The following is a 144179-nucleotide window of genomic DNA, read 5'->3' on the forward strand; positions in this document are numbered from 1 at the left end:
CATTTTAGAGCTGTTGACACAAGTGGCTCTTTAATGCCTGGTGGTATGTTCGCATTTCTAAAGTGCTGCACTGCTGCCACTCATTTCCTGTACAACACGAGCCACACACCAGGCTGCCTTGAGCTCGCAGATCATTCTGCTAAGCTTAAGGAGAGATAATAGCTGCTACACATTCAAGCCTAAACAAATCAAGTTAAGAGATTTGTTTCCTTGGTAAAGAAGGTGATTTTAAATCAAACTTTTACAGGGAGCAACCTTATGTTCAAACCTAACATCTATGCATCAGAGAACATCACCTCATGACACTATTGGCCTCTAAAGAGCTTTTCTGTAATTTCCAGTGAGCTTTAATAATTTCATGGTGAATAAATCTCAGCCAGTGATACATACTTAACTTTTCTGCTACTGACCCCATGAGAAAATGCAACAGAACATCTGAAAGAGTTCAGAACTGCACATGGAAAACTCATTTCTTTCCCCATTTCCACCTGTCTGCATTGTGCAGTGTCTTCTGACTGCACTTGATACAAGGCATTGCACATCCTGGCCAGATTCTCACCTTGGGAACAGCAACATGAACCTGAACTATTATATCAATGAAGCTGGCTTACTTTGAGAAGCAGCTCCACTTTTAGCCCTCCAAAGAATTACCAAAGTATGGAGGTATTTTCAATTTCTAGCAGTTTACTTAGATTAATGTGCTCAAGATCCTCCTCTATTCCTTTCTTTCAGTAATTACTGGTCACCCTGGAAGAAAGATTTTTGAGGGTCAGTAATTCCAACCAGGTTAATTAATTTGTGTCTGCTCTTTGCCAAGAAGTAGCAATAAAGTCTCTGGATTTACACTACTGAAATTTTACTCATTATATCTTTTCAGTTTTAGGTGAATACAAGGTGTTAAATTTTAGTGGTTAGAGCTTTTGCACTGAACATGCCTCATCCATCCAAACAGGATGGTTACAGCCAAAGGGGTGGTCTGGCTGCTGAAATGTGCCTCTTGCTGCCTAAATATTCACCCTGTTTCCCATTGAATGGATTGAACAGTCAGGTGGCTGCAGTGCAAACCTTTGATCCAGCCAGAAAAATAACACCTCCCTAAACTGCCCATTATTAGACTGAAGTGAGCTCAGCTGTCAGTTTTCTGACAGGCAGACAGGATCAATGTTGGATTTGACACCCAGTGCAAGAAAGGAGATGGGAGGTGATTGGTACAGCCTCTTTCAAATATCAGTCACTACACAGTTGAGTTTAAACTGTTTCATGTTGTGGCAAGGCACAATATGGAGAGGCAGGAAGGAGCAGGCAAAGAGGGAGCATGAACAGATCTTGGTGAGCTGCTTAGTACAGGGAGAGACGAACCTGCTTGGTAAAAAGGTGTCTCAGAGGTTGGTCTTTGCTGTAGGTGAAGCAAGGCAAGTAAGCTGAGTAACCAGAAAGCTCCGTGGGCAAAGTTCTTGTTCAGCAACATTTACTCCACAGTTCCTTTGGCCTAAGCAATTTAAATGAAAGAAAAACCCTGGAGAATACACCTACATCTTGAGTATTGCCATGGAGTAGATCACAATGGCACTTTTATGTGTTAGAAATTCTAAATTAGAAGAAACTTCAGCGTTTTTAAAATGAAAAAAACCCAACTTCTGTATCACACAATCAAGTGAAATGGGGTATCTTCTCATAAATGTGCAGAATTTTGAAAGAGGACAGATGTTCTCATAGGTGAACATCAGAACTGAAAAGTCATCACCTGATCATGAAGACAAATAGCCCAGTGCTTCAGATTCAAGCTTATTCACACTCCACCTAACTTCATCTTCTCCATCAAAAATCTTTTTTTTGCTTTTCATGAAAAGGGGTGAGGAGAGGTTGATTATTAGTGAATTAAAGATCATACTTGACAATGAAAATTAAATCAAGAACCAAAAGAAATCACCTGTTAACAGGGAAAAGAAACACTATTACATCTGTACCTTAACATCTTAATGATCACACCTGTTCCTCTAAAGAATTTATTTTTGCTAATACAAAGTAGCCCAGGACTCTCTCCAGCTTGCCTTGCCTGCTGGTACAAATGTACTCTGTGCAGAGAACAGTCTTTGGAAAACATATATGATGGAAAGGGATATCTAAACATTCCGGAGGACTTCCAGTTCCTGAAGAAGGTTTTTATGAGCCTGCTTGCTGCTTGGACTGCTTTGAGGCGTGGTGTGATAGAGGATGGGTCTTCAGGAGATCACTCTGGTGTGCAGCAAGACAGTGATGGACTCGTTTTAGCCTCTGGAGCTCAGTGTGATGCAAACCCCTCAGTCTAATCAGGCAAGATGACTGCAGTGACTGTTACCTGCCTTTATTACTGTTCTATCATGTGGCACTGTATGACTTTTGAATCCAGCATTTCTATCGCTGTTCTCTATAAGCAGCTCCTCTAGGGCATCTAATTTCCAGCTTTGAATCCAACAGAGATGTTCTGGCAGCACAAAGGCTGTATTAGCCTCTAGGTAAGTGCTTTCCAACATGACTCTGGTTGGAACTCCTATTTATTTATTTATTTCACAGTCAGTAGAAATATTCTATCCTACCAATTCACTTTAGTACAGGTGCAGCTTTAGTTTCCTCATTCCTCTAATCTATGCATATCCATTTCTATGCTAATTTGACTTTTCACTGTTCCTTAACCACAAGCAGCAGCCTCTCATAAATTTCTTGTTCTGTTGTTTACTCACCTGCATTCAAATGTTGTCTTGTGACCAGAATACCCTCAAAGTGTTTCAATGACTACGAGTTTTTCCATTCGCTTACAAGCACTACCCTTCTCTGAGTTATTCCAGGAAGGGATACATTAATGTATGAGCTCATTGCTACAGAGGATAAAGAAGAGGAATCCTGTGCAAATGCACTTCCATTCAGCACTACTGCAATAACTGGGCAAAATGAGCAGACAACTATGAGAAAGGCATCTACTGGGGTTTTGTTTATTTGTTTGTTTGTTTTTTATTTTCTGTAATGTAAAACCACTTTTTTAGAAGTACTATGATCTCCAAGTAGGGAGGTCTACTGCAAATGCCTGCTCTCTTAGCCTTCCTTTACTACAAATGGACTAGTTTTCCAAACTCTGGTATGACAGTTGGTCCTGAGAAAGAACTGTTTACCTCAGCAGTTCAAACCATTGGTTAATCCAGCCCAGAAGCTTCACTGCAACAGCAGCCAGCTCCTCCTGCTGCAGACACATGCAGAACAGAGCAGGTTTGCCACCTGATGTCAGCCAGTCCTCATGCATTCCCTCCAGGGCTCACAGCTGCAGCATCACAGTGTCCACACAGCAGCCCTGCCCTGCCTGCTGAACGTATTCCCCCAAAATCAATAGTGTAAGCAAGGCACAGAGGTGTTAGTGAGGAGGACACCCTCCTCCCTGTGCTCCAAGGTCACCCTTCTCCATGTGCCTTTAGCCAACACCAACCCACAGCACCCAGCTCCCCTCCTTGCCCGGCCAGGCAGCCCCTAATTGCAGAAGGGGGGCAGGAAACACAGCCAAGCCCCCTCATTAGTGTACTGCTTTCCTACGTAGAGGCACCAGAGAACTGGGGCAGGCCAGCACTGTTTGCAATGTCACACGCAGCTGGAGCTCAGACAGACCTCATTAGGCAGTGACAGATCCGCCTTTAGAGCCGAAAGTGAAGCTCAAACACTAAAGCAGCTGCAGAAAAGCATCTTCAGACTCTCTGGGCAAATTCTCCACCTACCTAACATTTAAAGAGCCTTACAAGCATCATATTCAACATGCTGTGCCACTGTGAAGGATTCCTTGTGGACCTTTTGATTAGTTGAAACTTATTTTATTATTTAGTAAAAGGTCCCAATGCTGGTTTTCCAGACTTGCCACTGTAATTACAGATTGACTTTGCTTACTGAGGTGCAGAAGGAGACGTGCAAGGGGTATAACCACACCATGACAAAGGTGACACATGCCACTTCAGATTTATATCCAGAAAGAATGCATCTTTTCTCTAGAAGAAAAGCAGGGGCTTTCTTCTAAAAAAGCCTCAGTCTTCACTTCAGAGGCATTTCTGAACATTAGGTAAAGAAATGCTCTCTGCCCTTTTCTGCAGTGACTGAGGAGCCTGCACGTTCTGAGCTGCAGAGCACACTGAAAGGGCATCCCAGCTCCCATCTGACACACCAGCCCATATGGTGTTTGTGGCATCTTTCATTTTCCTCTTCCTGTAGCCATTTCAAAGGCAGGTTCCCTCCCACGCTTAACCTGCTTTCTGTAGCAACTAAAAATTCCTTTTCTAATTGCAAGCAACTTGATATTTTACCTCTTTCTCCAGTTGTTCAAGATTCTTAGTGTGCCTTTGATATGGAACTGATCAATGTCTTCATGCTAGCAAGACTTAAAATAGCACTTCTATTTAAACATGTTACATTCTTCTCCTTAGTAATGCTCTTCAGCGAGCAGATTAGGACAGCAGAGACAAGGCTAAGGACTTTCCTAGACAAAAACCAAATGGGTAAGCAAGAAGAAAAGAGAGGGAGAACAGTTATGTGGAAATCCCACAGCAATCAGAAAGTTCCTTGCATTAGAGTATCATGTTTTTACCAATAATCAAATGCCAAAGAAAAGAAAAAAAAAATTATGTATCTTCAGTGTGTGATCCAAATGTTCGTAAGAGAACCTTTTCTTCATTTTCCTATATCCACATCTGTAGAAATGAACGCATAAATCAGAGGTATCTATTCACTCACAACTAGCTGAGCATCCACATTCTTGGTTGCACAGCCATCAGTGCCTATATTTTCGTATCATAGTTGATTACCCAGCACTACATTATGTTGAAGGAAGTGCTGCTTCCCTGAAAATGGCTATTTGAATTTAATGGTAACTGTTTTATATCCCAGGGGTATTATCACTATTGCAGTCAGATTGCTGCAATTAGTTCGTTCATCGTCTACCCTTGATGATGAGGAGGCGTTTCTCCATGGCAACATCGATTTGTGAAGTTTAGTTTCAGAAAGAGAAGAAACCCACAAACCCTCAGATTTCATCCACACCAGCAGCGAGAGCACTCAGGCTGCAAATCCTACGAGACAGGCGCTGCTTCTCCAGCTTGTGCTGTGCTTCAGTGCTTGGCAGCCTGAGCACTGCCCAGTGACTTGCTGGCCCTTTGCTCAGGGCTTGCAGCTCATTAGTGTTCACTCATTATTTCAGACACGTAAAAAAGCCAGCCAACAGCAAGGAACAGAACATAACAGGTTCCATCCTCATCTAAGCAGATGGGCTACTGGGAAAAGGCCATTTATTTCTTGCCCCTTTACAGGAGGACTTGCTTTAAAACGTTCCCATTGTTTGTCTTGACCATGCCCCTGACATTTAATACTTTACAGTAATAATAAGAAATAGTACCCAGGCTTTAGACTGTTTTCTATCTTGGAAGATCCCAAGACAATCTGTACATTTGGTGGAACACACTCAAGACATCTTATAACTTTTACAGCACTGAATTCCTCTGAGTTGCATAACAGTAGAGGCGTAGCAGACATCAAAAGCTGCCACAAAGCATTAAACTCATAGCAAAATCAGAATTACCATGACTCTATCTGGGTTATAAAGAGTTATTGATTTTGAAAAAGCCAAAAGTTGCAAATACTTCCTCATTGCTTCAATAAATTGGGGACCTACTGCTATTTTGTAAGAAGACACAAAACCTCAAGAGAATTAATAAGTGATATGAGAATACGTACTATGGAGTCAAAAAAGCCAATCCCAAGTTTTTATTTTTCATACAACTCCATTGTTTGTGATTGCTAAACTTCAGGATTAATAATGGCTACTCTGTTCTAGTCTGGCTCTGAACATCCCCTACTGAAGATTTTCTGTTTTGAAAATTAACTGGAGCAGGGACAAAAGCTTTGCTTTCTGCCCACCAAGTAGCCTAATGGAGGTGGTTAAATTCTCTTGCCTGTATAGTAAACACGCTGTTATTTGCACAAAATCACAGATCCCCACCAGAAGAAACCTTCCCCTTTCAAGAGTGCTCCTTGAGGCTTTTCTCCTGCCCCTGCCAAGGGGAGCCACAGGAGCCTCACAGTGCCTAGAAGCACTGCCTAACCCCTGGATCTTCACTGGGTGTACCTCAGCTGTGAAAAATGCTGGGGGTGGGAGGGTTATTTAGACCCGCTGTGCGCTGTTAACAGCAGAGCCTTCTAAGTCAGTTAAACAACACTGTTTCAGATCCTGCTCCATGCTCTTGGAGTCTCCTCTGAAGACACCACTGCTGTTAGAACCACCAGCTTCCCATTCCCATTGTTGGTGAACAAAGTATCTATGTAGAACTATGATCTATTCCAAATACAAAACCATCCAGGCTTTAAAAGCAGCACAAATCACTGAGTAAAGCCCTAGCAGCAGGTGTCCTGCAAGCCACAGAAGAATGTTGGGTAGGGGCAAACAGGCAATTACAGTTCCAGCTATACCTGATTTAAGGTGCTCTACTGAAGCAGCAGATTACCAGGCAGTGACACGAGCAAGGCCCAGAGAGCTCAGGGCACTAATTGGTAGGATTTCAAGTGCACTACAACTCTGCTCTGCAGGACTTCCTGGCCACTCTTATGGAATTAATTTCATCCTAATGCCTCATTGTTCATATTATGTATCCTCCTCCTCCAACTATAGCATTTAAAATAATTAAAGGCAGGTTAATTACTCTGTCACCACTGGGAACACTTACAATGCCACCATATGTGGCAAAGGAACCCCATGCAGCTAAAGAGCCTCAAACTGTTTCCCATGTATCTGGATGGGGAAAAAACCTCCCACCCTCTTCTGCATTTTAATAAATAACACTAACTAAAGCGTGGATGCTATGCGTGAGATTTGATGTGGTATCTGGTATGAGATTTAAAAACCAAAGTTACAAGTGCTCACAACAAAGTAGGGCCAGCCAAAGGCTCAGGAACTATTTGTCTTTTAGGGGGTTACATGCAGTAGTCTGGCATTGCCAACAGAGAGATGAACTTCCTTAACCCAGCCCCGTGATGGGCAAGGGTGCTGCTGGCTACAGAAGCCATAATACCAGAAAGGAAGAATTCAAACTGAAGACAGTAAATTGTGAGAGGAAATAGTAAGGATTTACCAAATACACCTGTAAGCTGGAAATCAGGATGTCCCAGCCAGCAGAGCCATCACATGTTTAAACAGCCTTCCACAAAACAACAGATTTACACATGAAGCAATACCAGTCATTGAAAGTGAATGTACAAGCAACTAGAAGTGACAGTAGGGAAGCTTACTTTCACAGCCTGAGATATCCCCCTAGTCTTAAAGTTCTTAAGTACTCCATATGTCCCAGCAGATTTACTGGGACATTTCTCACACACCCCCCTGAGACACCAACATCTCAGAGCTCAAGCATTCAACAACAGGGCAGCAGTTCACTCTCTGGGCTTTTGATGTACCCACCATCTAAACCAGAGAGATGAAAGCATTTTGCTCACTGGGAAGCACAACTACTACTTACTTAGAATTTCTACAGATAAAATACCTGGAACTACACAAAAAATTTCAAAGTCATAGTAAGCACTTTGTTAGGCTGGATAGGTACATAATGCAACATCTGTTACACTCAAAGCAGCAAGTAGCCCACGTTCTCTCTGATTTCTTTTATAGCTTGAGCAATTCAGCAGCCATGCTTTCATTTGCTGGTGTGAGTTCAGACAGCTTTTTCCCCCAGATTCATAAATGTTACCTAAGTGAGTTTCCAACATAAGTCTGCTTGGATGTTTAACTAGCAATTTAAAACTAATCCTTGTCCCTCTTTCCCTGTTCATCACATCATTCAGAAGCTTGTTTGCACTGTCACTTTCAGGCAGTCTTAGTAAAGTCTGGGAACAGCCGTCTTCCACATCTAGCATTACAATTGGGATGAAAACATCTCCTTAGACTGAGCCACTCACCCAAAGTAGCAAACTGTACCTTTAACTCTTTCCTTGCTGGTCAAAACTCGTGTTTTCAGAAACTGCAGAATGGATCAACAGTTAAGAATATAAAGCATAGTTTAAAATTCTACACTTTTGCGGTGGACCTTCCCCATGACATAATTATTTATGAAGCCAAATAATATACAGTTTGCTTCCCAAATCCATCATGCTGCTTTCAGGGGTTGTTTCCTGGGACTTGGGGTGTGTATATACCACATTGCTATTTGTTGTTTTTTTTTTTTAAACAGACTTTCCAAGAGGTACATCAGTCTTTATTCTTAGAAATAGTGACCCATGTCCTTTTCCACTCATAACCCTTGGGCTTCCTTTTCCATAAACCCTGAATCTGGGTGTTGCAGTGACTCTGAGAGCAAAATCCACCGGTGACTTAACCTAAACCAGATAATATCCAAGTTCTGTCAGTAGGGAAGGAAACACACAGGATAGCAGAATTCACTGGATCAGGTTGCTTTGCCTTTCAGGTACCTTCACCTCCTAGATCTGATCACAATAATCAGGCAGATTCAGGGATAGTACTGTGAAAGGTGATTTTATTGTACAAGGAGTTTAATAAGCCTGCAAATTAGAGACAGCTTCCTGAACACTGGGAAAAGTTGGGTGCAATGTCTAAGTTACAAATTAATTACCCAAGATGTGTAGAAAGGTAAAAGACCAGTTACACTCTTCAATACATATATTTACTAGAAGCTATCCTGGTTATGAAGCTGCATGTTGCAATAAGCCAAGCTACGTGATCATTTGCTAAAGTGATTCTGTCCCTAAAACAGAATTATGAAGAAATAGGGGCAATAAATGACACCACCACTCCTTTTTCTATCTACAAATGATTTATTTTTATTGTTTTGAAATACAATATTTTTATTGTATTGAAATACAATCTCCAGAGCAGGTCTCTGGAGATATTTAAGTGATATTATATATCACTTAAATATACAAGACCAAGCTTGTAGTGCATCTACACCTACCACAACTGCTGCATTGCTGATAACTTTGATTCATTACCATGGCAGCAAAGAATGAACCATTCCCCCCTGCAGTGTGATAAGTAAACCACAAACCCACGGTGTGACCAAACACATAAGAAAATTCTTTCTTTTTAAGAGAGTGAACATTTTTATCAATGTTTAAGTTCAGTGACCACTACCCATCAAAACTATTATGCACAGCGCACGTGTATCAAACCAGGTGTATGGCAGGATTCAGTTCCTCAGTTACAGAAGCTCAGATTGATCCATACAATAATAAATACAGGAATTGGGAAAGCACAGAGCAAGTGCTGGCCACTCCAGGAAGACATCTGGGTGCACTGCTGAACTCCACCTTGCAGCAGTGTGCCCTGGTCAGCAGGCCAAGGGAAAAGGCCAGTTCCACTCTCTGTGAAGCCCCTCATGGAGCACTCTATCTCGGCCCTTCCAATACAGAGGACAGAAATTGGCAAGTCTCTTGTAGTGACTATGGATGACAAAAAAACCCCAGACTTCTAAAATGAAGCAAGTGTGTAGTTGAAGCTAAAGTAGGACACTTTCTTTTCAGAAAACCTTCTCCTCATTTGTAAATTCACACCATCAGTTCAGTATCAGGAGGCTATTCTGGCATCATACATGATTCTATCTCAGAAAAGCATCCCACCAGTTTCTCCTGTGTTCACTAAGGTGAGCATCATTATATTTTAAGCAATTCCTTAGGTACTCAGGGTATCTTTAGGAATCTGGAATGGCAAGCAACTGCAAAAGCCGTAGTGCCTTAATTGCACTCACACTCCATATGGTTTTGCTTCAAAGGCTCAGGAACAGCCTGCCAGGGCTGACAGCTCATCCTGGCATTCAGCAGGGATGTGTGGGGTGCACAGGGCACATTCAATGTGGCTCACACTGGTGACACACTAACTGAAATCACCTTCTAAGCCATCAGCTTCACACAGAGCCACTGTGCTGTCTCACAGCTTCTATCTGTTGTCTCACTCTCTTCTACCTGTGACAGACCACACCAAGGAGCACATTTCTAGGCAGAGAGAGTCTCTTGCAGTACCTTTTACAGCTGCTGAAGGTGTCTCACTCAGATGGAACAGGATTTTCTTTCCTCAGTTTACTCTTGCATCCCAAGGTGCATTCATGCAAATGGGGAGAAGTGGCATTATCAACAAATCTATTTTCTGGCTAGACTGTAACTTTCATTTACCAGGAAAAAAAAAAAAGGAAAATTTCAGAAAAAACCTCAATTATTAGGAAGTATTATAGCTGAATACATTTCTGAGAGACAGCTATTAAAGGCAAAGGCATGAATGATAGATACTGATGAAGAACGCACACTTGATACAGCACAGAAATTAACCTAAAACATACTTGTGTTGCAGGACATTTTTTCCCTTGTAATCTGATTCACAGAATTTGCAGAAGACTGCAGAATGCAAGTAGGCTTCACTTCACAATAAAACCATATCTTCAGATTTCACACAGGCTGAATGGAAGTGTAGGTTCTCTTGAAAAAAATCAGTATCAGCTCAAATTAGAACTTCATGTATGTTTTTTCCAAGGTTTGCAATTTGGGAAACAAAGAACTGTTTCAGTTTTGACTAAGCAATGTCACTGTACATACAGTGCTCTCTCAAATAGGAAAAAAAAATTATGTTTCAAAAGAGAAAATTCGCTTGAAGGGGCACAGCAGCATTGTATCATGAGGGTCACATAATTTTATATTCCTCTATATCTTCCAGCTGATTGCACAAATGTTAAGCTGCAGAATAATTACTCTAGGCAATCACAGACCCAATAAGGGCAGCAGCACTGACCACCTACCTCGCAGAAACCACCAGCTTTCTTTTGTAACCAACTGTATGGGCCTAAAGGGGAAGCACAATCACTTTGTCCTGACATTTATTGTTTTAACTGAAGATACATAAAACCTATTACAGGCAGCCCCATGTGTTCAATGAACATATTTTTTGAACAAGAAGCATTTCAATAACAGCAGAGTAATTCATAGAGGGAAACATACAAAACGGTACCTTTGATACTTTCTATCTAAGAAAAGATTTCAGTTTGGGCACTCACCCAAGCCAGGGGAGATCCAAACAGCAGGACAAGCAGTTTACCTTTATCAATGTACCAATGGCTCAGAGTTAAATACATTTTACACCCAGGCTGAACTCCATCTTTATCCCTTCACCAGCTGACTTGAAATGACAACTTTCTGGAATTTCAGCTTTATGGAAGAGCTGTCCCTGCTAGTCTGAGTCTATGTAAATATCCAAAATGCTTTATTATTCTGCATTTACAAAACCAGTGTATGCTGATCCTGGTATTAGAACCAAACATGCATTAAAAAAAAAATCGAAGACACAACATTATTCTTTTACTTTATTTATAGGAACATTCAGTTTTGAATTTTACAAAACCAGTGTATGCTTATCCTGGTATTAGAACCAAACATGCATGAAAAAAAAAAATCAAAGACACAACATTATTCTTTTACTTTATTTATAGGAACATTCAGTTTTGAAGATAGTTATGTGACCATTTTCAAAGTATTCAAGAACATTTCTAATGAAGAGAGCCTGATTATATTTTAATTATTTCCTGTTACTAATCAGGATGAGATACAAGCTCTTAATATGGAAGCTATCTTGAGATAGGGTGAGTGCTATCCAGATGCACAGTAGTCCTCAACAATCACTATTCCCTTCAGCCTTATTTGTTTAGTGCTCCAGTAAACAAGTGGGACTTCAGTGGTAGCCCTTAAAATGGTCTTAAGGCACTTGGGTGGTGCATATACCAGCATCCAGTTTGGTAATTTTTTTTTTTTTGATGTGGGTTTTTTCCCCCCCTTTATTTCAGTTTTATCTTCAAAGATGTCAGGTATGTATGTCTAAATTAACTATAATTCAAAACAAACACATGTGCTAAATGCACTGACTTACAGAAAATACAAAGCTCAGTACAAAGATTCCAGATTTCAAGTCACAAAGGGAAGGGGACAGGTTAATCAAAAGCCCCAAATAGAGGGGTCTCGTTTAGAACGTAGTTATGTCTGTCAAGCATGGGCAACAGTGACCTTATATTTTAAAATTAAATTTCCATCTCCAAGTAAATAAAGCAATGCTTAGTAAAATGCAGAGGAGCAGCAAACCTATCTTTGTAAGAGGAAGTAGTAAATAGGCTTCAGAAGAAATATGAAAAATACTTAGATTTCCTAGAGAATTCCAAAATTCCAGTTATAAAAGCCAGAAAACATTTGCTGTTGCAGTGTACTATTATTGATGCAATTAAACTTGTAAGAAATGCCCATATGGAGTTTGTGACAGGGAACAGACAGTTTCCTGAACTGCATCAATCAACACGCATCTCATCATATACATATTGTGTGTAGGGACTTTACAATAATTTTCTTCTGCTTATTTCCCTGAATCTTTAAAGAAAAAAAAAGTATTACTGTGTGACATCAATGAATTATTTTTATTTACAGAAGCAGCAACTTGGCCAGCTGGAGTTCGGGGAAGTTCAGTGTAATTTAAAAAACTTTCTCCCCAGTTTTTTGCACGGTTTGGCATCTCTGTAGCTCACCACATAATGGTAGCTTGTCTGACTTGTTTCTAAACTCAGTGAGCTCCCATAGAAAATGCTTAAGCATAGCCCTTAATGTGCTTATTTCAGATTAAAGTTTACTTGCATATCACCACAGTGGGTTTTTTCCCCCTCTTTACCAAATGTCTACTCAGGAACTGGAAGACATGAATTGTAGTCAAAAGTGATCAAATTAAATGCCAACTGCCTATGAACATTATTCTGTGAGCTGTAATCAAACATTAATAGCAAAAAAAAAAAAAAAAGAACTACCACTTCTATGATTCCATGGGATTTCCTAAGGAAGCTCTTCCTTTTAACTCTTCCTTTTAAAGCATGTCAGAACTGTTTCACAGTCCTTGTCAAATGGTGCTGGAATAGGTAAAAAGCAGCTCCAAGTATCTCAGGGCATCCTTTAGGCTGCTACTGCATAATCATACCATGGTCTGCCATAGTTTGTCTAAGTCACCATCTCAGAAGCTCACCAACATCAGCTCCTTTAATGCTAAAACATTAGAAATGAAAAAAAAAATCCCAAAATATTGCTAAAAGTGTCAGCAGAGGGGACAGGGCAAGGGGAGGCAGAAAGCAGTCCAGAGTTAAATCCAGTTGCTGATGTCAAGAGAAGCTGAATTGCAGCAGAAGCCCTTCTGCCAAGATTCTCAGGCAGCCTCAGACAGGGCAAGTGGGAGGGAAAGTCAAAGGTGCAGTGAGCACGTGCAGCATTCAGGTATCTCCATCGTGCATCCCCAGCTTTGTCTTTAGACACCAAAGGCTGATGGCTTTTCCAAGCAAAGGCTTGCAAAGCTCTGATTCATCTTCTGTCTTCCAGTATTCTTTCAAGAGGAAGACTTAACTGAAAGATGAAACTTCCATTACAAGAGAAGCCAAGGCCACTACTTGCTGTGGCTATTCAGTTGTAGATGAAGCTTTCACTGACTTTCAGCTGAGACTTTGTATTCTGGGGGGTTGATAGCAGCTTTTTCCACCTATGTCCCTCAGCATTCTTTAAAAGAATATATTTTCTTAGTTAATTAGATTTTCTTCAGTTAAAAACACTGAATTATTTCCCAATACAGTAACTCAAACTACTTACTGTATGATCAATGCTTTTAGATACAAGTATCCACTGGGCATTTTATTTCACATAGATACACATGGGGTCAATTACACTTGCTGTGCAAATCACGCACTTGAGTGTGATCAGTTACGCTAGAAATCCAATTATCTTTGGTTTTCTAGATGAATCTTTGGACAGACTAGGGCATAGCTATGTGGCTAATTAATCTGTATACAGATCCCACGTTAAGCAGATGGTGAAACTTGGATGTGATTTCATAGTAACACATTTAAAAGTTACAATTCTAAATTTCTCACTTTGTCTCCAAACTGGCTTTGGGATAACCTACTGTATAACCTGCAACAATCAGCTGAGTAGTATCAACATCCAGATTAACCAGATTCTTCGTGCTATTAGGACACATCTGAAACTGAGGAGCTTTGTAGACAGTGGTTACCTTTGGTACATTTAAAGTTGTTTCAGAAAGCAGAGAGTCACTGCTTTGATAGAGAACATTTTTGTGTTTGCTGATTCCTAGCCCTACTATGCTTTATTATCACCAGTATTCTGTCTCAAGAAGGTGATAGTCAAGTACTCTAAATGTCATCTTACTGTATAAGCAGAAATTGTTTCCTCCAAACTCCATTTCATGTTTGCCATTTTTCTTGCTTACTCTACATCATGTATCACCTGACTTTCAGGTGATTCAACCATCTGCAATGTCACATCATCCTAATTTGTCCAAGCTGTAACGAGAATACCTGATGTTAACAAGTTACCCATTTTCCACTTTGAAAATTTCTTGTAGATAAACACAGACACACCACATAACTCAAGCTGTTACACAGAACATGAAAAAGGAGAAAAAGAATTTTTCTCAGCAACACCGAATCTCAACCATTTCCATATAGAGTTGAAAATTAAATAACAGTGTCACAATACGCCAGAGCAGAAAGGTAAGAGACAAATATGGAATAAAATAGAACTTACTCTCCATCCTAAAGCTGCATTAGGTTTTTTTTTTTCTTCTTCCTGTTAATAAAGCCCTAACTAGGTGTATTGGGGAGAAATAATTTAGCTAATAATATAAAAATAATGGAAGAGGCTGAGGAAGAGACCACTAACTCTCTCAGCTGGAAAAAAGAGAGATACGAAGTGACTGAACAGAGAAAAACTGTAAGGACACAGAAGGAGCAAAGGTAGAGGGAAGGGATAGGAGGCAGACAACCTGCCAAATTAACAGAAACAAGCAGCCACTTTGAAGATGCCTGACAACTTTTTAATGTGAAACACTTTCTTTACTAATCCTCAATAGAACTGAATGAAACACACCATGAAAGAACAGAGGCAAGAAGGAGAACTTGCAAGTTCTGATTTATACCAGTGAGTGTACAAAGCCAGAGGACACCAGGGGCTTTGCTGGCTGATCAAGTAACAGTCCCACAGTGAGAAATTCTGGAAAACCATATTTATGTCCACACAAACCTTGGTAATGGCCACACCAATCCTAGAAAATTAGAAACCAGTTGATTTTGTTACATGCAGTAGGTACATCTGTGCCACATGACATAAGGTGTGAAGTCCACCCAGGAAGAATTCAGGGTAGGGGGAAGTGTAAAGCAGATGGCTTGACTTTATTGTTAAAGCTAGTGGGATTTTTAAGAATCAATCTTCTAATGGTCAGATTTAAAACTTCTTTAAAACACATGCAAACAGGTGAGACATTTTGCCTTGCCCAATATTTGGGTCTTTTGCCACTAATGCAGGGTCATTAGCAGTATTTATGGGCACAAGAAATTGATCCAGATGAACGTAAGCAACACACTGAGATGTCACAAGCATTACTAAAACACTGCACTCAATATGTGTTCCTTCTTCTGGCCACCCCTTAAGCCTTTTGTCCATTTGCTTAGCCTAGCTGGATAAACCAATCTACATCTGATGCTACCCATCAATCTGAATTTTAAAGCTAATACAAAGACATTTTATTTGCACACAGGCATTTCTCTCTTACCTCTCAATTCATGTCAAAGAAGCAAAGAACTTTGCTAATTGTGGGATTAAAGTCAGGCTCCTTCAGTTTTTCTGCCTAATAAGAGCAATCATATCAGTAGCTGAAGTCTGGTCCTCAAAGAGCCAGGTTAGTCAAACATAAGACAGAAATCCAAGTGCTCTACTTGACAATGAATTAAGCTTTTGCCACAAATAGTACCTGAAATCAATTATTCCCAAATTATGTCAGAAAAGTTATGTATATCTCTGAATTCTTTTTCTTGTGAGGACAAAACACTGTGGTGACAGTGAAGACCCCATCTGGACAATGGTTTCCCTCTCTGCTGACCAACCAGAAGGCAACTGGCAGGGCTGAAGCATCTTTTGTGGGTACACTGCTGCACTGCACACAGCCTCCTCCTGCACACAGCCACACATCAGCAGGGAAAAGAGTCATTTTCTGGAGTTTGTTATAAGCTGAACTGGCTAAACCATACTGGCCCAAAATACTTTGCTGTCAAGGAATGGAGCTGTCCAAGCACAGAATATCTGAAGTCGACAGGAAAGATGAAGTGTCAGGGAAACTGAAGCTGCAGGCACACCTTGCTAGGAACAGGATCTAATGTGGCAACACTGTTAGAAGTCATAATTCAAAGCAGTAATAAACAAAATCTAACATTGGGAAAAGGAAAAAAAACAAAACGAAAACAAAACAAAAGACCACAAACCCCCCCCCAAGAAATAAACAAAAAAAACCCCCCAAAACCAACCAACCAACAAAACCACCACAGTGGAATCTTTTATAGCATATCTTAAACTTCTTCCTCTGACAATCAGTATTGGAGAAGTTATTTTTTCCCATAAATCTCAGTTGGATAATAAGTCTAATTTAACCTAGTACACTTCAGATTGGAATATAATAAATCTGTGGCTAAACTCAGTCTAATTGAAATGATGTTTTAATATATTTAGCACATTCTATACATTCTGTGTGTAGCCTTGCACCGATATGCAAATTTATCTAAGTTGATGAGGAAGCTGAAGTCTGCTTGATTTCCAACTTGGTCTGAAAATAAATTCTGATTTATAGTCTTGATTACTAGTCCCACAAAGGGGTAGAAGAGTCACAGTTTGACTTGTAGGCTTTTAAATACAATTTATTTTCTAGTGACAATTGAAGGATCTAGATTTAGATATAGCATAAAATCAAAACTAGGATCATAAAACAAGTATAGAAAAAAATTTCACTGTGGGGTTGTTAGTGCAGATTAAAATACCTACCACATCCTACTTGGGTTTTTCACATTGTTTGAATAATTACTACTAAGATTCACAATGTATTTTTTGTGCATTTGCAATATAATTCTACTAAAGGTATTAAGCTATTCACCAAGAACCATGTCATAGTTTTTTAATAAATGCAAAAATATCACATATTTACCTTCTGTCACAGAGTCAAACCCAGTCTTCCAATACTCTGGACATGTACCACAGGTGGACAAAAAACCCCAAGCCACCTCCCACAGGGCAGTCAAGCAGGAAACTACAGACATTTCTTTTTTCACCTGGAACTTTGCCTGTCCTTTTCAGCAACCTTTGAAGTGGCCCAAGTTGTCAAAACAATTTAATCTGCTCTGCAACTACTTGTTGATACAGCACTCACTCAGCCTTCACACAACACAGGTTCAGATAGAGTGCTTTCAAGTCTGTGGCATTAAAACATTACTGTAATAAATTTTAATCACCTATATAACAACATAGCACCTGAACTTGTGTCCCTCAGAGGACAAAAAGAGCAGTAACGTTGCCAGAAAGAAGGCAAAGTACACAAGTCAGAAGGGGGAAAGTCTCCCTTTGCTCTTCATGAATTACCACACATTTTCATTGTGCTTTCCTTGAGCTCAACACACAATACATTAGATCCTTTGTGACTGAACAGTGGGAGTCCTTTAATAATATTTTATAAGTGTTTCCTTACTTTTAGTAGTACAATTTCTTAGTTTTCATTTGTATTGTATCCAGTTATTATGGACATACTTCAAACATTGAATCTTATACTTTTTATAATTAGACTACCTTTTAGAATTTAGAGATACTTGGGCAGAGGACAATTTACATTTACCAATGCTAGAGATGCAAATTACTAATCTTCCCCTCCTTCTCTACCTCCCTCATGAGAGATTCTGGGCGCTCAGTTCACCTCAGTGTGCACTTTTAACACAGTACTATATGCTTCCTGTTATGTAAGATGAAAATTAAAAGGATTTCAGCATGCAACACCACAATATCCAAAAGTGGTAGTGTTAGGAAAAAGAACATGTTCTGCATATACAACCACAGAAGAAACATAACACCAAAAAAGTGGATGCATTTTACCAGACTTTGTATTTTAAGCAATCTTAAATCTCAACAACAGAAGAAAAGTTTATATTTTGAATGTTTTATTCCAGTCAAATTACAAATACAAGCATTTGAAAATGTACAAAAATAAAAAGGACATTTCCCTACATCTCACAAAAGCAGATCAAACTTACTTCTATATGTACAATCCTTTCAGTGAGAAAGCCTAATTAGTAGACATTTTTTCTGTTCTCTTCTGAGCATTCTATGACAAATCCCCTCCCCCCAAATCCACCCACACTAAAACCGAAAAGTAACATTTCAAAAACCTAATACACTAAATGTCCCTGAACAGATTACAAAGGAAAAATTCTCACAGGTAATAAACCTGTAAATGATATTGTATTTCCCTAATGACTTCAGGGCAAACTACATCCTGATGGGTAGTTTGCAAATCAAGTTTTATGTGGTTTGTTGATATGTAACTTGGACCACAGAGTTGGATTACATTTTTATTTTTAAGCCATTTTTACAAATTAAAAAACCAAACAATTATAGCCTTGTTAATAGCATTCTTCCTTCCCCTAAAGTTTTAACTCTTTCAAAAAAAAAAAACAAAAACCACCAAACCAAAAAAAGGGAAAGTATCTGCAAATAATTATAAAAAGCACTATAAGATTTTTTTCTGAATCCAAAATAATTGGGTTTTTTAGCAAAAGGGATTGAAGTGATCACCTGCTCAATACCACATTGTACTACTGAATGCAGAGGAAGCACTGCCACAGCAACAGTTTTGAACCATTCTATAATGCCTATTCAAATATTTCTGGTATTAAGTTTTGCTCAGTGATATTGATCAGATTATCTTAAGGCAGTATAGTTCCTCTCCATGTTCTGCCATTCGTTTGGCCACGACACTGTTTTCTTTCAATGCACTGATAGCTGATGCCTTTTGGAGCTGCAGTAATGTAAGGATAGGCGAGGCAATGCTCATGTAAATAGGTAGCTACTTAAACTAACATTATTGAAAAACAGTTTTGGGGGACACAAGCCCTTCTTTAGGTCTCAAATACAGCAGGAAACTTTAAAATTGAAAACAGTTTCTCAGTTTACATGAATGTGCCCAGTTCCTAAGAGAAAAGCAAGGTGCCAGTGCTTTAAAGATAGCTCCCAAGAAGCAGGCTCTGTCCAACCTTTCTTTTTGCCATTCCTTCAGCTGTCAACTTCAATCACATAATTTAGCAGAAAGCTGCTTTGCAAGAGAACAGCTAATACCTACTTCTACAGGGTCCAGAATACAGGTACCCACACCACAATCTTCTAGCTGCTACCTGTAACAAACTAGAAACATTTAATTTACCTGACCTAACTGTGGACAGGGATCTCAGGGATCTCATGTACTGATGGAGATGAATGCAGGTTGAATACAGGTGCCTGCAGCACACTCACCTATGCTAGCCTTGAATTCTGCTGCTTCTACAGCTCTACCGGGTCCAGAATACAGGTACCCACACCATAATCTTCTAGCTGCTAACTGTAACAAACTAGAAGCATTTAATTTACCTCACCCTACTGTGGACAGGGATCTCATGAACTTGTACTGTGATGGAGATGAATGCAGGTTGAATACAGGTGCCTGCAGCACACTCACCTATGCTAGCTTTGAATTCTGCTGCTTCTACAGCTTGACTCTTGCCTGTAAAAAACCCCACACATCTGCAGAGAAACACATTAATATCCCAGAAGTAATGTTCAATTCTGTACAATGGGTAGTTCAGCATGACACCAGGCATTCTTAACATTTTGTCCTTCATGTCATCTGACTGAAAACCATAATTCTGTACTTATGTCCTTAATGTACTTAAGAATACTCAAGACTGTTAAATTTCTCTGGCAAATTTTAGACACATCACGTTTTTCTACTGCCTTAAAATATTTTAAGATTGTCTTATGAGCTTATTTTAGCACTAACACATTATGTACATATTTTTACTTGCTAAATATTTAATTTCTAGTTCACAGGAAAACTTACTTTTCTAGAAAGATCCTGAGCACATTTTTTAAGCATTACCACAAACACAAAAGACTCATGTGGGATACTGTTAGCACTGGTAATGTCAGGATGTTCTCCAGTTAATTCACACTACTGGTTAAGATTAAAGGACAGTGCTAACAAGCATTTGAAGTGTATTGAAGCTTTTATTTTCTTGCTAAGACATAAGAACACATCACAGGCAGTTCTGTTGGAAACTGAGAAAAAAAACAAGGAATGTATCTATTATCAAGGAAAATAAACTCTGCAGCATCTAAAATAGGAATCATACTTGGGAAAACAGCTAAATAGCAGTTTAACGGTAAGATGTAGATTCACAGAAGACACTTAAAGAAAGTTCTTTCTGCCTAGTCATCTACCTTCAGCTAAGTTTCATGTAGACCTAACAGTAAAACCAAAGCCAGCAACAGGCAGAATCAATAGACAATAAAGAGTTTTTGATGTTAGGTAATTGCTTCACTTTTAACAAGGTGGGAAGACAAACAGTGTAGTTTATGGACCAGCCAGTCAGTATTTGAGAGGTAGTCTAGTTTTTCATTTGACTGAGAGAGGTAGAGCTGGTTGAGAAATCAATAGCTAAGGCCAGTCAAAATCATATCCCAAGTTGTCTAAGATAGCTCAGCCTGAGACTGCTAACATCACAAGGCATTCAGTTGTCTTGCTCATATTTATTCACTTTTATAAGCGTAAGGTTATTGTAAAATATCCAGAGAGAATGCTCCCAGACTTAACCAGCAAAAAAAGCTTAACTACATTTTGGCATGTGCCAACCAATTATACAGGTTATACATATTATGACTCTGAAGGTTAATAAAGCTAAGTGTCTCTCCTTATTTGGCAGATTGATATTACTACAAAATCACAGACATACCAAATACTAGAGGCAAGTTTTTAATTCCATATGGTTTACCTGTATAAAATTCTCCATACATTTTTTTCACACATTAAAAACCCCCAATTATTTTAGAGATGAAAGCCAAAAAGATGTGAAAGTCATAGAGTCAACAGGTAATAAAACCCTTGTTGAAGACATCTGGGTACAAAATCATACATAATGCTCCCTTGGATTGATGTAGGCTCTTCCAGGTCCTGAGTTTTGTGGGTATCTGTTGCTCCAATTTTTGTAGTAAGTTTGCTCATAAACAGGATACATAGGCTGAAGACCCTCTTGCTCCTGTGGCTCTTCAGCCCCACAAGTAAGTTGCCTTTCATTCACAGCTTTCTAAACACACACAAGAAGTAGTAAGTTTCATAGTTCATGCATAGAACCTGCAATTCCTATTATTGGTAAAGCTTTAAGCAAAATCAAAGATACATGATCTCCAAGACAATCCTATGAGTAAAGAAACAGAAATATAAAAATTCCACTAACAGAGTTAACCTCAAATGTTTGTTTCAAATGAAGCTGGACTCTAAAGCTTGATAAATCTAAAGAGCAAATCATTAACTACACAAATGTCTGTCAACATTCCTCTGGTTTCTTTACGTTACTGAGAATTGAAAGCTGGAGTGTTTAAGTATTTAAATTAGTCATCAAACTACTATAGGATATTCAAATGGTACTGCCACTTTTCACTTAACTCACACAATCCAACAGTTATTGACCAGGATGGACAAATATTTTTTTGTTAAAGAAAACCGACATAATAAGTTTATTTCATGGAAAAACATGAAACCAAAGCTTCAATCAGGAATTCAAGCCATCTTATTATTTACCATGTGCTGCAAGTTTCCAGCATCTCTCTCTCTGTACTGGCTCTGCAAAGCAAAATGTTCTTTCTGAAAGAAGAAAAGTTACAGGGGAAAACAAGTCAAGATTCAAAACTGCAGAACAGTTTTGGTTAATACAAAAAGACACCAGTCATCCCAAAATACACTCTGCCTTAGGAAGTCTTAACTGGTTATAATTTCTATCTTAACTGGTTATCATTTAGAATCCTTCTTACAATCCAATGGCTGGTGGAAAAAAGATGAGGATCAGTCAGGGTCACCTGTCCTAGCTGTGTTTCCTCTCCAATACCTTGCCTCCTTTCCAGTCTTGTGTGTACACCCCAAGTCCATCTGCCAGGAGGGCAAAACAAGAAGCAGAATAGGTCCTGATGCTGTCCAGCAATAAAAAACTTCCAGGAGTTATCAACACTATTTTCAGCACAGATCCCAAACATGGCCCCATACTGCAAAGAAAACTAGTTCCACCCCAGCCAAACTGTCCACCGTAGGAGATGAGGTTCAAGACCATTTAAGGAATCTGGAGGTGAAGAAGTTCATGGGACCTGATGAGATACATTTGCAAGTTCTAAAGACACTTTCACGGGCCACTATCCATCCTGTATTAGAAGTAGTGGCAGGACTGTGGTTCCCACTGTCTGGGAAAGGGGAAATAATACCCCCACGTCTTAAAACAGAAGATGAGGAACTACAGGTCAGTCACACTTCAATGCCCAGCAAGATGAAGGAGCAGAAACTATGCTAAGGCATATGGAAAATAAGGAGATGGTTGGTAAGCATTGTCATGGTTTCATTAAGGGCAAATTGAGCCTGTCAAATTTAGTGACTGTCTATGACAGGATTATAGTGCTGGTGGAAAAAAGAAGAGCAACTGATATCACCTACCTGGACTTGTGCAAAGCATTTGATGCTGTCTCACATGACATCCTTATCTCTAAACTGAGGAGACATGGATTTGATGGGTGGACCACTCAGAGGATAAAAAACTGGATGGTCATGCTCAAAGAGATGGCTCATCAGTGGCTCAAAATCCAAGCAAGGACCAGTGACAAGTGTTATTCCTCAGGGGTCTGTATCAGGACCAGCACTGTTTAACATCTTTTTGGCAATGTGACAGTGGGATCAAGGTACCCTCAGCAAGTTTGCCAATGACACCAAGCTGTGTGGTGTGGTGACATGCTGGAGGCAAAAGAATGCCCTGCAGAGGGACCTTGGCAGGCTTGAGATGTGGCTCTTGTAAACCTTGTGAAGTTCAACAAGGCCAAGAGAAAAGTCCTGCACCTTTCAGGTGCAATCATACACACAGGTCAGGGCAATCATAAACACAAACACAGACTGGACAGAGAAGTGATTGACAGCAGTCCCGAGGAGAAGGACTTGTGAATGTTGGTGGATGAGAAGTTACTTTCTGCAGAAGCATTAAAATCTCCCTTCTTTCACATTTATCTTTTTCTTCACCATTGTGATAGAAAAACTTCATTTGTGAAATGGGCTGTTTCCAAACATCCAGTTAATCACCAACTGCCTGAGTTAATGGCTGATCTAAATGACACCAAGTAATGCCATCTAAGAATTCTGATTCAGGATACAGTTTTTACTCTGGTACCATCACTCCCACTTAAGTTCTTCCTTTATGCCACACTTAGTATAGGACCGTAACAGGATAAAGCAACATCTTTGCACAACCGTATGTATTTTTTGTTTTACAGTTCCATATTTTCCCAACAGTATCACAGTGATAGCAACAACACAAAGTAGGCTAGGTTGCTGATCTTTGCACAGAAGTCCCTCCACAACAAGTATTCATACAGGTAGGTAACACTCCCAGTGGTCATACATCCGTATTCTTACTTTCAAGAATTATATTGAAGAGAACCCAATCTCAGTAATATTTTGTTCTTACTTTCTCCTCCTTCCCCTTAACTTTTTACCTTTCCACATTTATTTAGTTAAAGTTCTGAAGCAATTTTGAGTCAAGTCTTAATATGTAAAACTTAAAAATCATTTAATATTTCCTAACCTTCTCCACTCCTTCAACAGTTATTTTTCACTATCTTCACAGGTCTATTTTTTCAACTTTAGTTTGTCAAACTTTTTGTCTGGTAATTCTATTTCAAAGTGTCCCCTCCTGCCCTTAAAGTCACCATGCTTTTGCTTCTCAAGTCCTAAAATGCAGTCTGCATTTCTGAGAATATGCGATTTACCACTTAGCAGGCAGCATTGCTCTTTCATACCTGAGCTAAGAGCATGAGTTCACTACACAAGGAGGCAAAACACACACAGGAACAAAAGAATTTCCATCTCCACCAAAAGCTAATGCTCTTTAAACAAAAAACAACATAAAACAACAACAAAAAATCTGCTTGCTTGAGAAATTCTACCAAGAGTGGATGTGGACATGATTTAGAGACTCACTGGAAACCAGAACAGCAACACAGAGTTGGTTACTCAATTAAAACTAAGTCAAAGGAAATAATTTCACATGGCATGAAAAGACAATACCTTTGCTAAATGATGCAATTATATATTTTACAGGCACGGAGCAAGTGACAACCAAAATCATTGCATTCTGTCAAACAAAACTGGTGCTGAGCTACATAGTCTTTGTCTTCCTGCATAGAAACAACCTGGGATTCTGTGCTTGGACTCCTAACAGAAGTTTGCATTGTCTTACCATTACATTTTGCAGAGTTTCATAAAACCTCAGTTTTACTCTAAGAGTTCTCCTTCTCAAACAGTTCTTCGAAAGCCTAAAACAAATTATCTCACTAAAAACTTCATCTTCCCTTTTCTGATCCTTTCCAATTTAGAAATTCCATTACAAAGGCATCCACTAACAAAAAAAGCTTGTGCCTCATTTTAAACCCAACCTGGTAAATTTTTATTTTTCCTATTCCAAGATCCTTTATCAATACAGATGATTTTATTGATGCACATCTTCTGCTCCCTTCCATTCAATCTTGTTTGTCTAAACAGTTCTGTGGTATAAGGCAAATCATAACAATACTGCTTCCTTTTTCATCAAGGAAGAGATATTCCCACCTGCATAAGAAGTATGACGAAAAGAAATAGAAGTGTGCAAGAGAGCCATATCCTATAAATGAATCAGTATTATACTAGGTTTAAGAGTTCAGTGGCTGATGTTTTCAAATTTGATTCAGAAACATCATCATTTGATAAATGGTATTTGATACTTTTAATGGTGCTAAGACAACCTCACCTTTTCCTTCCTGCTTTGATCAGTAATACAAATACTACAGTTAAAGAACTTTGCTTGGCTAAAGAGTGAGGCATTCTTCCAAGCTGCAAGTCTCAAGTCAGTCTTCTCATGGCCAGACATACCTACTCTAATGATTCCAAGGACTGCCAGAATTAGTGCACCCTCTTACACTCCTTTTTAAAATATCATGTGATAGAAAAAAAATCCTCTTTAAGCCACTGGAATTCTTTCATTGCTCAACTTCTTCTTGATTCGCCTCAAAAACTGCATTGTCAAGCAGAGATTCCTCTCTCACCAAGGACATAACCTTCAGGCTGCTCATCACTCTTTCACATTACACGTAATAGATAGTTCTGAGCAACAGAATAGCATTTCCATGGCAATGATTATTAAAAGAACACTTAGACAAAAGTAACAGTGCTGTTGACAAAAGAGTTGACAAAGATGAACCTACAATCTCCATAGTAAATAAATGCATAATGTCATTTTTTTCCATAGTATTCTTATGTTTTGGACTTTTGCCTCCCTCTTTTAGGGCCATAAGTGAACCAGTTTTTCTCAGTTATAAATTTGTGTCTTCAAATACCAATACAGAGAAATTATGAGTGCTCAGTTACATAGTACTTGTACATACAGATAGCGCATTATTAACACTAGCATGTAAATGAGAACATATATTTAAAGTAAACTGAAAGGTTCCAAGTCTCAAGAAGTGTCCATGAAAGAGACTGGCCATCCACTACTGTCATAGGTCCAGTTAATTTCCCTTCATTTTAATACCATCACCTGCTGACTCAGATATGCATAAAATTAGTTAAATTCTGATTGCTGGGATACAAAAAGGAGAATTTCAGCATCATCTGCTGAATCTTAAATACTTTACAAGATAAAAAAAGCTACTGTACATGATTTCAGTACAGTAATAACAGCAGAGCTGATTGAAAAACTTGCACCTTATTTATAACAACTTACCAGAATCAGCCTAAATTGAATAAATCCACTTTCAATTCTAAGTTGTTCTGAGTATGCAGAAGACACCATTTAAATTCACTCTTCTTTACGTTGCACCTTTGTGTAGCCTATCATTTCCACTCAGGCTGAACTGATCATCTGTTGTGGTTGACAAAGCTGTGACATTCCCCCTACAGTTCTTTTCAGCAGATCCAGAAGTTTACATCTTATCTACCCAGTGAGAGGCTCACCTGGCATCTCATTCTGGGTAGGCATGAACAGCAACTGGAACATCAGCTAGCACAGTGGTGAGTACAGATATTTAGTCGCACAGGATGAGACATCCTGACAGGCTGCTAACTTGTTTCTCTTGCCTCTTTACAGCAATCCAAATGTAGGTTTGGTACACCAAAACAATACAACCAATCACTTCTTGGCTAAAGCCAGCATTTTGACATGTGTTTCTGTTAGATAAAATGAAGCTCTTGCCTCAAGCATAACACAGTACATACTGATTAGAGGTAGTATCAGCTAGGAAAACAGCCTCCAGCTACAGGTCTTTTTGGTTCTGGAGTTCCACAGAGAGAAAAAGACAGGTACACTAACAGTGTTGTGGTAACATCCATTTCTTAAATAAAATCTAGTTAACACCTAACCCGAAGGGGAATCTTTCTCCTCCCAAAACAACTTAAAACTCTGTTTATCCAACTTGTGGAAAACAAATAATCAATTCAGTCTCTTTACAGTTTTTTCTCTATTTACAAAATACATTTTCATAAAACATTGAATTAAACATTCCAAGACTACAGCCAGCTTCAGTATAAGTTTTTTACTACCCACTAACAGAAGCCACAGTAAGCACAACCTAGAAAAAATTCAAAGACAGCAAAGCTCTGAAGAGGAAAGCAATAAGGTACACATTCTCTTATGTCTACCTCCTTTATAAATTGCCCTGCAAAGGACCTGCAAATAATTGTAGGACCTCTGCAAATAATTGCATTTCCTAGTATTGTCATTTTGCCATCTAGCAGCACTACAGATGCACAAATAACACAATAGACAATATCTTTTGATTCTATAAGTAAGATAATATTTTTTCAAATACTTTAAGCAGAAATATTAGCAGAAGAATAATTCATCAAAAATTGCAATTGTTGAGTACTGCAGTAACAGAAGAAATAGCTATGATGCTCATCCTGAGCACAGAAAAGCACTTCTTTTGTGCCATCTTTGGTGCTAGACCACATTTAAGGTAAGAAGATGAAAACCTATTATTCTTTATGCCAACAAAATGTTTTCTACCTTCACAATGTTGTAATCATCAGGCTGCTACTACTAGATCCACTACTACCACAGCAGTGGATCTCAGAATAGTTTCCTGCTTCACTCAGCAACAAGATACACAAGTATTACCCATTGTAACATTTATGACACAAGGAAAACTTTTATCAGCAACTGATATTTGGTGAGCTTTAGGAACCATCAATCACAAAGAAAATCTACAAGAATATTTTCAATGTTATTAAGAACTCCATCAAAATCCTTCTCAAAGGTAGGTGAACATTTTATTTTCCCCTCTATGAGAAAGGACGTTTATAGGTCCTTACAGCTGCAAAGATACACCATAGTATTGGAAAAATGATATTTCTTATAAACAAATGATTGTTTTAATTAGCTCAGTGTTATGATTCATGCACATCAGTGGTCAGAATCACATCATTTATGGTATGTACTGAGGATGGAACAAAAATTTTATTAAAAACAATTACAATCTAATTCTTACAAATACTGATAGGTAACAGAAGTTTTCTTCAATGAAGCAGAACTCTAAAACTGATTAATTTAATATAAACACACACAAGACACTTTAGGGGCCATGGCCAGAATCTATAACTGACGGGTTTATTATATGAAGTGTAATAATCAATGATATTAGCTTAAGTCACCTCTCAAGAACAGGTCTCCTCTATAATGCCTAGTGCAAGAGAAGCCTGAATTCACCTGGAGTTTCCCAAGCACTCCAGTCCACCTCAAAACCATGCTGCAAGAAAGAATGTAGCCCTACCCCTCCTTGCTCCCCACTTACTCAAACTGTTTCATTTGCTAGAATCAGCTTTCCAGTGTGACCTCTACAAATCGGTTTGATCAGACTACACCCACACAAACATTAAATGCTGGTAAAGAAGTTTTTTGCCTATTGCTGTCTTGCTTGGACAGCATTACTTTAGATGACAAGAAGCTACCCCTGAAAGCACACTAAAAATTTAACTATTTGGCATGAAATTGGTATGGGTCTTTGCTGCTGGTAAATGCAGGCAGAAAAGATAAAATTAGAAGTTACATAATTGCAAATATTTGAAAGTGATTTAGTGGTCTTCAATGAGACTCAAATTCATACTTTGGTAGATTAGCCATGTCAAAGCCCAAATTCAATCTATCCCCACCCCTCAACCGTTAATAACTTAAAAGAATGGCAGTTGTTTCTAGCAAGAGAGCTTTTGATAAGGTCAGTTTTTAAGTTTACCAAGCATAATTTTTCTCTCTTATGAAGACTGCTTTATAAAACTATGTATATTCTCTTAACACAAAATTTCAACTATAGGTTTTTCTAATTCAAAAGGAGCTGTATCTGTCCAAGTCTATTAGAAATACAATATATGATCTGTCTACAAGTTTCCTGACCTCTACGGATGACTTTAACATTATAGATAAGAGATTCAGATATCACATATGTAGGGAAACAGCTTGGTTGTGAAACCATTGAAAGGCTTCCATATATTATCAGGAAGGCAAAATCAGACCAAGTTAACACAATAGAGCAAAGTTAACACTTTCCTTAAGTTAATTTAAGATGCATATAAACACTTACTCACCTGAAGCATAGCTTCTTTTTGTGGCACTGACATTGTTCTCTCCTCAAATGAGGCTGGTTTGTGAGTGGGTGGAAGATCAATCCTGTAGTAAAGAGGGAATGAAATATGACACATCGTGTTTGTGAAGTCCAATTGAATGGTCAGGTATTAACTGCCAAATCACCCAGCGCTCAATACTCAGGGACAAACACCTTTCAGTCAGCAATGACTCAGATGTGATATATTGTAATGGAATATGTCTACCACTGGCACACGCTTTTTGTAGAAAAGCACTACCCAGAATTTGTTATTTATGGCATCCTGAATTAAGCAGACTGAACTTCCCTCCATACACTCCAACTAAGGAGGATTAGAAACTACTGGTATCTAACACGTTTCTAAGTTATGAGATACAGCTTGACCAACTTTTAAAATTATAGGCTTCCCTTAAAAAACAATTACTTGAGAAAGCCTTATTAGCAATTCTTACATGCAAGACTTTTTCTATTTTAACTTTCTCAGTGAAAGCAAGTGGTTATAAAAGAATTCAACTGTTTAAGATGATTCATAGAAATAAGCTTCAGATACAGAATTTAAGAGAAACAATGGTAAAAGGTGCTCAAAAGAAGACTCCTGACTCATATTGCTAGCTCAATGCAAATGAGGAAACTTATTTTATGCTAAAGGCTTAGTTATTTTACTTAACTACATGAGCAACATTTCTAATTCAGTTTTAGTCTTAACTGTATATGGGATATAAGTAACTGTATATGGGATGTAAAAAGACCCATCTTTACAAATATTCCAAGCCCCTGTCACTTTTTAATGCATGTTCCAAACAGAATCTAGACATCATTCACTTCAACTGGCAACATCTTTCCAGATGTTTTTGTTTCCTTCTTTTTTGTTTGATCACCTTGAACAAAGTAAACTGCATGTCTGTGCCAGAGACTTGAAGAAACAACCAACATTCCAGAAAGCACAAGAAGTCAGTAATTTCTAAGCATGTATCTGTGGGAGCTTGCTTAATTTTACAAATATTTCAAAACTAATTTTAGGGGGCCTTCACATTTGCAAAGCATGGCAAATTTACTTGCAAGTTAGACCTGCAGTTACAACAAACTAGCAGTCACTGGCAACAGTCAAGAGGGAACCCTTTTTTGCCCTCCAGTTACAGCCATGAGTAGTTTTCTTTCAAAGAACTCCAAACTTCTCAAGAGATATTATATTACTTCCAAAGTAATTCTTACCTTCCTCATTTCTTTTTCAGAAATGTGTGATTTCACATTTGTGTACTCTGAAAATAGAGCCCTGAAATTACAAAAGCTGAATAGCTGCTAAATTAAGTCAGACACTTAAATTACTGTACAGAACAAACTCTTTCTGCATATCACTTTCAGCTGAATAAAAAAAAAGTCCAACACATACTCACACTTTGTCAAGATAGGCTGGCCTTTTCTTCCTTGGGGTCAGCAGCACTGTCACAAAGATGGTAATGATAAAAAGAGCAAGGACTGCTCCAATCACAGCCCCTGCTACAGCAACAGAAGATGTCTGCTTAAATGGCACATCTGCAATGTGATAGCATAGATTACAACTTTAAGAAGTTCATATACTTTCAATACTCAGATAAGCTACTTCAGTGTTGTTCTGAGAAACGCTTCTTCCTGCCACTGCCAAACAGAAAACCTTGCCCTGCACTAGCACTTTTGCAGTATTGCTTCAACTTACCCAACTAAAAAACTGGTGGAATTAAGAGAGTTCAAGAAATAAAAATTTTTTATTTCAAAAATTTTATGGACTACTTTTATTAAGTATCATGCTTTCATTCTTGATTTCAATGTAAATAATATTATGAAACATATGATTTGCACTTAAATAAGCTAAGAAGGTGTTAATTCAAAAATCTGGGCAGCTATGGTTTATTGACAATCTCTCTTTAATGACACTTAAGTTTGCAGAAAGCAAAAAAGAAAAACAAAATCAGGGTAAAAAACCCCATATACTAACTACTAGGAGCAATGAATATGCAAACAAACACTAAGTATTTGACTGATACTTATCAAAGCAAACCCTAAGACCACTTACCATTTTTAGGACTTCACACTCCAAGCTACAAGAAAGTAATTTTTATAAATAAATTTTAATAAGGAGAGAGAAAAAGCTGTGGTTGTTTGCTTTTACAGCATTTTTCTTTTGACCTTAGCATTGTCAAATCCAACACTGAACAACTCTCATACTGAACTAACATACTTGTCAGTCTTTAAAGGCCACTCCTTTCACTATGCTTAGAAATAAATTTTTAAGTCCCAAAACTGAAAAACCTGCTAACATACTTTAACTTAAAATCATCAGTGCTTTGAACTTGTGCCAACAAGCTCAACAAAAAGTTTCACAATTGGAGTAATTCATGTCAGCTGCACTAAACACTTACCTACAAAGTTCAGGCAGCGTACATTAAATGATGCTCTCATTTACATTGAGTACTGAATCAGAAAATTTAACAGCGAAGAAACTGAAAATTAACACAGTTCTATACCTTCAATGTATTTCTAAAGCAGTCCACTTTATTATTACTCAAATTCAACACAACCATTCTCTACTTAATCTCTTACCGAAGGAAATTTTGAGAACCTCTTCAGCTTTACGTTCTACTCACAGATAAAACCCCTGAAATTATGCAATATGATTTATCATTTCCTAAGATTTCTAATGTTGTTCTGCCTGTATGCTGGAAAGCTGAGCAAAACCCTTCAATTCAAAAAAAACCAAACCAAAATACATCGCTTGACTTGCACTCTAATAAAGCAATTCCTGTCCCCTCACTGCTTATCAAAGATCCAACATGAATATGCCCCTGGGATCGCACTCACAAAATATATTTAAGTAACTCGAAAAAAACTGAAATAAGTTTTTTTTTTGTGACTTCCTTAATGTTAAACATAAAGTCCTAGAGTAACAACTTGCAGAAGTTACTTTGCTCCTCACAGATGAATGCAACGTACCACTTTTGGTTTATGAAACCAGCCCCAACACCATAAACTGTCCTGGCTTTGGCTGGGATAGAGTTAATTTCTTCTCAGGAGCTTGTACAGTGGTTTGGTTTCAGCATGAAAAGAGTGCTGATAGCAAAAACCAAAACATGGGTAGGTTAAGTCATGTTTATTCTAAGATAACGACTTTTATTTTGTGTGTGTGTCTCTCATACTGTGCCAGTGAGGAGTTGCACAAAAGAAAACTAGGAGGGAGTGCAGTTGGGACAGATCACCTGAAGTGGCCACAGGGATATTCCACACCACAGAACACCATGCCAAGCATACAAACTGAGGAAATTACCCCAAAAGAAGTATTGTGCCTCACTTGTTTGTTTCTCCCCCTTTCATTATGCATTACTATTATTGTATTTTACTTTGTTGTCAATTATTAAACTGTTCCCATCTCAACCTACAAGTTTTACTTTTGATTCTCCTCCCCATTCCACCAGGGTGGGAGAAGATGGGCGTGGGCATAGCATGAAGTTGTGTTGTGCTTAGCTGCAAGTTGGGCTTAAACTGCGACACAGGCAGAATTCATAATTTTTCCTGAAGAATGGGCACAAGAATCAGTGGAAGTGACCCTTCTACTGCATTTTAACTGGCTTAAGTTTGGTTTATACTGGGTGCCCTCTTCTTGAAGTGGGAAAGTCTCAACTAACTAATATACATTCTTAGGTCCAGAATTCTTGAAGATGCTTTGGTCTTGTTATTATATCAGAAGAGTTCCTTGATTGCTTCATCCTAACTTCATGGTGCATTTTCTTCTAGTAAATTCTGCTATATTTTTAACACATCATAAAGTATTATACTTTCAATCAACTCCCACCCATTGAGTCTGATTATGGGTGAGATGACAAACACCCATTTGCTTCTAAACACCAGGAAAAATAGTAATATCCCAGCACAGTGACACACAGGATCTTAAATGCAATTACCACAGGACACACTTCATTAGGTTTGGCAAAACATCAGTCTAACCAGCAGAATGATTATAAACCCAGACCACCATGCCAAGATGAACAAGAGAGCACCTAACATGTGTGGTGCCACCTAAAAAGCATTTTAACCACCAGATGGTCAGAAATAGATGGGAATTGATTAACTCCAAGAAATATGGTTAAGGTAAACAAAGACAATAGAATGAAAAAAACAAGACTATTTTGAAGTATGCAATTCCTAGTTAGTTTATCAGCTGTGCTTGAAATAGATGTTTTGGACAGCAAACACCTCCATTTATCATTCTCTTAATCTTCTTAAAAGAGTTTCTGAAGACATTTGTTTTATAAGTTTGTGCTCTCTTAGGGGAATACTAAACAGCTCATCTCAAACAGCTTAAACACTTTAGTTCATTCTATCCAGCCTATGAGTTTATTGTACTTCTCCATATCCAATTTTTAAGAATATACCTGGGAAACATTTTTGAACACTACCTGTGTTTCAGAATGTAAGAAAAAGTTTATTCACACAACAGCCATTTGTAGTACAATCAATTGTTTTTACAGTAGATATAATGTACAAAACATTGCAACGCACGTAAGCCCTATCCCTATTAATAACTTCAACTCCAGAACATTTCAACTTCTCAACCCATAGGAATTAAATATATATATATTTTAAAAATCAAAGCAAAAAATCCACTGGGACAAAAGCAAGATATCCCATGTGGAAAACTGGTTTATGGTTATGTTTATTTCCAAGTAAAACCATCTTTTAAAGATGATATATCAAGTTTTTATTTGAAGAGAGGTATAATCTCTTTATTCCAGAGATAATTTGGATCAGAACCCTCTGCTAGAAATTTCACTCCTTTTCTTTTGTTTGCACTCAAACTACAGATAACCACAATATCACTTGCTATTGTTTTTGAGACTTTGGTCAATCATGTACTCCATTAATCCAAACCCAAACTTAAGTTGTTTAGGGATGCTTTTCCATTTGAATTTCAAATAAAGCTGTTGTCTTAATATTTTTTAAAGACATGCAGTCATATGCAATCACAGTGTATTGTCTACAACACTCAATATAACTATTTTTGGGAAGCTCTAAATGCTGTAAGCTACCAAACATCATGAGGACAGAAAAGAACTTCCAGCATCAATGCTCATGGAGCGGCTTTATGCAGCCTATTTCACATTAATGGTAGCAGACCCTTTTCAGGTTTCAAATACTAATAGCCTTATAAGCTTCAATTTCCGCAAGCTAAACACTTCAAAAGATTTAGTATTCTACTTATGAATTCATTGTTCTGCAATTCATCTAAAGTTGTTTCATTCCTCCTCGCATAATTGGCAGATTTAGTTTGGTGAATCTGCTCAAGATAAAGTAGAACTATTTCACATGTCAGACAAGATTTCCTATGTATAATGGATACCATGTCATTTTAAAGAACATGTAAAATCAGTATGAATTATTTGCAGGGAAACCAAATCCACTGTGGTACAGAGACTGCACAGAGACTGAATTCCTGTTTCATAGACTATTTGAGTTGCACCACTGAAGAGTGCATTTTCAATACCTGAAGTAGCAGTGCAAATGTCCACTTCCCTACTAATAATCTGAAACTCTGTCTACCCTCTTCAAAGCAGGTATTGTAACTTAGTCAGAAGCAGCGTAAAACCGCTGTTTTAACTTCTGGTCATAGAAACTAATGCTTTTTGGCACCTGGGAAAATAAGCACATTCACATTAGCCTCCAGCTTTGGAATCTATATGGGTGTTTCCTCCTTAGTTGTGTCCATATAACCAGCTTTTAAGTTCAATGGTAAGATTCCCACAAAGCCTCCAGAACAGGTCTCAAAAATTGCACCCTGTGGAGTTGCAAAGAGCATCTTGTATGCATTAATGAGTTTTGACATCCTGCCAATTACAGGCCTAACAAAACACCTCACTGTATGTATATATACAGACACTAGAGTAAGCTTTAGTAATCAATGACTATAAAAAAATAACTTTTCATCTTATTCAAATACAAGCCTTTGACCTGTTTACAGTTACTCCTCAAAATGTTGTTCATAAGTTAGTTTCAGTGCAATGACTTAACTTTTAACTATATAGTTACAAGAAGGCTCATTAAAATGCTAAGAGGTATTCATTTTTATGCAGAAAAAAACCCTAGAAAATAAAGCTTCAATTCTGCTGTAACTTATTTTAATTGGTAAAGTATTTGCTATATAGAAGCCTTAAGTTTACTGTGGATGGTACCTAGATTGGGTAATTCAAAGCCCCCAAAGACTATATTTGATCATTGCCTTGGGTAAACTTATTTTTAAATCAGAGAGCCAAGACAGCCACTTTTTATTCTTAAACAATATTGAATGGCAACTTTAATTTAGCCTTTTTTTTAACTCTGACATAGACCAATATAAGCACTCTGCATTAAAACTCAAATCTTAAACAGTAGTACAGCATTGGGAAAAAAAAGCAGCTCAAATATATTTTCCCCAGATTCAGTATTTCCATTGTGTCAAGTCAACATATAAAAACCTTCAAAAAAAAGTTTCAAAGTTTATTCTCCTCTTGTGTAAGTATAAACAATCTGAAAGTGACCAGCCAATGAAGCGAACTGCAGGTACACGTTTAGTTTTCAGTGGTTACTACACATACCACTCCCTCCGAGATATTACTGCACCATCTAAGTGAGAAACAAAGTCATCATCCTCATAAAATTCACCATGCATAAAACCCATTCCAAATGTTCCACCTTCATGGTAATCCATTGGTCTTTCATAACGGTCCTGGTACCTGTTAGTATTGTCTACATTGTTCAACTCAGGTTTTCCAGGGTCTTCCAAATAATCTTTAGATATTAAGTTCATTGGGTGCTTTGTTTCTTTTTTTATACTGCCAGGGTAAGAACCCATTTCATCTGACTGAAGAACATCTATTTGGGACTCTTTTTGCATATCTGATGGTGGAATGTAGCTCTTAGCAAAGTAGTCACCGCGGAACGTCTTTCTTCTCTTATAGTAGACAGCTCCAACCAGAGTACCAAGAAGTAACAGCAAAAGAACCCCACCCACCACACAACCAACAACGATACCCCAAGTGTCGTCCTGTTTTGTTGGCAAGGTTGATGTTGGGAAATTTATTATTCTAGGTTCTGTTGCTAAACCTGTGGTGCCATCAGTCGAAGGATGCCAGGGAACCGTGGGCAGTCGAGTGGTAGTAGTAGGAGGATCTAATGGAAAGAGCAAAGAAGTAGACAAGACACAGAAAAGGCACAGAATGTCAATGCGAGCTAAATCAGTTAAGGGTTTATAAGAAAGCAAAGTTGATGGGTATGTTCTACAAGAATAGTTTTTCATTCTCAAGTTCATGGCACAATAGAGGTCTTAAATTACTCACAAGCTTTGAACTAGCTTTCTTACACATGGTTTTGAGTTAAGCTGCAGCAGTACAGAAAGTATGAGGAGTGAATAAAATAAAAATAGCCTTCAGGTACACAATTTGCCCTCCTCAAAATAAGGAGATGGGAGTTTTTCTACTCAGATGTTGATCATCATTATTTACCTCCTCCAAGGAGGAAAAACTCAAGCAGTCCTCTACCTTTCCATCCAGCCATAGGGAATTCTGGATCAAATTAATTCATGATGCCACAGAGTCAATTATTCCACATTAAATTTCCCCTTCAGAAATAATTCAGGGCACTGAATATAAGAATGAAAAACCACGAGTTGTGTGCTCAGTCACATGAACTACTGATTTTTAAGCTATTCTCTCCAAAAACATTTGTTTCATTAATAAAACTTACTCAGCCTCACCTTGGGATTAGTGAAAGAAGCATAGTTAAAAATGGCATGTATTAATCTCAAAGTAACATTTATGTTGAGCAAGGAGCCTTCAGGTTTTTAAAACAACAAAAATTGAAACAGTTGAACCAATAATTATATCTATGCATTCCTTCTATAAGCCTTTTGATTCTTCATGCACAAAGAAACTTCCATATTCATTCCTCAATATAAAATATAAACTGATTTCATGTCAGGTTATGCATGTAAACAAGAGACTGCCAGATACCAAACTTCTCCAGCATGCAGCTTTTTCCTTTGTTCTTTAGGTCTACTGGAAATGTATGCATCTGTATTGCAGGCAAGGTTCCAAGTGATGGCCTGATGACACTGATATGATACCAATCAACCACAATAATATATACAACTACACTTCTTATTTCTATGCCATGCTGAAGTTACTTTTTGCCTTGCCCATTGCAAGCTAACTATTTTAAAATCAAAAAAACATTTCTAAACATATTATTGTAGCTTGAACCTTTCAGAGAGAATATTGCATGGACAGCAAGTAGCTCATTGTATCATGTAATTTAGTTAAATGCCCATAAGCAAGATCCATGAAAGCAGTACTACCACCACATTAGAAGCACTCTAAATTTACCATCACAAAGAGGAAGCCAGATAGAACTAGATCTCTGTCAAGCTTTCAGTGATTTGACAAATCACAATTCAATAACCATAAATATGATTTTTAATCTCACTACTCAGAGACAGGCATACAATTTTCTCATACTAGACAGAATTCTCACATTTGTCATGATTACTACACACCTTGCTGCTGAATGAAACATTTTAAGCATGACATAAGTAAAATTTCACACAGCTTTTCAAAGGACATAATTATATTCCTTAACTATGTAAAAAGTGATGGTTTGTTAGGGAACTATGCATAAATGGAATTAATTTGACAGAAGACAGGAAACTGAGCAAGAAAGATGCACTACCAAAATGAATAAGAAGAATTCAGATTATGATTTTAGTAAAAATCGACTTAAAGTGAGTTTGGTCATTTAACAAAGAAGTAGAGATTTAAGAATCCAGGTTTACCAGGGTTCTATGTCCCACACATCCCTAGGTCATGACGTTCAAATCCCTCTTCTTTGAAAAGGTATTTGCTTAAGACACAAGATTTATGACCTGAAAACACAATTTCAAACAGTACCAGCAAAATCCTTCCAAGCTATGTACTTGTTTGGCTTTGATTATTTGGCTTTCTAACTGTTTTGCCTCTGATACTGAGGTCTTATCTCTCCACATCCACAAGTATCCTGGCAAATTTTACCCTTGCATATATGAAATAAGCACAATTACAGTCTTATTAATATATTGGAAATTCAAGGTTTTACAAAGAGTTTTTCCTTCAAAACTTCCCATTCATCCACCAGTTGTCAGACTGTCCAGCTGCATTACCAACAAGGACTAATTAACATATAAAATCAATTACAAACACAGGATCAATTAAGCATTTGTTCATGTGTATTCCTGCAATACATAACCACGATAGCTGTAAGATTTATTTATTTTGGTACCTTCTATTGTTGAAGAATAACAAAATTAAAACTGTCCCTTCTTGTTTATAAGGCCAATTACAACTAAGACTATGTGAGTTCACTTCAGATGTCATTTAGAGCTTTCTAAATGTAAAACTGATTTTTTTTTTTACTTCCTGTACCAAGCAAGTTTCCCAAATGGAGAACAACTTTAAGATGAGGAATGCCAAACTTCGTAACATTTTGCTTGCAAATCACATCACGAATGTCATCTCCAAATCAAGAAAATGCCACCCTTATCTGTGGCTATGAAGGATATTATTTCATTTCAGCAAGTTCTTTAACTATAATATTTCACATAATCACTGATACATGTTTGAGTTCTTAATGCTTTCCACAAAACATTAAGGGCATAATTTAAATTTTGTTTCATATGGCACTTGATTCAAAAGCAACAATTTCCTACTATGACTTCCTTGAACACTTTATTTTGGACCTGATGTTCAACAGCTCTTGTCTCTTTCACTGATGTAGGATTCTATTGCTACACAAAGCACAACATATTTTAATATCCACACAGGTCAGGGAGCTGAAAATAGCAGAAATTCTGGAAAAATACTTGGGTTTAGTTGAAATATGCCTTGATTTCAGTTTTTGTTTCTTACTATGTTCTGGGGCCTATTCAAATACTTTTTACATGTACCCTGCAATAATGATGAGGACAAGCAAAGACCCCAACAAAATTTCTTCTACTCTTAAATAGCTATCCCCCCCATTAAAATAAGAGACAAAATTGAATAAAGCAAAACCCAATTTTCTGGTATGATTATAGCAAGTAAAATGTCTCCTTCCATTTCCTGGTTGGTTTCAAAGCCTCTGACACAGTTTTCTGCTAATAAAAGCAAGACTTGCTCTTGACTTCAAATGAGCTCTGATACTTTTCCAGCTCTGATTGTTTTCCAGATGTTTCCCATCAAAGTCAGTACCAAATTTCAACAGTGTCAGCTTGATATTTTTATTTTTCCCTTAAATTATTATTCTTGATATAGTTTTCTCAGCTTTTACAGTACCAACACATCTTGGGCAGGGGAGTTTCTACCATTAAGTTGAGTAGAGGCATCCAACTAACGTAACATGTTTCGCATCCCAAACACTATATCTCCCTGCTTCAATCCTCCTGCCATACCACATCCTTCAAATTTTTGGGATTCACCTCTGCTTCTGGTGCCAATTCAAAGCCAACAATAAGCCAAGTGTCAGAGAGATAAAAGTAGAAAGAGATGGATGAATCATCCCTAAAAACCAGACCACTATCTTCAAAGTCTTAGGTTTAAATCCTGTCTCGGTATTATCAGCTTATCATTGTTAAAAAAAACAAACAAGAGAACACAATACTCTTAAACCATACACCATTTTGGATTTAGCCCTCTATGAAGTATCTGAGTGACCAGCTCTACAACAGATAAGATAATTCAATACTGCTACAATTTACTTGGGTTAAAATTTGTCATTTAAGCATTACAGAAACTAAGTTTTGTAAGGAAAGGTTCCTTGGAGAGTTGTGTTAACGCAGTCAAAGTCGGTCTGGTTCCAAAGGCCATAACAGAGTGGCCAAAAATAGTTCTCTCTATTTGCAAAAAAACAATCCCACACCATTCAAGATGCAAATGTCCCCTTTTTTGCCTCCTACAAGACAAGAACCTGCTATCAACTACTTATAATCCACAGGTTAGTTGGCTTTGAGCAAATTACAAGACCTGTCTTTGCACACAGCATTTCACTGCATGGCAAGTACCTGCCTGTGTATGTAATACTTGTATGTTTGCACAGATACATACATACTACTGTGTCTTGACTTGCTGTTCTTGCTAAATTACCCTTATATGTTAAGTACTTAATAATAATTCTGTGCAGTTAGGTCTTAAAAATTAGTTCTCTCTTTCAACTGCTGAAAAGCTTATGTAGCAACTCCTGTATGACAGCAGGAAAAGTCAGCTTTCCATGGAAGAAGACTCAGTGTCTGAGAGTAAATGATTTGGAAATTTATCATTCTTTCTTTCTCCAACCACTGCTACTGTAATGTCAAGTAATCAGTGAGGACACTGCATAACACTCTCCCCACAGTGTCTTGCCTACAGAGATTCCACACTGGAGCTAAACATTTTCCTTAGAATTATTTTCAGTGTGTGCTCCCCCACCTCTATTTTGGCAGCATAATACTAATATTGGTAGCAACAGTTTCTCTCATCAATCATCCACTTTCAAAGTTCAGTGTGCTTTTGTGGTTTCCAGCTGGGATTTTCATGCACCAAATAAAAAATTTTGGTATTTTTTGGGACACAAGAGAAACTTATTATCGTAACCTCCAACATTGAAGAATATTCAGGAAGTCCACTGAAAATTCAAAGCTTGCTAGACCAGGGAGCAAAAGCCCTTTGCTAAAGAGCAATTTGTCAACATCCCTTCCAATATGTAATTTAGAAAATAAAAGAGTGCCTGTATTCATAAGGCGCTCTCAGAACAAATGTTTCTATATGAAGCAGCAAAACCTAAAACCAATGATCAGTCTCTGCTATGTCAATGCTCACAGTGTCCACTCTACAAGAAGGTGACCCCTGCACTTACAAAAAACACCTTTCTAGAATTGCTGCCTAACAAAGGTTGTCTTTACTTTCAACAAAAGTAATCTCTTCCAAAGGGTGTCATGACAGAAGAAGTATGTTCTAACCTTAATGCAAGCCTCGCAGATCACCTCTCCATTGCAAGGGGAGAAAGGGAAAGCCTCAGTTAACAGCATGAAGGTGAAAGAACAGAGTCAAGAAAACAAAATTCACTTCCTTGTGTAAGAAAACTGAGTAAATCAATATTGTACAAGGAAGTGCTTTATATATCAAACTGACAATGTTTTGGAAAACTTACTTCAATGCTTGAACTCCACTAGGAGCATGACTTGCTTTTGCTGGACAACTATGGAAAAAGTTTAGCTTTACATCATTGAATTAATAAAAATTGCAAAGATAACTGTGCCTTAAGTGCAACATAAAAATAAGTATCACACTTCAAAAATCATTTGAGTATTTCACTATTCCTATAAAGATGTAGAATCTCCCACAGCTGGAAGATGAAGACAGTTTAGTTCCTGCCAGCTACTTCTCTTTCATTTATGTATTTCACGTCAAGAATATTAACAAGATTTAGGAGCACAACAGAACTTATTAAAAATATAGCTTTGACATTTTAAACAATGAATATCAGGACCAAAACCAATTTTTTGCTCAGCTTACATTCCAAACCTACAACACATTTCACCTTAATAAGTATTTTTTCTAGCAGTTAAAAAGCTTAACAACTATGAGCATGGTGACTGCTCAGAAACATTAGCTTCATAAATCCTTTTTGACAACTTCATAATTAAAATTTGAAAGCTGGTGTGATCATACAGCTTTGTCTGTTAACTTCCAAGTTTCAGTTCACATTTTATGCCAAGTTTTATAAAAAAATAGATTAAAAAATACAAATATACAAAATACAAATACACAAAAAATAGATTATTCCAGCTTATTGCTCTACAGTACATCACTGCCATGTTTACTATTAATAGATACCCAGTGAGTTAAGTCAAATATTACAGGTGGTAAGTGGATTGATTATTAGTCACTTGCCCATCCTGCATAATTTAAGGCCATTTCAGTTAAAGAACTTTTCAAATCACTTTGAAAAGTTATTCTGAAGACTTACAATAGAATGTACTTAGTATTTTTGTTTCTGAAAACGTACAGGTGTTACAGTAATAATTGCTTTACCTCTCCTGTTTTTATCAAGTCTCCTATATACGAAAAGTTTATACACAGTGCTTTTAATCCTTTTGTCAGCATGATCAACATAACACTTTTAAGACTGAAATTTACTGACAGCTAAAACCTTTATTGTTAATGGTGCACCTAACTGGCACAACTATGACCCTTTATGATTCTGCACTAAATGAGGCTCAGTTTTGTTGCTCCCTGAAAACAGCTAAGGTTTGCTAATTGCAGTTAAATTGCTACAGTAAAACCAAGTTGCTGAGCACAGCTGAAAAGCAGCACACATATAAATAGTGTCCATCAGTTCACAGCAAAGGCCAACTGCTGCAGCTTAACTGTCTCTGCACTGAGCTGGTTTAAACTCTGTAAGATCTGCATTAGGCTAGAACATAAACCTTCACCACTGCCCAACTAGCCTGTATGCCCACCCTGCTTTTCAAAAACTTGATTCATTTTAGGAAATACTATCTATGATTTCCTGATTGGGCTGTTTTAGTCAGTTAGTTGAAAACAATTTGAATGACAACCTTTAATTTTCATGCATGACAGTCACAGTAAAAAGCATGAGGTCTATTTACAGCACATAACATTTACAGAACCAACAACTTGAATAATAGTGGACTTGAAAAAAACTTTTCCCCACTCCTTACAGATAGAATAGGGCTGAGAACAGAGCTCCAAACTGCACTCATTTTTTGAGCAGGTCTGTTTGAAAGTTATATTCTAGTCAAACATTTCACCCTATTTAATGATGATTTTCTAATTTTTTTGAATTGATATTTCTTAGTGTGCCAGTTTTTGTAATTGTTTTGAGACTACTATGCAGTCATGAAGACTTCTCCATAGAAGCAGCCTTAGAACCAAAACACCCAAAAGTAACTCTCACAGAACTAAATTTCATAACAGTTGGCAGCACTTGAATTCTTTTAAATGATATAAAATTCTAGCTATTAGAGTAGTTTACAAGTAATTCAACTGTTTCAAACTATAAGTTTCCAGTTAACTAGCTCATTGGCCAGATTGTTAATTAGAACTTACTAGCTTTCCACAGTGGCCTACAGTTGTAATTACATCACTGACTTCAACATTATCATTCATTCTAAAGATGCAGATTCTAAAGTGAATTCTGACTGATGTGGTTTCAAGCATCTTGTACTTATAGTTTTAGTCTTAAATTCTCATTCTCATTTTAACTCTTAAGTGTTCATATGCAGTTTTAACAAAGAAGTCATCTATGTTTGTATCCACCATCGCTGTATTCTCTAACAGGCCACCATGTGCTCTGACACTTAATTTGCTTAATGAAATAACTGATGTCAAGAGCTTAGTAAAAAGCAGCAACACAATACAACAAAATGAAGTTTAAATTTTCATGTCTATTATCTTCCTTAAGAGCCTCTATAACACTAGCATTTATTGATTAAGGTAATTTACTTAATCCCTTATGAAAATCTGAACAGCTTTTCCACATTTGTATAGAAGTATTCATGCTTACTGTAAGCCATAGTGCTCTTTCACATAAAAGGTGTCACAGTAAAACATGAATTACATTGTGTTTATGATGCAAGGCTGTGAGTTCCAGCAGCAGTAGTGCTACACAGACACACAAATTTGCTATATGGTACTAGTAGATCAGCAGGAGTTGTGCATGAGGTATTTAACTTGATGATTACTGGGTATCTGAACCCCAAGAAAATGCCACAAGTAATGGGTGTAAAATGCACACACTCAGAACATAACCCTAACTTCCTTAAAACAGAGCATCTTCAGCTTTTCTAAATGTAGTTGTTCCCCTTCCACTAACATCTGCTTTCTCAATTTATTACAGACAAGGTACTACTTATTGCAGTCAATGTGTCTTGTCAAACACAAGTTAAGACCATTAAAAAAAATGTTAATTTGACTACCAAGAGAAAATAATTATCTTAGAAGCACCTTAACTGTAAGAATTTCTCCTATATGTTGCTATTAAGAGTCAGTTTAATGCCAAATTGTGCTGTAGCTTTTAAATCCACACTTTCAATGGCTTTTCACACAAAAAGCATATATTTTTCATATATTTCATGCAACAACTGGTGGGTCTTCAGTTTGCTAATTCAATCACTGACAAAAAAATGTTCTAAGTTAACATACTGTCTTTGTTAAGAAGTAAGACTTACCTAATATGTAGATAGTCTTCTGATCACTTTTCTGACCAAGGGCATTCGTCACCTTACAAATGTAAGTCCCAGTGTAGTTGTAAGTCAAAGGGCTGCTGAATTGCAAAGTGTTGTTAACAGCCAATAGTCCTTCAGGCCATTGTCCATCCAACCTAAAAGGACAGTTATATTTCAAATGTGTATATTTACAAGTAGTTTAAACAGAAGGAGTTTAAAATGATATTGCCAATAATCTATAGATTGAATATTTCACTGTGCTCTGACACTTCCAGTGGGCTTTCCTTCAATATTCTTAGTGTACACCTGAAGGTTTACTCAGTATTTAATTTCTGGGCCAAATCCTTTAAATGTCAGATCTGCTGGAACTAGCAAGCTGTCTAAAATCTACACCATTACAGCTAAGAAAACAGCATCTCAAAAGAACTTGGAGGAACAAGACAACCCAAGCTCTGAAAACTAACAGTCTAACTAAGAAGCACTTCTGCTGTCAGGATTAGCTGCCTGTTTCATTTGCATTCAGTAGATATTTCTGTCCATACATTCTTAATTTAGAGGACATTTTGACTAGAACTTCTGAGCAAGAATTCACGCAGTTTCTCCTCTCCTGAACTGCCTTTTCTTATCTCCCATCACTCTGTCTAAATTACTTCACTGAAATGAAATGTGGTACTTGGTGATACACCTGGGGAAACAATTGGTTAAAAAAATTATTTTTTATCAACTGACTTTTCAAAGTCCATAATTTCCCTGTACAATTTTGCCTAAGATTACAGTTACAACTGTGTAAACACAAGAGAAAAAGAGGAAAGGGCAAAAGCCCTGGAACTATTCTAACAGAGCTGCCAACTGCCTATTAAACACCTGTGTAATTCCATGCCATTGAAATGCATTTTAATTTATCTACGTACCTATTAACAGCCAAGGAGGCCTAAATCAATATTCAAACTAGATCACTAGATAACAGTATCTTGAAAGCATTTAGCAATCGTGATTTTTTAAGTAGTATTGAACAAAAAGGCAACCATCACTTCAAAACAGGTACTCAAAGGAAAAGAAACAAACACTTCACAGCTCACACTAAATGCAATCGTCAGAAAATGGTTCAAGACAACTTTCCTAGTCCTTGGCTGTGATTATTGCCCGGAATTGCTTCAGCCACATAAAGCAGATAAAAGTCATCAAGCACATACTTCATAGTACCAGAAGTATTTATTTCAAGAAACATTACAAAAACAGTCAAGTGGTTTGAAAGCTCTATCCTAATAAAATTCTCATACATGCAACATTTAAAAACATTACCAATCATGAAAATATCACTATCCCAGTAAATACAATGACATCTTCTCTTCCAAGGGATAAAACTGGTTGGTAAGGGAGTTCTACAACCTATTGTAATCTAACACCAGTCAAACAGCACACAGTTCAACACTGTATTTCTCCAAGCTCAAGCTACCCTTCTTTTACATGGATTTCTCCTCCCTACACATGAAGTTTCTTATTCACCACTACTACAGCTTTTTGGATGGGTTTTGCTGTTGCTCAGAAAGGCACAACAGGTTTATTCCAGAAAATTTAGATTTCCTGTGAAAGTTTCTTCCATTTTAAGTTAGGGGAGCCTAACAGTGATCTTTGAAGCTTGAATGGCTTTGAATGTATTTAAATAGGTTCATTTCTTCTAGAATTGTGAACACTGGTAGTATTGATTAGTTCTTACATATGTTTAAAATTCAAATGAGAGAACTGAGAACCTAGTGCATCTGAAGAAGCAAGTGGTACTGCTGTTAGGGGCTTTTTCTAAACACGGGAATTGTTATGTGCTGAAATTTCCCATCACAGTGATTTTCAGCTAAGCCTGGGATGGGAGTCCACAGATTCATGAAGTGTGGATGGTATGTAAGCTTTTAAATTTGCTCATTAGAGGCATATGTAAATAATAGTTGGATCCTTATTAGAGTTATTGGTCTTTGCTCTACATGCTGTAACACACATTGTGCAGTCCACCTTGAGTAACTAAAGAGACTTTACCCTGAGAGTAATGACAAACTGTTTAGGCACATAAATTTACAAGATATCCACTCACCTGTATTCATACGAACACATATCTTGTATTCTCCTTTTAAAAAGCTGATAAAACCAGTATGATCAATACAAGTCATATATTCTTTGTTTTCAAAACATGCATTCGCTGTAAGCAAAGTGATTATACCACTTGAATAATGTGGCAAGTCCCTTTTCATAAATATTTACCTGGTCCACATAAATTCCATAGGTAGTGGATTTGCATCAGCATTACATTTGAGCTGAACATTTGCTCTTCCAATGAACCAGTTTCCATCATAGCCAGTTACTGAAACTGGAGCATCTGACAAAAAAAAAAGATTTCATTTATGAACAATCACAATTTTTACATTTAAAGTGAATAATGTGTAAGATTAATAGAACAGATAGGTACTCTTTTTCATGTTTGGTTTTTTTTTGTGTGCTTTAGTTGTTGGTTGCCTTTTTGTTTTTAATTTAAAGAACACTCAAAATGTACAGAGAACATGATACAGTTCCAAGCTACAACATTAATATGCAGCAGTGAACAAATTGTTTTAATCAGTGCAACTTTCCCAGTGTGTTTTCAGCAACCACACAGCACCTTGAGGAAGTGAGAGGACTTCAGAAAAAAGAAATCACTTTCATGTTTTTGGGAAGAAGGAATGGCAACTTAGAACTACTTCTCATTAAAAAGATACAGCAAAGGATCAGAAACAACCTTGGGAGAAACCAGGTAATTAAGAAATCACCAAAATGTTCACAGATGCCAACTGTAAAGATTAAATTATCCATTCGTATCAAAATGCAGAATTATGTTATAGCTCTAAAAAGCCAGCAGGTGATTTCAGAGAGGCCTTGGGAAAATATTTAAAAGCCAAGGAACAGACAAACCAGTATGACCTGGGATAAGGTCTGGAGCTGAAATGGAGAAGCAGTTGCAAAACCTAATAAGCGTCAGGGAAGACTGAAGAGCACACACTGCTTCTCACTTGCTGCTGTGTACCTTACTATACAACCTTGTTAGAAATTCTGAAACATGCATTAACGCTAATCTCAGATGAAAATATTGAAGACCAACTTGCACCCTCACTTCATTTTCAACAGGAAATCATTACTTTATTCACTGTTTGAGACAATGCAAATACTCTTCAGTTGTATCAATGGCCCTCCAATCTAGAACTTTATTTCAAGACCAATAAAATAAAGCAGTGGGAATCACTATTTTATGCCAAAATAAGTGATTCTTTACCAAACAGAACAAAACCAAGCCAAAAATCAAATTCTAGTCAAATCAAAACAGACAAGTCTACTTTTTCCAGCCACTACATTTGTTCTACTTCAACTGACTGACAGACTTCTGTGATTTAGGAACTTTAAAGCAGCACACAGCCAAGACAGGACATCAAAGGAAAACACGAAAATGGCTGGTTTTGTTCATATAGGCACTGTCTAACAAAAAGGGACCACATGCCTAAAGCTTACTGGTTTTACCTAAGCAACATTGTAAGCCACCTTGATTTGTATTCATGTTTTTTAAAAGCCATACATTTTTTTAAAGAAGCCTGGTGCAGGTTTGAATTATATGAGCAATCTGAAGCTGAATAACAAACACTAGGCATGTATGCATTATGTTCTTGTTTTCTTGTGCTAGAGTGGACAAAGCTAGGTGAATAATCTGGAAGTAACTTACTGACCACCACAAGACCTATTTTCAACTTTGCTTATGAAAATTCATGTATGAGATGCTTTCTTTTTTAATACTGCTGACATTTTAAGACACTATAAACAGCTTTTGTTTCAACCCTCATGTTTACCCATGATTCATTATCCAAAACAGTAGAAATGTAACAGTATTCTAGCTTCATTACTTTATTTTCAATATAGAGACCCTAGACTTTTGCTCCTGCTAGACCTGCCTCTTATCACAGCTTTTCTGTACAGTTTCCATTTTCCTGAAGCAGAAAGCACCCATCTCCTTCCCGTGGAAGGTGTACTGATTAAAGGGGGAAGTTGCAAGATACATACCAGGAGTAATCACCTCACAAAATACTTACACTGTATGTCCAGCATGAAAGGGTATCTCATCTCTTTTTCAAGGGTGGGGTGCCTCACAACGCAGGTTATGAGTCTTCCTCTTGCAAATCGTGTAGGGACAATCACATAGTGGCTTACAACTGTCACTGTTTCATTTGGAAACAAAATAGAGGTGGATTCCATTTCACCAAGGCCTCCTTCCCAGACAATCTGCGCAGCAGGTTTTCCAGTGGCTGCTGTACAAGTGGCTGCTACTGTCCTATTTGACCCATCTATTAGAGGGTTTGGTCCTTTCATTAAGCTCACAACTGGTTCAACTAAGGAGGGGAAAAGAAAGATTTAAACAAGAACTCCATATCTTTGAAAGTGTCACAACTTAAAAGTTAAACAAGCTCTAATTTGTTTGCAAATGCTCATGTTAATCAAACATCCTAGAAGACCATGCATTATCTCAAGAGATGACAGCTCTACAAGGCTGTTGACACTACCTCTCTTTGTCCACCCACTCAAGTTCAATGTTGTTCATTCAATGCATTTAATGCACTGAAAGGGAATTCCAGAGTGGCTGGGTCCAAAACACCAGATGCAGTGTCTGAAAACAGCAAACTAAAGGTATTAGGTTGAAATGACACTGCAGGTTGTTTTTTTCAAAAAGCTTAGATTCTGCTGCATTTTCAAGCATTCAAGAATTTATCTATACTGTCAGTTTGTGTCACTTGAAATCTACTTCAGTGTTCTAACACCCAACATTAAGAGTTTAAGCTTTTCTTGATCACTATTATAGAAATGACTTCCAAGCTGCATCTTTATTATATATACACACCACACATTGAATAAAGGATCTAATAAGTACACAGAAATACACAATTGTATATAAAATCTAAGTTTTCAATGTACAAAGTAATCTATATATTAATAAAATTTCAATAAAAACACAAAAATAAAATTCATTGTTCTATATAAAAATAAAATTTTGCCTGTATATATTTTGTCTACATGGAACTGAATACTAAAGAAATCTGCATGTGGAAGGATGTGACCTCCTTGAAAAGCCACTTCTCACTCCAAAATTTTAAAACCTTGGGGAACACACTTATTTCTAACAGGAAGTTGAGCTCCTCATGGACAAGTCTACTGCTGAGGGCTGTAGACTAACAAGCTTCCAAAAAATTTCCTTCTGGTTTAGCAAATCTGTTTCAGCCCTGTACAAACCTCCCACCAGTAACATCCCAAGTCAGAAAAACTACCTGTTGCTTCAGATACAAACCGTGGCTGGGCTGTGTTAGAATGGCCCGTTTGTGTCACCAGTTCTGTAAGGGACAGGTTTGCTGTAGTGTACCAGCCTGTTCCACAATCCTGGTCTCTTGCTCTAATCTGGCTACTGGAGTGCTCTGAAGGAAGGTCATTGCTACTCACCATAATGCTTCAGAATCCACCTCAGTGGATCAGCCCTCACTAATCACAAAGCAGAGATAGATAAGTCTTGCAACTTCTGTGCCTTTCATTATCAGAAAGAAAAAAGTTAGTTCATGGAATTTCTTTCCAATAAATGAAAGCGGACTGACAGACACATCTTGTAAGAGAATCAGAAAGAGCTAAGTTCACCGTACCTGGCAAGTTCTCCAACTACTTCCAAAGATAAATATTTTCAGCGTCAGCCCATTTAATGCCAGGATCAGTTTTTCACTTTTTTGCTCAGTCTAACACTGCTCATGTCTGAACAAGTTGGTTTATTATTTGCTCAATTACGCTAAAGGAAAAGGCAACTATTAAATTGATAACCTTATAAAAATGTAGGTTTTCTGTTCTGTGCTTAGAAGTGCTTAAAGAATATAAGTTGTTATGAAGCTGAAGAGTGTTTGAGCAGATACTGAGAGCAAATTATTTTCTTTGTTTCCCTGAATGCCCACCCTCTGAGATTTGTTAGTAAACCTACTGAAAATAAGCCAATAGCAGGTTTTTTCTGCCAAGTTGCACACTCACTCTTCTAGATCTGAAGCATTTCTAATAGAGCCTCTTTCAAAATCTGATTCCCTGCTCTGCAAGACCAGCAACAGCTACAGCTTTGTGCAGGAAGTTTGCATATCTGAACTGATGTACCTATGAAGCACTGTCTAATCCTCAAAAAAAGCCTTTAAAACCTAGTATGGAGAACTTGACATTACATAGCTTTGTTATTTGACCCACAATTTGGTTTTCCTGATTTAACATGAACACTATTGCCTTGTTCTCCTGAAATCATTGGTAGAGACTTCAATAGCTTCTGTAGCATTACTAAAATGCAGAAGTATACACAAAAATTTATATTTAGAATTTTACATGCTTGAAAGTTCTATTTTGCTGTATCCCTCCCTTCCCAAGATTTCCACAATAGTAAAATAAATTAAATTAGCAGCTATCATTAGCATTTCATGCCAAAACTGTAGACTCAAATAATTTCAGATAATTTCAGCTGGAAATAAAGGCCTGATATGTTCTATTCCTTTGATTTTTCTTTAAAAAAATGCAACCGTGTAATTTTTCCTCCACCTCTTTGTGAAGGGATATGTATGTAAACAAGAACTCTTAACTAAGTTGTAAAGATGTCCAGACCCAAGCAGACTACTCACTATTGTACTTTTAGAAAAAGAAGTCTTCAAGTAGCCATAAAGCACTATAGACTAATTTTAAAAACCTACTTTCTCAAATGATACCAGAGATTTGTCAGTTTGAGTTCATTGTATAATACTTAGTTTTACACTTGTCAAGTAGACACAAAGGTAAACTATTCAAAACTACTCAGCGTCATAAAATATAATTATTCCCAGTCCTACAGGTTTCCATATCCAAAGTACGCTTTGGAATGCTATTTGTGGCATTTTTTTTTTGTTTTTTGAAAGTGTAATTTCTATATACAGTCCTCTTATCCCAGGACCATTCGTTGTGCCACATGAATGAGATTTTCACTGACTTTCTCTACCCACAGTGGTGGTGGAGGAACACAAGAGGCAGCTGGGAGAACATTAGAGAAGCTGCTACACCCACTCAGTAGAAATATTATGCTCTATTTAGGCCAAATAAAAAAGACAGTGAGGACAACACTTTGCATGGAAAAGGAAGCCATCAATCCCCTAAGATGCAAGACCTACTTCCACAGTGTGAGAGTTCCATCTAAAGCAACATTATGGCATAAATTATATTTGAGTATTAAAGACAGGATGGCTGAAGCCATGGAAGAGAGATGGGCTGTTGCTCAAAAGATCTCAATCAATTTGCCCATCTGTGCTTGCCCTTTTACTGACTCATGACCACCACCTAATTTCACCCAGCTTATTCAACCCTCACTTTACATTCAACACAGACATACCAGAAATCTTTCACTGTTCTGGTCCTTATACTTCTTTATAGAAAAAAACACAATAGAGCATCCAGACATGAGCCTTAAATCCTACTGCATCAAGTTTAGAGGCCAAAAAGCTGCTTTTTGGTTTTCCTGACCTTCATAAGCCTTTTTCAATTGCTTCTTTTAGTTTTAAAACTATTTTTCTGCACACACTGGGCACAGGAGGTCTGGATGATGTTGGCATGATTACAACACAAACAGGATTATTTCCTCCCAACATTAAATTTACTAATTCCTTGGCAATAGCATGACACTGGGAATTGTCATCTTCTTTATCACATCTGACATGTACTTGATTAACTTCTTTCCAAAACAGTATTTCAAGTTTTTATTTTCTCTCACCTCATTATCTTTCTGTGTACTTTATCCTGTTTGCTAATTAATAATTAACTTAGTAAGGTTTTCTTGTTTTAGTAGTTTGGGGCAGTTTTCTTGTTTGTTTTAAGGCCAGTCAGTTCACTAATTTGCCATCTACTTGATACTTTTTCTTGGCCCTGAGTATTCTGTAGTATCCAATATCTATACTGCCTAACATTCATAATCTTTTAATTCCTAACTGGAAGACATTCTGCATTACAGTGTCTAGGATCTAAGATAGACATGCCTTTGACACTCCTTTGTACAACTCATTCCTCACTTTAGCATTGGTAAGAGCTAGGCTGCAGAGGAACGTGTCGTACTTTATCAATACCCATGATAAGAAATACAACTTAGCAAGACAGAGTTAAACCAAACCAAGTATTTAAAATGGTCATGGGCAGCACTCAAGTTAGTAACATAAAAATTATGTCAGCTCTGCAAGACACCAAGCAACAAGCCCTTTCTTCTGCCCCGAGACACCAGTTTGCCTCATTTGGTCAGCATCTTGGGATCCTGGGGAAACCAACAGCTTGACACAAAAATTATTTGCCATTTTTTGCATAAGTTTAACAAGGTAAGTTTGGCAAACCAAAGTTTCAGAAAAGTTCAATATATCTGTTTGACCCTAAAAGCATTTTGTATTTCCACTGTCTTAACCTCTTCTTTTAGAGTGCATTTCCTTAAGACAACATGAAACACTAAACAAAGCAAACTGGGAGTGGGCAAAGTCACCAAACATGGCTCATGTGTTAAACCTGAGGCACATAAGAGGTTTTAAATATGATCTTAAGTGATCAGTGCGCTGTGGCACAACATAGGGCATTTTATCTTGTAGTTATTTCTTTCTTCCATTTGTCTTCAGTGTCTCCACTTCAGAGCATACAAGCATCTAGTAAATGACTAAGTATGTCCACTACACAGGGAAAGGAAACAAATTCTTTGCTAAATAAGAACAGACAGAGACTAGGAAAAAAGGCAGTCCTGCTTCAACTGGAAATAGCCGCAGCCTTAGGACAGGAACTTTTTTCCTTACTTAAGGAAGAGTTTTTTAGACCAGTGGGAGAATGAAGTCAATGTATCATTGAAGGTGATTTTAAGTTACATCAAGATTTAAATTATAGCAATTACATGCCTTAAGATTCTGATGAGCTTGGAATTGCTGAGTTCAGGCCAGCAAAGTTCACAAGTTGTGAACTTTGATGTTCAGAATATGCTTGTATTAATTTACAAGCATATTCTGAACATCATTACTTCCCCAGTATTTTGACTGTGTAAGCCTACAAGTCAGTGTAGCAAAGAGTTTCTAAAAGGACAGAAAATACACAGCTGGGGACAAAGGACTTAAGTCCAACAGAAGGTTAGCTACCATGCAAGTGAATCTGCTGGTAACTAGGATGGAAAAGCATCTTTGCAAATAACAGCTGGGTTTTGCCATTTAGAGAGTCCTGAGAGACTTAACAGCAATTGGCAATCATCTACATCAATGATGAAAAAAGCTACGATCAGAACCACTGTTTGCCTAACACTTTTTTTCCTATTTCAAATGTGATTTTTCAGAATGTATATCTAATGAAACATGTTGTGGTCCTTCTACTCTTCCAAATGTAGATTAATAAGCGCATGAGACATACATGTGCTTTCCAAGTTCCTCCAGAAACCTGATATTATGAGTGCAAAATGGACACAATAGCTAATGTTACCTGAAAAAAAACCAAACAAAACAAACCAATCTTAGAAAGAGGAACTGACTAGGAAAGGTGAGGGGAAGTAGTAAGAAATTCCCACTGCTTATTGGTAAAGCACCATAGCTGAAACCTGAAGTCAAGATACTGCTATAATAACCACACACACAGCCACTTTCAGTACAGATGGAAGTCAGGTGAAAGGGAGCTGTAAGACCACATGCTTTGTGCATCACAAAGAATTTTGGTTAAGTTACTGGTTTCAAATTGGATTAAGCCAGTTGCTTTGATGCATTTATTTTGCCCCACCTTGTGGTGAAAACCAGTTTACATACTGTGCTACAGCCCTCTGAATTATCCCACTGAATATTCTATTATTATGAAAAGCTGGTATCAAAGATGAAGAGATGATCCTAAAAAGCACACCTGCTTACAGAAATAGTCATTGACAAACACCTCAGCTACAGAAAATATCATTTTACCCCTTCCACCCCACCCCGACAAGAGATATAGAAGTACCTTAGACTAGTACAACAAGAATAGTATTATAAGGAGAGGGCAACTTAATAACCAGCTTTCAAGTCTCAGCGAAATCATTTTACCTTACACTGGAGTAACACCTGAGTTACTTGCACTTCAGCACTAATTCCTTATGACAACAATACTCAGCCCTCAACAAGAGGGACAAAATTAGTGCAAACTAACCCTCAAGTCTGTAAAAGTTTCACATTAGGACTATCCACAGTCAAGAGCTTAAATTGACTCTTTCTTCCCACAACTCCCAGAAGCCATCTAGATAGTTTTGCTTGACATTTACATTGTGCAAAGAACAGTTTGCATCACAGACCTAAGCAGCTATATTAAATTATCACATCAGCAGCACATTTATAAAATCATAGAATTGCGTTGGAAAGGACTTTTTGAAGGTCATCCAGTCTAATCCCCTTGCAATAAGCAGGAACATCTTCAACTACACCAGGCTGCTGCAGAGTCCCATCTGAATGTTTCCAGGCATGGGGCATTGACCCTCACTGGGAACTCTCTAACCTCATTACAGATGACAGACTATTTCACTGAGACAAACAGTTACCAACAAGGTTTAGAAATACCTGCTTTTTCTGAAGACCAGTGACTACCCAGTACTAACTGAGGGAATTTAGCCAACGTGGTAGCTAAAGCCAAGTTCAGCAGCTTCCCAGCACATACAAGTCCCTGGTATCAGCATTGTCTGTCAAAGTTCTAAAACACTGTGCTAATACAAACTGAATGTTTGTTTTCAGGATAATGCCTAAATAGGAATGTTATGTATTTTTAATAACTAGACAGTCAAATAACAAGTTCTAAAGAAGCAAGAACCAAAAGAATTCTCCCCTATGACATTAGTAAAAATTGCACACTTGCAACAAAAGACCAGCAAACACATATTTTGCATTTTCTTTGGGTTAAATGGTAAAATTCAACTTATTTGTAAGTTTGCAGAATTTTCCTTTCAAAAAGAAGCTGACTTACCTAATACTGTTACAGTTGTTGACGACTGTGTATTTCCAAGTGGGAATGTAACTGCCTTGCAAACATATTCTCCTGCATCAGAAAAGCTTACATTTTTTAAGATGATTGTTGCATCAGTAAGTGAGTAGTTTTTAAATGCCACTCTTCCTTGGTATTCTCCTTGAACAGATATTCCATATTCAGGGTGATGAACAGCAATAGTCTGTGAACTTTTACCATATATCTTCTCCCAAGAAACTTGTGTGATTGTTTCGTTCACATCAATTATGCATTTCAGTGCAACCTTCTTCCCCCAAACTGCTGTCACATGTGGATCAACAACTGGTCCAGCTAAGGCACCTAAACACAAAGCAAGTGTTAGTTGCTACACAGGAAAGTTATGTTGCTTGGTTTTCACCATAAGCCTTCTTCCATAATTAGTTTACCTTTTTAGAAGAGAATTCCTGCTTTTTTTCTGATTAACTGATTCACAACAGTGTGGAAATACTACAGAAACACATTTCAAGCAAAAACATCAAACCTAGACACAGACCAATAATTTTTCAGAGAATACTACCACTAATACAGACCTTCATATAAAAACAACCGACAATTGTGTAACTGTGCTAACAGTCTTCTGGGAATTTAACTAGATATGAACATTCAGTGAATTCAGATTTACCAAAAAAACAAGACATGGCACTTTTTAGCAGTCTGACTACTGATATAGAGCAACAAGAAAAACTTAAGTTAAACTACTGCACTTATGTGCTTCTCCTTAAATATTTATGAAGTCATATCTTTTATAAGTAGAAATAAGTGAAACTTCTAGCACTTACCATACCAGTAAATACTTAAAAAGCAAAGCAACAATTAAAAAAAAAAAACCAAAGAAAAAAGCCCCTATCAAAATCCCACAAACCACTCCACATTTACAGTGATAATCACTCAAAAGACCTCAACTTGAGCTTTCCTACCCTACCTCCTAATGAAGACATTTACCATCATGCACATGCAATCTTTCTGCTTCAGTGCAGTGGGGTGTCTTCACACAGGATCTTATCTCAGACAGTAAATATGCAAGAGTAGGCATAGTCAAGTGCTTGCTTAGGATTCAACATATTTCTGCTTAATACCTAAAATTCTGAACTCAACATTTTACACCACCCTCCTTTCAAGAAAGGAAATCCACTAGGACAAAGCAGTTCAATATACCACAGGTTCACAATTTCTTTTGCCAACAGATGCTCCAGCAACTTCACTCATTAGTTCTCTTGGAGCAAACTAACCTGACGAAAAAGAACCAAAGTCTTGGTCCACAGTGTATTTCTTTTTCCTGTGCTCAGATTTTAACAGAGCTATTTCAAATGCTCTGATCCTCTCTTCAGATACCAAGTCAGTACTCAAGCTGTTACTGAGGAAGTTCACCAATAGAGCAAAAGTCAAGTATAAATTTTTTTAGCCCCATTCTCATAAGCATGAAGAAGTCATTCAACTTGAGACATGAGCCACCTCTTCACTTACCAAGCTCACACAAAAGGCAAGCCATGTGTTCAGGAAAGAAGTCCTTAAAAGCCTTTATCTACAAATCCATTGTTAAAAGCTTTCTGCTTCTCATAGATTGATTTTTCATTGTTCAAACCATTTCTGAGTCAATGAAGTCACCCAAAAAAGTGATTTAGCTATGGATTTCTTCAGTGTAAAACTACTGGCTAACATCAATAGTATGAACACCTTAAGCTACACAAATAAGTCAAACTAAGCCAGAAATTCAGACCAATATTGTTGATACATCAGTAGCTAAGTGGGGCTGGTAAAGGGACAAAAAATAACAAGAAAAGAAAAAAAAAAAACAAACCCAAACCATAACACGTTTCAAATAGAGAATATCTGCCATGACAAGTAGTGCAACAACATTCTGTCTATTCTCCTCATGCTTCTTACCTGACACATTATTGTGCAGACTCTGGAAACAGTATAACTATTTGCAAACGGCCATGTACAGAGTTCTGCTCAAAATTCATCTCCACTTGCCATTGCTACATTTAAACATAAGGTGGAATGTTCCTCAAAAAGTATTTGACTATTGCTTTCTACCTTATAAATAAATTCACAAGTTACATTTGTGAAATGTATTTCAGAATGTACAGGATATAAATATTCTGTAGTGTAATTTAAGTAAAGAAAAACACTTTCATTCAGGAATCTGATTTTTGCAACAGTTAAATCTACTGAACCTTAACCTATTTAAACTTTATCAGAGTGACTGTATATAACCCCAAACAGCTTAGTACAGAAAAACCCCACAAGTGAACTTACAAAAACTGCTCAGCAGAAGGTAAGAAACTAAACTGAAAAAACATCCCAGTTAACTGAACACACAAGCTCTTTTGCTTCCTTTTACTTTTTTTTTTTTTGACAACTCTGTTCCCAGTAATTGGAGGCTTCAGCTACATAAAGATGACCACTGTACATTTAAAAAGTCAATACTCAACAATTTTCCCACCAAGGAATATTTCTAACAACTCATTTGTGCCATAAGAACATTGTTTTCTCACATGAATATTTTCAGAAGTCAAACTTTTTCATTGCTGCTATTTTCAAGATTCACAGACTGAACCGAGCAGGACCCATATATATTTAGAGACATAAACACACTTGCAGCTATAGAATGTTGATCAGTTAGATCTTTCTCCTCCACCTTCGCCAGCAAGGGAAGTAGAAAGCTAACATATCACTACTCCAAATTTTACATTTTTACATTTATCTCATCTTCTGACAACATGTTCAGACTCCAAAGACACACACACACACAAAATCAACTTATCTATACAACACAAATGACTTGAACTTACATACAGTTCATACAACAGTATATAGACTCCAAAATGTTTAAAGTGCTAGAAATAGTTTAAATCTGAAGTGCCAATGCCACATATTTAATTTGGAACAGTATCTCTTGTTTTAATCTCCATCCAGTTATTATTTAACTAGCTGTAGTTGCAGAGCAATCAAGCTAATAGCTCAAACTAGCAAGCTAATTACCATGAAGATATTCAGGGCTCTCCAAGGCTCAGGATGCTTAAGATAAGTATTTCCTTTGACATAAAGACTTCCAGTCAAGAGTCAATATTCTGCTCACAGATTGTAGTTGAATAATGAGCTACATGTCTCCCCCAAAACAACACATTTAGAGGCTTATAATGCCCAAGGTTCTGAAGAACAAGCCACTTGAAGACCACACTATTCAGGTCCTTAACTGATCCAAAGCACTGGCACACGGGACATACATTCATTGTTTTAATGAGGTCTGGCCCTCCTCCTCTTGAAATCTGACCTTTTCTGCCTTATGTTTACAATATCGAAGTCTGTCATTTCCAACAAAACTTCTGGATACATTTTGTATTTACTTAGTAATCAAGATGTTTTGTAACTTCTGAAGGTAAACACAATCATGAGGTTTTCATATTTTTTTCTTCATATTTGCCCAAGTTTTTACAGATTTGCCTTCCCTTTCCTTTTTGCTTCCTTGAAATACATGAGATTGTCCCCTACTGTTTCACATGCAGCCTGATGAGATTGCCATCTCAAGCACTTTACAAGGTAAACACAATCATGAGGTTTTCATACTTTTTCCTTCATATTTGCCCAAGTTTTTACAGAGTTGCCTTTCCTTTTTGCTTCCTTGGAATACATGAGATTGTTCCCTACTGTTTCACATGCAGCCTGATGAGATTGCCATCTCAAGCACTTTAACATGATTCAATTTCAGCTAGGTTCCTATGCACTATCTGATTTTTGATCACAGTGATCCAATGCCATGCTTGGCAATAAAGTCAAGAATCCTACCTGAAACAGCAAGGCAATGACTCTACTCATGTAACTTGACAGAATGTTCAAAGAGTAAACAAAACAAAATGATCCCTAAGGCTCACTTGCAGCAATAAAAGCCACAGAACTGCATGCTATCAAATACTGACCATGATAATATTTTCAATATCAATTCTGAATTAAGCTTCTACCACCTAACTGAAAAAAAAAAGATACTGAGGAACTATATGATAACCTTCATAACACAGCAATGCATTCATGATATGGAATGACAGAATACTTTCCACATTTACAGGCTTGTTATTTGTTGCAATAAACAGCAGATTTAGATTTTCTATATGAAGCAGCCATGCACAAGTCTAATTATAAAAGCAATGCATTTTGTTACCCACTTAACAGCACACTCCTGGCAAGACAAGGTGACCATACTGACCCTTTCTAGCCACTGATTTCCCACAACCTGCCAACTATTTCCGCAAGACAAAGCCAAACTACAGAGAAGAATAAAACTGAATTTTTTTCCCTCTATCAGCAAGTTATTCAGCTCATGGGTACACGTGGCCTTAGACAAGACAGAGCCAAACTACAGAGGAGCATAAAACTGAAATTTTTTCCCCTCTATCAGCAAGTTATTCAGCTCATGGGTACACGTGGCCTTAGCACAAAGTAGTGGCAAGGAACACAGAAGAGGTCCAATCAAAAATGGAGCAAAACAACAAGAACATCCCATTTCACAGACAGCAAGTTGCTATGTCAGCAGAACACTCTTAAAGCCAGGCTAAGCAGTATTGTTTGGCCAGTTTAATCTCAATTGACATCAGAAAGCTTATTCTTGCAGTCCTCCTCCTGTGTCATCACTAATTAGGTACCTAAAAGACCCCCATCCTACAAAAACTCACTTGTTCTCTTCCTGATTTAACCTTCTGAATTAGCTCAGTCCATCACAAGAGGCGATGCAACACAGGCAATGAGCACAGCTCCACAAATCTAGTGGCATTTTCAGATTTGTTTAACTGGAAAAACAAATCACTTTAAGACACTGTAGAAAACAAGCTGAAGCCTCAACTTAAGGCTTTACAAAAATATATAAATGACTGGGAAGAAGTCAGTGTGTCTTTTGAGCACCAGGGCATGATCAAATTACTGTGTCAAAAAAAGATCAGAACCAAGGAATGGAAGAGATTCTTGATTAAGCAGTACAAAATGCCTCAACACTAGCTTCCAATTAGAAGTGCTAAGCAAGTACTTAGCAAAAAACTGCACTTAAATCAAAGAGAAAGTATTATAATCTAGTGCTACTCTCACCTAAGGATCTGCTTTGTCACAATCCTTGCTTGAAGTGGAGTGTCAATCAGTTTTTTCGGGGCAAGTGAGCTGAGACCAGGAACAGCACAAGATAAGCTTCTATAAGCATTGCATTTACAGGACTCAGCTCAACTTCCCTTTTTTTGGTACAGAACTTGCCTTAATTTTTTAAAGAAGAAAACCAGGGATGTATTATTTCCATCTCAGAGAGCAAAACTTAAAACCTTGTTCAGTGTTCAGCACACAGTATAATAGGCATACAAAAGCCTACCAGAATGTAAAAAGTTTCAGTGAAATGAGGCATAGCAATTTGATAGTCTGAAGCCAAGACTACTGAAATTCTCAGGCTGCTTTTTCATTTTACTGAAGTTCACAGATTCTATCTTTTAAATCAACTTTACCTAATACCAACAGGAAACTAAAAACATTATGATGTAGCTCATTGTCATGGCTTGAGGCTGGCACAATGCCAGTGCCCCCATGAAAATATACTCTCCCTAGTAGCTGCTGGGAGATGTGATCAGAAACAGAGCAAAGCAGGCTCCAACTTAGCAATAAAGGAAAAAAAACGTTATTAACTACAATATCTAAAAAAGGAACAGACACAGAACTCAGAATGAAAACTCTCCAAATACATTCCTCCTCCTCCTTCCCCCATTTCCTCCACAGCATGAAACAAAACCTTAGATTTTCACCCAGTCACCATCTCTCAGATAATCAACTTTCAGTCTATCACCACCCCTCAAATAATCAACCCTCAGTCCATCAGGGAGAGAGGAGTCCCCCCTTGCACCATAGGCTTTCCCCAGAAACACAATTGAAACCTCTTGTGTTTCCATGTCACTCGTGGCACTGCCCAGAGAATATCTGCCCTTGTGACTTCTTCCCTCCATGTCCAATGCTCTCACCACTGCACATGGACCAGGACTGCTTTTAGGGTTCCCCTTTTTAAGGATGCTCCACCCAGTTCCAAAAAGTGATGGTCCCTCAGCTTTGGGACACCAGTGTCCCCCAAATTTACCCCCTGGGGCCGAGGGGCCTCGTAAACAGAGATCTTCCTCTTCTCTGAAGACAGAGGGCATCTCACACCCTCCTCAGCCATCTCTGTTCTCACCACTGCTTCACCACACTCTCTTTGGCTTCAAGGCATTGCCTCCCCCTAAATGCAGTCTCTGGGTCACAGGAAAGGCATGGGTCTGTCCGAGGCCATACAAGAAAAGAGTCCAGCCCCAGGCCACTCCGTCATCTCCTCCCACCTTGGATTCTTCTCACCTCTTCAGACATCTCTTGCTTGCACCAACTTTCCTCACACTTGCCCATTTCCTCCTGCTTCATCTCTCTCTCCTCATTCAGATTCAGGAGGTTCAGTATTTGCAAGGTTTCTAGAACCATCATTCAAGAAAGGGGTTAAAATCTTTGCCTCTGTCTGCCCAGAACTCCCACGGCGGCCAGTTCTTGGTGGCGCATCCCCCACTTCTGGCTGGCTGTGCTGCCGATATCAAACCTCAAAGCAGCACAGGCACTGTCTCTCTCTCTCTCTATCTCCCGGGGGAGGTAGGAGGGGGACCCGATGCTTCTCAGGGCTCCTCCACCCTTCCATCTTGCCAAGCCTTCACCCCCTCCTCTGCCCAAGGCTCCAGCCTACCTCACCCGGCCGCATGGCTTCCCTCCCCCAGCCAGCCCTGCCTGGGCAGGGGAGCTCTGAGCTCCTTCACGGACCTGAACCAAGAGAGTTCTCCTGGGAGTTCTCTGCCTTTAACCCCCTGTGTTCTCAGAGGCATGCATACCTTCAGTGGCAAAAACAGGTGCCAATATTCAAATCCAAGCACTGATTGGTTCGACCACAACCTCCCAAAGAACTCACTTCCTTCTCACCCTAGGACATACATGGAAATCCACCACTTGGAATAACTTCTGAATGTTAACTTCCTATGCCTGCAAATGGCCCCAAATGAGGTTCCAGTCTTGAGTTGGTTTATGGCATGAGCAGCTCTCCTCTAGGTGACTATAGCCTGACTTCTTACAAAAACCATAGAAAGAGGAATATAATTTCTAGTTAAAAATTATAAAATAAAGTTGCACAAAGTTGTATCTTTTCCAAGCTATCAAAAATTCAAAGAGACTGGCAACAAGAACTGTGAAGAGGTCAGTCTCAACTTCAGTGCTGTCTCAAAAGTTAGCTGTTGAAGGGTTTTACTAACATCAAGCTCCAGACAGACGGATTCTCAGTTAAGTGCTATCACAGGATGTTCTGCAGAATTCTGAAACACTCTGAACCACCATCTGGCCGCTCCTAAAGGTACAGCTGACAAGATATCACACCATTCAGCCAGGAGGCTTGTCTTACTCTGCTCCTCCATTCCCCACAGCTGATGGAAGGGACTGTCGGTTATCTCCCGCTAGTTGCTGCATTCAACACATGTATCTACATACAGGGAGCAAGGAACAGAAATAATTGTTGGGAAAGCTACAGCTATCATTCGCAAGATAGCATCCAGAGCCCAGAGAAAGGACTCACTGCCTGTTAAAAGGCCAGGTAATGCAATACTGGACAAGGAACTGTCATCCTAGCACTAAGGAATCAAAGATGACAAAGTATGCAAACCTATTCAGCTCCACAATAAATAATTACCTGAAAGACTGACATTTGCAACACAGAAAGCAAAGAAAGACATTTCAAAAAGACACTTTAATGCAACACAAAGTCAAAGAAAAAGTAGTTACAACTTAGAATTTAACATTAGCTTGAGCCCAACTCATAGAGTCAGGAGTTGGAGCTTCAGAAAAAGTCAGACTTGGCTGTTACCTACCATTCTTATTTCAGAATGCCACTTCACATGCGAACCAGTGCTTCTGTTCTAGTTTAACTCCATGTAAGACAGAACCTGTGCCCCTGCACACTCTGCTTCCCACCATGCTGCACAGACCTTTAGTATCAAGCAGCAGGACAATCTAAGACACTAGAGGAAGTTAAAAAGGAATGTTAGGGTCATGATTCAAATAGAGTTGGGAAGGACACTCTTAGAAAGCCAGTTTTTATAAGGTTGAAAATTTACTACTCACTAAGAATGTTTACAAAGTCCCACGAACTTTACATCTTTGTATGGAATTTTGACTTAGACCGTATTAACATCAATGTCAATTTTACATGTTCTTACACTATAATCTTTTAGACATATTAATACACAGCAAATTAAGACATACATGTTTATCCTGACACTAAACTTTCAAATGTTTATAAAGTATGTTGAACTAATAAGTAAGGCAGGGTGGAAGTGGCTGGAAGTTCTTCTGTAATGAATATTTCCAGCACTGTTTCACCAAATCTTCCAATCCCATCTCCTTTAAAAGGAAATAAGCAGGACAATGAGGTACTCTATTTCCAATAAATTGGCCAGGCTCAAAAGCAGGACTGGAGGAAGACATCTCATTTCAAGTTCCACTCCCTCAAAAAACCTAGTAGTAAGCATAATCAAGTAGTTCAAAAGTTATCCATATCCACCACTACTGCCTAACCACCACAAAATGCTTCACATCCCCATTTAATAAATCCATATCCCTAAGTATCAGAGCAATAGGTATAAATACACAGAAGAGATTGAAACAAGCAGTCCTTAATGTAACTCAAACATTGTACTGGAAAGTTTGTTAAAGAGTTCCAGATGATCTTAGAAATCTTTTGAAACACAAAAGATGAGTCAATAGTTCTGACAAACTGATCTGGTGGAAAGGCTGAAGTCTTCCTAAGTGGCATCCAGTTTAAACACATAGCAAAAACATTTAACAGAAGACTGGAGGTCAAAAGGAGAGAGTTGTACATCTGAATCTTGGTGGGGCTGATGACTAATGCATTATACACAGAGAAACAAGTGAAGCTACACTTAACAAACCTTTCCCAGCCAGGCAGAAAAATACCTTAAAGCTGCAGTGTGTCCAAATTAGACTAGCAGCCAGCAGGAACAGGTCTAAGTAACACATCAAGGATGTTAAATAACTGGTTAGAGAGCAAAGTGTGTTCTGAAAGCTGCAGCAAGTGCATGGTGATTACATATCAAGAATTGAAAGTGACACTATAGAATATGCTAATATAGAAGTATATGCTCTAGGCAACATCAGTAAGGCTCCATCTGGAGTTGTTCAGTTTGAACAGCACACATCATTTATTAGCCATCTAGAGAGTGTGAAAGTGGAGTGTGCTCAAAGGCCCAGAAAACTTGTACAGGAAAGGACTGGAAGAACTCCTTATTATTCTCATAAAAGGTAACCCAATAAAGGTCCAAAAGAACTTACACTGCAAAAACAGAATGCATGTGAAGGTTAGGAAGAAGACAAACCAGTAAAGCAGTGAAAAAAAGAACAAAAACAGAAGCAAAAACCAAGCAACCAAGCCCACTGAAATAAAGAAAACCTTTGATGCTACAGAATATGAATTCCACAAATGAACACCCTGGCCAAAATGACAAACCTCCACACCCTTTAGAAAGGTTTCATATTTAGTAATTAAAAAAAAATAAATCAAACTCCCAAACTAATCTAAGCTGATCCTGCACATGATCAAGACTTTTAATGGCTTCATTATTTTAAGATTAATAGACATTTTTACTAAAGTAATAATCCAGTCTTCCTCAAAATTCTTTTTAGCCAATATGACACACATGCTGAAGGATGACAAGTTCTCACTTCAGGAACTTTCTTGCAACATTCCACCCCATACACTTACACCACTTGCTCTAGCATGACCATTGGGTTCATCCAGACCTTGTTACTTTGAGAAGACTTCAGAATACACTGCTTTTACAAGTCTCATTCCCAGTCCTCTTTCTAGAAACCTGCTGTTTCTTCAAGTGTGTTTAAGACTATCCTCCACTTGCTTTGCAAATCAAGAAAACAACCCAGTTATACATGAAAAAAAACAGGGGAAACACAAAATAGAAATTAACGCTAACAGTATCTAGAATGGCAAAATAATTTCATTTTTAATGCTCAGTAAGTAGAACTTCAAATACATTATGAAACAGAGCACCAGTGCTTTCTGCTAACACATAATTACTTTGAGCACTTTCAGATACTTTTCTCATGGTCAGGTCAGCTTGCATTTGGTTTAACTTTAACATTGCAAGTTGTTAAAATAAATAGCTACTTTCTTATCAAACGCATTTCTCATTTCCTTCTATTTGTATCCTTTAGTTACTTTTTTCAGTAAAGGTTCTCCTCTTCATCAATGGGACAGCCAGCTCACAGCAGGTGACCAGTCTCCTCCATGACTAATTTCTTTTTATTCTGATCCACAAGCAGATATTAATCTTTTGTCACTTGCTTTGTTAAAAGCTTTTAAGTCTTCAAAGTTTTATATTTGTTGTATATTTAACTCCCCATGAAATCTCTGTTATCCTCATTTCATCCTCAACTGAATCACTGTGGCATCCTCAAATCACTCCTTACAAACAAATCTTATTCTCAGCAACAAGTAAGATCTAGGAGAAATGACACCCTTCAGCTTTGAGAAAAGTAACTCAATAATAAGTCAAGTTATAACCTTACACTTAGATATAATTCTAATGTTGCTTGCTTCAAATTTATTTTAAATCTCAATCTGTTCATTTATTTGCAGAGCTGTGAGTTTAAGATGATGAAAGAAATTCCATTCTGGAGCTATACAGGAACACCCAATCACATAGTTTTAGTCAGCTAGTGCTTCAGCTTTTCTCACTTGGCTCTCATGATACAGACAATGTCACACATTACACAAAAAATTTGACATCTGTTTATTCTTAACAGGTTTCAATTCTAGTGTACTCTTCAGAGCTAAGAAATTTCAAAGCTGGTATTACTACACTTCAAGTTCAAAGAGGATGCCAATACAACATCATGACAGAGAACATGCTTCCCAAGAGTGCACTGCCTAGTTCAGATCTTATACAGGCAGCCTCTTCCAACCAGACCCCCGGCAAAGCTCACAGAACTGACCATCACATACTCAAGGCCTTCTTCTCAATTACACAAATATTTAATATTTATAATAATTCGTACACAAAGTTTAATACTCTCCTCCACAAAGTAAGCCTCATGGGCATCATGGAACAGCTATCTACACTTCAGCTTGCTTAACTATTCAATTCCTCAGTTTCTTAAGGTACTTCTGTAACTTATATTTATTCCAATTTGCTATGAGTAACTAGCAGTTATATGTAATTGGGACACCTCATACTGCAGGAAATGCAACAGACAAGATCCTACTATCCTCCAGCACCACCTACAACTATAGCTTCCACCATGCAAATCCTTCCAGAAAAACTTCACAGACCACAGTGATTGCTAAATGGTCTGGTCAGATAAACACCCTGCCACTTCCTCCCAGAGCCCACACCTCTCCACTCCTTCATTAGAAAGGCAATTTAATGCTATTACAAGATCTTTTTCTTTTTTTTCTTTTTTTTTTTTTTTTCCCAGAGCCCACACCTCTCCACTCCTTCCTTAGAAAGGCAATTTAATGCTATTACGAGATTTTTTTTTTTTTTTGGAGAAGAGAAATTGGGGGTGAGGAATTGACCACTAAAATATTACAGAAGTCTGAGGAGTTACCATCAATCACTTCTGCCTCATTTCAAAATGTCAAAGTTACCAATGACATAGCAGCATATTCTGTTCCACCTAGCCACAAACTTGCAAAAACATGGGTTGGTGCTCCTGATGCCAACCCAGTCCAAAAAACAGCTTTCCTTCCAAGTTAAATGGCTGTTGTTTCAACACAACCATATAATAAACTTGCCATTTCACAGACTAAAAGAAAACAAAAGGCAACTCAACCAGAACCCAAAAATACAATACAAAGTATTCAGTATAGGATTCTTGTCACGCTGTTTGTTCTCTTTCATTATAAAGTAGCAAGTCACTTTTCTGCTACACAGTGGTATTTACATAAACTGAGGTTACATCCTAACCATGAGGGTAGCTGTAATGTGCAACTTGCTAGATTACCCAAAAAGCTCACGTCTATCCCAGTCTAAATTATAAGCATTTTTAAGATATTTTTGACTTAATCACTCTGACTTAATTTGTCAGACTGCAGCATTCAGACTCAAGTCATAGGAATCACTACTCATCAGTACCAGCCTGCAGAGGGGAGGGAAAAACCTAACCAACCAAACTTCCACAGAAATCCTGTGATAAAGTGTTCAACAGGTCATGTCAAACACAGATGTAAGCTACATCAATCGTTTCCAAGCAGGTCACCTAGCAATTACCACAGACACAAGAGAACTCCTAGGCACAGCTTTCTTCATAATTCATTTATCATTGGCAAAGTCAAACAAGTCTAATATTGATGTAGAGAAAATTATTTCATGTAGGTAAAGAGGCAAGGGACCTCAAGAGGTCACTCAGTCGTGCTCAAAGTTGGTCCAGTTATATCAAACTGCTTGAAGATTCATCCAGTCAAGTTTGGGATATCACCACAGGACACTGATTCCTCAAATATTTCAGGCACCTTCTCTCTCATAGAAAAGTTTTACTTCCTTACATTGGCTCAGGATTTCCCACACTCTGAAAAGTGTTGATCTATGTTCTTGATATGTTCTCATCATGCATCAAATAAGGGCTCCTTTCCTGCAGCTTTCCCTTCTTCATGCTGATCAGGCCCAGCTCTTGCAGCCTCTGCTCACACACCCTGTGCTCCAGTCAACACAGTGATCCACTTCTGGGCTTGCTCTGGTAGCTCAGTGTTCCCCTGGTACCATAAGCCATGAATGGGACACAGTGCTCCAGTGATGAAGGATATCCCTTTTCCCAATCTGCTGTCATGCTTAGCAGAACTCAGGATGAGGTCTCCTTTCCTTGCTGTGAGGGACAAACTGCTGATACTGCTCAATTCGTTGTTCACCAGAGCTCTATACCTGTGCCTGCCAAGCTGCCTTCCAGCCCCTTGGACCACAGCCTGTGCAGCTGAATGGAGTTCTCAGTCCAGATGTGAGACTTAAAAATCACAGAACTGTTTAGGCTGGAGAAGACCTTTAAGTTCACCGAGTCCAACCATTAAGCTACAACTGCCAAGTCCACCATTAAACTAAGTCCCTAAGGGCCTGCCACATCTACACATGCTGAGTGATGGCACTCAGTATGATCTGCTCTATAAGCAATCCTGGCACTGAGGTCAGGCTGACAGGCTTGTTGTCTCCTTGATCCTCCTTCCAGTCCTTCTTGTAGCTGGACATCACATTTGCTAACTTCCAGTGAACTAGAACTAGGACTGCTGCTAAATCATTCAAAGTGGCTTGGTGGGCATTTCTGACAGCTTTCCCAGTAGTCTTGGGTGGATGCCATGTGGCCCCACAGATTTGTGTGTGTCTAAGTGGCACAGCAGGTCAATGACCATTTATCCTTGGATTATGGGGGTTTCATCCTTCTCCCCATCCCTGTTTTCCAAGCTCAAAGATCTGGGTACCCAGAGAATAACTAGTCTTAACATTAAATACTCTAGGCAAAAAATCCATTATGTACCTTACCCTTTGTCACTGTCTCATCCCGTACTCAAAAAAGGATGGAGACTTTCCTTAGCCCTCCTTTTGTTGCTCGTGTAGTCATAAAAATATTTTTTTTACTTTATTTTACAGCACTAGCCAGATTAAGTCATAGTTGGGCTTTGGCTCTTCTAATTGTCCATCTGCAAACATCACATCCTCCTGAGTTGCCTGACCATTCTTCCATAGCTCATGAACTCTCCTTTTCCTGAATTCCAGCTCTCTGTTTAGCCATGCCAGTCTAGCTCCAAGCATTCTAGACACTCTTCCTCACCTTGCCAGCCTGGCTTTCCTGAAAGGTACAAATCAAGCTAATTGCATGATTCCAGTCATGCAAGCTATTCCACAACATTGCTGCAATCCCAATGAGATCCTAAATCTGAAATTGTGCCCATTTACACTGCCTTTACAAGGGAAGGGATAAAAACAATTTCCATCATATCCCCCTTGGACACTTGTTGATTGCTCCTTGCATCTTTGCTTCCTTTCAGATCAGAGAAAAATCAAAGGCCATCTCAACATGCATAGTTTAAAATCCTCCTCACAAGCTGGCAATGCTTTTGGAAAAGAACCCTCCACCTTACCTCATCAGACAGAGAGACGCTGCCTCTGGTTCAGTAGTCCTTCCCTGTTCCTCAGGGAAAGTTCAGTGACTAGAGAAGTCCAATTGATTAATACCTTATCTTTCATACATTTCACAGTATTTATACCAGGCAGCACAGGAAAGCTGCAATGGTCAGCCAGAATTTACATATTAATTGTAAGACTGCACTGCACACATGCTGAAATGACAGTCAACCCAGCTGGCTAGGAGAAGCAATGAAGATATAAATTGAGAATTACCATGTTTCTGTGTCTGTATTTACTGACTTGCACAGTGCTGTATCAGTACTTTATTTTGTTACGCAGTAACTTAATTTTCCATACATATATACTTTCTGTTCTTCTGATACTACACTGCACTTCTCAGACTCCACCTCTACATTCATTATCAAGGCAAACTTAAGTAACCTCAGAGAACAAATTAACTGCCAATTTCTGAAATTCACAATTACTGTTTGACTTAATGTTCAGACATAAGGTCTAACTAAAATGTGATCACGTTCAAGCTACACGTCCTAAAACTATGCCATATTTTACCTGCTCAAAGGTAGGAGTGGAAAGGAGGATTTCTGAACTGCTCAGTTCAGATGAATGAAGCCAATGAAGTCAGAGTACCCAGGTTGTTTTCCTTTGTCTTAGTTCATCCAGTATAAACACAGTGCAGTTTAAAAAAACCAACAAAAAACCCCAATTAACTCTGACAGATACCACCAGAAACTCTAGCTGGTTTTGCAAAGGCAAAACTATTGACATTTAGAGGTGTGCCATGCTAAAAAGCAAGGTCTATGAAACTCCTAACCTAACCAAGAAGTTTTAAGCACAAACCTCCTGACTTGGGATAACTTTAAACAAACAAATTACCACAAACCAACTATCTAGAGCATTTCAGCCATTTTGAGGAGAACAAGGCAAATGAAAAAATACTGTTGTATTAATATCTTTGTCTTGAATAGAATATTACTTTTACATAGGAACAATAAAGTAAAAGTTGAAGTCACACAGAACTGAACATTGCTTCAACTTTAACTGGAGAAAGAGACATGGCAGAATCAGAGACTGCCCACTGCATTTAGTGGTATGAGAGTACATGGTCCACATAACTACCAAACACTTCTGTAAAAGCAAGTTTCTGAATTGCTTTAAATAAACACTGTTGTCAGGATTTTGGGTTCTGGGGAATTTTTCTTTTGGCTTCTCTGTGAAATTAGTAAGTAGTACCTGAAATTCTAAGCATTCAGTAACAGTTGTAAACATGCAGCATTCCCTGTCCCCTGCACTGTACTTCCTACACAGAAAGCCATTAGAAACTGGTCAGAACACTGATGCATGTGTGACATCCTAGTGGAAGGAACAAGACCTTCAATCCCTAGGAAAGCCCCAACTGCCTCAAGCAGACCACACCTTCACTTTTTCTGTGTTGTCTTTCCATATACCACCTACTCTGGGGAGAATTGAGGTCTGCAGGAAGAGAAGGGAGGTTGTACTTTGCACCGTGTAAATAGGGAGGATGTACTTTGCACTACATAATGTTGCAAAGTCTCAAACAACTTCAGAAGGACAGCTAAATATTACCCTCATATTTTCAATTACCTGTAAAGTTTTAGTGTTATCTGCCAATATTGAACAACTGTGGTTATACAGTGAAATGCAGAACAAACTTATTTTCTCAGGAGCAGCAAATCTCAGCTGTCCATAAAAAAATCTGATGAGTTACATTACAAAGTTATGGGATGCCTGCTGCCCCCTGCACTGCTGACACTGCTGGCTTTTTTTTAGCTCTTAAGGCTAGCTCACTGCAGGCCATTCCAGAAGTTAACCCCTTTTTGTCCAGGAAGTGCATCACAACAGCAAGCCTAGGGAATGCTTTTTAATAGTTGCTCAATTTACTGCTAAGCTACATTTTCATCACTGTCACCCAGCTCTGTGCTGTATGGGATTGGTCTTACTGGCTACTTATTGAAGTACCAGAAAAGATATAGCCAGATCTTTATTTAACAAATTCTCTAACATACATAACTTATGTTAGAAAGTAACAATGGGATCCAATTTTGAAGCAGGTTTTTAGCAGTCAAATTGATTTATAGGAAAAACTTGTTTCACACATTACTTTAACATTTTAATCTAAATAGAAAACTTTCAACTTCTACTTTCCTTTCAGGGCTAGCAACTACAGTATACTAGCTCATGCCTGGCCATGCACACTGTGTGGTTCATTTAGACTGAAAGGGACTTCTGGAGGTTATCCAATCCTATCCTGACTGAAAGCAAGGCCAACTTTGAAGTCAGATCAAATTGCTCAGGGGTCATACCACAGTCAGGTTCTGAATATTTTCAGGGACAGAGATTCCACAACGTATTTCAGTGCATCATTGTCTGTGTGGGAAAACATACTGCTAACACATTATAGTGATTTCCCTTGTTGTAGCTTGTGTCTGCTGCCTCTTATCCTTTTCCTCTGCATAGCTAAGAGAGTCTGTCTTTGTTTTCCCTCTCACTGCCTATTAACAGTGCCAGCAGCAATTAGGATGCCCCACTTCAGACATTTCTCAAAGCTGAACAAATCTCCTTCTCCAGCCCTCTTCATATATCACGTGGTGACTCCCTACCTTAGTGGTCTTTCACCTCAGCACCTTCCTCCTATTTGGGAGCACAAAACTGTGCACCATACTTTTGATGTTTTCTCACAAGTAGAGGTCCAAATGGCATCATTTAACTGGCTGAGCGTGCCCAGTGTGCTCTTCACATACTGCTCCACAAGGACCCTTATGATCTTTCCTGTAAGGGTACTTGTCACCAGTCTGCACCACATCTCTGCTGCTGCATGGGGTCATCCCCCCCAAGAGAAAGATTTGCTTTGGAATTTCACAAGGTTTCCAACAGTTATTTCTGACCTCCGGACATCCCACTCAACTAGCCCCAGTCTCCAGCAGATGAATTGACCCTCACAGTTATCCACAGTATCCATAAACTTGCTTGAAGTGCCTTAGAACCTGGAAAAGAGGTCAGAATGCAGCTGAACTGCCCCTGCACTGGTGCCACCAGCGACAAGCCTCCAGATGGACTCAGAACTTTCTGAGTTCAGCAGGACACAAACATTTTTACCCATCTAATAATCCACTTCCCAAAACATATCTCACCAGTTTAGCTACAAGGAAATATTAGGAAATCCTATCAAAAGCCCCTTAAGGTTAATAACACTCTTTTGCCCAGTGTCTTGTCCCATGTACTTACAGCAACCATACCATGACCTCTTATCACAGCAGTCTCAGATTGTGGAGACACCATCAAAACTGCTCTTCCTCACTTCACTTCAGTTTTCACCTATTTGTAGCCACACCAACTTATTATACATAACCACGTCTCTTGAGACTCAGAATACACAGCTGTAGAGTAGCTCTGCAAATTCATCACAAGAAGAACTTCCACTAACAATTCTATAGAGTCACACAGTCCTTACCTCTTTCTGTAAGGTAGAGCACTCTGCGGAATCGTTTAAAGATTTTCCATAAAGCCTACACAAATCTGTTTCTCCACAAAAGATTACATTCTGATTTATCAGGAGGTAGTTTAAGTTATTAAACATTCAGGTGGAAACACTGATACCTCAATTGTGATAATCTGGTCATAGTAAAAAACCTTATTACTTCACAGCTGCTGAACTTAACAGCGGTGTTATAATATATATATATATATATATATATATATATGGTATACTGTTATTATATACATATATTCTGTGATTCTATATGTAGAATCACAGAATGGTTTGGATTGGAAGTAGACCATATAAGCCACATGCAGAAGCTTGAACTACCTTGAATACCTCAAACAGCCACACAGAACATAGTATGCTTCTTCCTATAGACCCTGCCCTGGATAAATGGCTATATTACACTTGCTAGCTACCAGAGGCAGATTATTTTATGCTATCTCAGCTACCAGTAACACACTGAAACTTTCAACAGGATGCATTTATATTTCCCAAAAAGTGATTAACAGTATGGTCACAACCATCAGTTTCTCATAGCTGACTAATTTAGAACTACAGTGTCTTTTTAAATGGTACAGTGCCTTAATGAAGTCATAATTACATTACTTTTGTTTCAAGAAAATTTATCTGTTGAACTCAAAAGTGCTTAAATCGGAAGTGTCCAAAAGTGTTCAAAACACAGGAACAGCAGCACTGGAGAACTGGATTTTTATAGTGCAATTATCAATCTTTACAAATATATTAAAAATTATATTAAGCTTAATAGCTCTAGACTTCCCTTCTCCAGTGGTTAACAATAAACCCTAGCAGAATTTGTTATTCATTGTGGCAATGGTCAACAATCAATGTTGGAGAAATTAAAGGAATTTGTGGAAAGAAATTACCTGCAAGTTATATATGAGTCAGAAGTCTTGCTCCCTAAGTTAATCTGTTGCTATGAAGAAGTTACTTGGTATTTGATGTAATTTAACTTATACTTGACTGAAGTTACTATTTTTCTGCCAAATTATATACACTGAAAAGAAATTAAGTTACCTTTCTTGAACATGTCAACTTCTTCATATTCTTTCTCTAGAATCTCTTCATGCAATAGGCTGGTTGTGGTTATGCTTGTCCCAGCAATAGTTTTCAGCTTATACAAATACACCACATGCAGCATGGGTGGGTGGTATTTCAAGTAAAAAAGCAACAGAAGTGGGCAAAGAATGCCCACACAATACAGGAGTATGAAAAAGTTAAATCCAACACTAATCTGTAATCTTCTAACGGAGAGGCTAATAAAAATAACAAATCCAAAATAACCAATAAATTAATCAAGCTAGCTCAGCTGGTTTTTTCCACTCATCTGTACACATATCAGCTATGGAGACCTGCTTGACTTGTCTTTATTCACCTTTAGCAGGAGATTGCCATTTGAATGACTCCAAATTTTGCACATGCCACTGCATTACACTGAAATATTCAAAACAAGAGTCACTTTCAGAAAACATTCTGCTCTGTACAAACTAATCCCAGAACTAGTTTAAAAGCTATCATGTTATACAAACCTTGACTAATAGAAAATGAGAAAACAATGAATCCCTGTAGACATATAATGTTATCTTAAATGCCAGATAATGAAAATCTGATGTGGGAAGGGGGTCGGGAAGGGAAATGGGCAAGAGCTGTCTGCTGCTGCAGAAAATCTTAGTATCCCTGTCAACTCAAGAGTTACACTCAACTAGCCTTCACACTGAGAATAAGATGGATGATATTTGACACTAATTAAAAATCAAAATTACTCTTACTCCTGAACACTACTTAAAAAACAACTGAAAAGAAGCAGAAATACTAAACAAAAGTATGCAGCTATGATAAAAGAGGATTGTCTGGAAGCTTGTTACTGCTTTTCAATACCTGAACTAAAAGTGACCTTCTTGACCACACACTAAACTTTACCTACCTTTACCTTCCCATACACTTGGAAAAACCAAAGTAAAAGGATAGGGGATATCAACAGAAGCTTTAAGACATTTAAGGTTTTTTTGGTTTTTTTTTTTTTCATTTCTGTTGCTAGCTTTCTTCTATTGCTAACTTATGGACAGAAACATCAATTTTTGTGTTCACATTTGAAACAGTCTGAAAGTTAATTACCTGAAAAGTAACTCCTGAAGTATTCATGTATTGGATAACACCAAAAAAGTGGGTTTGGTGTTTTCACCATGACTTGGAAGTTGTGCTATACCTCAAAGCTCTTCATCACAAGCTTATGTACTTAACCATGGGCCACCTTTTCTAGAATCAAATGAATGCAAATATTGTCCATGAGTCCCCTCAGGAGCCTCACTCATAGACACCTCCACCTCCTTTTAACACAGTTTTACACCTTCACCATCCAGGCCATGCAGCAGAGTAAGACAACCCAATGACTTTACCATCTCTCCCCACCACAAAGACAGAAACACAGTAATTATTTCCCCTGACACACCCTTTGCTGCACAAGTCACTCTTTATTTGCTTCTCATATTTCCTTGCATTTTTTTTCCATATTCAGCAATTCTCACCTTTCTTGTGATTTCACCCCATATTCAGATGATAGTATTTTCTAGGCAATCCTTCAGCTTTCTAACCAGGAATAAAGAATAATACTAATGATCCATTTACCTTTAACAAGAAAGCTTAATCAACCTATTTCATGCCTAATCAAAAATTCATAATCTCCATCCTGTCAATAAAAATATATTGCTGCATTTCAGACACCTATGAACTCTGAGGCATGGAACAAAACTACCCTCCAAATAAGTACTGCTCAAAAACCTTGTTTTAGACAGACTAACCCTACCAAAAACAAACCACAGAAACACAAAAGATTTTTGGTTAAAGGCACCTTTAAAGACTATATATACCTCCACCTCTAAGAACCACAAAACCCAAGAACACGTGGCATAACAAAGTAATAATAATTAAATAATTGCACCTATACGTATTTTTCACTTAGCAAATCTGGTCACTCACTTCCAACTATCAGTTGCTTTAGAAAATTCCTGACAGAAATTTCTGCATAACAATCCACACACCAATCAAAACAGAAGTCATCAGGATTAAAAAACCAACCAAACAATCAACCAAAGTTCCAATAATCCTCATCCAATAGAACACATTCATTCAAAGCTGGAAACAAGAAGTACAAACACAATTTGTCATCACAGAGCCACCTTTAAGAGGCAGTGTACAGGGCTCCAGAGCAAGCAGATAACACACACAATCTCAGTACTCTCACTTCCTTGTGCACATATGCAAGCAGTCTGCAGCTGTACCTTCTGATAAAGAGTTGTTTGGACAAAGCTGAATTCAGCGACACAGCAGTGAGGCAGGTCACCTCCACAGCCACAGGCTGGTGTAACACCAGATGCAAAGTTTATTGCTCTTCAAGAGATAACCAACACCAAAAAAAGGACATTTACCAACAGCACTGCAGGTAACTGCTACTTAGCAAAATTTTCTTTTGTACTAGATTTTATTCTTCTCTTACTTTCATTCAATCTGGACTGGGTTTCTACAAATTAGAATTCAGACTTTTGATTCTAGAGTTTCCAACTTATTTTTCCTTTGAGCTCCACAAATGCTCCACTCAGTAACGCCACACACTGCTTTCTGAAGCAACATGCTCCTAACTCCTTTTCCCTTCTCACATCAGATGCAACTTTCCCTTCTCTACATCAGGTTGTGCCTACCTTAAAAGCTCTACTACCATCACCTGAAGGGTAATCAGCTGCTACAGGTAGTCTACAAAGTTTACATATTTTTGCTTCTCCTGCTACAGAACAGTCCTTTGTTTCTGAATATCACCCTGTCAGCAATACTACATAAAACGGATCAGAAAGAAAACAACCTAGACTTGACCATATTTCTAAACAGGATATTTGACTCTCTATCTCACAAAAAGTAAACCCTGCTAGAACTACCTTTTTTTCACTATCAAAAAGAATGCATACCCCATGACATAAAGTAAGTTGTTTAAGAAGGCAAGAGAGAAACACTGTTTAAATCAAATTACTACTTTACACTTATGTAGACCAAGTGGATAAACAACCATCACAATTATTTTATGATACTCCAAGCATTCAGACCCTAACTCAAATAACGTTGTACTTCATTTCCATGTATATGGGAGTTCTCGCACACCAAAAGCATCACCGTGTAACAGTAACATGGAAAATGACAGGCATACCACAATGAAACAGCTAAAAATTCTTTCAAAAGATCACACCTCATATTGCAACGAGTTATCCTCAAGTACAGGCTGGACAAACTTCTGGCCACTTAAAAAGATTTTTCTGTTAACTATCAAACAATCCAGATTCAAATTCTCCTATCTGCTGTTCTTACCAGTGCAGCTGCTCTGTTTTTTCACACAGCAGCTTTATACACTGCCCAACCTACGACATGGGTCACCACTATTTCATTCCAACTTTTCAAATACCTTCTACAGAATTCCTATTCCTTCCTTTGCTGCTGTCATATTGCTTCACCAAACACCTGTTCAAGTGGGCATTCATTTCCATACAATTTTCAAAAAATAAATGTATATTTAGACATGGATTTCTAAACTATTAACATAAAATGAGAAAAAAAACCCCACATTCTGTTGTCTTTCTGTTCACTCTACTACACCATCCCATTTCCAAGTTGGTCACCTGCTTTGCTTGATATTCTAATTTGCTGTGACTTCACCTGAAAAATTAGTAAAAACATTTCTAGCCAGATTGTTCTCATCAATAATTACTTGGGGATTTTCTCTTTTAAAAATTATTTTTGTATATGTTACAATGCACTCTTATATTATCTACACCTTTATAAACCAATTCTTCCAGCTCTACTACCAGTCTGGAGTTCTGTGTTCCAGGCTCCTGTAAGAAAAAAAAAATCATTGGGATCTTAGAAGACATATGTATACTTCTTTGTCTAGCCTTACTGAGAAGTTTAACACAACCAGCAATTTAAATTGAAAAAAAATTATTTCTTCAACAAAATATTTAAAAATGCATCTTGAACATACTTCTATTCGCCTCCCTTTATGTTCTGCTTATTTTTAATTCAAGCTTACATTCAAAAAATATTTGCAAAAAATTTTTCACTGTGTGCAAACAAATGAGACACAGGAATTATGCGGAATTTGTTATTTAGTAGCACACAGGTCCTCATTTACAGCACAGCTGAAAAATAATTTGCTACTTTGCAAAATAAGTTACTCTATAGATTAAAGGTTATGATGATGCTTCTACAGATGCCATACATGTCCCCTAGTTCAAGGTTACACTAGTTTGACCATATAAGTTTAGTATGCACTTTGTTGCATTGTGCACTGTTTCACAGGGAAGCAGAAGAAGTACTTGTACGTATAACCTGAAGCCAGTAATCTTTCTTTTATAAAAGAAGCAGCATTTATTAAAGCAGGTCTATATTTACTCAAAAACAGAAAAGCTGCTGTTATTTCAGATTGCTGATATATTTTCTCTTTCCCCCTTCAGCTTTTTGATGTGAGCGCTGAGAGGTTTTTTCAATATTTGTCTGAGGAATTATAGCTCAAATAATCATTTCTGTCAATCAAAATTATTGGATAAAAATTGATTTGGTTTTGTAATGACCTTATTCTACTAGGACTGGGATCATTTGTGGTAGCATTTTCAAATCTTACTTTTGCTAGCATTATCAGAATTGGCTGAGCAGCAGGACAAAAGGCAACCAAAAGTAATAAGTTTTGGGTGCCATCAGCATGTAAACATGCTCAAAATATATTTAAGAGCACTCTTAAGAGCCACAGTATTAATATTTTTCCTTCATAGTCAACTGTTACTGTGTTAACAATGAAAACAACTGTGTGCAATTTCAAGGTGAAAAGAAAACTAAAACCTAAGATATTGACAAAAAACCTCTTCCCCTGACGATTACCTCCAAGTCCAAAAGTCTGTAGCAGTTTTCAAGTTTTCCGTTTTATCCAGAGATTATACTTCAAAACTTTGTGCTCGAAGAACAAAATTATTTCAACACAACATTGCCACTTCTGGCTGATGTTCTGAAGAGTTATCAGTCAAGCTCACTTATACAAAAAAAAAAGAATCCAGGAAGACTGACAACCCGAATTACACTCATCAAGACTAAAATGATCGAGTTGCTGCATGAAACTAGGCATGGATGCTCTTAGCTTCATTGTTACTATTAACTTCACATTTATATATAAAAATAGCTTGTCAAGGTTATGTCAAGTCTGCAACTTCACTTTTTTAATAGCAAAAGAGCAGATACAACCCTGAACAAACGGAGGGGAGAAAAGTGCTAGTGCAAAAAGTTTGCCAACCATATGAAAACTAAGTCTTCAAGCCCTTAAGTTTGAAACGTGATGCCTTCTCAGTATTTACAAACTTAGTAACAATCACCATTTTCGAAAGCTACATCATTGCCAGAGGGGGGAGACTACTACATGCACGAGGCACAATCCTACAGCGCCTCAACTCCCTTCCTGAGAAAGCATTTCTCAGATACTACACAAGTGTTTTACGGCTTGCTCGTTCTTGAGTATTTTTATCATATGAACCTCCAGAGACTACCTCCTCTAACTTGTTTCTCCTTCATTAAAGAGGGAAGGGACACAGCGTCTCCTATAATAAAATATCCTTGCCAACTGTTCATCACTGCATTGGGAATACACCGGCAGGATGAGGGTTTTCGATTTGCTCTTGTCCAAGTCTACTTTTAATCCCTCTCATCTTCCACTGCTGTAAAAAAAAATGACACTACGCACACTACACCGCATGCAGTACAACACAATCAAACAAATAAATAAATTCCTGCTCAGTTTCCAACTGTTACGTCGCTTGTTTGTTCCCCACAGGAAGATGAACGAGAAGGGGGGGTAGGTGATGGCATTTTCCTGCAGGCGGTCACGCCAAGGCCGGCGGGGCCGCATCGCCCCCGGCAGCAGCTGCTCAGGATATGGGTGATGTAGAGCCAGCACTCGATCCCAGCACCGAAACCAGCACGGGTTTCGCCCTCAGTGAGAGGGAACAACGACACGAGCCCACGCCGCCTCAGGCAAAGCGCGTACCATTCCTGCCCCCAGGCGCACCCGCATAAAACACCAAGACCCTTCTGTCCTTCCTACAGGATGGGAAAGGAGAAGGGGGGGAAGTCACCCGTGAATTCCCGCAAACAAGCAAAATCCCGCCGCTCAGGACGGGAATTACAGCGGATAAGCTGCCGTCCGCCGGGGGAAGCCCCAGCCACGGAGAATAAACTTTTCCTGCTGCCCCACCCGGGCCGCGGCCACCCCAGCCCGACTGCCAGGGAAACCTGGCCTCCCGGGACACCCGCTCTCCCGACCGCGGCCGCAGCGGATGTTCCCGGAGGAAAGAGTCCGTAGGTCTCTGCGGTGCGGGCACCGGTTCGGAGCCGCCTCGCATCCCGCCCTCCTCCGCCATCCCAGCCACGTCCTGCCCGGTTCCCCCCGCGCAGGGCGGCCGGCGGCCCCCGCCGCCCCTCCCCGCCGCCGGGCGCCGCACAAAGTTTCCCTCAACTCGGCCGCGTCCCCCGGCGATGCCGGGGCTCGGGTTTCTCTCCTCCTCTTCCTCCACCCGCCCCCTCGCCTGTCCGCCAAGGGGAAAAGTTCCACTTACTGCAGCAGAAACGAGAGAAAACCAGTCCCAGGAGCCCCAGCCCCGGCCCAGGCGGCACCGCCGAACGCAGCAACCGCCGCCGCCGCTGCCACAACCGGGGGGAGGCACCGCCACCAGCCGCTAGGAAAAGTTCCCGACGGGTGGGAGGAGGCGGCGAAGCAGGGAAAGCACCAGCAGCAGCCTCTGCAGCGGCTCCAGCCCCTGCCATGCTCCGGGCTCGGCTCGCAGTCGCCGCCGCTACGACGCCCGGTCAGTCCCACCCGATGCTGCCCGCGCCGCCGGCGCCTCCCCACACGGAGCCTGTGTCACTGAGCGGGGCGGGGCCGGCGCTCCCGCCCTCTGAGAGCGGGCCGCACCACCCGCCGCAGGGAAGGGGGGATCAGGGGAAGGCGGGACGCGTGTGCCAGGCGCCTCTACCGCGACCCCCACCACCTCTCCGCCGCCCCGGGCGAGTCGCCTCGCCCCCGCCTTTCCCGCTCCGCACTGTGGGACCCGCAGACGCACCCGGCGCATCGGGTGGTTTCCCGTTGGGATCGAGGGCGCCGCGGGAGGCTGGTGGGAGGGGGCGTCACGGCGTCCTCCCCTGGGGGGCTTTTGGTACATCCCGGCCCGCCCCTCCAGCCGCCGCCGCCCGAGCACGGTCGGGGGCGCCCGCCCGGGCGGGCTCTGCGCTCGTGATCCGCTTTCGCCGCCGCCCCTGAGGCTCCTGTGGCCCCCGCTCCCCGCCGCCGGGCCGGGGCGGCCTGGGCAGCCACTGTCCCGCGGGCTGGGCATCGGCTAGCAGCCCTCGCCCCGGGCGGGGAGCGGTGGGGGAGCGACCGCAGCCCTCTCTCTGCCAGACACGGGGCGAGGGCGTTCCCGAGAGCCGGGATGTCCGGCCGGGGCCGCTCTCGGACGGTCGCGGGGGGCCGGTTCCTCCTCGGCGGGGGCGGCTGGTCGCTGGGCTGGAGCCCCGCTCCGGGGCCGCTGGCGTGCCGCCCAGCCCGCTGGCTTTGCCAACAATAAACTTTAGCGGCGTTGTCCTCGCGTCGCTCACGCCGCCCTTGGCAGAGCCCCGTGCGGTGCGTGTCGCGCAGCGAGGGCCGGGCAGGGGCTGCACTGCCGCAGCGCCTCCCGACGGGGCTCGGGGCGGCGGCTGGGCGGCCCTCGGGGAGGTGGTGCCGAGTCCGCCGAGGTGGCAGGATCCGAAGGTCTGAAACCATCTGGGAGCAGAGCGAGCCCTGTGCAGAGCTCGCCGAGGAAAACCAAATACGGCCCTGTGCAGCCTGCGCGGAGGGGCCGGCAGGGGTCCGGGGGCAGCAGGCAGCGCTTCTGTCACGCTCATGCCTGCGGGGATTCTTGGCTGTGGCACAGCAAATAGCTTCGCTCTGGGAAACGCTGGCACCGACCCGCTGCCCCGCAGGGAGCGATGGTGCCCCAGCCACGGGCGGAGACCGATGCTCCGAGTATTGTCAGGGCGAAGTGGCCGCTCGAAGTGAAGAGGGAATTCGTGCCTCTGCCCGAGGTCCCTGGGGTCCAGCTGAGGGCTGTCTGAGAATTAGAGCAGTCTATAACCAGGTCACAAAACTAAGGGTGACTTTTCTAAGACATGGAGTTTCTTCTATGCATGTCGGTGCTGATCGTCAGTTTTGTGGGTATGGTGTCAATGGGTGTATCCCCAGATGAGATTTTTTCAACAGCAAAATACAGAACTTTAAAAGTGGCTTGAGAGTCTTGCCTCTTTACAGTCTAGATGTTCTTTTTCGTTTCAGATGTGCTATCCTTGCAAAACCTCAAGTAAAAAACTGAATAGCTATAAATACCGTATTTGCTGCTGAAACATCTGTGGCGAGTGGTTTCACATAAGTACCACATATTCCCCAAAATATTTGCTGATTTCTTTCCACGGTGGACATGAAGAGCAGTTTGTCTCAAAGATATGTTTGGCTAAGTTTATCAGATACTCACAATAGTATATTCATTCTGTCTTCAGCCGCACTGCTTGCCAATTAACTGGCCTCATTAATTTGTAACTGTGAAACAAAACAGAATTCAGGCGAAGAGTTACTACAAGCAAATTGCTGGCTATGATGGATGTTGGACATTCCTCAACATTTTACTGTGAAAGCTAACATAACTGAAAGGACTTAAAGTTTTATGAAATCAGTGTAATTTTGCCAGTCTAATCCTTAGCCTGTGCAAAACTGTACTCATTCCAGTTTGCAGTAGGGATGTGGAGTTGCTCAGGTGGTACACAGGATGCTGTCCAAAGGTTCACAGACGTATTCATATGGCAAACCTTTTGTTTAAAAGATGGTTTCTCACTCTGCTGATACTTTTGATGCCTAGTCCTTTACTCTGCTGTTAGACTCTGCCTTTTGATTCCATGGTAACCAATGTATTCCCCCATGCCAATAAACCTGGATAAATATAATACTGAATTAATCATTAGAGACCCATTTTTATTTGTGATAAGAGCCTTTTTACCCGGGAAAACTAATGAGCATAATTGTGGCAGAATAATTTATACTGTTATGGCTTTGCTGATGTAACATCACAGGTAGATTGGGTGTAATTATTCCATTTCCCTGTGTAGACGAGTCGTATACAGATAAATCCCATTTTATAGTTAGCAGTCGAAACAAATTACCTTTCATAATTACATTTACACCAAGTTTAAGGCATTCCTAGGATAGGTAGGAAATATAATGAGGTCGTAGTGTAATTGAGAGTGCAATCTTAAAATCCCGTTTGTGACAAGTATATTCAAATTGCCATCTGCTATATTTTTATTCCTTCTCATTCCAAAACAACAAAAAGCATTAAGTCTCTTTAAAAGAAAATGGTTTGAAGGTCCAGCACCAAACATCAATTCATGCAGGCTAAGGAAACAAATGTATTTGCTTTGTCATATTTAAGCAGTACTGTGCCCAGTCTGTAGGTAAGATCTTCCAGTGCCAGATTCAGCACTGTTGTAATCAAGCATCCTGGGGAGTTTGTGGTACAAAAGGAAATTTGACTTCATGATATCAAGTCTAATTTTGGCTCCTCAATGCTTAGAACACTCCTGAAGGCATGATGCTGCAAACAATCTTGCATAATATGGAATAAATGTGTATATGTATAGGACACACTGCCTCAGTTCTTGTCAATCTGTTGTCACTGGCATATTTTTTCCATAAAAAGATGCTTTTCTACAGTTGGCAGCAGTCCTGTTCCAAAGCATCTTTGAGCTGTAGAAATACAAAAGACTGTACTTGATTTCCAGTCCCTATTTCCCTCTCTTTCTGGCCATTGTTCACCCACCTGCCCTTCCCTGCATGCAAAAAAAAAATAAAAATCCCTTACCCTTAGTTTTGACTGGGGAGTTTGGCAAGTGTTTCCTTCTGAGTTCTTAACCCTTTTGGTAGTTTGAAAACAAAGTCCTGAAGCAGTGTGAAATTAACTTATATGCATAACATTTGAAGTGACGGCACAAATTCCCACTGGAATGAAGGGCTATTCACTTCAGTGGGAATGGGCAAATAGATTTGTAGCAGAACAATGTGCTTTTCTCAACACTCTCGTCTCCATTCCAACGGATGGGACGGGGCCTCCCTGGTGATGCTTGCGCACCACCACCCGTTATGACCCTTTAAAATAAAACTGCACCAAACCAACCCCAACAAAAACCTGCCGCTTTTTTTTTCATGTGCTTCCAGCTGGGTGAGGTATTTAGCCTGTTATTGCACGGAGTTTCTGTGATTTGCTAACAGGTGGTTGTGCTTCTACATCATGCCTCCAGCTGAAGTCAGAGTAATTGTCTCTGGGTTTGCCTCAGCAAAACTGCTGCCTGAGGGGTTGTTTTCTGTGCTGTATGGAGAAAGGTGCCTGTCCAATTCCTTGTCTAGAAAGCAATGGAAAAACATCTCTGTGCAGCAGGCATGACTGACAGCAGTGCCAGCAAGACCAAAGGACATGGTCTGCATATTTATGTGCATACATTTCCTGACCCAGTGGTGGACTCCTTGCTCTGATCATCCATGGATGCGTTTGGGAAGGGCTCAGACAACACCCCACAGCACACAGTTTGCCTTACCACTAGTAGAATGTGGTTTTAATACTGTTGGATACACTGAGGAATTTTTGGGGGAAGGATGCTCTATAACCATGTCTGTTATGCACAAATGATTAAAATTAGGAATATATTATAAAGATGGATTATTCTCATGTTTCCCACTCTTTGTATACAGTATAATGAAAAACAATCTCTGTTGTCACCTCATAAAATATCTATCATAATATTTTGATTTAAATCATGAACAAGCTTAGCCAAGAGTAATATACATACAGTTGCATGGTATATGATATTTTTAAAATCTATTTGCCAATCCTATTAAAGATGACATACTTAAATCTTGTTTCAATCAAGTACTATCCCTTTAAGGATAAATATGAGTGTCTGACTCCTTCTGCATTGCAAAGCACAACTAGAAAATTTGTTCTCTTGCTCACAGAGTGGTCAAGCTCTTGATGTGTCTCAGAAAAGTTCCAGACCTCAGGCTTTTTGTCACAAAAGAGTAATGCAGTTACTGACAATAATCACTCTCCAGCACTGTGTTTCACACCCATGATCAGGAGTATGTATCATCCAATATGCAGTGCAACTGTGATTCCTTTTGTCTCAGCCAAGAGATTTAAAACTCACAGCCAGCTAAGTAAATTCCTCGTACATTTCTGGCAGACAAAAAATAATAGGTGAGGAAATGGTAGACTTTCCAGTTAGATCTGTCTCCACTTACCTCATTGACAAAGAGAATAGAAAACTTCAGGGTTCCTCTCAGATGCATATTTGCAAGCCAGTGCTTCCCTGTTTTCTTTCTGCTCTGCTTCCCTTTACTGTAGTCTCTTGTTCTCCTTCTGTATGCTTGTTTTCTTGCCTTTCTTTCTTCTTCTTTATTTATTTGCATTTTTATTGAAGTGTGATATTTTATGCTAATAAATACAAAACATACTTGATTCATACATGACTGTTTGGACAGATGCACCATTTGCATACTTTTTTCTAAAACTACAACCTTTCTAGGCACAAGCATTATATACCTAAGATGAGTAGAAAGAGCACAGGAAGGCAAGAAGGAGAAAAGTGAAGGGAATGTGTGGAGAAGAGAGGAAAAAAGAGAAAACGTGAGTGAGGGTTTGTTACGGTACTATGACATTTTAAAGGCAGGTGTGTGGTTAGAAGGTTGAAAGAGGGGAAGAAACCCAAAGGGCCATGCCCTGGTCTGCAGCTGGGGAGTAGCTGGTGCAGCAGAGGGAGAGTGCTAAGTGATGTTGCTCACCCTGGGGCTGCTCCCTGGCTAACACCATTAGCCAGAAGCTGAGGGTGTTGCCAGTCTACTTGTACCAGTTGAACATCCCTGTAGGGCACTTCCCTGCCCTTGGCATGGTCTCTGCAGTGGCCAAACACGCCTCCAGGCACACCTGCACAGTCTGGCTGACTTCCTTGCACCAGAGAGAGACTCTGACCTTCATGCAGACCCTGTGGTACAGTGGTGGAGGAGGGATGATTATCCAAGATGGTCCTGGTCCAGCTCTATAGGAGGATTATTGGTATCTTCACAGACGTTTCTCTCACAACTAGAGATAACCAAAATCAGTCTTCTTTTCTACAGTGTCATAAAGAAGATGACTTCCAAAAAAGAAATATATAACTCAATGAGGTCACAATTTTTTAGAGCATACATACATTTTGCAGTGATATTTTTATTATGTCAATTCACTGACATGATCTCAGCCCCAGCAGGAGGTTGGTTTCTGATTCAAGGAAAAGGAAAAGAGAGTTTTAACATTCATTTTAATGTGAACATTTATTCATTTTTAGTATCTGCACTGTTACACTAGCTTCACTTAATTATGGGAGTAGAAGCAGGTTTAGAATTCCCTGGAGGAGCTTGCTCTCTTTTCTTTTTAGACTTACTCTCTTCATCTTCTCAACTGCTCCTCCCTTAGTCTTTTCATTTTCCTTGAGAATGCTTATTATTACCCTTAGTAATGAGCATATCTTTGCAAGGATTTAAGTACTAAAAATGGTGTAAACTTTGGGTTCTTTTCCCTCATCCTTTCCTCTGTGGATTGATAGTTAAATGCAGTGGGTTTTCCACTGTGTGATAAGTGAAGTGCATGAATCCAAAGGTTATGCCTGCCTGTGCCTTAGGGATACAGCTTGGAGATGTAGTGTATGAAAGATGCATCAAGGTAAAGTCACAAGATAATTGCAGTAACATGGTGTATTCCTGCTGCTTACATCCATGTTTGATTCTGGAAACCATCTTAACTACTTCTATGAATTCAAAAACCAGCATAAGATAGAAACATAGCATGGTTCAGTAATAAAAGGTCACATTGTTATACCTGTAGGTTTCTACTGTATGAAGCCTGTACATTGCATTTTCTGTTCTGCCTTTTTTGAGTATCTATAAAAATTGATGTTGGCCTGAAACTAAGTGAAGGTTTCAGTCTCCAAATTATTTTGGGCACATTTTATCTCACAGCTCAAGTATTTTAAAACTTTGAGTGGCAAAGAGGAATGCATATTAATTTTAGACAGTTTTACACTTTACTTTTGTGCTTTTACATATGTAATTGAATTCTGAATTTCCCCTTCTACTTTCAGCCTGAAAGGGGCAGTCCAGAATGCACCTACACACTTCTTGATCCTTTCAGAAAAAATACCCCAAAAACCTGAAGGAACCTTATGAAACTTTAAAAACAATTCTCTGTGTACAAAGAGTGCTTCATTTCTACACGTCTTTTTTTAATAGATACTGTTACAGGCAGACCAAAAACCTCAAAAACTCTGTTTTAACCTGAGATGCATCCCAAGATGTCTCTTCACACAAGAGAAGAAACACTGGTACACACAAAGGCACCGCTGAGGCTGGAGTCTTCGTCTGTGTAAATATCTTGCACCCCTTTAATACATGAGAAAGCTGAATTTATGAGGAAGCAGAAAGCCTTATACCTGTGAGGGAAAAAAAGTTCCTTTACTAAGAATAACTACACCTAAATTGCAATGATGTAACTATTTTATGAAGAAATCACCTCCTGATCAAAATCATTATGTAACATACTCAAAATCTTAGTAGATTAAGAGCACATAATAGAGGATTTTTTAATTTGGTCATCCAGGGAAAGATGTAATTACAGTTGTGCCAAAAAAAAAAATTGCTCAATTTTATTTTGGCTTTTATACACATTTCTGACCCCTTCAAGTTAGGACAGTTATTAAACAAAAGCAAAATTCAAATGTGAAGTATCAGTGTTTACTTTCGGAAATATTTACTTTTTCCTTGTTGCAGTCCTCCAGAATGATACATTCTGCAAGCTTCTGGAAGCTGTCCCAAATTCACAAATGTTTTCAGATTCTGCAAAAATGAGGTTTGGATTTGTAATATTTAACTGGTGGGGGTGGAGGTTGGAGTAAGGGTACACCTACACCTTATTTAAGTGTTCATGAGGCCTGAGGTTTTTGTCCCTTAATTTATAGCAATCCACTCAGAAAGGATTAAGTAATCCAAGTCAACCTATCCTGTAACAGAAATACTAAAGTCATCATTTCAACTTACATGAAATATATCAGTTTAAAGGAATATGCTACATGTGGTGTACAGTAACTGAAACACCTGACATTCTTCTAATGTCATCCTTTATCAGACATGATCCAGGAGGAATAGAGGCGTGACTGGTAGAACACACTTCTGTGTGACTTTAGGAATGAGAGGAACCCACTTAAAAGAAAATTCACTCTAAGTGACATGTAGATGTAAATACCTTGAGAAACACAGGCTGTAAAACATATTTCTTCTGCCCACAAACTGACACCTGCTAATGCCTCATAAAATTAATTGCATCCTCAATACTATCCTTTAACAGCAACTTTTAAGACCTAATTATATATTTAATTATCAATGTTTTGTCAGTTCCTTTACATCCAAGCACATTCAACAGCATGTCATATGGGAATAATTCTTCAACAGTGATTTTATTGTAGTTTCTATATAATGTCACTGAGGTATATCCACCGTGTTCCCACCCCTGAGCATATGGTGTCGCTTTTTTTAATGCATCTGAATTAGAGAAAAGTACCAACATTAAATATGAATCTCTTGGGTTTTGATGCTTGCCAGTCACAGGATTGTTTGCAAATGTTTTTAATATAAATTTCACTTCTGTACCACAAGTGCTTGTTAACATCTGTCCTGCAGCAGATGATCAGTTTTATTTAGTGATTTATTTATGTATCTGTATTTTGGTGTGAAAACATAGTAGTCACTTTTGGGCTTTAATCTGTGGAAAGAATGAAGCAGAATAAAATGCAATCAGTCACACTTTACACTTGAAAGAAACAACGCCATTATTTCTTTGTTTTCTGCTGTAATCCTAGGTATAATGGGCAGAATGGCAAAAATAAATTGGGGTCTTTGTTGTAATTCTCCCTCTCTCAGCCAGAACAATGCTTTCTCTCATGTACATCGTCTATCAAACATTTAAGGATCTTTTTGCACCAGCTGCTATGCTGCTTCACTTTTTACTTCAGCTAAGCTCTCTAGACAGTTCGATGAGCATGAAAAACCATGCCAACCTGACAAATCCTGTTCTTCAGATTTTTCTCCTGAAGTTGCTTGATCGTGAAACACCATGATGGTGGCCATATTCACTTTTGGGGCAATGGGAACTGTGAATCATGGAATCACAGAATCATGTAATCATAGAATTATAGAAAGGTTTGGGTTGTAAAAAATCTTACAGATCACCTAGTTCCAATCCCCCTGCCAGGGGCAGAGACACCTAGAATGACAAATCTGAGAAAAGCCATTACCTCATGGCTTTGCAGGGCATGGAACTTCATGGAGTTTTTTTCTCATAGTTTCTTTATTTTTTACCTTTTTATGATAATATGATCACAAAAGACTTGTTAATATTTGCAGTTCTGTTGTGTAAATGATTTTGTGCATTTCAGGAAGGGCAGCATCCAGTTCATGAACTGCATTTCCAGAGAAGATTACGTATTCCGCTATAGACTACTGCCACTAGCCTTGAGTGGGCTGGATTTAACTTACCCATTTCAAACTGCAAATATTATGTTATTTCTAACGATTCTTTATTTTTAATCAGTTATGTTCTTCTCTGCTGGCAATCAATTAAACGAAACACTAAGTGAAATGGGAAATACAGAGAAGTAGCAGATAGTCCTGGTCATCCTGAATCCCTGGCACCCCAAATCTGACTCTTTTAAACATATCAGAAATTAATGGTTTGTCATGAGATGTATAATGGTGTAATGCTTTTTTAGCATGGGGTTTAAATAAACTGCATAAATACTTGTGGTTATATCAGTAACAGAGTGATTCTAACAGATTGTGTTGGGGAGAGGCGGTGTTCAGGCATAAATGCCAACAGCCCCCAAAAACATGTAGCTATTCAATGAGAAACCAAGCACATTTTTGCAGGACAGAAAAGTTTCACATTTTGATAGCACAAAATGTATAGGCAATCGTTATCAAATTTCTAAGGATTCTTGGCTGACTGATCTAAAATACTCATTCTAAACCCTGACAGACATTTTTAGCTGCATTGTTTGTTGGTTGTATTCCATTGTCCATGGTGCACCTCCATCAAGGTCGTAATTTCTCAGAAAGGTGAATGAATAAAAAAGCTTTTCCAAAGTCAGACTGACTTAATTGATAATATTCTTATTAATAATCTCAGAATTGACATTCATAGAATCATAGAACTCTGGCTTGGAAAGGACAATTCTTGTGTTCTACACAAAATAGAATTCTAGTGGCAACCCAACCATCATTCTCATATGTTGCATCTTTCTACCTGTGTATGAATGTATTTATATAAATAAGTGTGTTAGATGCAACTTTTCTTACAAGTAACCTGATCTTGCAAAGACTTATGCATATGATTTATTTTATGTGCCTGGTATGACCAAAGTAATGTCTCTGGCACATGTAGAATTCAACCTGTATGTTAATCCCAGCAGTACAGAAGCATTGCTCTGACTTGATTACAGTGAATTGGGAAATTACACCAAAATCTCATGTTATAATCAGAAAATGTAGGTGAACTCAAATCAGATTTTCTCACAAGGCAGTACACACCATTTTCAAAAAAGCTGGAATTTCTGGTGAGAATGAGAATCTCCAAGACTAAAACTTATCTGAAATATGTAAACTCCTATTTACCAAATCGTGTTTATTACATTAAACATATTCAGTAGACAGAGAAGACAGTGTGGGCCCTGATAAAGAAAGAAGTCACTAAATTACTGATGCAGGGGTATGTATTTGAGGCTGAAATGCAGACTCTAATTCAGGCAAGAGAGGAACCTCAGCCTGGGAGATGAAAAAATGTTTTACGTGAGGTGCTAGAAAGCTTTTAGATATAGCTGTAGACCACTCACAACTGTTAAATGCAGACAGGTTGGAAAATGCCTACTGGATTACTTTCATGAAACAGAAATATTGTTTCTTATTCAGCTGTTGTGACTGTGTCTATTGTTCCTGCTCCATTTTGCAGAGAATATTTTACATCCTTTAAAACAGCAGGGAGAGGTTTTATTTTTTTTCAATTACTATGAAAGTCACTGAAAGTACAGTTTTAAAGTGACCAAAATTGTTCACATCAATGAATGTAATTTGGCAAATAATTACAGCTGAAAAAATATGGAAGCAGTGTAAAAAGATCTGAAATGTTTCATTTAAAATAACCAACTGCTTATTTTGACATATTTTAATGAATCATTTTGGGTTTCTTCTTTCAAACAACATTTTTTATTGGCAAGTGGTCTATATTTTTCAAAGACAAAATAATTAGAGGCACATAATGTGGGAATAAAATGCAGCATTACAATGAAAAATACACAGAATAAGTCAATTTCTAGTTCAATGTGGAAGATTTTTCAATATTTTATTGCAATTATTGAACTAAGTAGAATCATAATTTGCTCTACTGTATTAGTAAAAATTGTAGGCATCAATAACCCAGTGTATGGCTATCAGTTTAGACCCAATTACATTTTGGAAGAAAAAAAACACCTCATAAGTGTGTGACAATGCAATTAATTTGTTTTTTCACTGTTCACAGGTAACACAATGGGCTAAAGGTATCTAGACCATGTGTGAATGCATGAGCATTCACATGGTCCTCAGAGCTGAAGTATGTTAGAGCAGGGAATGAGGTCAGGATTGCAGGTAGGCCTGGCTTAATTCAAACTGTCCTTTGAAAGAAGTACAGGGTATGACCAGGCTGCTTTCCCTGCCGTGGTAAGAAGCTCATCCAGAGCCCACAGTGTTCATTGAAAAACTGTCTTGCAGCCATCATGCACAGACAGATATCAGGGGAGGCGCGAGCTTGCTGTATTTCCTGAATTCATGGAGATCTGCTGAAGAAACAGAATGGAATAGCTGCACAAGCAGAAAGTTCACAGCACTCAGAAGTGAGGATCTAGAAGATGAGTTTGGAGCACACCAGACCCCAGCTTCAGAGCTTTGGCATGGAATGCAGGGCTCATAAAATGGGCAGAGAAGAGTTAGGAAACGTGGCACAATTCCAGGGTGCACAAGTGTTAACTATTAAAAAAGCTGTGCTGATGCAAAAGACAAAAAGGGTTTGGACCGTGTTCTTTCACTTTTTTTTTTTTTTTTTTTTTTAACTGATGTAAAGCTGATCCAGTAAAACCCCAACAAGCATCTGCCAGCTCCTGGTTGCAGCACAGAAATCCTCAGCACAAAATTCTCCTCATGAAATGATGTGGTTTCTTTGTACAGAAAACCTCTGATCCACCAGTCAGTTAAGATCCACCACACTACAAAGTTTAAACCTTTTCTCCTACATTGCAGCAACACTGTAATGATTTTGTAACTGCTTATGCAAGTACCTCTGTAAGTTAAAATAGCTCTATATCCCCTTAGTTTACCACTAGTGAATTAAAGTTTGCATGTGCCAGCTTTTTCACATTTGTGTGAAAGAACAATAGAGAGGGAAACAGAAGGGATTAGTCTTAATACCTTAGGGCTAAATAAATATTTACTGAGTTTGATTCTGCTGTCATTTCACGGCTAATGTTAAGTACAAGGTGACTGCAGGATTGCTGAAAATGTACAAACAACATTAATCTGCTATGTTTCCCCTCATTTTGAAATGTATCAGAGATTCAAATTTCATGGTATGTTTTGATTTTATATATATATCCCTTCCCAGGTGAAATAGCCATTTTTTGTCACCTGTGACACTTTCATTTCTCATATATGCTTCTAAAATGCAAGGCTCTGTTTCTCCATTTAGATATGCCTTTATGCTAAACTATGACAGAGATTTACTGCAGCAGCAGCTACTTTTTGACTCAATCAGGCAGTCAGCTATTTTCTACAACATACTCCCTGTGTTAGGATTCCAGACTACCCATAGATCCCTCCAAACAGGAATGTGAACATTCAAAACCAGCTCTCCTGCTAACAAAAAGAACTTTGTTGCTCTCTATGTAAAATTCAGCTGAATTTTAATTAGATTCATTCAGAATAGATAAGTAATGATATTAATATACCCCTGTAGGTGCAAATGTGTAACTTTCTGATATTTTATATGAGCAAAAATTCATGGGACTAATTAACAAATAGAACAATGTTTTCTACATTGTTTGTCTCCATGCAGAGTAACTATAATTCACAGAATCTGCAGGTGTAGGTGAAGATGACAAATTCATGTGTTGTAAAGTGTAGCTGACTAGCTTCAGACATTTGCAAAAGCGAGGTTCATGCCACTCTCCTTCTTTTGGCTCCAGACCGTTCCCAAAGTCAGTTGAAGGCCTTAAACTTAATTCTCAGGGTAATTAATGGACAGAACCCGAGCAATACAACAGATCCACTTTCGGCCTCTGAATGGCTGAGACAGACCTTTCTTCCAGGAGAAAAGCACAGCACAGAGTTAGGGAAACTGCACTTGCCCACCCATGGACTGCATCTCTGTAGCACATCCAGTTGCCACTAAGAGACCTTGTAAAGGTGCTTGGCAGTGCAGCCACAGTTTATGGCTAACTGCCTGTTCAGATGATTAAGGCAACCTTCCTTGAAGGTATATCACATGGCTTTGTGGAAGCTTTTTAACAGTTGATAGCTTCTTAAAAGGTTTTGTAATTTAACAACGAGTGCCTCCCTTCTCCCGTCATAACCCTCCAGAATAAAAATTTCACAGCAGAATAGGAAAAACACAGCTAAGATTATTAAACAGTCACATGGATTGTACATAAAGACTGAGGCTTAGGATGAATCTATGGACGACTAGAGGAAGTGTCTTTTACAAGGTGTTCTTTGACTTGAAAAACATAGATTAATCTTATGAAAAATGTGTGAAAAAACTGTGGTGCAGTGCATTTCATCCTAAATGGACAATCAAAATAAAGTAGAATGAACATACCTTTGAAAGTGCTTGCTTCTAAGTTTGGGCAACTAGAAAAGCTGAACTAACTAGCTCAGGTGCAGGCACTGGCATTATAGACATGTAAATTAGGGAAAGGGAAGTTTTAGGATTATATTGTGGACCGAGAGTCATCACAATTTTTGCAAGTCATTTATGTATGAAGTTTGCATCTGAGCAGACTTTACATGACTGGAGACAACCTCAGTGTCCTCTGCACAGGCATGAAAAGGAAAGTGAGAAGTGTGTGAAAGTGAAAACAGGCTACAGTTTACAAGGCAAAGGGAAGAGATGCTGCACCCTTTCTGACTACAGCCCTCTCTGGTCACTGCTGGCTGTGTGCATTGTCTGCTGTGCTGTAATGCCAGTTGTTGGCACCACGCTGCAACCAACCCAGACTCAGAACAGCTGCAGGATTTCTTGCCATCTGTGTCCCAGTGCTGAATCTTTGAGCAGCTCTGTAGTGGAGTACCAGCTCCACTAATTGCCAGAAGTGACTTGTTTTCTCACATGCACAAGAAGTACAGTAGCTCTACCTTTTGGAAGTTCTGAATTTCCTTACTTATTTCTGCTTATCTGAAGTTGTTATATTCCTGTCAGGTTTTTTTAAAAAAATTTTACCGTTCCATAAGAACATAAACACTGTTAGCATAGAGGGAAGCTATTGAGAGCAACAATTTCATGGAATACACAAGAAGTAAAGAACAACCTCTGTTGAAACCTTGGAGGCTTTAATACCATCAGTCTTCTTTCCATACTGAAGTTTTGTCTGACTTGAATCACAAGCATGTATATGCATCTTTTAATGTGACACACCTACAGGGGTGTCAAGCTCTAAAGGACACAGATGCTCATTTGGATGTTACTAAAAGGTTTTGTGTTGTTACTCTTCTCTCCACGTGTATGAGGACATGTGAGTTCATGTCTAAAAGCACTATTTTCTGAGATTTACCCTTGACTAATTATAAAAAATGGTGCTACAAACCCATTTTCCACTCTAAGACTTCTCCCTTCAGAGGCATCCATCTCAAATGTGAAATCTGGATGGTGTTTTCTCTGTTTTCTGGCATCCCATAAGAGAAGTAATTTGCAGAACATACCCTTACATTTTTAATCCACATGACACAGCCTTTAGTTCCACTGAAGGATATAGTTTGGGAGGGCTTAACATTTTGGAGACCTGTACACACTGACATGCAAACAAAGTAATTTTTTACTGACCTCCTACTGATTTCTTTTCCAGCTTAGTGCCATACACTACAACTTCAGTCATGACACTGAATAGCTTCTGAACCTGAGGCCTGTAACAGTTGTCAGGATATTATGAAAATTTCTTACCCATATCAAAAAATAGATTCAGTATCAACTGACTCCTCTGGCTGTTGTAACATCTCTTCTCTACTTTTCAGAGGGAACATTTTCATCATTTTACCACAACTAAGATTAATATTGAGACAGCCAGTGATAGGTCTTGTTATTTTGATAGAGTGCAGACACTTTCTGTTGAAGAAAAAAACCCAAAAAACAACTACCTACCAAAAACAGTAACAGGAAGCAACACTAAAAAATCTTACCAAACTATAATCAGACATGGTGATGTTTCACAGATGCTCACAAGACTTCAAGGTTATAACATCAACTCAACCAAGTGAAGGCATGGGTGTTTGGAAGGGATACCATGGCAGAGATATTTTAAAGGAGTAAAAATTAAAACCCCAATGGAAAATTTGAGAGGATTTAATGGAAACATATACTTCTAAAATATTGTTTGACCAGAAATTTGTGAATGTAACTAATTCATTAGGCACTTTTATTATCATTAATGACCAGAAGCTTGAGTCCTTTGGATAAGGACTTGTCTGGAAAACATGGCAAGTTAAGCAGAGATGATCTGCTGTTGCCATGATAGAATTAACTAAATATTGTCTCAGAATGATATCTTGGTTGAACATCTTATCCTTACTTAAATATGCTCTAACATATTCTATCCTGTTACTATTTATGGTCACCGCTTACTCAGAAACCTAAAAGATAGGCTGATAAAATATATAGAGAATACTGACATATAAAAAGATGCTGAAGTCACTCCAGAGTTCAAGCCAAATCAGTATCTTGACAAGGTGCTTATGTTCATTATTTTCATTTGGGTCATTACTTCTCATGTATAGGTAAAACTCCTTATTGTCTAAGTGATATTCACTTTAAATAAAAACATTTTTTAAAATGTTTCTTACTGTTCAGGGTAATGATGGTACAGAACTGCAATCTTCCACACAGGGATGCTAAGTGGAAACAGGAAAGTGTTCTAGTCATAAATATTATGGTGAATACCTCTGTAAAAACTATGAGTCTAATTTGTGTTTCTCAGGATGAAGAAATGTGTGCCAAAATTTAAAAAATGACCAGTTTGGAAAATGAAATTCAGTGTCTAGTCCTGCTTAATGCTCATATGTATTAGAGAAAGAAGTGCACTTCAAGAATGCAATTTATGTTCCTTTTTGCAATACTTGTGCAAAAAAGCAGCCATTAGACTTTCAGTGTTAGAGTTACTCTTGATATTTATCAGACCTCTGAAACCATATTTATACAACTCTGAAGCCACATCAGTACTAAACATGATCTCTACTTTTGATATATTAAATTCTACCCAGACTATAATTTACACTGCCATCACTATCAGTTATACCACAGGTGTGTCCAGGACTTCAGATACAACTCTGAAGCCGCATCAACCACATCTACTTTGGATATATCAAATTCTATCCAGACTGTAATTTACACTGCCATCACTATCAGTTATACCACAGGTGTGTCCAGGACTTCAGAATAAGTGTAGGAAATGTAAGTGCCCACTCAAGCACTCTGTATAAAAACATTCTATTATCTTGCCATTCACTGAGACCCCAAAGAGGCACAATCTCTGACAAATGCTTAAAAAGTGTGCAGCAGTGATAATATTGGCAATATTTCCTGTATCACAGAAGCATGTGCCATCCTTTGAAATTCTGCTAGGAGACATAAATTTGGTAGCCAATCAAAGCATCAAAATCTAGGATGTGAGCCCTGTAACAGACCATGTTTTTGAAACAGTCCTACAGCTTTCTATAGTAATAGAAAAGCTGGTGTCCCCCCACCCCTTCTGATTATCATTTGAATGCTATTTGTTGCAGAACTGGTACCTAAAGAAAGTAAACCTCTTAGGTAAATTATCTGCTAGACCAAAGTTACTTACATTCACCATTCAGCATACTGTGACTGAATTTTCTTGATGGAACCTCCTTTATCACCTTTCTGTGGGAAACAGGATTAAAGGGAGGACAAACTGGCCTAACCTAAGAAAAAGTATAAGTAAAAGAGTATAACAAAATCTTGTCTTTACATTTTTCTGTACTAGAAGTCAGAGGGAGGGAGTCTACATATGGTGTGTCTACATTTATTTATGCAAATAATGGTGTAACTTGAGATTTCTCTTTCACCTCGTAATATTTGTGTGTAATTCTTACATTTTCAGTATCCACGCCATTGTAATACCATGCTGCTCTCTGAGTCACCTCATTACATCTTACTGAAAAACACGACTGACCCATGTTTGCATTCCCATGACTGAAATAGCTTTGGAATCTGCATGCAGGCTTCTTATTGTCTTTGCTTGCTTTTGTCTTCTCAGACTCTTAGTAAAGGAGATTTTTGTAAACTGCTCGTGGTTTCTTCTGTGCCAAAACATTGTGCCAATATCACTTGAAAATTACAGACAACTTCAGTGAATGTATACACACAGACTGCTAGGAATTTCTGATCTTTGTCTTCTGCTGCAACGTGAGCCTGTAGAAGTTTGTCTGACATGTGAACTGTGCAAAATATTTTCTGAGCTTTTTTTAAGCTCTGGTTTTATCCAGAGCTTAAATGGGAATGCACAGCATTTTATTACTTCAAATCTGAAGATCTTTGTTGTAACAAAGACAGAAAAGCAGAAACCAAAAGCTTAGTGAAAGAATTTTAGTTAAAACAGCTAGACCTCTGCTCACCTTGACTTATAGCAATTTTGAATATAAAACATATAATAAGAAAACACTCTTGTTCTTAGAATACAAACACTAAAATAATAAAAGCATATTTTCAGATACACTGAATTTCATTTTCAGATACATTGAATTCATCTGTGTTTTCCTCATATCATATTTGTTAATTATAGCAAACTTCAACTGTTTATTTGAGGTGATTTAATAAATTATGAATATAATTTCTTTATAGCTGGACAAATACAGATATGTAGAAAGTAAAATATTGACAATTCAAGTAACTTTTGTGACTATGTTGTTGATAGTGAGGTTGAGATAAGAATCACTTCCAATAGGTTTGTATTTTAAGTGAATGCATCCCACCATATGGTGCGGACAATTAGAAATAAGATGCTCGTGTCAGGCTCTGTGAAATCACACATACCATTGTACACAGACTAATGTACTATTCAGGAGCAGGAGAAGGTGATTGCTGCAGAAGGAAGGAATGGAGTTATTCCCCAAGAAACTGTATCAAGAATATTTTATCCAATTCCTGTGACAATTATTCTTGCTTTTTTTTTTTTTGCTTTCAACAATTTTTTTATTAGCTAACCCAAGAGTAAAATCTCACTAATTTTCCAGGGAAGCTATTGTACATTCTAATGAACATTTACATACATGTAAAAAGATGTAGCTGTCTGAATACTTATGGTTAAAACTTAGTTGTTTTGAGAAAAATCAATAATACAATTTTGAATAGGAAGTGTTTTTGGCTACATGTGTCTTACATGAGCTGCTTCAGCATTAAAACAAGATCTGTTTCTGTGAGCTGCAGATTATTTCCACTGAGGAACTGAGTGTTGTACATTCATGTGTTGATCGGTTAATATAGGGAATATCCAAGTATTTGCAGAATGTGGATCTAAGGAGAGAGGTTCATATTATTTTCCCTTTGACTACATCTTTCCTCTCATGTTAGAAGATGACTGTTCCAAAGAATATTTACTGGAATATCTACTGATTAATTATATCATTGCTGATATCTTTCAGTCAACATTGCTGTTGCAGATAAAAATCCTGTAAAGCTAGGATAAAAGCTTTGAAGATGAGAAAGATTACCATGGGAATGTCATTATTTGGAGAGAGAAGTAAATGCACTCTCATAAAAACCTTTAATACCTTTAATGATTGTTTTACATAAATGCATATCAAAAGGGAAAATGCCACAGTCAGTGGGTGCTCAGGTTGGGTTTTTTTGTGTGTTTTTATTTTAATTTTTTTTAATTTGGTTTTTAAAAAAATTTATTTGTTTTTAGTTGAGTCCGGCTTATATACTAATTTAGTCACTTCCATTTAGATTCTTATTTAGTATAAAGCATGGCAGTTGTGCTAGAATAAGTGATACTACACTGAAATATATAGAAAATGCCTTCTCCCCTCCCTTCCTCTCATCTGTCATCCTTTCTCCCTCCATCCCTCGTTCCTCTTCCCTCCCTTAACCTTCTGTTCCTTTTCCCTTCTCTTCCTTTCCTTGCCCTCCCTTTTCCTCTCCCTCTCATCTCCTCAGACCATTTTCTGTATGACTTTAGAAATGTATTTGTTATGAAATATGAGTATCAAGATTAATAGACTTTATAGGATATTGTAATTCTCAAATATGAAGAAGCTAACTTCATACTAATAAATTGTATCTCCAGTAGAAGAATGAAGACTGAATCTGAGTTTTCTTTCAGCCTGGCTGAGAGTTGAAAAATTCAGTATATTTTAATTAAAGCAGCCTAATCAAAGTCCAGATCATGTTTTCAATTCTTTCTTTTCTCAGAGCAGAGGAAATAACAGGTGTGCTAGAACTGCTGTCTTCCCTTTGAACTACACAAGTCAGACATTTCAACTTTCAGCTCAAAGGTCAGTTCCCCACAGCTACCTTGAAGGAGGGCAGACAAATATCTGAGTGATCATCCTCTGCTTTGGCTGATGAAATTTTTTGCAAGTGAGACATTCTAATACAGACAATTGTTTATCATCAAGAGCAGGAAAACTATTCCACTTCTTTTCCCTCCCATCCAGGACAACTATGTGTGACAAGAGCTATGGGACTTAATTTGTGAGTTATAAATTGGGAAAGCAAGCTTGTTCTGTAGTTATAATTGTGTTTGGTAACAGGATGCCTATGTGCACACCAAATTGTAAATTTATTGAGGGGTTCAGGAGTATCCCAGCTGTCTCCTCAAGGATGAGATAATGGACAAGCTTGAGACAATGGACCAAACTGAAACAAAGTGATTAACTGGACCTTCATAATGCAGTAGTTGACTGATTGTTACCAGAGCCCACCCAGTGGGAACTGTAGACTGATCTAGAAATTGCCCCTGATAAAAGTAATTTCTTTGCCTAGATGTGTTTTTTGACATCCTGGCTGGAGTGTACAAACATGTCCCTGTTGCTGAATTGATTGGATTGTACATAGATAAAACACTTGTAAATAGACAATAGAAACCATTCCTCCAGAAATGGCCATTGTGGAACATCTTATGTCTGTAGCTATGATATTTAAGAAATGTTTTCTGTGTGGGGTGTTGGAATAGCAATGACTTGTGCATGTGTTGCACTGGTCATGTAGGGCCCTGGCCTGCTGGATTATAAGAACTGAGCAAAACTGTGGCTTTAGGAGCCTCTCCTTATCCAGGAGAAGGTGGCACTGCAAGGACCCTTGCAACAGGTACCCCCATTGCTGCTGGCCAGTGGCTGATTGCAATGCTCGGTAGATTTGATTGCCCATGCCATGGCAACCTTATGCAAAATTTCAGGAAATAATTTTTCTTTTTAGCAAGCAAAGCTCTGCCGGTGCATTAGCCAAGAACTGACTAAAGAAGAAAAAAGCTGATTTCCTGAAGTCCTCTGGCTGGTGAAGGATAATGAACCTGAAATAAGAATGGCTTCCAGCCACATGGAACAAAGTAAGCAGTCTTAAGTCAGAGTTCCTCTGCTGCTTCCCTGCTGACTCGGCTGGCTCCCTTCTCCCTCCCCTCTCATGGCTGCTTGCTGTTTCCAGAGGCTTCTGGGTTTCAATAAACCCATCCTGCAGCTTCTCCGACTTGCACACTGATGTGACTTTGGAACCAGCTCTGAAAACTGATTTGATTATGCAGGATCCACTGGCTTGTAAACTTAAACTTTGCCCACTAAGAAACTTCCCTGACTTAATATTTTCATAGCCACTTGATCTCCATAGACTTGGAAAACCTTTACTTGAAGAAATAGGTCGTCCAATGTATGTCTATTTGTAATTTTCAATCCTCAAATTGGAAAGAAAACCATGGTATTTAATGCATCACAAAGCAGATTTTGGGTTCTTTAAAATTCAAATTTAAATAAAAGGAAAAGGAAGGGAAGTCAAAGCAGTGAATGAAGGAGTGGTCAGAGGGCATAGGCCCTGTTAAATGACTTTCATCTTTCAGCAGTCAACACACAAAAGTGGAAAGTCCAGAGCCTCTCCCAGGAACTTTACCACTGCCAGGCATTCCTAATGGTGCAGTGCTGCTGAGAGCAGTGTAGACCCCCCTGCAGGTGATGATTACAGGTTATGTATAACTGTATTTGTCAAGTACTTGAGGCTGTGGTGAAGTGCTACAAACTTCTATTTCAGGGTCGTAGTTTCTTTTCAGAGCAATCTCTAAAATCACAAAAATATCAAATAGTCAAAATCAATAACAGGAATTGTTCTTTCCAGAAACTGCTGCTTCACAGAAATTAACTGTTTGGTGTCTCTTTTTTTATTTGTTGTTTAGATCATAAAACTGTGGTATACTACAGTGCTGTAAAGACAATTGAAATTGAAAAGATTAATATGATAACCAAGCTGAATCCTGAGAAATGCCAATTGTGTAAATGTCTCAAGTACTGCCTCTACACTGTAACCTGTTGAGTGTCCCAGACTTCAGCACACTGGGTCACTACTGAGGAGATGAGCAGAGGGAAAGCTAGGAGGTTTGCTCTCCGCTCTGCTGGAAACTATGGCCCTTCAAACCTGGTTGAAGACTGGGAGTTCTGGCACTTGGGCAGGGAAAGCTAGGTTTGCTTTCCGTTCTGCTGGAAACTATGGGCATGCAAACATGGCCCTTCAAACCTGGTTGAAGACTGGGAGTTCTGGCACTTGGGAGTTCTGGCACATGTTTTAGGAAGAAGTGGAGCAGTCATGAAGAACTCTGTACCTAAGTCACAGGAGGGATCCAAAGGGGAGCCAGAAAGATGTACAGTCAAAGCAATAGTGTTTCCTCTCCACCAGCTTTAGACACTGACACCATCAGTACTGGGGCATTATAAAGCAGTTGCCATGATCTTCCAGAAATTATTTAAATGAAAAAAAATATCTATGAATAAAATAGAAACAGATTTTTAAAAAATCATCTGGAGGAAAAGTCCCAGAGGGCCTGATTTCCACCTGTGCATATTGCATGTTTTTACAGTATAAAAGTTCCTCAGCGTGCACTGGTTCAGTGTGCACAGTGCAGACATCATGGATCGCGTGTGTTCTTTGAGAGCTGATCTTACAGTCTTCTCTGGCCAATTTAATAAACAGTGAAGTGCAGAGTGCTTGGCATCAAAAGTAGCACCATCTGTTCTCAAAGCATGGATCCTTGTCACAGGGAAGGGAGCTGCTGTTGTTTTTCATGAGAAGGTAGGTATTTGCCTCACTGGAGGTGAGGCTGACCTGGAGTTCTCATACTATTATTTACAGTAACAATTTTATCATTCTCCTCTATCCTGTTCTGATAAGCCCCAGAAGTTATTTACAGTTCAAATCATTCCAAGGTTGCTGTCTATTGTAGTAAGAGAAGAGATTGTGAGGCAGTGCAGTTTGCATGGTGCAGCAGCAAGACATTTCTCCAGGTTACTGCCCTGTGGGGCTACATTCATTAAGGCAAAGGATGGACCAAAACTCCTACAGGCCAGAGGGTCATGGGCTGATTTCAATTGTGGTGTAAATAAAGTAGTTGGCATTCTTGGTGAGCATTTGCTCTTCTTCCACCTGGAAAATAAATTCCTTTCCTGCCACTAGAAGCAGGCTGGCCAACTCCAATAATCTTGAATAGAGATATAGGCTTAAAAGGTAGTTCAATTTCTTTCAACAAATGTAATGAAAATAAGGGGTCACAGGGGTGAACAAGACCCTTTTTGCACTTTTTTAATGGTAAATTCTACCGTTTAAGATCCAATCTTAATATGGGCATGAAAATGCAAGCATAAAGGGTGTAATAAATGTCTGATCATGGCAGAAATTTCATTTTGGTCTCAGAATGAAAAGGCCAAAGACAGTGAACCATGAGACAACACTTCACAGGAAATGAAGCCTCATTAGTCTGGTGCTTGTGGAACCTCCTGTGAAATGGACTTTTCACTGGGGACCTTCTTCCACTACTGGGAGTTTCATCTCATTTACAAATCCCATGGGTAAATAACCATGAATAAATGGAAAGATTGTGAGATAGCCAAATGGTATAGCAACAGAGTAATAACTAATGCCAGAATTTGAGTTCTCAGGTGTTGTTTTTTAAAAAAACTAGTAGCCATGTTAATAAGCCTGAGTGCTTCAGTTATCTGCATAGCATAAGTGAGTGGGACATTTTTGCCACCTAGAGTATCAGAAGCACTGGACATACTATTTTTAAAGTGTTCATAAATATAGGAATTGCTGTGGTATCAATTGCACTAAAAGATTACCAATAGCCTTCTATCCTGAAGTGTTTAGCAAATTAATGAAAAGATCTGAATCCTCACGAGCCCAAAAATTCTTTATTGTTTGAAACCATAATCTTGTTGTAAATAAGGGGCCCAGTCACACAAAATAATCCAAAGCCTTTTGCAATGCATAATCCAGTGAAAAGACTAGTTTTGGTTCAAAGTTGGCTGAGCTATTTGTAGCAGGTAGGGACAATAGCAGGATTTGAAAGTGGTCAGCTGTTTGAAAGATCCTCTGATAGAAATCTGTGAGGGAGAGCAGCAGTTCACTGTCTAGGGAGGACTTTGTGAAAAGAAAGTTGTTCACATTTGTGCATTTAAAAATAAGTATCTCTGGAATGAGGTTTTTCTAGGCCTCATCAGAAACTGCAACTCCAATTTGCACCTCTATTTACATACATTTAAATACAAATAACATTGCAAATCGTTTTAGCAACAGCTGAGGATGAAGCACAGATAAACCCCAGAGGGGTGGACAACTGTCATTAATATTCATTTATCTATGTTGCCAAATCACCACGTTTAAAATAAGGGTGGGAAGTCAAACAGAGATGTTTAATTGGGTAAATAACTTCACTGCTTCCTCATGCTGCTGAAAGGAAATTCAAAGCATTTATTAATATTTTCATTAATCCAAAGGAAATCCTTGGGTGATAAGAAACAGTTACAAAGTGGACCTCAGGGACTGTGTTATGTAAACTGTGGGGTAATCGAGGGATTTGAACATGGGTATCATGTCCTGACTGTCTATTCAACTGCTGCTTAAATTCATCTTGCAGCTAGTTACACTGAAGGCTATTCAGTGTGGATTTTAATGCACTTGTGCAGATAGTGTGTGTTTCTATCAAAAACCTCTATCAGCTATTTACAGGACAGATACATCTGCACTTCAGACTGCTTTGTTCTCATCTGGTGCCCTTCATTTTCTCCAGCCCCTTTCAGAAAGAGATGTTCAAATGCTGATATGTAGAAGAAACAGGTTAACCTGGACCTTTAAAGGATGGCAGAAGATATGTCCAGATGCAGAACCACCTGTGTAATCTGCAATGTTAATGCTGCCAGCTTTTCATTGATGAAAAGTATCATGCTCAACAAGGCACTCCTGCAGCTTCATAACTTCTCTGAGCTCCTTTATAGCATTTCTAGGAGCCTGTAGATCATGTATTTTCTCCTAATTTGAAAAAAAGAATAACTGTGTTCAGTGCCCCTTTTGTAGCACAGACCAATTTTTTTTTTTTTTTGGTCCTTCAGTTTACTTATTGTTGACTTTAGGTAGCTGGGTGTTCCTCAGTGATTGTCAGGTAGATCAATATTAAAAAATGTCGAGCTGGACACTACTTTCAGATAAACCTTAGTGATTCCTTCAAAAAAAAGCTTAATTTTTTTTAAACTGAGGGCTTGTTCTAATGATGGGAAAAACTCATGAGTCAGCAAGGAGTGATCTAATGTTTCTAATCTAATCTAATGTTTCTCACAAATAGCTGTATCCTAGGTTTTTAACAACCCAAAATTTAATGAGGTAGAAGAAATCAATTACAGTTGTTTCAGGTAAACTAAATTATACTACTTCTATATTTTTAATACTTTCACTTAATTTGTTAATCATTCCATGTTGTTGTAAAAGACTTTTGCCTTTTGATTAGAGGAGAAGCATACAGGAACTTTCATTCTCCACAGAACAGTGTAAATGAAATTCAGGTAAAAAAATAACCATTTAATTACTTCCCTGAGCTGTTTGTTCCTTGCATGTGTACAGAGAAACATAAGAATATTTAAGGGAATACAGGGAATAAGGGAATAAGGGAAAAAAGCGAGATATGCAATTCTAGGATTTGTCATGTATTGTGTTCCCAGGAACACAGAGTCCAAACAGGTAACAACTTTACCTATGGCTTTGTTTCACCTCTTTCCCTTCTGCTATCCATTTCCCATCCCCACCTCTGGTCTGTCTGTGCTGGGCACACACAAGCAGGGGCACTGAGGGAGTCACTGTGACCTCTCAGGCGAGAGGGTGCTCTGCATTCTACAGGCAAGTCTCTCTCTCAGCTCAACAGGTTTCACATGAGGAGAGGGAAATGAGATAATCTGTGTGAGAATCAGATTGGACTGGGAATGGAGCCCTGCACTAGGGAGCAATGTCCAAAGCTTGCCATCTCTGCCCAGCATTGCTCAGGAACCCGCACTGGTCCCCCTGCCCAAGTCCAGCTGATGGGATCGGACCAGGCCGTGGTAGCAACTAATTTCTTATGTCATAGATGCACTCTGGGATTTTAGCAAGCCAAAGTTTTAAAGTGACTCAGTGGGGGTGAGAGAAAATCCACCTCTTTAAAGAGACAACATCCAGATACTGATGAAGTACTGTAACACATAAAATAATCACCTAAATCAGCCCAGATAGTTGAACAAGAAACTAAATTTGTTGTATGCATGGTGTTTTTCTCCAAAAAACAGAGAGACCAGCAGTATATTTTGTGACCAGACTTAAAATTTGTTGTATGTATGGTGTTTTTCTCCAAAGCTTTGCTCTGAGCTGTTCAGGCTCTCACAGAGAGACCAGCAGTATATTTTGTGACCAGACTTTTCGTCTTGGCTGACTATGGCCAGGATCCTAAATCCCTATTTTGGCAGCTAGCTAGGAACTGACAGAGCACCAATAAGCCCAACTGAAGTAATGGCTTTTAAGAACCAGGCTTCCTTCCTTTCTGCACTGAAAAGTGACTTAAATGCCTTCATTTAACCACCTAAAATTGAAAATATTGTCTAAATATTTTACATTAACCATAAATTAGCTAGAACTGTCAGCTTCAATAAAATAAATTATAGTCATTCACTGCCCTGACTACAGTTGCTTTTTCTCTTAAGATCTGATTTAAAAATCTCTGATTCCTTGTTTGGCATGTGCCCCCTGAGCAGTTCATATGTTATCAGAGCCCAGGCTCATTCTCCTCCTGCTCCTTTCACAGCCACATTAATGCTGTGCCACCAACAATCAGCCAGAGCTTATGCACTCAGTGGCAAAGACAGACAAATATAATACAGCAATTTTCTTTTTAATCCTCCTGTCTTACCATCAGTATTGCAGCTTTTTCATATCTTCAATTGTCTTATTCCTGTGGAAGGCATACCACAATCACATACTACTTTCTTTCATTCTTTACCCCATCAAAAAACCTTCATCCTAGCTGTTAATTTTCTCTCTTCAAACCATATTATCTTTAACATGCACTGATGCCTCCTCAAACCTTTTTTTCACTTATCATCTCCTTTGGGTTATACCCCAGAGATGTGAACTTCTACATCTTGCTGTAATTCTGTTATATTTTCTTCTTAACACATGTGATCTTAATTCAGTGCCCTTATTTTTGGAACTTTCTAACTTTCCCATGCAACTCATTTAGAAGTCATTCATCATTTTCTGACTCAATTTTATTTCCCTCTTTATATCTTCCTCTCTCTAATAAGAGAAAAGCACGAGCAATGAAGAAAAAAAAAACCCGAATGTTTTCACCAAAAAAGCCAGTAATTTATTTTGTAGTAGGACTTAATGTGACGTGGTTAGCAGAAAAATATCTGGTTTAAGTACAACATTTGTGAAAGTAAAGTAAATGTTAGTTTTGCAGTTGTCTAATTTTAACCTTTCTTCAGTCTGGAAGAAAAAAATCAAAAGCTGCATGTCAAAATGTGTCAAAAAAGCACCTTTTCCTTTACAGCCTTGTGCTGGAATGAATGATAAATGCTAGTTCCTGCCTCCTGAAAGCAAGCATTTAGCAGGCAGACAGCCATTTCAGAGAGCTGCACACTTTGTAACAGCAGCAGCAAAACAGGGAAAGTTCTGTGCAGATCAAAACAAAATACCAAAATCTCTGTGTGTACAGGTTTATGTTAGTGATGTTGTTGAAAACGGTCTGCACCACCTTTAGATTGCAGGGTCATGTGCCTTTTCCACTCACCGCAGAAAACAATACAAAGAATGAGGCAGCAATACCTGAGTGCAAACAGAGACACCCAGCAAACACCGGGAAGTGACTGACTGAAATGTTCACAGGTGCCCAAGGACTCTTTCAGAAATATTGAACATGGTGACACATGAAGGCACAAAAAGATGAAGCCAGTGACTAACTTCTCTATTTTCTCTTGGAACCTGAGGAGAGCAAACACCACTAGAACAAGGAGAAATACTTTAACAATAAAGTAGAAATTCTAATACTAAGCGCTGCAATAAAGTCGGCCTTCAGTGCAGTGACTGCTACAGAACATCTGCAAGGCAAAGAACTGCTGCAAAGTATCCTGTCTGTGGGCATTTCCCTTACTGCTAATGTGTAATTATCCCTGTCCCCTGTGACTGCCCCTGCCTGCTATCACAGCCCACATGATCTCCCAAGTCAGCAGTGGGATGAAACTGAACCAAGCTTTTGCTCTCACATTCTTTTTTCCAGTCTTGTGGATTCATCAGCTTCTTCTTGGAAAGCCTCTTGGTGCTCACTGGAGATGGTACTGTGCTGATGTGCCTTCATGCCAAATTCGCTGAGATTTCCTGCTGTGGAAAAAATGAATGAAGGAGAGGACAAAAGAGTGTACATGTGTGTTCCTAATAAAAATATAAACACTGCAAGTGTATGGCCTGATACATTTGGATCACATTGATTTGACAAGTTTCTGCCAGCAGTAAGAATAAAGGAGAAGTCAGCAAAGTGTCATGTGCATATGCTTACAAACCTTTTTTTAACTGCATCAGATGGCCTCAGGCTACTCTTGTAAGGATGATTTTTTTTTTTTTTAGTTCAAAATATGCCAAAAATATTTGGCAGAGGGGATCAACTTAGCTTCACTTAACAACTGGCAACATCTTCAGCAATTTCTGGCATAGATAGGAGATCCTCAGACTTCTTGCATGTTGGGTCACTTTGATGCTTAAAGTTTTAGCTTTCATATTATACATAATGTACTGCATTAGTGTATAACTCTGAATTTCATATAAAGTGTTAGCAAGTTCTCCTCACAGTTTAGTTAGACAAAACAATCCTTTTCCAGCCCGAAAACAAAGGACACTCTTGCAGCTTCTGGCCCAAAAAGTATAAACAACAGCAAATTGAGGAGAGCAATCTGGAGGATGTGACTTCATAACCCGAAGCTGTAATTGGACAATCAACCCTAATATGCAAATCGACCAAAACTTAGAAAAGTGTGAAAACATGTGACCTGTTGTCTATCCTGGGTGTAGCCTTAGCCGGGCTCTTGCACTGCCCAAGGTGTACTCTTTGAAGGCCTTTTCATAAATACCTACTTTATTCCTTTAACACTGTCTATCCTCTGTTTTAGGTAGCCTCTCAAGTCATCAACTTGGCCTGTGAAGACTTACAGGTCCTGCCCCATCACAGGGCTGTTTAAGGGCTAATCACAGGACTAATTTCTGTGTTTTCACTCATATCCGTTTTGCTTTGCTGAGCTGAAACTTGTTAACTTCTTGATAAAAACTTATTGCATAGGCCTAAGGCTCAGCTTTTAAATCATTACCAAACCATTTACCTGGTTTATGCCACATGATTATTTCACTCTACTGCTTCTGAAGGCTAAATTTGGGAAAATTCTGTAATGTCATGTTCAGTTTAAATGAGCCCTCTGGCTGATAAAAGTAATGCCATTTATTCCCATCCCCAGTGTATTTCCACACAGAGTCAGCACTTATACTTCTAATGTTCTGGGCCAAGGAGACCAACTCTGAAGCCTGTAGAGGAAATAGTCTTGGATTCAACAGTGCTGTTGTCAACTTTCAGAATTTCAGATACAAAAACAGTTGTGGGGAAGGGCAAGATCCAAGTCCTTTTGGGTTTGGATTCAGTTCAAAATCCACTTCAGATTGCAACTGATACAGAACTTTATTTATAACTCCAGACTTGGATTTCTATTCATCTAAGGTGCATGAAAATATTTGTATAATTATCTCTATTTACCATTTTGAAAGGTTTGTTTGCATTTCCCACTGATATAATTAATGTTCAAAATTCTTTGTGATGACACACATCATCACTGACACACCCATACTTGGATTCAAAGCTCAAGCATAAACCTCCTCTTCACCTTCAGAAATGAGACATATCTTGCATGTGGGAGTATGGGTTTTCTACACAATGTGTACAAAATCCTGTTGTGGATGGTTTTGTTAATTTTTGTCTAAGCATCTCAAGGAAGCCATCAGCTGTAAGCACTTTACAATCCTAAGGAAGGAAAAGTGAGGAGTGTCATGTTTCTGATATGTTTGCAGAAGTCTCACCAACAGATCCATAGGAAACTGCATCAATTCCACTGGTTTAAGAGACGCTGATCATTTTGCATGTGTTTGGCCTTTGTTAGGCTGGACTTTAGGTCTCTTTTGAGCCTGATGAAAGAGCTAGCAAGCTCAACAATTTACACACTAAGTGTTAAGCAGATAAGTATTATTTGCTTGGATAAGCAAGTTTTCTATATGGAAGTCTTTAGTACTCCATACACCTGCTAGAACTCATAGAACAGGATGTGCTTTTAGATACCAACAGCAAGTCTCTGATAATGATAAGTAGGCATTAATTAGTCTGAGCATACTGAGCACATCTACTACATTTTACAACATAAACATCAGAAAAATGAGAAATTAAGTAACACTAGATGAAACCTGACAAGACATTGCATTTTTACAATTTTTTTTTCTGAAATACCTATTGCATCAGGGATTTGTAAGTGAAATTCATAAAAGGCCGCTTTACAACCTTCTTCTTCTGACTCTGCTGTGTGATGTCTGTCCCCTTAGAACCTGTCCCTCCTCCGCTGAATTCCTAGGTTATCCAGAGCTACCACCCTCCTTCTCAGTTGTTTTTCTGTTGCCAGCCCAGTGGACAGATCATAAAATAGCAGGATATCTCCATTTAGGGTAAATTAACTCTGCTCAGCTACCAGCAGCCCATGTTGGCACCTCTGAGGCTATTCTGATGCAGGAGGGTTGAACCTCTGATGGGTCAGGTCACAAGGAAGGCTCAAACTCACTTCAAGCAAGGTGAGACTATTCTCCCATCCCTGCTGTTCTGTCTGTAAAACTTTGTAACTACTTAGAAGGAATTCTCAGCTCAGTATTTCAATCTTTTGAGCCCATTCTAGTAAGCACAGCTCATTTTTACTGTTGGCAATATTACTACACATTACATTAGAGGATGCTGAGTATTAAGACATGTAGTAGCCAAAATAAAATATGATTTAAAAAATAAAACATGCATGTGTAAGTAATATATGAATATTTGGAAGGCACAGTTCATAAATGGTTCTGGACTAGCACTATGGATAATCCTACTGCAGAGGGCTGGAAACAGCTGCCCTGAAAACAGGGCCTTATCTGATGGTGGTTTTGAGTTATTGAGTCATTTAGTGGCTGGTCTTACACCAAAGTGGATTAAGGAGGAACAAATCCAAGGTTGCTGGTAGAATTGAGATGAGAAACAGTAATAAAAATGGACTAGATCAGAAAAGAATGGATATCAACCTATGAACTGCTGAGCAACAGGGTGAGTGTGCACACTGTGTAAGGATTAGCTGGGAGGTGTAGAAACCCTGTTTTTCTCACAGGGATTAAGATAAGATAAAGCAATTAAGACCTCATAATAGTTGGTGTTTCTCTAAGAGAAAACAAGTATATGATGTTTCTTGCAGCTAATAAGGGTTCTGAGCCCTACTAGAGTTCCTGTTATTACAGCATCACAGAAAAGGAACCCTGGCTGTCCAGCTGGATTTCTGCCATTGCTTTATTATTGAGTAAAGAGCACCTCCAAAAGCACACTGAAAAGTGAGTTCTTAATTCAGTATGGACTCAAGGAAAAATGACACCTGTCAAAGGACATAGTAAATTTTAAAGTGTATAATGTGGATTATTGAAGATCTCCCATCTAAACCCACATCATACCCTAGGCTGCCAGACTTTGACATCACAGCCCGTCTCATCATGGGGCATATACAAAGTTGTTGCAAAGCTTTAGTTTTGCTGCACATAGTGAATGAATCACAGATTCTGGTCATTTGAGTGGGCTGAGTAAGGTTTGCTAGATCAAGATATGGACTTCTGAACAAAGAAAAACATTTAATGAAAAACTGATGTTTTCTTAATATATATGAGTAAGCACAGCAATCTGCACTTATATAACTCTTTTCATGTACTCCAGAGCTCAGAGCTTCTTAACAGTGAAAGGTGAGTTTTTCTTTACTTACATTTTAAAGGAAAAAATGAAACACTTGGAAATGATTTGCACAGAGTTGAGTCATCACTCTGGTCAGTCTCTTGCTGTCATTGTCATATGTTGCTGCATCCTCTTCACCACTTGTTTACTGTTTGGGTTTCTTTGCTGTTTGCCTACAGAGGATTAATTTACAGCAGTTGTAGAATGATTTGCTATTTCATTGTATAGATTTGTTCTGCAAGCTTTGAAATATAAAAATAATTTCTGTACTATTCATTGTAATTTACAAATAATTAGTAAAGGATGAACAGAGAACTTGGTAGAACAAATTTTTGTTTTGGCATCAGAACTGGCTTACATAGCTCTCACTTTGTTCTCTTGTATAACTTTTTCATGGTGCTCCATTTTTAAATCTGATTCACTGCACAAACAGTTGTTGACTCACGACAGAGAGAGTGGTATGTTGGGAGGGAGTGGGAATGGGCAGTGAGAACTACCCTCTCCAGCTCTGCTAGTAATAAAAAATACAGGAATACTTCAGTGAATTAGCTGTGTCCTGGACATGCTGGATATAAATCAGGTATATATTTTAAACATGTAAACCAGATATTGCAAAGGTTCAATGAAAAACATGCAAAGTCTTTATCTTCAGGTCACTAGTTCAAATCACAAGTAAAAGATCTGAGGCCCATTTCTTCACAGAGGAGTGCTAATAGCACTGATTTTTGGTCTTAGTTCTCTTATTAAAGAGGCAAGAGCAGAGGGAATGCATTATCTACTCTGCCCTAGAGGCAGGTCAAGGCTGAGCACATTGGCAGGTCTGCTGCTTGCTTTGTCCCTGTTGAATAATGAGAAATAAATCCCTTGGGTAGTGAATGTGACACCCTCTGACACCACAAATTCAGGCAGATGGAGGGAAAGGATGCAAAGTGTCTATGGATTCGTGCTGTGTAAATCAAAAGACACTCAGAAGTAATTTGTATTGGACAAAGATAAAACTGGTGCAACACAGACTCACACCAGCTCCTAGCTGATCAATAAGAATATTCAGTAAAGCCTTTGCAAATGTCCAGCTTTTAACTGGCACATAACATGTTATGAAACAGAATCATCATATAAACAGTGGCAACATGTAAAAACTGTACCATGAGCTTAATGGTAATTCTCACTGAATGTGTTTCACAAGAACCTGATTACCAATTATATCCTTCATGAACTTATATTGAAATAAAGGCTATTAAATTGAAGTCAACCCAGGAAATTATTGGTATAAAAATCATTATTTTATGGAGTAGCTTATTGACGTTCCTTAGCCTGCATAAAGAATTATGAACTCTTGTTACACTAGTACACCATGGCTTGGCTTTAGATTACAAATTCATCACTATGTTCGTAAGATCTCAACAGTGTTTCTTTGCTTATGTGTAATATGTGTACACTTTTATCAGTCTTTCCAGAATCACCGCTAGATAGAAATTATTATGTTAAAACACCAGTACCTGGCACTCTTTCATGTGCAAAAATGAAGCTATAGTTCTACTGAAGATTAATTACAGTACTGCATATAAAAAAGGCATGCTTTTTTCACTGTGTTAAAAAATTAAGTTAAAATCCGTACATGTATAACTGTACTGTTACAATTGACTCGCAAGTCAATCTATAGCCTTATATAGGAGTTTTAATAATGGGTTTGAAGTTTCAACCTGTGCCTACCTGAAGGATTCTCTGTCTGGTGATGCTAAGTTTTCCAAAGTTCTCATAGTCATTAGTAAAAAAATTAGCCAAAATTGGGAAGACAGAGTCTGAAGGATCACAAAGATTCACTCTGGCTCTGGGGAGACCTAAGCAAGAAAGCAAAGAATAATGGAGGTTCTGCCAGCCATTACAATTTCTTTCCATGTTCTCCCGGAACAAAACTGTCTTCCTAGACCTTGTGAGTAATCCCACAAGCAGTTCTTATTTTATCCCTTTAGGTGAAAAATATCATGCTCTGTCATAGACTTCATCACTGAGTGACAGATGATGGTGCTGACCACTGTATTAGGCATTTTCCTGGTCTACCAGTTGCTTGGTTATTGTTTACACTAAACAACATTTCAAGTGAAGCCTTCTTAGAAGAGTTGGGGGCTTTGAGTAGCAGTGTCTCTGCTACAGCCATGCTGAAAACAGATGGATCACTGGTGATGTACAGTAGCAAAATATTTTTTCATCTTGTGTTTTCAGGTACCAATTATTCCATGATTCTGGAATAATGTGTTGTCTTCTATTATCTGTGTGAACACATATGGTATCCTGGAGACTTCTCTGATGTGAACTGATAAATCAGTCTTGATAAGAGCAAACAGCTCAAGTCCGAATGGAGATATTAAATTATGTGAGATTTTCACTTGTCAGTACATTCTGACAGACCCATTTATTGTGTCAAAATCTTTTAAAAATGGACCTGAACATTGCTGACAGCATAAATTACATTAAAACTTCTTTTCTGATTACTTGCTTGGTCTGTGTAAGTCTTGTGCATTTGGGGACCTCTGCTCCTGCTACTTTGGGAAGGACATTTGTATAACATTTGTTTTTCACTTTGTTAATCCAGGACATTAAAACCATATGACTAGGTTCAGTAGTGAAATATGGACTTTCCACATCTCACTGCATGGGAAAACAAACTTACATGTACTTTGCATAGGGTCTGGGCAAGGTCCTTTCTACAAGAAAAATACAACATTGCTGTGCTCCCATTATTACAAAGGGAGCCAGAAAACTTGCTTAAAAAGAATGTATTCAACATTTCATTTTTCAAGAGTCTTCTAGTTTTGTTTGAATGAGATATTCTCCTCCCATTCTAAATTATTTTGTGATGAAAGAGTCTTTTTTCAATTTCTTAATTTTTTTTCTTCAATCCTGTCAATTAATGTAGTGTGCACTGGCTGAGAGTATTTCTCTCCTAGGAAACGGCGTGCTGACTATTATACTTGTGCTCAGGTGAAATTCTCCTCCAGTTGCACATGTTTAACTCTAGCAAAATTAGAGGGACAGAACTTGCAAGAGGTGAAGTATTTTACTTATGGATAGATACTTGGTATACTTGAGAGGGAGCTGTGTATGACACTTTCTTCCACACTTGAAAATCACTGGTATAGTGCTACTGGCTTACTCTGTGAGAAACAGAATCCAATGTTGGTTTGTAATACAATTCTCCCACTTAAATATATATATATATATATATATATATACACACAGACACACATATACAGATGCTGTGGATATAACTGTGGATAAAGAAGCTCTGTTTTCTCCAGGGAAACACTTTGAGGTGTTTGTATGAAAAAAATTCACCAAACCAGGACAAATTACATTAATAAAATATTGGCTTATAGAAATTTTAGATAAATTTCTATTTTCTTCGTTAAAAATGCCTTTAAAGTTTATTTCAGTTAATATGTATGTCAGCATTTATAAGCAAAGAAAAAATTTAGGCTAACAGAGTAATGAGCTACTTCTCGTAGCGTCGACACCTCTGAAACTTGGGGCTGTGTTGGATAGCTGACACTCACAGATGAGTGACACATCTGAGGTAGCTGATGGAGACACCATGAAATCACTGTTTTCTCTAGAAAATCAGATCAGCTAAAATGTAACTGACTGCGAGAAAATTAAGTGATGCTATATTTGCAAAATCATTTCTAATTGCTGCATTAGTCAGGAATGTAACCCAGTTTTCTGACTTAGTAATTGTACAGTCATGTAATATAAACTGGAGGTGAATTAGTTGGCTCCATAGTCTGGGTTCTCAGATGTAAACATTTTGAAATTTTGTGATGAGAATCTATGCTCTCAGTCTAAGTTTGTTTGGAAGGTATGCTCTAATTTGAGAAATTATCCTTCAAGTAGAAATGTTACCAGAATCAGAAACATGTGTTGATTTTAGTCTCAACTTAAGCATGTGTTTAGGCATGTGCGTGTGTATATTTCAAAGACTGTCACAAGGATACTATAATTAATTTCCTTTTAATGTGCTTAAAATATTTTCTAGTGCACTGTAAATTTTACTATAAGAACAACAAAGCTTCTAGTGAGATAGCTGCTTGCTAAACATAAAAGTTTATTAAAAAAAAAAAAAACAAAGAAAAAAGCATTTCTTCCTCTGGAATCAGAAAGGAAAAACACGTGTGCATACTTCATTCTGAAAATATTGCCTAATCCTCATTAGAAGTCAGCTGACATTAGAATGAAAACGTTTATACCAGCATGCCCTCTGCAAAACTTTGCCTGTATCACTGAAAATCAGACACAAAAAGAAAAACTCTTTTCAGTGAGAACAGGTGCAAAAATCATGTTTAGATGTAGCAAGGAGAAAAACACTGATGACTTCTTGTTATTTTCCTTAAAAATAATCAATTTCTTCATTTCCCATTGCTAGAATTTCCAAAGCCTCAGAGTTAAAATTAAAGTGCCAGTGCACAGATTTGTGATGGGATTACTTTATTTCTGGGAGGGTTTGCATGGTGACTGGCCTTGCAAAAAATGGCAGTTTCTTATCCTCTCCTGTGAAAGGTTTTTCTTTCATTTTTCTTTTTCTGGGGTGATGTGCAAGCCAAAGATTCTCATACCAACATTGTAATGCAAAGAATGAAGTGACGTATTTCTATTAGAAAAAGAAGAAATCTGTTAATTTTTCTCCTTCATGTAAGCAAATGCTAATAAAATATAAACCCATGCAGTAGTTTTTTTTGGGGTGAGGAATTAGGTGCTTAATGTGAGTCTTATATGTAAACTTATCTGGTGTTCCTTGGAACTCAGCTGCAATAACAGAAAGAACATTGCTCCAGTCCTTTCTGCTCCCTAAAGCCTTCATATTTTGAGTGTATGGGGTTTTTCTGTCTTTCACACAGAATTATTTATTGCCATTTAATTGACAGTCATTTTAAAAGTGCTGACATAATATCTCGAACTTCAAGACTTTTCATGAAATGATTGGAAATAAATATTGCAACAGTGCTCTTGATAAAATGCTACTTTTATTTGAAAATTGAGGTCTTGCATGGTGTAATGGCTGACTTTTAACTGAAGATTTTATTTACAGATTTTTGCTTGAAAATTTCTCAAGTTTTATGTTTCTCCTATAAGTAAAATGTACAAGAGATTTAGGATAATATATAAATATCCAATAAGAGATGTTGTTGCTTGGTTATTGATGAGAAATGTGGGCAATGAGAAGGCTTCTTCAAATGACCAGGTTAAAAAAAACCTAGAGGAAAAAGTTCTTAGTCATAGATTCCCTTCTGTGCTTTTTCTAACACAAATTCTTTTAAATTCTCTAGTCTGTTCCACAATGCTCCACAGTGTCACAGCATTACAGGCATGACTTTTACAAACAGATATTTTTCAGTCATTGGTTATCATGGTAGCCATAAATAACATAGTTCTCTTCTTAAAGAGTGTTTTTGTCTGAAGCCTGAGAATTGAACACTTTGGATTTTTTGCTAATGTGTGATACAAGACCTGATAAAAAGTAAGCCCCAAAGAGACAAAATCAAGGGGCACAGCAGTCAGGCAGGATATACCAATGTGCACTGCTTACCTGGAAAACTGTTGAAGCCATGTCTGTGCCAGGGGGTGCATCCTGCTGGTTCCTGCCTAGATAACAGGCAGCAGCATTGCAGGTAAACTGACAACAACTGATAAGAAAACACTGCAGAGAGGACTTAGCTGCAGCCTGCCAAACCCCTTCAACAAGGGTACCTGATGTTTCCAGCCTGCTTTAGTCTTAAGCAAGATGTCCCAAGGACAAAACAACAATTCATGTCTATTTGAAAAGGACAAGGAGCCCTGATAAACTTGCTTGAGTGGATGGAGAGAGGCTGATTGTTGGTGGCTGGAAGAAAGAGCTTGCTAAATAATTAGCTTACCAACCACTGCATTTCTGCTGAGTTGTACTCTGGCGCAAATGGAATAATTTATACACTTTATAACAATCTTGTAGCCCTCTACAAACTCTTAATAAACACCCCTTCCTGTTAGGCTCTCCAAAGTCTCCATTTCTCCTTTTGAAGTAGGGTGAGAGGCTTGTTTGTCAGTGGTGGGAGCTGGACTATCAATACTTACATTTCTTCACAAGATTGCAGTCATGCAGTAAGTATAATTATCAATGATATTTGATGCAAAATAGTTACATTGACATGGATGTTTTAATGGTCATTTCAGTTCACATTGTTAATGTGGAGCATACATAACATTGGTAGCTAGGTTTGAATAAAGTGTAGTTAGCAGAAACATCTGAATGTTTATTAAGAGTTATGAAGATGAAGCCAAAATGAATGAAAAAACAATAGCCCATAGAATTGTTCATAGTGGCACTTTTTAATGAAAATAACAAGCCTTAATAACAAGTCTTTGTCTGTTGTTTTGAGAAAACTTGAACTTCAACACATAAGTTTACCTCTGTAAAGACAAACAAAGCTATATCATCAAGAAGAGCCTTATCAGTACATTTATTGGAGGTAGGGGAGGGGAAGGATGTGTTATAGAGTAAACCAGTAAGGATTAGACTCTGATTACGTCCATTTAGCACTGGAAATATGAAGAGGACTCTTGTGATCTCACTGAAGTTTGCTGAATGATTAATAGATATGCACCTTTACCACTTTCAGTTTTTCCTTACTCTTTACAGGCAGAAGTTTTGATCCCATAAAGTAAAACTTGACGTTAATTTTCCTAACAGCCAGTAATGATAAAATGTATACTTAACCTGTTTAGCTTCTTGCTGTTGAGTTGTCAAGACAGATTGCTGAGAGACCTGATTTGGTCAGAGCCAAATGGGGATCAGCCTCAGAATGTTTGTGCCTATGAAGATATAAGCTCATACTGATGTAAGTACAGGACTTATTGCATTTACCTCTGTGCATCCTAGGGGTGTGATCAGAAAGCAATACAAATGAACTTCCATTAATATGCCATAATAATCTCCCTAAATTTAATTGTCTTGTGTATCAGTAGTCAGGGATCCATCCCACCAATATGGATGTTTGCATTTAAAAAAGAAAAAAAATTTGCTCTGGTCCACCTGTGCAGTGGACTGTGGAAAATGACAAAAAGTATTTCCCTTTTCTTGTTTGTCATATGAGATATATGCAACATAGTTTGGAATGTAATTGACCATTGATGTGGCTGTTTGAAATTCAAGAGAAATTTCAAAATATAGCTTAACTCAAAGTTGGTTTATGAATATCTACACTAATTTAAAGAAATTATTTTGAGATACTTTACCAGTGACCTAAAGTAGATCTCATTTTTCTCTACCAAAAAGCTAAAAAATCTTCAAATTATGGCATTTAGAATAATTTGCAAATATACATATATTCTAAGATTCTACTCACTGAGCAAAACCCCATTTAAGTTAATGCCTGTATTTATACCTCCTTGAAAAATCCCAAATGATTCCCCTAAAGAGCAGAAAGAGGGACTGTGTTTATTGATAATTGGCTTTACCTGCCCTATGTAATTTCACTGTGAAATGCAGGTACCAGAGCCTGCTCCCAGAGCAAGTCCCCAGGATCCTCAGTGAGTGTTAATCCTGACATGAGACATCTACTGATGCTGCATAAGATGTGCCTTATTTTCCTGTAATCACATTCTCTTTGATTTTGCTGTGTAGACCTAAATTCCATTTGGGTAGGAAAGCCTCTGGCAGGGAACAAAATGACTCTTTCTTCCTCCGCAAATGGAGACATTTTTTCTTGGTTTGAGGACTGTGGCTCGTTTGTTTGAAAGACATTGAAAGCACTTGGCTTCTTATCATGCTTCTCAAATATGAGAGAAAGTTGTGACAAGGTAGAATGTAGAATCTATACAGCTTGAAGTAAAAGCTTTCTGACCTTCTGTTAATTATTAATACCATACATCTAGAAAATAGAGATCTGCTTGCCAGTGTCGAAAGAGCTTTAGAAGACAGCATTCGTGTTTGTCTGTGCAGAAAATATACCGTGAAGATGCTGATGGAACTAAGCCATGAGTTGAGTGATAGTCAGATGTGGGGGGAGGGATTGTTGAGCTGTGTCTTTGGAGTGCAATGTACCTGTTACAGGCTGCTTGTGGCTAACAGCTTAATAACCTGAAACTGCTTGCTCTAGGACAAGTAGGGCAATACAGCCCTCACTTGCTTTTTATATTTTACTCTTTCTAGCAAATCACCTGTAAGATAGATTAGTTGTATTAATAGAGGAATGTAATTCTTTGCTAACTTCAGGAGAAAAAGAACAAATTTAAACTAGCTTCAATAGATGATAAAAGCATGGTAATATGATGATACATTGCAAATACGAACACAACAAAATATTCTCAGATGAGAAATAGATGAGGTTTTAAAACAGGCAGTGAAAAAATAAACTTCACAACTTGGTCTTAGTACTCCCTGAAAGCATTTAAATATCATGCTAGATAGAAGTTAATTTTCTCTAATCTAAGGTTTTCTAGGGCCAGAGAAGATCTCCATGATTAAAGAAGAAATAGAATGATGGATAAATTATGTTAAAATTATATAAAATTGTTGCCACTTACAACCCTGCTCATTCACTAATAGTTCAATGTCCACAGTGGTAGCTTCAGTGTAGAGAAACAACCTTAAACTTCCACTGCGAATAGAGAGGACAAAAAATTCTCAGTCCTTCCCAGTATTTTAGCTATCCTAGCGTTCCCCCCAGTGAACTCAGTGATGGGAAAGGGAGATCTTCCACCATATGTGAAGACACAGTTGTTTGAAGAATTTGAGCTATAGTAAATATAAGACAATCTTTTAAAGACAACGCAGCTATTAAACAGTAATGAAGAACTGAAAAGCAGCTCTGCATAATCACCATTCAGCTAAATGATGATTTCACAGATGGAAGAACCGATGAAATTCAGCCAAACGATTTTAAGGGCAAATGAATAGGCAATAATGTACTTAGGAAGCATTAGCCTCTCTTCATTCTCAGAGACAGTGACCTATTGTTCACAGTTAATAAAGCCCTGAGGCACAAAGGGGACAAGGATAGTGGCTGCCTAAGATCTGTTCAAATCCACACAATAAAACAAGAGTAGAAAACCATATGTGGCATTGCATCTTAATATAAAACAGAGATTCAAATTATTTTAATACATGCAGATTAAAATGCAAACCCTGCTAAATTTTGATAAGTTACAACTCTCTTCCTGCATGTGATGAAAGTCACTTTTGCTATAAGTTAAAGGATCATTGGTTAGGGAGCAGCTTGGCTTTCCTTTGCTCACAGGCCTTTTGAGGGCTGGCACAAAGCAGCATAAAAAGGAGTCACCAGCCCTCAAACAGCAGCTTGTCCTTGAGAGCTGAAAACTCAGAAATAGTGCACTATCATCTGCTGGTAGTAAAGCCAGTTAAAAACAAGGAATGCATTGTGTGGGCAAGTACCTAAGCCAGTGAAAACTAGAATGGGTAGCTTCAAGAGATAAGTATATCTTTTAATTTTGATAACTGCCATACCAGACACTTTGAAAAAGAAAAAATATCCAAATGCAAACAAATATTACCTCTGTAAGGAAAAGTCAATGTTAATAAGTCCATTAGTTCATCTTCATGAATAAGCTTAGCAACATTTGTTACAACTTTTATTCTTTGGGAAGTCCAAACATAAAATTTGATCATTTGGGGATTTTTGTTTCTTTGTTTTTTCCAGTGTAACTATTGCTTTTATATTGAAAAAATAGATCATTATATGGTCTTCCTTTTGAGGATATTTTGCCCTCCAATATGTGTCAAAACCTAGTTGGCACACTAAGACTGTTAGGATAGTTATTTAAAACCAGCCTTTTATTGTGCTCTTCCCCTTGATGTTTTCTACTTGTCAGCATTGTGTGATGTATTCTTCTTTGGCTTTTAATCCCATATTTGGATGAGGTTGTCCCTGGTTTTGGGGCATGGCATCTAGCTGGTGACTTCGTGAAGTCATTGCATTCACACAGTATGTGATGTGTTTCCTGTGAGGGTTTGTTTCCACCCTCAGAGCCGAGGAGGATGCCAAGATCTGCATTCACTTTGCACTGTAAGCCTGAAAAACATGCATTAGAAAAGTTTGGACCCAGCATCCAAGATGTCTAGGAAGCAACCTTGGGGCATGAGAAAAGAGCCAGAAATTAGTGGTCTGCATATACCTTCAAGTATTGTGTGACACTCAGTCTCTTTCCAGATGTGAAAAATGTCTACAGAGAAGCAAAGCAGCTTATGGGATGGAGATGGTGTCCTCGGGTGACTTTCTCCCAAATTTGCCCCAAACCAGAACAAATGGTGACAGGGCACAGAAGATAACTTCTGAATTCCCAGCATAGCAGCAAAAAAAGGCAACAAAAAGACTATGTCATTGCAGCCATCGAACCTGACTTGCCTCTAGCAAAGGTAAAATGTGGAAATACTCTTTGAGTTACTCTGACCTGAAATGTTGCAGAAAGGTCATGCAAGCATTCTAACTTATTGTGTAAACATGGCAAGTGGCAAGCCTGAAACTAAGAAAGCGCTAGTGTGCCTGTGGTAGTGATTTAGATGGATCATGGTAGAGCTATTACCTGAACTCCAGAAGGTTTCCAGAAGTCCTGAAGAACTGAAAGAATTTTGCTGGAAGAGGGAGGAAGATCTTGGGGAAAACTTGTGCAATAATGAGTTTAAACCCCCCAAACACTACAGCTAATTAGCTCTATTTCACATGCAAAAAGCAGATTTCTGAAATAAACACCCTGAGCTTGCATTGTTGTAGTGACAAATACAGTGTGAAATTATGTGGCTACCAAAGATGGAGCAATACTGGTTGCCAAGATACTTAATGTATGGTTTGATGGCTTAGAGTGATTTTGATCTTTAAAGAAATGGAGAAAAAATGTTAGGGGGTGGAGGAGGTATTGATACTTTTGGCTATTAGACAAATTAGACAAATTAGGCCATTATTGTAGGACTTAGAAATGGTGTGAAAGTATCAGGAGAATGGGCGTGCAGAGATATCATTATTGTAGGACTTAGAAATGGTGTGAAAGTATCAGGAGAATGGGCGTGCACATGGCCAAAAAAAAATTATTTTCAGAGATAAAGCCTATGAAATGATCAAGACATGTTAGGCATATTGTGGTCTATGTTTGCACTGTATTAAAGATTAACTAAAAGTATCAGCAAATATTTAAATTTTGAAAAATCTGGGGCTGTGCTGAAATGAATAAGCAGTATTCAAATTCTGTTTTGGTTACACCTGAACTAATGGAAATTTGGATTTACCATGTTCATTATGAGGGTTTTTTTGACTTGAAGACTTTTGAAACTTATTATTTCCAATATACTTTGAGAGAATATTCCAATATACCACAGTTTCACCACCCAAAAAAAAAAAAAAAAAAAAAAAAAAAAAAAAAATCAGAAAAAATTAGTATTTCCGTTCCCCGAAGGGCATGAAAAACCAGATTCTTTTTCCTGTATTGTTGCATCTCTAGAAGCAATAGAAGAACCATATGGTTTGGCTTTTCTGTTACTTAATAACAGCTAAAAAATGACTGCTGCTGCTGCAGTGAGAGGAGAAAATTGTACACTTTAATGCCCAACAAGATGTCATAAAAAATATGACATAATGCTGTAAAAGAGGTTAAACTGGAAATTTAACATTCATTGCCCTCCCATACCATGGAGCTATGAAATTTAAATGTGACGGTTTGTGTAGGCAAATTCTGGGAAAGGTTAAGAATAGAGCTTTGTGCATGTAAGTAACATAAAAGTGAAACAAATTGACTAAAGAGCAGGATTGAGGAGAGGGCAAACACTTTAAACTTCAGGATACAAAAGAGGAATTTTTGTCAAAGTCAAATAGCCCAATTTTAACTCTTGAAAATGATATACCTGGAGCACTTGAAAGCTGCTAACAGCCCTAAAAGCTGTAGAGGGGAAAAAAGTAATCCTGGATTTTAAGCCATTAGCAGAACTAAAACGAAATCCTTCAGTATAGACATTGTTGCATATGAATAACAACTTCTTTAACATGGCTCAGAGGGTGGTAAGAAATCTGTAAGGAAAATTAATGACTGCTAATGGGAGTAGGTAACTGATCATCTTTGGAAACATCAATATCTAGAAGCACTGAAATGGAAGAAATGACGGTATTTAAATTGTGGATCCTCCCATGTAAGCACTAGGCTCCTGGGAAAACAGGACTGCCCGATCCAGAGGCAAAGGAACTCAGAGAGCTCTCCACATTGCTTGTCTTCATGCTTTGAGCACAGTGGGAACACCTTTGTTCGGCTCCAGTACCCTAACTGCAGTTGCAGTCTTCCACGTCACTTGTTAGCTGTTAGGGCAGAATTCCTGTGCTGTGGCATGAATTCAAGTTCCTCCCAGCCTCTCCCCTCTGGCTTGGACAGCAGCACGGCCTGGCAAGAAACCTGTTTAGAAAAAAAACAAAAGATAAGGAGTCAGGATGCCTTTGGAAGGATCTAGTATCATTCCGGTTTCCAGATTTTGCCAATTATTGTCATTCAATGCTCAGCATGAAAGCTGTGGGCTACAGCAAAAGAGAAAATTACACGCATTCAAAGGTGATATGTTAAGGTCGCCACTCAAAACTAAAGATCTATGCTCTGCAAAGAGATACAGCTATTTATTTCAAATTGAATACTAAATTCATTGTTCTAGGAAAACTTACATCATTCTAGGAAGCTTGATGTAAAAAAGCAGTAATGGTCAGGTGTCAAACCACCAAACAATTGCATATTCCACCATTGTTCTCTGGTTCATTCGAGTATGATTGATCCTATTGCAAAGTTTAGCACAAGAAGACAAAATAGTACTGCCAGAAAGCAGGCTTGATCCTGGCTAAGTAACAGAAAAGTTAATCAATCAAAGAGACTGAAAAACTAGCTGAACAGGTTTTCTAGGGCACATTGTAAACTGAGAAAAGCAACAATAAATAGTAGAGCTGTCCTGGGAGTGGGAAGGACAAAAGAACTGAAAATGAAAACCTCCAGTGTTTATCACACAGAGAGACTGCATGATTTGTAGTAAGATATTCCACCCAGAAACTATAATATTTGTGCATGAAGTGCATAGATGTACATGGCATGCCAGGCAGGGAGGAGGAACCTGGCAGAGAGCATTAGTAATGTTTCCTAGAATGGTGTACAGAGTTACTAGGGAGGAAGACAAGATGAGCCAGAGTTAGGGGGAAGTTCCACCTGCGACCTGTGCCAGGAAGTGTGAGAAAGGGTACCCTTTGCTGCTGTGTGGTCATCCGTGGCACAGAGAGGAGGCATAGCAGTCTCAGTTCTGGTTGTGTGCAAGAGTGAACAAATGTCTATATATCTTGCAGAGATGTCAGCCTGCTGTGACCCTCAGGTGAAGGAGTTACAGAACAGGTGGCAGCATGGCCAGATGAGGGTCACTTAGTCAGTTCCACCATACAGTGTTTGGAAATTCAGTAAAAATTGAACTGAGTCTACCAACAAGTGTCAGACTTCTCTTTTTGTTTCAGGCTTTTTGTTGGATGGACATGGCTCCATGTTCACCCTTCATATAAAATGCTGAATATATAACTATGATAGATTTATAGAAAACCCACTTCTGTTGAATAGTTCCTTCAAACACACACAATGTTTCCTGTCAAGAACAAGGAACTTGTTGCGCAAAGGAGGCTATTTCCATGAATCAGAGACTGCAAACACACAGGTAGGGAAACTGAAAAGGAGGTTTTGAATCCCAGCATGATGCTCTAAAGCATCTGCATTTGTGGTATCCTGATAAACTTGTTACAGATCTTCAGTGGGACTCACCCATTTGATTTGTGTGCCACACTTCAATAGATAACTTGTTCAGTTAACTGTTTTGCTTAACAAGTGTCTACATCATGTGGGTGAGATCTATTTGTCTGAGACATATCTAGAACTCATCTTATGATGACAACCAGTTGTACATAAAACTTGACCACAGTTAGTGGAAATAGGCAAGGTAACTCATGATGCAGGTTGGGATTTAATGGAAAACTTAAAGGAAAAACGCTTGACAATAACCAAATATTTGATACCAGAAAAACAACTTGTATTAGACTTTTAATAAAATGGAGAATTCAAAACTGTGCACTAACATATGCACTTACATAATTTGATTGACTGAGCACCACTTGCTTTGACAAGGTGTGAAATTTAATGGATTGACAGCATAAATAGTTCTTTAAAAGCAGCTTCATGATTTATACTGGTTTGTAAGGTAGTGCCTAACTAAAGATACAAAGAAGAAGGCAAACGGAAGGGTAGCCTGGCAGTTACCTTCATATACGCTTAGACTATGGAAAGCATTAATGTTTCAGGCAATAGGCCATGCAGTGACCCCAACAGGAATATAAACATGGATACTTTTCTAAAAAGACTAAACAATGATCCATATCAGAAGTTTTAAGTTGATTTATTGAGTTCCTATTAAGCCTCTAAGCAGGGCACAAAACAGTTTATTGGTCTGTTTGAAAATGAATTATTGGATGTTCTTTATTTCTCTTGGGAAACATGTAATCCTTACTTGGAAGATTATTTTTTTAATAGCATTTTGTTGTTGTTGAATTGCATGCAGGGTTTTCTTCACAGGCAACAAAGACCCTTTATGAAGAACTTATTTTGTGAAGTCTTGTATGAAAGGAATATAATACACAAATATTGTTTTAGAGAGAATTTCTACCATAAATTTGAGTGTTGTTATAAAAAGAAAAGTCTTAAATTCTTTCTAAAGAAACAGTAAAGATAGAAAACCCCCAGATCTTACCAACTAACCCAGTGTCTTTTCAAGCTGGGTTAGAAGTTAAGTGATGAAGCTGAATATTTGAAAGGAAGTTTTCCCAGGCCACTTCTCTGCTCCAGTAGCAAAGGTGTGAATAAGGGTTATTGCAAGCACAGGGCAGTTGTCAGCATGTAGGAAGACAAATCAAAGAAATCAAAATGATGCAGAGCAGATGAAGTTGGAAATTGGGAGAGGTATTTAATAAGCAATCCTTATTAATGAGAAAAAATAAAGAATGTTAGAAATTTCAGAGGGAGCTAACTAATTGCATTTAGCAAAGATCTGTCATGGGATCTTTAGTAAATATATATATTGAATAAGATAGGCAAAAATACTAAGAGCACTAAAAATAAAATGCACTGAGACAAAGCTTGGGGGCATCTTCAATAGAAACCAGAAGTGGAATATTTTGCAAAAAAAAAAAAGATGTAGTAAAAATGGGAAAAAAAATCACATCACAAAAGGCAAGGTCTTGTACTGGTGTGATAGGGGATAATGTAAGCTGGCAGTCTCAGTCCATTATGGCATGAAGAGAGAAAAGCTTGGCTCTAACTAAGGTTATTATAGACAATTCTAGAATTTGCCAAAGGTGTTCTTAGTAGAGAATGAAGCATTAATGATGCTATATATTGCAGTCAGGAGACTTCTTCAATCTCATTTAGAGAAACTTATGCACTGTTGCTTCAAAAGGTTGTTCATTTACACAAGGATAGGGATGACCAGCATAATGACTGGGAATTTTATTTCATATACCAATGAAACCTTGCAGAAATAATAGGATTAGATGTCTCTTATGCACAGGTACATTTAAAAATATACCACAGGAGAGAATATAAATGAGAAGGCAGAATTGGATGTTTTCTGCACTGTGTCTATGACACCATATGCTGAATTTGATGCCTGGAGTTTTTTTTATGATGAACATGGTGTAGAACATATTTTTTCCCATCATCTGCGGAAAGCAGGTTGAAAATAATAGCAGCACAGAAGACGTGTCACTAATGGTAGATTGTGTAATAACCTGGGTGTTACTCTGATCAGGAAAGGTGCACTGGTACTGCTTATTCCTTATTTAATTATAAAAGAAAGGGAAAAATACCGCCAAACATGGTTGGTATTAAAATATATTATTTGTAACAAGGGAAATTTGGAGGACCTTTGGCCTTTGGCAATGTCATGCTTGTGCTCTGTTTTGAGGGCAGGGGGACACTTCTAGCAAACTGAAACCTTCAGCCCCTTGCAACAGTCAACTTTGGCTTGTTTAGTTACAAGTATTGGAAATGTACTCTGAAAACTGATGGGTGGGGACAGAGAAATCAAACAGTAGTGAAACAAAATTTTGCTTAGATTTTATTTCAATTTAGTTCCAATTAGGTTGTGATCAGGGATGAACTCTACAGAATACATTGAAGCAGAGATACCTTTTTCAGTCAGCTGTTTGTTCTTTATCATCTACACCACATGCTTCAGATAATAAGAGGCTCAAGTTTACTGACTGAAGTGTTCATTTGGTAAAGTAACATAGAAAATTAAATCACAGGCATCAGAAGGCATTTACCTTTACCCATTAAGTGAGAATTAACACAAGCCTATAAGATAAAAATAGTAGAACCCTGAACAGGAGTGTTATTTATTGAGAGGAAATAATAACTAAAATCGAGTAGCCAGAGCAGATATGTGTTGAGGTGTGTCATAACAGCTAGGATGAAAGTATGAAATAACAAGCAAACAATTGCTTTTGAGGAGGATTGCTTTTTTGTAGATACTTGTACCTGACTGTTGAAATGTTGAGTGTCGTGCTGTATTGCCACCTCTCTGCTGAGCATTGCCAAACTGAAAATGAAGCAGGGCAAATTTAGGAAAAAGGAAGATAAGTTCCTGGATGGAAAATGATGATTAGAAATATTCCTCCAGCAAATCTGTTATACTGGTGTAGCTCTATGGTATATGGTTCAATTGTTCTGATTTCCTTGTTCTTGCAGACCCCTGTGGTGGAAGGAGCTCTGGGAATGCAGCAGATTAATGAACAGAAAGATGAAGGAGATAAATATCACACACTGCTGGTGTGCTCAGAAACTAATTACATCTGGTGTCTATAACCCAGAATGGTAAAACTCTCAACTAGAGAATGTCAAATAGTCATAAAATGTGTTCTTGATACCAGATTATACAGGAGAGTAGCCCAAACCATCAAGGCGGGGAAAAAGGATATGGCTGTGTCCACCTCTGACTGGAAACTGAGGAGCACCAATGCTGGAAATGTAGGTATGCAATGTTTGAGACAGTTGAAGAGACACATTTAACTATTTAACTATTAAAAACCCCACTATTTTAAAAAAACGGCTACTTGAAATGGAATGTTAAGAAGATTCTGTAGGGATCTCCAAGGTTGCACCCATCTGACTCACTGGTGTATGTTGATGCTATTGCCTAGCACTTGCCACAGAAAGAAAAAAAATTTGCTCTTGGATTTTTTTTCTGCTACTGAAATGCATAAGAAAAATAAAAGTGTTGAGTAATACACTACAACACTTCTGCTCATGTTCAGTTGACCAGGCCTCCAACTCCAGCCTTCTTAAGGCAGGTATTACCCAAGCCTCAGAACAAAACTCAGCTTGAAACAGGAGGGCAGAACCAATACTGTGAAAATTAGTGGGAAATTCAGATAAAGACTAACCATACTTAGGATTTCTATGTTGAAATTATCATGACTTAATACAGATATTACAGTTCTTCTGAAAGGCATGAGGATTATTATGATCTTGATTTCACAGTTTGCTACTGCAAACACGGCTGTGGGATGCTTGCTGAATGGCCTCAGGCATGGTTCCTCTCCTTATTGATAAAATACAACTTGCCAGAAAGACAGGTAGCTTCTTAGGTATTCTTTAGCACTTTTACATAAATATAGCTAATGCAAACTGGAGAAGTTGGCAAAAGTGGTGTTACTTACTGCCTGCATGTTAAACGTTTCTGTTTCTCCCATACCCTACTGTATGAAATCACTCTGAGGATCAACTTTGTAGTTCTGATGAAGCAGGCTGGTGAGGGGCAGGGACAGCTCTGTTAGGAGCAGCCCACCACTCTTTATTTGTGTTCTGCCTATTCAGAGCAGGGAGGAGGAGGGATATCTTTGGATTTTGTCACAACAGAGGCTGCCTGAAGGTTTCCTGGCATAAGTGTTCAATTTCGTGACCAGATTTTTCAATTTGGTGATAAAAACAAGGATGTGTTTCAGAGATCTGGTGAGCTGCTCCCCATGCCTTTCTAGGGATCCCTCCATGCTGCAAAGTCACAGGGGATGATGGAAAGACAGACACAAGCTGAAGACCCAAAGGAGACTTTGCTGACAGGTATATGAGTAGCACCTACCTGGTGAAGTAAGGCTAATGAGGAAAACTGGATTTTAGGAAGAGGACAGCTGGTCTCATAATTTGATGTAAGAAGGATATGTATATGAATACAGGGCAAATTTATGGGTAGTGATAGTAACATAAATTAACTCTTTAACTCCCTAAAATGATGAAACTAGTAATTCCTGACTAATGTTTTGTTTTCCTTGAGCATCAGATATTTTTCAGTTAAAGAAAAACCAAAACAACAAAACCCTGGTTCTAAATGATGTCCTTCTTCATCTTCATTCATCCCAACACAGTGTAAGGTGATGAAGATATATTTTAGGTTGGACTCTGCAGAAGAAATAAATACGTGGCCCACAAGCTAATAGCTGGAAAACCCTTCCTCACTGTCTCACTAATTTCAAGCTTCTGTTGAGTTGGTGGAAGTTAATTAAGATCATACACTAAGCTTAGCAAAACCATGCTTGAATTTATTAGGTTTATTAGCACAAAGCTGGAGGGAGGTGTGCTGGCAGATATAGCTTCTGGCACTATGAGGTGGAGCCACTAAAGCCAGTCATCTGTGAGTACAGTGAAGTTCATAAAACACATTCCTCCTCAACAGATCTGCTCCTCTTCTCCCAGGTTTTGGAAGAAAATTCTGCCTGAAACTATGCTAGCAGACACCAGTAACCCTTTCTGTCCTCATCCTCATTCAGTAGGAATCGCAAGACTTTAATGAAGAATCAATGAAACAAAAAGATATGGGATCACACAACTCGGAAAGATCTGAGAGGTGGAACCTGAATCCTAAAATATGGCCTTCCTGAATGAGTCCTGAATGAGTTTAAAGCATTTAGCTGCATCAGATGAGATGCACAAATATGGTCTTGATACCTAAGCAGAGGACAACCTTAAGTGCTTTTAGCCGTGCTTCTAACTGCACAGCAAGCATGTTCACGGTTAGTACCAATGGACAGTGCTTTAGGTAGTACATAAATGAGGTGCAAAACTTAAAAGTTTATATTTTAACCAGCAAAAGTTAATAAATGAGCAGGTTATTTTTCTTATGAAGAAACAATAGTGCTTACTTTTTGAGATTTTGTCCAAGTGACAAGTGAGTAGTTGAAGATTGAAGATCAGTTATTAATGGGCTTTTATTTCAAAGTTATTCTTGCCCCTTTCTGGAGAGACAGACCAAATTTTGAGAGACTCTAATTTGTTTGGAGGGGCCAGTCCTTTAGGATTTGCATTTTGTAGTGTTGGAAAAACGGAGAATGCTTACTGCCTGTCAATTTTATTTTAGTCTGTTTCATACATTTACACAAGCTTACAGTGAAAAAACCTCATATTTTTTACTAGCAAAGCGAAAGGATTAGATTCTTGATTACACAGATTAGAAAATACTGTCCTTCTGTTTTTGTTAGTAAAAACGTCACCTGAGGTTCACCCTTGGGTCTGGTGAGCAAATGAATAATTTTCTGACCTTTTCCCTGATCGCTGGCCTGATGGACACTTGTGTTTTTCATGGCAATTTTTCTCTTATATAAAATTCACACAAACCCTTTGCCTGCACTGAATTTCAGTGATGTCACCAACTTCTCTAGAGACCTCCTGTGATAAATCTTTAAAGGACCTGCTCCTGTGGACAGAAGTCCCCTCCTTAACCCAATCAGGTCTTCAGATCTCAGCAACACTCTAACCCTTTTAGATAATTATCCTGATTCAGCTCTACAGAAGTCTTGTTTGCAAATGCCCTAGGTTATTTCTCTGGAGCCACTGCATCAAGGACAACCCTGTTGACAGCAGTTGTGAATCAGTGGTAATCTCAAATGTAACTTGGAAGTAAAGTAAAGTCTGCTAATGTGGCAATAAGTCAAATAAGCCAAGAGCTCTTATTGGCAATTAAAAGCTTAAAATCTCAAACTAGGCCTATAATCTGTACTTTTTGTAGAAAGTGCTGGAGGTCACAGAAAATGAAGCACTTGTTAAACAAAGTTAATAGAAATTAGACTTGGGAAGCTATGACTGCACTGCAGTTGTGGATGCTTGGCCACTGGTACCTTTAGCCTAGCCCACTTTGATGGTAGTTCAGAGCCTCTCTGGGCTTTCATAAAACTCCCTTTGACAATCTAGATATTGCATGTGTCTGAAGTAAAACCCATCTGCTTTCACTTTATGTCCATATTGTGGCATAAAGATAACTAGGTAACTTTTTCTTAAGTAAGGAAGCTTGAATTCTATGTTGTTATACAAACAAAGCCAACTAGATCCGATTTAGAAAAGCCTGAATAGCCTTCATATAAGAAAGCTAAGGGCAAGATCAAATTATCTTGTGCTAGTAGTACAGACAGTACCAGCTGCAGAAACCTGCAGTAAAATGTGTTCATATAGAAGGAGAGCAGAAGAAACCAACACAGAATTTCCTTTAATCTTGATTATTTAGGATTAATATAGTGCAGCTTATGGAAATATGAACTATATGTATACCAGACTTATTGGATAAAATGATATTGCTTATAATAGACATTTTATTATCTTTCATTTAAAAATCTATAATATTAAATGCACTAATAAATGTGTTAAAGTACTAGAAACAAGAAAATAATGTACATGTGAAAAATCTGAAAAAGAATCTTCAGTTTGTGAAATGTAACATAAAAAACTCCAGTTCAAGCAAGCAGGCACAGAATGGAAACAAAGGAGGGGTTAACAACACCTCTGTGTATGTTTTTACAGGACAAAATCAGGCTTGACTCAAATTTTTAATGAAAATATCCTTAAAATAATTTTCTGTTTATAATTGTCAATATCTATGCTAGTTACAATTTTTGTTAACTTCAGTCTCTCCAGTCTCTCACCAGTCTTCTTAATCTGCAACATTTGCAGTGGGCTAAAGAACAAAGGAGACAGAGTAACTTGGAGAAGAAAAACCAGGATATTGTCCCACAGTTCTTCATTAAAATATTTTAACTATCTTAATAGTGAAGTATCCCACCCATAAAATACTACCAGGTCTTTAAGAAAAGAGGTTAAATCTATGTCCAAAATCATATATGCAGGAAAGGCCATTCACTGTATATGACTTTTAATGATTAATTTTTTTAAATATGAGATACATTACTGTCATTTATTTTGCTATAGTGGTGATGAAACTAAAAGCCACATGCTGTTTAAAGTATTTTTCTCTTTAACAATGTTGTGATAATCTGGCCCAGTCAGAATAAAAACAAAATATATGCGTTCTCATCCATATTAGAATAAGCAATAAGGAGAACAAAGGAGCTGGTAATCTCTGTAGGATACAAGTGAATCAAAGGATATCTTGGATCAAAACATTTCTATGCCCTTCACTACTAATTTATAATTTCTTTGTTAAAAAGCTGCAGTAGTGAACAAAACTAATTAAAAACACAGACAAGCACAATACAGAGCTGTGTGGAAACACACTTGACCTTTTGACTTATTTGATGCCTTTTGTTTGCTAATCCATAAATCAGAAGAGCATCCAGGGTTTTTGAGCAGAGTCCTGGGATTTAGGCACACCTGACTGACTGTTGATCTCTGTGGTCACATGCTTTGTGTGCATGACAAGCCACTATCTCAATGTTTTATTTAGCACTCCATTCCACCATGTGCAGTGGTCTTCAGAGGAGCAGTCAGTCAATTTGATCTTGGCTATCCTCATACACATTCCTGGCCCTGCTTGTGTGATGGACCTCAGAGCACTGCAGTATACCTGCACTGATAATTTAGGCACAGATATACCTGCTCTGTATTGCATCATCTTGCTCACATACCTGGGTTTAGTAGTAGGAGATGCCAATAATATCCATTGGGTGCAGGTGACTCACGGACTAGTAACCTCTGGAACTGAGAGCATGACACCCAGCTATCCATCAGGGCTCTCTGGGATGTGCACATTTCTATGGAGAAAATGAAGTGTAGCCCCTTACTCGAGTCATTTACCATATCAGCAGGTGATTCTCATGTTAGTCTCACTTTTAGGCTTTTCCTCTCCTTTTGCTCCTGACATTCCAAAGATTCTAGCAGGACTTTCAGTAGCACTCTGAATACCAGCCAGTACCATAAAGTGCTAGAGCTCTGTAAATATTAGTGTAAGTTGGAAAACAACAAATAGCAGCACAAGGGGATGCTTGCTCTTTTCTACAGAGGTTGTTCTGCATATGCAGTTGCTGCACCGACGAGTTCCCGCAGTGCTTCAGTTCCTGAAGCCAGGAGAGAAGCCAGCTCTGTGCTGCAGTGCAGTGCAGCTACAGCAGCCTTACCATGGCTGGATACTGTCAGGAGCCGGGTTATAGCCAGAATCCCTTCCCATCTGCTGCCTCCTTATGATGTACCCATCACCTCTACCACCACCCTTAAGCCATAATAGCTTTTATTTGCAGTACTGCTCATTTCTAGCTCATCCTGAGCCGCATGAGAGCTCTTTTCTTCTTCTGACACAATACAAGACTCTCATTAAAAATGACAGCAACACTGAGAACCATGAAAGACTTTAAAAGCAGATGACTTGACACTTACCCACTACCCAGTGTGGTTTTTCCCATACATGCAGCAGCTCAGGAGACCTATCCTGCCAGAGAGGAGCAGTCCCTCCTTGACTGTCCCATTACTTTCCTCAAAAGGACCTGTCATGTCTTTCACATTATGTTGCTTCTACTTTTTTTTTTTTCCCTTTAATTGTCCCTGCATTTATGAACTCAGGGAAGAATTTGAAAGAAAAGGGATGTAATAAGTTGAAACTGCTTCTTTTCCATGATTTGAGCAGTCTAATATCCTCAGGAGCTTTTGTACAGGTTTGCAAATCTAGAACACATTTGAGACACATTTGCTACATAAACTCTGCAACAAGCTGGTCCACCCTGACTTATTGATATTTCACTGCATTGTTATTCTGAAACAATACACTAGGAGGTATTCTGAAACAAAACACTAGGTATTTCTGGGCATCACCTGACAGCGTATTGCATTCCTCCAGCTCCACATACCTTAGTCTGTTTTTAATGCACAGCGCCTCCATCAGCAGTGGCACATCAAATAACCTGCCTGAGGCTGAGCAAGACTTTGAATAATATTTTCACACTCAATTTTCATTCTGTAATTGACAGACAATTAAGAATAGACAGATAAGTAAATATTCAGGCTCTTTGCTTTTAGTTGAAGTGGGAGAAACAATTCAGGATTTTCTGGTGAGATCCATTCTTGGCTTTGATACTTAGTGGTTTTTATTTAAGGAGCTAGCTAATTTATTAGTTCCCTAGTCCTGTGGAGAGATTTAACAAGAATCATTTTATGAGCTTGTGTTAGTGACAGGTACAATCTCTTAGTTTAATTTTCCAGCTAAAGATATTTCCACTGCTGGAGCCCCATTAATCAGGTATCTGATCTTCAATATCAGCACTCATTTGAAACATCACGTGGCCTTCTTTCCCCTGAGCTGTAAATAACAAAGAGAGAAATAGGGCTAAGCAGTTATGTGAGCCGTGACTCAGCTTTGTTGCTCAAATTAGTAGTGTGTTAGTTCCACTAAATAAACAACCAATTTGGCCAGTTTTCCTGAGCCCTCCCCACAGCTGAAAGCATGTGTAAGAGTAAGGGTGTGAGGAGATACAGCATACTTTTCTTTCTAAGGCAATTTACATAACTTCAATATGACAATCAGAACCTTGCTAGGGAAAAGCTGAACATTCCTCCTATGTCCAGTTACAAGGAGTATTTTTCCATTAGAAAGGACGTTTTAAATTGGAATATCACATTAGAGAAATTTTATCCTAGAATCCTAGTGGGTTTTGGTTTTTCTTAAATCCATACTAGTACATCCCCTGCAGCAGTCCATCTATATCACCATCTATATCAGTACTGAGGAAAGAGTTGCATGATCTTTCATGATAAATTTGACAGACATAATGCACTACATTTCCAGGGTTTTCTTTCCACACGCAAAAACTGGACAAAAAGAAAATTACTCAAACAATTTCAAAAATGTTCTATGCTCCTGTCAAAATTACTGAATCAGCTTAGTTTATACATTAGATTTTCCCTATATTTTGCTCTCAACTTTTACAACCTGTTTTTTCTTAAAGGTAAAATTAATCCACATTTTCCATTGAAGAACAATTTCAAATTGCATAGTTCTAAGTAATGGCCCATTCAATGTTTGTGATGGCAGAACCAAACACATTTGACCAAGATTTCCAAGATGCAAGAACAAAAAGTGCCTTATATTTCTAATTTTAATAGTTTGCAAATCAGGAACCTGACATTCAATTTTAGTTGCTACTTTAGCTTGTCTTTTTCTTTAATACATAAACACAGTCACTTGAATTAAATTAAGACTTCTTTCCATTGTGTTTTTCAGACACTTTTATCATATTCTGTTGCTTAGACACTGGAAACAAGAATACCTTGTCCCAGTTAGGAAAATTTAATAGATTCGGCTAAGCATTTCTCTTCCTTCCCTGCATCTGCTAAGAAATCAAATTCATTGCTACTTGTTCTGAACAAGCTGCATGCCTGTCTTTTTCACAGACTCAGAATTACATTGCTCAGCAATACACAGAAGGAACTGGGGGCCACTACTTTTCTATTGCAATTCTGAGTCATTTGGGGACATCATGCAAGCCTGTTCATCCTCTTTGAAAAGACGGTGTTGAATCTTCACTCCTGCATGTTCTGATTTGGAAGACAGATGCCAAATGGAGGCGCTGGAAGAAATTTAAGAACGCAGCAAAAAGGACATTTGATAAAAGCTGAAAGGAAAATCACATTCTTGAGGCTCTGTCTCTCCTTTAATTTCAATCACCAGTCAAGTTCCTAATCAATTCACATAAATTGTCACAAGACTACCAGGTCTGAATTTTTGAAGCTGCAGCTTGGGTTTACAAGGGCTTCATGAAGAATTAACATTCATAGTTATTATTTTTTTTCCTTGAACTTTTCCAGTAGCATTCCACCTCGAGATTGCCCAATGCATTCATCTTTAAAAATTGAAATATTAGACTGATAAAACCAGACAGCCTATGTTCCAATTCATAATCTTGTGTTGTTTTTCTGATTCCTTTCTGAAAAACCTCTAAGTGAACTCACTGACCAGGTCTGTTGGTTTCACAGCTGTGTCAGTTCTCCTTTACTCTTCAATAAGCAAACATTCGCCAGCTGCTAATCTGGCCTTGAAAACTATCTTATTCTATCTTGAAAGCTATCGTTTTTCTACTTTTTTCCCCACTTCCCTATAAGTTTTGGCTCAGTTTCAGAGTAAAAGCTATTTACCTAGCTTTACTCAAGTGAATATCTCTTCAGGTTGTTTCAACTTCCAAATCTTTATTAATTTGCCTTTTCCAACTTGAATTCTCAGTTGTAATAAATACTTACTTTATTGCCACCATCTAACACTAGATATGTGATTCCTTTGCAATCTGAAGAAAAAAACATTTTGAATTTCCTGCCGTATTTGAAGAATACTCACACTTTGAAGAAACAACTTGCATCTCCAGAGACCTAGAATTTTACTGGATTATTCTTCTTTTATCTTTCCTTCTCAATGCATTACCAGATTCTTATTGCATTAATTTTCATTTTTTTCCCCATAGTCATGCCTTCTTACAGGAAAGTAGAAATTATAGGTATGTTGATTTCAATGCAAATAGGTAGCTTTTTCTAAATGTACCTTATCTTCTTCATATTAAGGTAAATGCATTGCCTCATTTAGGAGGTAAAGAACATAATTTAGGAAGGTTGAATAGGTGGGTACTGTAAAGTCCATTTGAATTTCATATTTGTGCTTCCCCCTGAACTAGCTTAATTATGCTAACATCTGAAGGCAGTGCCCGCTTACAAAAGCTAGCTAATGAAATACTGATATTCAAACTCCTACAGAATAAGCAACAGAAAATTTCTCTCAGAGCAAGTATATAGGAAAATTTTAGTTAAGAATCTTCATATCAGCCCATTTCTGAATAAAAGTCTCCTTTAGTTCAGTGATTCTAGTCTAACCATACTACTTTAGAAGACCATTCTGTACTTTTCCCTCTTCAGTATTACTTTCAGATTATAGCCTTTATGTTCGATACTTTTCATGCTTGAGAGAGTCATGGAATGACTTTAAGAAAATGACCCTTTAGAAAGCTAGTAAGCTTTCAGAAAAGCCTTGTAGTATTATGTTAACTTCAGCCTATAATGAAAGATTATAATGGTGCTTTAGCAGAAAGGAGGTGCTATAAGCTAGGATGGAAAAAAAGATACCCAAACCATATTGTTTTTCTACTGTGGCAAACAGCATGACCCGAAAGGAGGAGAAACTCTTTTTGGGGACAATGTCAAGTTTTAGACAGTAAAAACCACATGCAAGTTAATGCCTTTTATAAACTGGGCCCAGCTTCCATTTTAGTTCAAAATCCTCAATAATAAGGAATATGGAAAATTTTTCTTGTAATTCAAATGTCTTAAAAACTGTTTCACTATTTATGTACAGTGTCCTGAAAGCTGACATTTTTCAGTAAAATAAAATAAATAAATTTTTGCTTTCTAACTTAAAAATGTAACGATATACCTGTTGCTAAATATTACAGAAGTATCAAGATATTCTTTGCCATTTATGAATATATCAAAATCACCTAAAATAGAGTACCCAGAAACCAGGGAACTACCTGGTTTTTTTAAATCTATCTATCTATCTATCTATCTATCTATCTATCTATCTATCTACCATGTTATAGATATATATGTAAATATTATAGATATAATCAACTGAAAGAACAGTGAAGCAATCCCAAGCATGCCATTAATAAAACATGACTTCAATTTTATTGTAAAAAATTGACTCATCTTTACTAGTTACAAGATTCTAACAGAATTCAGGGAGGCTTAACATAATACAGTTGCATGTCAAATTGAGCTTTTCAATCAAAACCTCCTCTTAGATATGATTACACTGATTTATAACCAGATTGGATCTGACCAAGGGTTCAAGGTAGGTCAGCTTAAGCTGTGGACATGTAGGAAGCTGTTGCAAAGCAAGTTAAGCACACTACCTTTGGCACCTGTTATCTCAGGCACAGGCTAATTGAACAGCACTTCCCTAAGCTCTGAGTCTTTCTCTCAGGTGGATGAGAAATATATAAAGGGGGCAGGTTTTAGACAGATAATAAACCATTAGGTGTCAGACAACCGTAACTTAAAGGAAATGAGAAAAAATACCCCAACCATGAGAACACACGGTTATGAAGTGAAATTTTAAGAGAAATAGAGAGGAGCCAGGACTAAAAAAGAAAATGCAAAAATAAGATGAGATTTATGGTACAAAAATCTTTAAAATGATGTGTTAGTTATTCATCATTGTACTGATATGTTTGGATCCTATGAAAATTAGTAGACAAAGGAACTGAATCTCCTGTAAAATAAGAAATATACCATGCAACTTGCAAACTGTAAATTATAACAGCAATGTTGTATTGTCACAATGCAGTAGTGTCAGCTGTCTTCCTAAAAGAAAGTAAATGTGGGAAGTTGTAGCAGAATGCCAAGCATCCCTCTCTCTATGAAAGGAGAATCAGTCTCTGACAATCTTTTAAGAGTATTTCCTTGGCATACTAATACATGCCAAGCAGCATTTGAAAATGTTTGCTTCCATAGCAATGAAACCCATGACCCCAGACAAATGGGAGCTTTAAAACTGAGCTGGGGGTCCCTTGCTAAAAGTAGCCCTCTGAAGACAGACTGCAGTGGAGCTGGTCATTTATTTCCATTACTAAGGGATGTCTGAAATGGAAATAATAGCTGGAGATTAATGTTGACTACATATTTAGGTTATCCCTAAGTGAAAAAATACTTTGAGGCACTTTTGTAATGTTTCCAAGATGCGATCAAGAACTCGATCCCTTGTGTCCAAGAATAAACACAGTCCAAAACTCTCTGGCATTCTATTACCTGGGGTAGCATAGCCAGTAGAGTCCATCTCACTGGCATTCACTGTTTCTGGAGAAACAGGAGTTTTGAAGAAAATTGTTTTGAATGCTTACAATCTCCGACAATAAGAAAATGACAGGGCAGAAGAGTTTTCTCACCCAGCTATGTGAGTGGGTGCATTTAATGCCAGGATCTGGAGCAATATTTATCCGGGTGAACACTTCCCTGTGCTGTCTGATAAAGGCAACTAGTCAAAACATCTCCAGGAGACAAGGTACATCAGCTTATCCTGTGAAGACTCAAAAAACTCATGCCTGTAGGGCTTCAAGTACCAGTAGTCCGTGAGTAAAAAACAATGGTTTAATTAACTCTTGATCATTTCTTGATGTAGTTAAGTGGAAAAACGCACTATTAGCAATTGACATTAGAATATGATACTCTCTAGACAATGAAAAGGAAGAAGCTAAGCAAGTTCTGGTGCTGTCTTTATTTCTGAAATGAACTATCCATGTGATCATTTTAAACGACTCCCTACGCCAGTTAATGAGCTGGGTTTTACAGTTGTCTGTACATCTCATAACTAGGTTAGTAATTATTCTGCTATTTTGTTACAGCTGAACATTGCGTGTTATGTCATAGAACTTTGTCTTGATTTAGTCTAACAATTTTAATAGCAATATGGAGTTTAATGAATCATACCCCTTGATGAGAATATAATACTCTTTCACAGGAAAGTAGGTACCAAAAAAGTTGCTAATGACAGAAGAAAAATACAAATTAAATTCTTTGTGTTTTTGTCCTATTATACTACTGTGCTTTTTGTGTATGTGTTAATGAGATGTGGCTGACAGAAAATTCTGATTTAAAAAAGTTACTTGGTTAAACAAGCATACTCTTTTCTATCTGACAAATATGGAGTTCTTTTTATTAGCAAAAGACACCACTGTAAAAACTTCAGGAAAGGACAATTTTTAGATTAAAGAAATAGGAAATCATTCAGACTAGCAGAAAAGAGGGATAGGTGGATTGCGATTGCCTGGGGAATAATTCATGCATGTTCACCACTATTTCTGACATTTTGGCCTGGTTGCTTTCAAGTCAGCCTTAGCAACCTGTAATCACACACTCCTTTAAATACAGCAGCTACTCTTTTTCCTCTCCACAGCCCTGGGTGAGTGCAGTTTCAAAAGTCAGCCTAACACTGAGATATTTTAAAATTATGACTATAAATGTAATGCACAGCTTTGCTAAAAAAAGTCTTGAAATTATCACAATTTTTTTCTTCAAGTTCTAAAGGTATTAAAACTGGGCAAAACACCTTGCATTTTGTATATACATATATATAAATATATACATATATATAAACAAAACACCTAGCATTTTATATATACATATATATACATATATATAAAATATAACGCTTAGAACAAACAAAAAACAATAAAAACACGTCATGAACAAATATAATATAAAAGAAACAAAATAAGTAAACATTTTAAACAAGTAAAAATAGATAAAAATTTAAGATCAAACATGTGTACAATGCCTAATTTTTGAATGCACTGTCCTTCAATCAGCTGTCCCTATTTTTCTTTTAATTTCTTTTTCAAGGGCACAGTGGAAAATCAAACTAGGGGAACATGTCAGACCTTTGCTTCAAAGGGTAATTTTCCAATGGCAATAGCAAATCTGTGTCATTTGTAACATAATATATTAACATTTGAACTGGAGTATTTGAAAGTAATTTTTCAAAATCTGCTTTCATCACAAACACTTGGAAAATCAATCATGTCACTAGAGGGAAAATCTAACCTGAAAAATATTTGGTGAAATTTATAAAGTTTAAGAATTGCTCAGCTTGGTATGCCCTAGTTGAAACAAGAAAAAATTGCCCTATTCAAATAAAATTAAAACTTCCATTTAGGCTAAAGAGTGAAAATTAAACAAAGTGACTTATACAAGGGGTGCTCCCTTCTACAGTTAGTGCCATGTAGTAGATGTTACTGCCATGAGCATGAAATTAATAAATGATGTCTCACTAACTGTATGCTTCTCAACAAGTAAAGTAAGTGAGGAAAGCAGTTCAGTTGAATGAAAACTTGCACCAGGTGGAAGCCAAATATCCACCTCTTGCAGCACAACACGTCTCAGAGACCTTATGTCCTGTAATCTCCCAGTGAAACAAGTGCAGTGTATAAAATACATAGTTAGTAGCTTTAGAAGCTTTGGATGATGTAGAAGTTGCAGGAACATTCACAGCAAGGAACTGCTGAAGTGTCTTCTTTCCATCAGTTGCTCACTCATAAGCAAAGCAAATCAAATATGAAATAGTTATGAATGTTGATTTTGCCCTTTTTTTGTCCTTTTGTGTTTTTATTGATTTGGTATCATATGATCATGGTTAGAGACTGGATGCTGAGCTGGCCCTTTCTCTGACTGTGGTTCTACATCTCTTATCTCTGTTGACTCAAGTCTAGTAGAGTTTATACAACACTGGGTGCAGATTTTAAATCCATGGAAAATATGAAATAGTTATGAATGTTGTTTTTGCCCTTTTCTTGTCTTTTTGTGTTTTTATTGATTTGGTGTCCACATATGATCATGGTTAGAGACTGGATGCTGAGCTGGCCCGTTCTCTGACTGTGGTTCTACATCTCTTATCTCTGTTGAATCAAGTCTAGAAGAGTTTATACAACACTGGGTGCAGAATTTAAATCCATGGTTAGGCTCATGGAAGCTGTGTTTTTCCAGATTCACATAAGTCACTGAAAGAGTTAAAGGTGATGCATTCAATGTTTTGTACTGAAGTAGGTATGTAAAGTCTGTGTAGGCATTCCCAAACCTGCTCTTATCCTAAATTGTGCCCTGGAATAGCATTGTTTAGATTTGTAATCAGTAATTTGTTGGTTCCTGTCAGGAGAAATAACTGTGTTGAAGGGGCTTTGTTTGTTTGGGAGACATGGGAATCAAAATAAATTTCACGTGATACATTACTTTCCTCAGGTACTTTCCAACTAGCAGGACCTCTTCAGTGATTCATAGGTATGTGAAACTTGTGAGGTAGGCTCCTTGTAATTATGGCTCCAGATTTTTTTTTTCTATGAGATGCTGTCAGTATGCAAACTAATGGGGATCATTATTTATTTTTATCTTGAAGAAGCTGCAGGAGGCAACCCTAGATCCTGAATGAATGAGCTCTTCTTTTCAGCAGTAAGAAATTACTGATGGAAAAATGTATGCAAAACCTAGGGCTTTTCAAAGGTAGATTTCAAACCTGAGGTGTAGTAGGCTATAGGGAAGCTGGACAGGAAGTTTCTAAAATTAATTGAAATCTCTCATAATGCAGGTTCTTGGTAATGCTGGAGATGAGCAAGGATTAAAGCTCTCTCAGGGCCTCAGAAGTGAAGATGGAATTCTTGGCTCCAGCCCTGCTCAGCTATGCACTGTAGACATAACTTCTCATCTTGTTTGGTAGGAAAAAAAAAGAGCAAAACCTTTTTTTGGAGCAGCAGGGGCCCAGATGCTGCAGCTCTGCAATCCATGAGCATGCACTGCAGTCTCTGCCATGAGGAAAGCCTGTCTCCATTGCCCACAAGTGTAATGGATTTGCTCAGGAATGGAACCTCAGAAACATTTATCAAAAAGGCACTGTTTCATCAGGTCTGCTGGAGCTCCCAAGGCTGACTTGGGCACAGTTGATCTTGTTGCCCGGTTCTCAGGTTGCTCAGAGCATAATTTTAGCCTGAGGGATGGCAGGAAAACATATTCCTTGGGCAGCTGCCATGTACGTTCTTGGGGAGATGGGTTTTTGTAGGGTTACAGATACCCTGGCCAGAACCCAGCTGTGAGCACAAGGCTGTGACACGCCTCTTGGCTGGTCCTGGTGGAGAGGGGTCCCAGGACAGCTTGCTAATGTACCAGCCCCATGGGAATGTGACAGCAATTTCACTGAAAGCTGTTATGCACTTCTGATGCTGGTATCTTCCGGTCAGTCCCTCTGCAAGCTGCTGGCACAGACCTGATATTCTTAGCTTGTGTTGGCTTGTTTGATTAGTTACACAGCTCATTTTCCTACCTTTTTCCTCCTTTCTGTGTATATGTACAGGCCCTAGGTATAAGTTATTTATCTCCAGAAATATTTGCCTTATGAAGTCTCTCCACTAGCAGGGTCTACCAGGAAATATCTTGACAGAGGTAGATTTTTCTCCTGCAAACTCTTAACTTACAATTCCTGAAAGAAAATCAAGAAACAGAGGTGGAAACCAATAGTTGGAAATGCAAGACATAAATTTTTTTAAGCCATTATTCTCATGCCATGGATCATTTGTTGAAGTTT

General features: G+C 38.3%; 1 protein-coding gene across 1 annotated transcript; it reads right to left on the minus strand.

The window, feature by feature from the left end:
* Nucleotides 1-19430: 19430 nt before the first annotated feature.
* On the minus strand, nt 19431-80855 carry NECTIN3 (nectin cell adhesion molecule 3). The gene is made up of 9 exons (XM_039717889.1): nt 80404-80855; nt 55028-55366; nt 48115-48411; nt 46268-46382; nt 44021-44172; nt 30180-30318; nt 28769-28850; nt 21713-21775; nt 19431-21218 (listed from the first exon to the last, which is right to left on the minus strand). The coding sequence occupies exons 1-9, from the start codon at nt 80609-80611 to the stop codon at nt 21042-21044; spliced, it is 1572 nt and encodes a 523-aa protein (XP_039573823.1). The 5' UTR covers nt 80612-80855; the 3' UTR covers nt 19431-21041.
* Between the last annotated feature and the right edge of the window lie 63324 nt (nt 80856-144179).

Source organism: Passer montanus, unplaced genomic scaffold, assembly GCF_014805655.1.
Source record: "Passer montanus isolate IOZ18808 unplaced genomic scaffold, ASM1480565v1 scaffold39, whole genome shotgun sequence".
Lineage (NCBI taxonomy): Eukaryota > Metazoa > Chordata > Aves > Passeriformes > Passeridae > Passer > Passer montanus.

What these genes read in the sequence shown, in the direction of transcription:
- NECTIN3 (XM_039717889.1), bottom strand. Translation starts at nt 80,611, where the DNA reads ATGGCAGGGGCTGGAGCCGCTGCAGAGGCTGCTGCTGGTGCTTTCCCT. An exon ending in TTTCATGCTGGACATACAGT is followed by an intron (nt 46,383 to 48,114) that starts GTAAGTATTTTG and finishes TTTTTTTGTCAG; the next exon opens with ATGCTCCAGTTTCAGTAACT. An exon ending in CTGGAAACTTGCAGCACATG is followed by an intron (nt 21,219 to 21,712) that starts GTAAATAATAAG and finishes GTGTGTGTTTAG; the next exon opens with AAAGCTGTGAATGAAAGGCA.